At 38.8% G+C, this 144179-nt stretch overlaps 3 protein-coding genes across 5 annotated transcripts; 1 reads left to right on the top strand and 2 right to left on the bottom strand.

The window, feature by feature from the left end:
* Positions 1-30160: 30160 nt before the first annotated feature.
* On the bottom strand, positions 30161-76653 carry SKIC3 (SKI3 subunit of superkiller complex). 2 transcript variants are annotated; one of them, XM_079331349.1, is made up of 41 exons: positions 76601-76653; positions 75486-75583; positions 74851-74994; positions 73714-73805; positions 73011-73086; positions 71268-71408; positions 69171-69269; positions 68961-69069; positions 67082-67222; positions 65579-65680; positions 62704-62837; positions 61961-62047; positions 61769-61872; positions 61531-61657; positions 60211-60390; positions 59672-59796; positions 58946-59199; positions 55952-56054; positions 55072-55248; positions 54074-54218; positions 53832-53910; positions 53655-53716; positions 53477-53533; positions 52334-52402; positions 51363-51437; positions 50605-50746; positions 49297-49390; positions 48624-48701; positions 47133-47257; positions 45390-45513; positions 43754-43972; positions 42897-42969; positions 42119-42172; positions 41901-42012; positions 40478-40606; positions 39747-39868; positions 37841-37999; positions 35366-35518; positions 33531-33661; positions 32166-32289; positions 30161-30746 (listed from the first exon to the last, which is right to left on the bottom strand). In XM_079331349.1, exons 2-41 carry the CDS (start codon positions 75573-75575, stop codon positions 30669-30671), a joined length of 4689 nt encoding a protein of 1562 aa, XP_079187475.1. In that variant the 5' UTR covers positions 75576-75583; positions 76601-76653; the 3' UTR covers positions 30161-30668. The 2 variants fall into 2 exon arrangements, with proteins under 2 accessions (XP_079187475.1, XP_079187476.1); XM_079331350.1 differs by lacking the exon at positions 76601-76653 and adding an exon at positions 76395-76559.
* Positions 76654-76712: 59 nt separating this feature from the next.
* ARSK (arylsulfatase family member K) lies at positions 76713-96580 on the top strand. 2 transcript variants are annotated; one of them, XM_079331360.1, is made up of 8 exons: positions 76713-77040; positions 81178-81307; positions 83207-83366; positions 85948-86230; positions 90005-90176; positions 92086-92310; positions 93773-93997; positions 94080-96580. In XM_079331360.1, the coding sequence occupies exons 1-8, from the start codon at positions 76903-76905 to the stop codon at positions 94346-94348; spliced, it is 1602 nt and encodes a 533-aa protein (XP_079187486.1). In that variant the 5' UTR covers positions 76713-76902; the 3' UTR covers positions 94349-96580. The 2 variants fall into 2 exon arrangements, with proteins under 2 accessions (XP_079187486.1, XP_079187487.1); XM_079331361.1 differs by lacking the exon at positions 81178-81307 and having other exon boundaries at positions 76916-77040.
* Positions 96581-98022: 1442 nt separating this feature from the next.
* Positions 98023-141991, bottom strand: LOC306814874 (proprotein convertase subtilisin/kexin type 5-like; the record flags this gene model as incomplete). The annotated part of the gene is made up of 17 exons (XM_079331359.1): positions 98023-99038; positions 99594-99780; positions 101073-101188; positions 103018-103235; positions 104152-104329; positions 105860-106090; positions 106527-106763; positions 107804-108021; positions 110220-110415; positions 110891-110974; positions 121145-121345; positions 123330-123472; positions 124326-124368; positions 132429-132497; positions 132828-133025; positions 134798-134934; positions 141870-141991. Coding segments are annotated over 17 exons (2982 nt in total), but the record flags the coding sequence as incomplete, so codon positions are not given.
* Between the last annotated feature and the right edge of the window lie 2188 nt (positions 141992-144179).

The raw sequence follows: 144179 nt of genomic DNA, 5'->3' as shown, positions 1-144179 counted from the left end.
GGATGGGATTTGAAAAGTCTTTTTGCTTGCATATTCATCCAGCATGCGAGCAATGGACAAAAGCCCCTTTTCTTTGGCAACTTGCATTATTTTTACATAGGCAATGCCCCTATGAATATTTTTCTTTTTCCATCCTGGACTCTGTGCCTGTTTTTGTTTAATTTGTTTTATTCTATCAGCAATAAAATATTCTATATTTTTGATTGAAAAGTATTTGAACCAAATGTATTTCATTCTTATCAACAACTCCAAGCCAAATTGCTTCCTTCAATTACATCCCACAAAACATTTTTCTGAGCCAACTTTTTCTTCTTCCACTAGCAAAAATAAGTTTGCTCATGTTGACATTTCTTGTGTCTCAAGATATTTTAGAAGAGCATGACCATGTCTGCTGTCTCTGTGGAGATGACTACATGCATGTATTTCCAGCTTTAACCTACATTATTTGCTCCTCTGCATGACTACCAGGAGAGTAATTCTTCATGACTTAGAGAGACTGAGAGTGACTCACCAAGTCTCTCAGAGACAAAATACATCTATCTATTAAAGACATAGACATGTATCTATTAAAGACATAGACACCATGCAAAGATGTAATGTGAGTGAAGTGCTTACCAGCAGAGATCACCCCAAAACTGGCTCTGCCTCAACTGCTGCAAGTACTGCAATTTCTAAAACAGTTGTGATACCATTTTTGCAATAAATAGCAGGAATGTAAGCAGCAAGAAGCCTAACAGCTGAGCTGAACCATACAGACAGCAAATTAATGAAGAGTTGTCATCATGGAACACTAGGAATTCTTGAAGCCAAGCCATTCCTTCCCACTGGATGATTGCCAGTGATGATTTGTCTGATGCTGCTCATTCTCATAGCTGCCCACCATGAGGACTAGTGAGGGTTGGAAGGGTTAAATAAATTGGGTTTTTTAAAAGGACTTAAACTCATTGCACTGAACTTCATTACTTTGTTTCCCACTCTGACTGAAGCACCAAATTATTTTGAACATGTTCTGCTCATCACTGAAAAATATGATGGCAATGTGTACATCTATGATAACCAAGACAATATTTCCTGCTTATGTGGAGCTAGTACCCTCCAGATAGGAAGTTGTAAAGTCTAATTTGAATAACTGTCTAGTAATTTAGTAAATAAAAACCAGTACATCTCACTAGACCTAGAAGTCTGATGTGTAGGAATAGCCATATTATCTTGCTACTTTTGTCTTCTGTAGGTTTTATCAATAGATGCCTGAACTTGAAGTTCCAAAATGCTTTTACAGTGTTTCATGTGTATGCACATATATACAAACAACTGCAGCAGCATCACTGCTTCCCCTGACACCCACTTTGTCTTTTCTATTCTTGTAGCATGCACCTTTTTAGCTCAGTATATTCAATTATATCATGACTCTTGCTAACAGAAGAAAGAATTGCCAGATTTTGCACTGAAACATATACAGCAGTAATTTTAATTGCTGAATATGAAATAAAAATCCCAAACCCCAACCTAGTCAGAGTTCACAGGGCAGGATTGCTCCCAACAGAAGTGTAAAGTGTAATAATACACTGTCTTACTTTGCATTGGAGCAGATAGAAGTGTGGTGGTACCTATCTGATTAAAAAAAAAAACAAAAAAAACCCAAAAAAACCCCAAAAAACCCCCAAAAGAATGAAACCAAAAGAGTTGGGAAGAATAATGGGGGGGGAAAAAAAGCAAAAAGTAAATGTCCTGTGAAAAGGGGAGGCATCCTTGACCTAGTGCAGGAAGACTTACTGGACCCTTAGTGTTTGATTTGTCTGTCAGCATCCCAGGAGAGCCGAGGCCCTGGTGCCTGACTGTTCTGTCAGTGTCCTGTTGGGAGACCTCTGGAGGCCCTGGGCATGCCAGAGGAATCTGCCTGTCTGGAGGAAGAGATACTGAAACTACCAAAGATGCACTGAGGTCATGGTGACAAAGGGCTTCTCCCCACAGTCCTTTGCTCTTTGTCTTAATGTACCCCAGTTCTGTGTTCCTCATTGGCCCATTGACCCAGACTGTCTCTTCTACCCTTATGTGATCCTTACCTAGAATGTTCTCCCTTTCCCTGATCCCCATTGGTCCCAGTTTGGTGCCTTGTTCTACCCCTGCTGCCCTGTTGGGTTCCCCTGTCCCTTACCCCACCTGTGCACCACTTTCTGCAGTTCCCACTGGTCCCAGTTGTCCCTGCTTTGCCCCTCTTTCCCCATACTTAAATCTGAGCCCTTCCATGTCTTTTTGACCCTGGACCCCTTCAGTGCATGGCTGCAATAAACCCTGCCAGAACTCCACACAAAAGACCCTTCCTGCCTTTCATTTGCTGTCCTTGTGTGACCATCAGCAGTGGGTCTGTGCTTGTGTGTGTTTGTGTTCCCATCTGACACCACAGGGACCCTTCACTGCACATTCCTGCTGGATCAGAGGGTGATTGAGGGAAACCAGCAGTGTCAGGGAGACCCCTCAGCAGATCTTCCTCTTCACTGGAGTGTGTAACCCACTGCCAGTGGCTGCTAGTGCCCATGAAGGACTCACACTGACAGGTCATGGAGTAACACTCTCTATTAATGCCAAATCGTGACATCTTAAGGTCATGTCATGATAGCATCTGACTGAAAAATGCATTCAAAGCAATACACAGACAAGCTCTAACCCCCAGTAAAATGTTTGGCCTGCAGAGAACATGATTCTTACCCAACAGGCATCCCTGGGGGAGAAGACAGGTTCAGCCCATTGACTGATCCCTGCAGTTGTGATGGACTCTTCCCTGCCTTTTCCCCCATTGCAACTAACTTTTGTGCTATTTCTCTGTGTTTAGGTGCAGCTTGAGTGACTCAAGTCATGCATTCCTTTGTTACTTTGTTACTTGCAATTGGTGTAAAATTCACTTTGCTTTTAAAGATACAATCAGAATGAATATGGAATGTGTGCCCAGTGAGGAAGGGTGGCTGGAGGTGGGCGGCTTCAGGGTGGAAGTGTGCATTAAGATTTTTAGTCTTTAAAGAACCAAGTTCATCTGAGGAGAATGATTTTGCCATAGTTGTCTCAGCAGCAGGACATGTTCCCCTCTTTCCCCTGTATGACAGGCTATACAGTTTATCAGATGCAAAGTACCAGCCATCCAGTTCCCTTCCCTGCAAGGATCTCCACAGACCCTGGCCATGTAACTTCACACAGCTCCATCCTCCATTCCATTCCATTCCATTCCATTCCATTCCATTCCATTCCATTCCATTCCATTCCATTCCATTCCATTCCATCCCATCCCATTCCATTCCATCCTATTCCATTCCATTCCCCTTAGCAGATGTGTGAATGAGGAATCACTGTAAAATAGGTTTCAAGTCATGCCAGCTGCATTTCATCCAGGAAGCAGCAACTGTGATTTATCCTATAATTTGCACTGTTATAACCCTTGTTAAGATGCCAGTATGACTGCTCAGTTTCTTCTAATTTTATCCCCAGTTGCCTGTCCCCAGGGTCCCCAGACTTTTCCCACAGTAAGTGTGTGTAAATTTTTAGTCTATGTGACAGACTCTGTTTCCTGCTGAGGGTTTCTGCAGAATCTCCTGACCCCAATGGTGGACTTCTGCTGGCTTTGGGAGTCTCGGGGCTCAGGTAACCTATGGTCTGCCTTCTGCTTTTCAACAGCACCTTGTCTATCCCTGTGCTACTCCCTGTGACTACCTCCTCCCATGCCCAGCTGTATTAAAAACTCATGAGATGATTTCATTATGTTTCCTTGCCCAATGCTCTCTGGTTTATGTCCCAGCTTACAAAAATCTGGGGTCCACATCTGAGCAAGCCATACTGTATTTATGCTTATGCTTCTTTGAACTATGTATTTCTTTGCCACAAATGGGTGGATTGCTTATTTCCTTATTCAAGTCTTCTCACTTTATAAATATATAAATATATAAATATTAACAGTCCTGAAATAACATTGGAATAATTTAGTTGATGATTTATATGGGTCACTACTGAAAAGCATACTGAAATTATGTATTTTTATTTTTATTCTTACTGACTTGGTGCCCTGTGGAAATATATCCAATCTGCACAGCTGAGGAAGAACTTCTTTACTCTGGAATGGGGTGACAGTGCCCTGGAACAGATTGCCCAGCAAGGTAATGGAATCTTCCCCACTGGAGACCATCTGCAATTCCATGCAATGTGCTCTAGCATGACTCTGCTTAAACATGGAGGTTGGATGAGATGAGCCACTGTTGCCCCTTTCCCCATTCTGTGATTCTGTTACAAAATTACTGAAGAATAAAATACCAACGTTGAATCAAGAATTAAAGGGTTAAGAGCCTAGCCAGGGGATAGAAGCTATACATGCAATTATTAGAGTAGAAGTAATGTAGAAAAGTTGATTATTGAGACAATATATGATTTGCTTGGCTTTGTTGTGTCAGGATGGGAGGATGAGGTATTGTAAAAATGAAGAAACCACAACTGCACTTGGGCCCCAAAACCAGCCAAAATCAGGCTGGGGAGCTTGGACTGTGGCCAGGGGACCAGAGAGCCTGCCAACAAGGCAAAGGTAAGAAGTTTAAAGTGAGGAAGATGCCCTCAGACTTCATCTGAGAAGACAATTGGCATGTTTCAAACCCACCGACCCATTTGAAGCAAAGAACTGCATGAGCATAAAAGGACTTTGAGCTAATTTTAATATGTAGTGGGGTAGGCAGGTGTAGGTAAAGCATGTGCACAGGGATATTGGGTAATTATGTGAATATATAAGATTTTTGTGGATTAAAGAGGCCAAGAGACCCCTGGATTTCTGGATTTCACATTCCTATGGGAGATTTGTCCTGGGTGTGCCTGGTGTAACATATCACTTTCTAACTTTTAACTGGTTGGAGAGTCTTAGTTTGGTCTTATTTATCAATATAAGTCTGAATAGCAATTAATAATTGAAACAAAAGCACAAGTACAGGATGCCACATGCCAGAGTAGACAGAATTATCTATACAGAGCACAATGATACTGATGAGAAAAGTTTCAGCTAATGAAAAGCTTCCAAGAAACCTGATTTTGGAGCAGCCCACGTTCCTGTTAGAAGTGCACCATCATGAAAGCACAGCATGGGAAATTCAAGCATGTCTTCCCTAGGAGTTGTGTCTGTCTCCATTTAATCCCTGTCTAGACAAGATGTGCATTATTTTCACACATGCCATGTAAGCAGCCCATCTGTTCCTCCCCACACCAAACAATGTGCTGGATCCTGCCAGGCAGGGCCTGGCTTCAGAAACACGTGGTTATCCAACAGCTCTAACAACTCCCCAGATAATTTTCTAAGGTACAAGATGTGTGGGAGCCCATCTGTCTGAAAATACAGCTTTCCACAGACACCACGAGCAGAGCAGCACTCTTCATCTGACTCAGAGGGGAAATGGAGCAGAGGAGATGGAACCCAGGGCAGTGTTGGGTGCTCATCACTTGTGCTCTCATTGGGGCAAAGCAAACCCCAACCCATGCACACCCTTACCAGGCCTGGGACTTGCCCACCCAGACAGCAGCCTGATACCTAAACCCAAGGCATTTCAGTCACTAACTCAAGAAACCAGTTCCTCTACCCTACTGTCTTCTAAGTCTCTCTGCTTTAGGATAGACTGTTCTATTTTATTTATTCTAGTACCCAGATTGTGACAAATGACACTACAGCATTAAAATGTTTTCCCCTACAAATGAATTTAAACCAAGTCCATAACAATACTCATCAAGTATTCCTTCTCCTCTTAGGAGGGATTAATAAAAAATTTCCCTTAACCCCTGTTGTACAAGTCTGATTTCTACCTCGTATTTAAAAGATAGTGTATCAATAACAATGTGTTTTTAAAGGTAAGGAGAATGGCATCTTTAAATTCTTACTATAGATCCTTAGAAATAACTGAAAAGAGATACACTGCTGTACTAGAAAAATACAGAGTTTTCTAATACAACTGTTATAAATTACTCACCACAATCGGGTGGGCCAATCAATAAGGCAATTTATTAGTTCATTGATAAGGAACAGGCAAGTCAGTGCTGTGGATGCAGGCAGTCTGTGCTCCACCAACTCGTCTGTCTTACCCCAGTCACTGCCCCTTTTGTTTGCAGTTTTTTTGGTGGCTGTGATGTGCCCACTGTGCTGGGGGACAAGTCAGAGCAAGGCTGAGCACGTTGGCTCTCAGGCAGCAGTGGCCACCAGCCCCCAGCAGGTCTGGACAAGGCTCCAGCATGTAGTCAGGTTACACTCCTAGCAAGCAGGCAGCAGCAGGGACAAGCCTGCTCATGTCCAAACAAGCTCACATTTTCCTGATTCATAAAAGTGGATACAATTCATCATTATAGTCACAAAATAATAAAAACAAAACAAAACAAATTTACAACAAAGTGATTTAAACTATAATTAAACCATTAAGTATTCTTATGTCTCATGTCCATGCTTTATTTTGGATTCAATATTCTTGTTTATATTGATCCCATTGTATATTTTCATAATGACACAAATCATTATGTAACATCTCACACAGCATAAGACTTTTCAGTTTATTATCTAAGTATAAAGAATTATTCCTTAATTTTTGTGTTTGGGAAAAGAATTTCCCTCCCTTGAGCAATTTTTTGGCATGAAAGAGAAATCAGCTGTGTAGATGAGACAATTTATTATTATATTTACTTCAAGTTCTTCGTAGTTGTTGAGATTTCCTGATCATCTGTAAATTATATCTGAAGCCAGTGGGATCCATTAAGAGAGAAACAAGTTCAGGACATATTCCTGGAAAGTCAGATGTGTGTCATTCAACTTGTCATTCAAAAGTTAATTTCCTGATGCTCAGAGTGCAATATCGGCTGCATTTCGTACCAGTTTTCAGTTTCTCTGTTTTTTTTCTGAGGATTGCCCGACAAAGGGAAACACAGGCTTTTGGCTAGGTTTCATGTTCTTTGTTTCAGGTTTTTATTGATTTCTGTCTGATATCAAATACAGTTCTTTGGAGTTAGATTTACTCCAGAAACAACCAAGACCAAAACAAACCCCACAAACAATCACTTCCTCCTTTTCCAAGAGGCAAGGAAAGAAATGGCTTGTGATGGTCTGATTCCATGTGAAAACTCCTGCTCTTACTCTTTGCTTTTAAGCTTGATGCTCTGCCAGGAATGGGGTGGAAACAACTCAAGAGCAGTGCCCTCTTAACGAAGCCATCGGTGGTGAATGAAGAAATGAAGGGATGTGGTATATGGCTTTTGGTGCTGAAGAATGTGGGACCAAGCTGACTCATCAGCCCCAATGTGAGACATCCTGACAGGGAAATGAAGGTCTGGCAGACCCTATAAAGTACCTGACAAAAGAACAAACAAGTGACACTACTAACAACTTTTTTAGCTGGGTCAGCTGGGCCATGGATATCTGGCTCTGGAGCACTGGGAAAGCCCAGTGCCACCTTTTAACAGCAGGGCCTTCTGACATTCTCCTCTTGGAGTGTTTGGAGATTCCTCCCATGAGAAGGGATCTCAAGGTTGTCCTCAAGGTTCACTCCTCGTGGCTGAGTGTTGATCTGGGTGAGAAACAGCAATCTCAATATAATTGATTTCTTATAATGGCTTCAGTGTTGCTTCAAAAATGGCACACCATAGTATACTAGTAATTATAGCTATGTATAACATCTAGGAAATTATTTTGATTAAGATTTTTTTTTCTAATCATTATCGTAACAAATAATTTATTTCAATATAAATACATCTGACTTGCCATCCTTAATCCTGCTGGGCAAAGTTGCATGAAGATTCACTTCCATATACAATCCTTTAGATTATAAACTGTTGACAAAGCCTGGGGCTAAGATTGTGACATCCCAAGAGTCAGAAATAGTTACAAATAAGATAAAGATAAAGAGATAAGAGATAAGGAATAAGATAAGATTAAAAAAAATAAACAGGTAAGAAGCATAAAGGAATTTTTTTATGTGTAAGAGATGCTTCACCCACAGTTGCTCATGGTGTGTAACCTTGCACTCCCTTAAAAGGAATGAGGGAGTTGTCTTTACAAACAAACTGTGGGTCTGCTGGTAAATAGAGCTAGATACTGAGAGATAAAATAAACAATGGGGAGGATTCCACTGACTGATAAATGGAATGAGAGATTTGTGTTTACAAACAAAGTGTAGGTCTGATGATAAATAAAATTGGATGCTGAGAGATGAAAGAAACAACAAGAAGAACCATAAATTCCATAAGAAATTCCACTGAGTGACACAGGGAAAAGACACGTCTTAGAAGGGGATGTTAGGTATTTTGGAAAGTCTGTATCTTTCAAGAAGTTATCCCTGTCCTGAATTGAACCAGGACACTATAACTGGGCAAGGATTGGTTTCCCATGCTGTTCATATGGTCATACAAAGCTCCTGGCTTCCCATCATTCCACTGAACAATCTCTTACCACTAGACCAAACATGTTTCATAGGCAGTCAATGGATATTTAGAGTTTATGGAATGTTGAGGTCCCAGATAGGCTTGTATCTCTGCACAATTCAGCATCATCTTAGATGTAGATAATTTCTTTGAGTAGGTAAAAGCAGCTACAGGACCAGCTTTGGGTTTTATGGAGTTGTATTGTTTGGGCTTTTTTTTGTTGTTGTTGTTTGCTTGTTTTTTGTTTTTGTTTTGTTAGGGTTTTTTTCTTTTTGGGTTTTTTTGTACAGTCATTTTTTCCCCATACTGAAGTATTGTAAATATGTATAGTAACTGATCTAAGAGGTGAGGTTAGTATAGTTAGTCACTATACTGCAACTGCAGCTGCACATAATTTATGTCATTATGTAGTAAATTCCTGCAAGATTTGGAGGGCTCTTTCAGGATCAGAATGAAAATAGCACCAATGAAATCATATGTGGACCCAGATTTACTGTCTGTTTCAGACAGTTCCTAAAAACTAATCTTGGTGCCTTTTAATAGAGCTCTGCACAGCAGGTGTGGCCCCCAGTTCTGAAAGAAGACAGAAAAAAACTGCATCTGGGTTATGATGAGGAGGAAGGAGAGGCTGAGACTCTGCAGGAAGGTCACCATGACCTGTGTCAACAGTGCAAACTGTTCTGCTCCCAGCAGGCAGAAATTTCAGAATGTGAGTCACTGCAAAGTGTGCTTCACTGTTATAAAAATTCTTCCTTGGGTATGGATTTCCAAAAACTGGACAAAAAAAAAAAAAAAAAGAAATATATTAATCAGCTCAGTCAACAACTCAGCTACTCAGGTTGGGCAGGAGCCATTCTTCAGTTCTGAAGAGCATCCCTACTTGGCCAGGCCTGTCCTTGGATCAGTGAGCAGAACTCATTTTTGTACAGGACTCATTTTGTACCATGCAGGGGTGGTGGAGGTGGCTGGCCAGGAGAGCACATGCTGGTGAGAAAGTCTTTGTGTCAGGAGTGACAGCACTATCCTTGGAACAACATTGATGTCTTGGGTATATTTTCACCTATTCTTCTGTCAGCAGCTTGACCAGAAAAAAGTCCAGATGCTCTTTTAGTGATATCCCTGCCTGTCTCTGCTGAATCAGCAGAGAAGTGAGGACAGAACTGCCCAAGTTTCTTGTGAGTTGGGGGCACACGTTCATTTCTCACACCCTTTTGAAGTGTCACCACAGTAGGTTGCCTTTCCTATTGTAAAACTGAGGGAATGACTTTTAGTAAGTTCAAATTTATTAGCTCCACTTCATGTCACATTTTTAAATATTTCTCCTCTGAATTTCATATTGTCACTTTAATCCTGAGAGCCCCTGACCTACACATGCTTTCCCAAAGTTGAAAATGCAGCTGAGACATCAGAAAAGTCTGTTAGGAAATATTTCAAGCCTTTTTTTTTTTCCTAAAACACTCTTAGAAGTAACAATAATAAAAAGAGAAAATTTAGATACCCAGTTTGAATAGTTTTCTCCATGTGTGCTACAGCTCCTTGCATGTATCCCTACACTGCTGTGAGTGCTTGTCAAGGACAGTGAAGTCTAAACTACCATCAGATCTGTTTAACATGCTCAAGAAATCAGAAAATTGTTTAAAAACTGTGAACATCAGAGCAAGTTCAAAGTCTTGGATTTTCTGCAAGTTTAGAGAGTTTTATTAGTCATGAAGGGCTTCAGCATAAAGGTAATAAAGACCTTGAGCATAAAGGTAATTTATTTAATTTTATTTAATTTTGCTTAATTTTATTTGGTCTTCTGACCAGATAGAAGTGGAAACACAGATTGAAGCTCCCCCAGCTGTGCTGGTGGAGAAGATTTACAGGTTGTGTTACTGCAGGTGAAGGAGAGAAGGAGGAAAGAAGGAAGGGAAGGAGTGAGGGAAGGTCTCTGGGCCATCATGGGAAAATGAGGGCACCCCAGCTGGAGGGGTGGGAAGGGTCCTGGGAAGTGGGGAAAGGACAAAGAATTATTTTGGCAAGAGGCTGTAAAGCTGCAGGTTCTGGGAATAGTGTTCTGTTCAGCAGTCAGTGTTTTGAGTGGGGTTCTGCTTGGTGTGAGCACAGTGGGAACTCCAGCAGCTTATGGCAAGCCCTGGTGGTGAATGTCCTGGAGATTCTTCCAAAAGAGGGATGTGAATATGTCAGCCAGCTGCTCTGGGACCTGTAGGTGTCTCTGCAGGTGTCAAGGGTAGGAGAGATGCTGGAGCTGCCATAAAGAGGCACTTTCATGTTTGTCCTACTAGAGAGCAGTGTGCCCCATACTGACTTCACCTACCCCTTAGCCTCTTCCTCCTGCCTCCATCTCTGCTAGCCTCATTCTTCAGACCCAGACTGTAATCCTGCTGCTCCAGTTTCTCCTCTTTCAACTGCTCAACATGCAGAACACCTCATAGCACCTGGGCTCAGGGCTGGATACAGCAATTTGCTCCCAGCTTTCTAAACCTTGGTCTCATGGGTGCAGCTAGTGTGGCTCACCCAGGACCAGGGAGTTCTTACACAATTAGCTTCCTCCCATTTCTGGCAGTATCTTTGATGGGTGATACCTGGATACTCAGAGCTATGACTGCACACTTTAACCCCTCAGCTGTGGAACAGACCACCTCATCTGCCTTGGTTCTGGGCCCCAGGAAACACCTCTGCCTCCTGAAAGCATCCTAGCACAGGAAGAACAACAGGTAAAAAATACTTTTAAGTCATGAAGTCCGTGGAATCTGAAAGCATTTCCCACTCAGGACTTAATTATTATGGTTTCTGAAAAATGATGCATTTAAACTATTGGATTACAGGGCTGGCTTACTGCACAAGCTCATGGTCTTTGGAGAAGGTTATTAATAAAGTTGTTTGAACCTCCTAAACCTGTGAGTTCAAAGAAAGCCAAGCAAAATCAAACAAAAAGTTTTCATTACATTAGAAGACCTATGGGATTTGTAGCAGAAGTTACATTCTGTAAAGGATGGATCTAAATCTTTGGTGGGTGTCCTGGTTCTGACAGAGGAATTAGAGTGTTGTATCACCCTAATTATGCACACAAGTCCTCACATTGACACAAGGTGCCAGAGGCTAGAAGGTGCTCATAGTGCCAGCCTTCTTAATGAGGAAGATATTTATAAAAACTGGCTTGAGGTGGCCTTGTACTGTGGTGCCAGATGCTCACCTGTGGAGATGCTGTCCAAGCTGACAACAGCTTGCTGTGGATCTGGGCAGCTGGTGGGGCTTCCAGGACAGTGACATGGAGACTCAGATGTCCCCTAGGTTTGGGTGCTGCCTGTCACCTCCAGCCCTTCACAAAACAGTAATGGTGAATGCAAAACTTCTCGTTGATGAGTCACAGTTGGTTTCCATTTTTTGGTGTAATTTTTTTTTGCTTTGCTGCCTCTCCAGCTCTCCTCCCTGTGTAGATCAGAGGAAAGAGCAGGGAAGAGGGATGGGAGGGAACCCCATTCTCTTCTGGACTCATGAATGCCTGGGGCAGCTCAGCTACATGTTGAGGGTCTAAGGGGAATTACCTGTGGCTCCTCAGGAGGAAACTGTCTGCAAGACAGGTGAACAGGCAGAGATGCTAAGAGGAATAAAACTTGAGAGCCCATATGCTGAAGCCCTTTGTAGCTCCTTAGCAGAGCATAGGCTCAAGTTGCATTGCTGTACACCAGGAAAGCTGTAGTGCATGGGGTTGGTTGTGTGCACAAAGAAAAATGCAATTTGGTAGATAAAAGTTGTTTCTGACTCATCTAAGACTGTCTGAATTAAGGTGTCCTGTTCCACATGGCCTGCTGGGTCAAAGGGTGCTTCAAATGACATTGGCATCGTAAAATATACGTATTTTAGGTTAATCGAAGTCATATAGCAAAACTTATTTCCAGGATAACACACAAACCCAAAGTTCTGCAGTAATTAAATCTCTCTCTGGCTTTAATATAAAAAAAAATTAAAAAATAAAGAAGAAAGTAAATGGTGACTACAATTTCCCTCAAACTCTAGATTGTACTACTAATCTCAATGGAGCTTCAATCTGCAGCTGCCAGTTTCATCTTCTGCAACATCATTCCTCTCTTACATATTTATACTCTGTTTGATTGAGCATATTTGAGCCCCTGATTCAGCAGGGGTTTGAAGCAGCAGATTCAGAGGAGGCAGTAGTTGTAAGAAAACTTGTAGGATTTCAGATTTCTTTATGGTGGTAGCTGTATATAGTACAAAGGAAAGCCAAGCACTGGACTAGCTGGACTTGGCATGTGCTCCCCTTTTGCCCACTCTCAGTCAGGAACCTGGGGATGTTCTGTACAAGCATCACCATATTCCCTAGGGCATTTTTGACCATGGTCACTGATTGTGTTTATTTTTGCCATTATTTAAAGTGTCCCAGGAAGAGCTTAAAATAAGGATTGCAATAAGGGTGATTCAGAAGTCTCTCAAAATCTCTGCTTCTGAACACCAGCCTAGATCCTGCCACTACCTGGGTTTTGCTTAACTGGTACCAAAATATCATTTGCATCTCTAAGGCCATCAAGGATGCCAATGCCCAAATCAGCCCTCTATGCTGCTGTTTCTAGAGGCACTGCAGAGATAAGCAGAGTGAGGGGGTATCAAAGCCCCTGGTACAACAGCCAGCCTGGACAGCTGGAGTGAGAGTGGCCCCACTGTGGACAGGAGACCATGTTGACCATGTCTAACATGACACAGGGGTGTTTTGTCTTCCTAGGACAAACCCTTCTCCTTCTCCTTGCCTTGGAGACAGGGCTTGTCTGCTGGAAGAGCAATTATCCATCAGAAGGGAACCACAGCTCTCCATGTCTCCTGCCTCAGGGGGAAGCAAAGGTTGTCAGCACAAGGAGGCTGATGCCCAGCCACTGAAAATACACATCACAAGCACTGTTAGAAAGCTCAGCCAGGATATTGAAGTAATACCAAAGGGCATTTCCCTTGCTCTAGTGGTGCAGTTCTAGCCCAGGGTCCATCCAGAATGGAGCACAGAAAACAGTGAAATGAGAACATGAACTCATTTAGAGGTCAAATTAGTAGAAATTTGGCTAATTCCATTTGGCATGTACCAAATCAGAGTGGTTGATTTCTCAAACATTGACATAAAAGGAAAGGTTCCATGAAAAAATCTGATTCACTCATACTCTAAATCTTCCCCAAAGCAGGAAGAATATCCTTCAAAAAAGCCTGTGTTGGAGGAAATGCTGTCTTGCTCTTGCCACTAAGAATGTAACTGAGCCTGACTACAGACACTCCTTTGACAGAGACAGAGAAATGTCCCAGTTGTCACTGCATCAGGGACATCAAAGGAACTAGTGCCAAGTGCAAAATCATGGAATGGTTGTCGATGGAAAAGGTCTTAAAGATCAGACCTATGATGAGACATCCTTCATTATGCCAGGAGGGGATTGCAAACTGTGAGAGAAAAACATTTCTACTAAAAGTCTTGGGGTGGAGGAGAGACGTGCCTGTCATCAGTTCTGACAACAGCCATAGGAATGGTGTTTCAGCCAAGAATCTGCACACAGACTCAGGGTGCCCATCAGCCACGAGCAGGGTGGCTCCATTTCACCCAGGGGTGCTGAGCTCCAGGACAGGAGTGCTGCCAGGGGTCCAGGGAACAAGATGGAGAGGGAGACTTTTGATTCCCCTCAATAAACACAAGGGATCTGCTTTCTATCCTAATGAATGGCTGCATCTTGTCCCATTCTGTTCCTCTGTCTCCATGGGCTTGTGGCATCAGGCTCACACCACTGTTAAATGCACTGCCAAAACCACACTTGTGTTGTGCACTGCATTCCACCCTCTGAGAACGTTGTTTTCTGAGGCAGTACAAAAATGGGAATACCCAGAATGCTGGTTACTCAGTATTTTGGTTATCCATACTCTGTATGCAAGCGGGGGTGAGGAATAAGTGCATAAATGACAGATTTAAAATTACATTTTATTTCAGAGTTATTACACCTTTCTCCATCACCTGTGTCCCAATTTTAGTGGATGCTGAATTGCCTCCTTTGCTGGAAAAGTGGGGCTGTCACAACTATGACATCACCCAGCAGGACTGCCCCTGTGCTCTCCCACAGCTCCAGTACAAGCCTGTGGCAACAAACCTACCAGCAAAAATTCTTGCAAATTTTAGACATTTACAGTTGAAATTTTCCTTCATATTTGTCCTTTTCTATATTATTAAAAAATAAAATCTAGTCAGTAAGAAAGATTTCAACTAAAAAGCCAATTTTACACAATAAGATATTTATTTTTAATGGGGTTAGAGCTGTGCTTTGACCAGATGAGCATTGTGCAGTGCTAAATTGCACTGAAATATCAGCCCCAGGCCTCTCCTTTCAGCCTGACAAGTAAAATCAGATTATAAGAACCATTCCCTGGCTCCTCTCCGTGTCTATTAAAGGTCACAGAAACTGCACAAGGGTTTCCTTAAATTGATACTTGTGACCTATTCAGATCCCATCAGGATGAGTCACTTCAGAGGAGCCTACGCCTTCCATCTTTAGATCAGACTTTCAAAACTGCAGTGAATCACGTATCAGGACACATACTGGGTGATAGGGGTAGAATAAGATGTTAAAGAGCTGCTCCTGATGGCCTGCATCCTCGTTCAGGGCTGGCTGTGATTCTGTGATTCTGTGGTTCTGTGGTTCTGTGATTCTGTGGTTCTGTGATTCTGTGGTTCTGTGATTCTGTGTCAGCAGCCCTGTGTTTTTGCTTGAACCCAACCCCATCCTGCACAGAACTGTGTGTGTTAAGGGCATTCCTTCATGCAAATGCCTTCTCCACTCAGGAGAACACCAATGCTCCCTGCTAAAAGCCAAAGTCTCTTATTCTTTAAGGGCTGCACTGTGCTGCAGGTGTTTCATGGGGAGAATAAAATTAATTTCCCCATTTTTGCATTCCCTAGTTTCTTGTACACTGTTCAACCTTAAGAGTGTTTCTAAAGGGAAAATTGATGTATTATTTGTGCAGATTGAGATTTTTGAGGAAAAATGTACTTACATTCCCCAAGAAAATAATAATAAAAAAAAACAAACAACAAACCTGAGGCACTTAAACAGGTTGTCCAGGGAAGCTGTAGATGCCAAATCTGTTCAAAGCCAGACTGGATGGGCTTTGAGCAGCCTGGGCTAGTAGAATGTCTCCCAGGGAGGCTGGAATAAGACAACCTTTAAGGTCCTTTCCAGCCCCTTGTGAGATTCTATGATTCTATGACCTGCTCCCATAAACGGTGTTTTGAGTCCTATTTTGAAATTCTGCCTTTTAGATACAAACAAGAACAAGAACATGAGATTGTGCCACTCTAGAAACTAATTTGGCAGTTCAAAGTCTGACCACAAATATACCTAATATTTGAGATCCATGTGGAAGGATGACAGTGTGTCTTGTTTAAGACAGTTTAAAAGGTGAACACTGTAAAATGAGTGCCCCCCCCCCTCAGTTTCAACAAATCTCTTTCCACCAAAAAGGAGAAAATGAATGTGAGCAGAAATAAGGGGAATAAAACCAACAGTTTACTAACAAGCAAAGTAGTAACAAGGGAAAAAGTGAAAAGGGCAGAGCAAGGCAGGACAGAGCAGGGCACAAATGTATTTCACACTCATTTTATCTCCATTTTAGTACCGACTAGGAGATTTCACACTCTCCATAAATGAAAAAAATATTCAAGCCAGGAAAAATAACTGTATTTTCCTGTCTTATTCTTCATCACACACTTAAAATTTTGGTGAATTTTTTGTTTTGCAGCTTATCTATACTTCATCTGAAGTAGTTACTTCTCTCTACTTCTACCTCTCCACTTTTTTCAATAAAATCTGTACTCTTTCTTTTGGAAAGTTGGTCTTGTAGAGTAAACCTGAGTTATTCCTTTGGTGAGGTTATAAATTTTCATTGATGCAAGTAATTGCATATATTTAATGTGTGTGACTTTCATGGGGCACTTTGTAATACAAGTGCTGTGATGAGCACAGAGATGAATAATTGTCTGAATGGATATATCAGAAAAAGCAATCATTAAGGAAGAAATTTTCTTGAAGTAGCTTTTTTTTTTTTTTTTTTTTTTTTTTTAACTTCTGGAGGCCAGTTATACGCTTTTCATATAAAACTCTGCAGTTGACATTTATGGATAACACAAAAATAGATCAAGTAAGAACAAGACAATAATAAAGAATAACCAGAAATATTGTTAATATAGTCTGACTGAGAAAAAAAAATACTTTAGATTCTGAACAAGAAGTGTTCCATGACTGAGTGTCCCTTGAAGATTTTGGGGAATACAGCAGATAAATAACCAAATAAGTAAACTTGAGCTTTTGCAATGATGCAGCACCAGAAATGCCAGGAGTCTTTTGCCTTTTACAAGAGAAGCACAGAGAAATAAGGAGCTAAAAACACTCTTCATATGGCACAGAGGCTGATACCAGAACAGTGTACCAAGCCCAGCACCCCCTTTCTGAAATCAAGAACATTATATGGTGTAAAGAAGAACCAGGTTGTGATAAAATGCTGTGATGGGAGAGGGAGAAGTGCTAGCTGAATATGTGTGCCAAATTTATAGGAAAAAAAATGCATCCAAAGACGTTTTCCTTTCATGTGTAATTACCAGGAGAGCAAGGAAAAATCATGGGGTACCAAAGGATTCCAGACTACTGCAGAGAGAGAGAGGGAATCCAAGATGCCAAAGTGGTGCCAACACATCCAAAACTGGCAGAGAAAGATGTGGGGGCATTTTAACTCTGCAAGAGTGTCCTGATGTTTTCAAATTCAGGTTGACAGATTCCCTAGGCAATGCTTTTAGGAAAGCCATGACCTCATTCTCCAGTGTTTTCCTAGGTGTGATGCTTGCCTTCATCATCTGCACTGGAGCTTGGTCCCATCTTCTATGCTGGGGAATTTGCTTGTGCCAGAGGAAAGAAAAGCAACTTGGGAAAGCAGGAAAACAGGGTAATTGTGGGAAAAAATGACCAGTCCACTACTACTTGCATAAAGAAGGAAAATACCAACCCACATTCAGAAGAAACAAGAGGCTGAGCACTCACTAAGTGCCACAACAATGTTATGAAACCTCCCCTTCCTTTCTTGTCCGTATATTAGATGCACTGGTTAGTGTTTCCCACATCTGAGAAGGGGGATCTCAGAGCAATACTGAATATAGAAAATCTACAATGAAGGCAACAAAGTAATCATCTTATGATCCTGGAAACAAAGTCCTTAACCCTTTTTTTTTAAGGTGAGACGAAGGAAGAAAAGGAAAGCTTCATTAAAAGTCACTGGAATTGCCCTGCCATATCTGCCATTTCAACAGCAATATTATGATACAGTTTTACATGAATGCTTGCCACTAAGCTGAGGCACAGTGCAGTTTTATGTGATTCAGGATTCATCAGTGCTTTCTTGTTTTTCCTGCTGCTGAAGTTCCCCTTGGGAAATGCCAAGCTTTAGCTGCATACCTGCCCCCAGCATTGTGGCTGAGATGGAGCCAGAACCGACAGAGAACTGCCACTATGTCATTAATTTTTCATATTTTCCTGTTCTCGAGTTTCAGGATTTAAAATTGCTGTGTACATTCAGAACAGTACAGAGTGATCAGAGACAGGAGCTCATGTTTATGTAATTTATATGTATTGAGTTAGATGAAACCTCCCAAATGCAAACTTGTGATGACAGCTTTCCTCTTTATTTGTAGCCCAATCTTAATCCAATACCAACTGGGAATAAATAAACTTTAAAGGCAGTCACTGCTCTTTCTTACAGGAGATGATATATTCTCCTATATTCTGTCACATATAAAAGATTAATGTGGATTAGTTCTTAATTCAAATTGTGTCTATTCTTTTACTGTCTCTTTTGTTGAAAAATTGAGGGATACTTGCTGATGTGGTGTTTTTGTTAATGTTTGGACCTTCTGAGTACATTTCTACACCATGTAAATATGTATGTGTCAAGTGGCAGTGATGTTTTAAAAACAGCCTGCAGCATCTTAGCAATACTGGCATTCTCATTGAATTAAATATATATTTCATTTGCATTCTATCTCTTGGTAAGAATTCCTGTTGGGGTAAGAAACATTCCCATATTTTACATATGAGAATATGTATTACAGTAGCAAGAATTACATAATAAACTGTAAAAAAACCCACACTTCTGATAAATACAGATTCATTTTTTTTAAGCACACTGGGAAAAGAATAGGTGAATTAACAAATGAATAAGCAATCCATGGATGGTTACAACTGTATCACTTTATCTCATGGACATTTCTGTTGCTCAGGGAGAAGGTCCAACATAATACTATGCAATCAAAAGCCCTGGTGTGCACCTGTGAGGTTGTTCAACCCTTCATAAAATGCAATACTTTGGGAAGTACAGGAGCCAACACACACTGTTCCTACCATGACTTTGAATTCTAAAGATCCTTGAAACATATAGCAAATAGCTGTACTTCCATCTCTAATGAAATGCTTTGATATAATCATCAGAGGCTTTCATTTCTTTTTACTTTTTAATATATATTCAGAGCTCACATTTTCTGTACAATTCACAGTCCATCTGCACTGGTGCTGGCAGACTCCTCATACTCTCTTTTCTACAACTGGAAAATCATGATCACACTGCAAGCTGTGGAATGTGTCCTCTGGGAAACAACAAATTAGAGTAACATTCATGCAACTCCCAATTATCCCCAGTCACTTTCTTGTCCAATCTGTCAAAGAGCAATAATAAACCACTTTGCACAAAATAATGATGTTATGGGAAGGAAAAATGAGATGTGAGAAGGAATGAAATCTTGAGGTGCATCAAGTCTGGGCACTCCAAAGACATTTGAGGTCTTTGCCAAGCTTGCCCCATCTGTGGCTCCTCAGCCAGGCTCCCACCCCTCCAGCTGCACAGTCATGCAGATGTAGCTGCATCAGCCCCATGTTGAAAACCTTGTTCTCAGGCTCTTCATATCCCCTCTTCAAGCCCTCTGTTTTTAATATTCCCTGTACAGAATATTCAGGATCCTTTCCCTTGTAACTGAATGTCTGCTCCATCAATCCTCCTCTCTCTTACCTTGTGTGCTGCTTGTGAAGTCTTGCAGCCCTGGCCTTGGGTTTCCCAGCCCTGGTCCCCTTGTGCTTCAAATCAACAATCTCCTTTTGATTGAAGGTCTGGCCTTTGCCTCTCTTGCCTGCAGTTAACTTGTATTTGGCTGTTCTGTGCACTCCAGAGGTGCACTGCAGTGCCTGTGCATCATCAGGAGATGACAAAGGGCTGGTCTATTTAGGCTGTCAGGGAGGTGATGGAACGTTTTTCATTATGGCAATTCACTCTGAGCACTTTATTGTGATGAGCAGGTTGCCATGAAACAGCTGAAGCTTGTTGAGCAACATCCATTTGAAACCCTGAGAGAAACTTAATGAAGATCTATGCCATAAAATAATGAAAGCACAAAATGAAAGTGTGTTGTCCCACCAGCTAATTAAAGAAAGGCGTAAACCAATTAATTTTCTACACTTTAAAGAAAGGCACAAAAAGGCAAAGGTTCCGTTTATTATTGTAACTGTGGCTAATTTGAATAAAAGAAATAATTTAAATAAAAGAAAAAATCTTTATGCATTTGCAGATTTACCCTCTTCTGAGACAGCTGCCTGGGGCAGGGGTGCTGCTGGTGAAGAAAGGTGGGCACACCTTAGAGTGGCTGCAAAACCTCACCTGCCCAAAGGTTTGTGATTTATTTATTTAACATCTACCTAGTGTATTCTTGCTATTGTAGGTTAAGAAATGCTTTTGGGGTGAGACATTAATCTTAAGAATGTTTAGAGAGGAGGGAGCCCCAGGGAAGGATGCAATGAACAATATTTAGAACAATGAAAAACAGCTAAGCACTGAATAGCAGGCCTAGTGCAAAAATAAGTAAAATCCGATTAAAACATTTTTTCACTAACAATATTTCAAAGAAAATAGTTACACCCCTTAAAATTGTAAAGCAATTGAGTAGACTTGTTTTAAGTAAGACTTTATCTGAGTTCTATTCAGCAGTAAAAATAGACTAGGACTTTAACAGAGAAAAATTCTCATCAAGAGAAAGGGAAATGAACACAGGTGAGGAAATAACAGGCTAAAGTGGTCAATGAATAAAAGTTTGGAAAAGAGAAGGAGAGACAGAGAGCAGTAAATAACAGGGATCAAGATGATGTGAAAGAGACAAGAAATGTCACCAATATAAGAGGGAAGGAAAAACAGAACAATGTCAGAAGAGAAATTGGAAACTGAATAGAAGTAAAAGCTGAGCTTATCAAAAGCTAATGAGATCCTACTAAAATTGTGATCAGAAGTAGGAATCTTGAAGAGAGGAGGCTTTGTAGGCACCAAGATGTGTTGACATTGTACTTAAAATAAAAAGAAAGTAATACATAAAATTTTATTTATTTAGTAAATAAGAATTTATTTACTAAATATTGAGATATTTTTCCAGTTAATATGAAATCTAATTAAAAATCAATATCCTTTAGGAATATCTGTCTCCTTTTACCCTGCTGCTTCAGAAGTCCACCAGATTTATGTGCTCTTTTTATAGAACTGAAGCAAAATTTGATTTCTGGAACTGACTGGATATTATTCCATAAAACTTGATCAAAATCAGTTTTAAAGCCCACTTATCTGTTCAACTAATGTGCAGCTGTCTGGGACCCATCTTTGACTGTGGTCTGCAGTTGTGCTGTAAATGTACAATCTGATATTGTTTCTGAAATTCAGATTAACTTTAAACATACTGCAGGATTTCATGGCAATTGAGCCTTGCTGAGAAATTTGACCCTTCACAGAGGAGTGGATGCTGATCTCTTATTTCTTGGAGTGAGTTAAGTTAAAATAGCTGCATTCCACTGCCTAAAGTAATTTCACCTGCAAGTAGATCTATTTTCACATATGAAAATTAACTGATATGCTACTGGAGTGTGCTCTTATTAAATGTCTATGAGTATATCTTTATTAGTATTCCAGATCTTTGCTGGGCCAAAGGGTGTGGTAAACTATCTATATCTGTGTCCTGACCCCTGCTATATACATTTTTTTTGGTAAACTCCTTGGAAGAGGGATACTAATGGGAGAAAGTTCAAAAAATAGAGCAATTACAATATTAATAGTAATAATTTTGTCATTGTCAACTGTGTCCCTCAAGACTGACCCCAGCCACCTTCATCCTCCTCAGCACCTTGGCTGAGGCTGGCAGGACCTGCATCCCAAAAAGACCCTTGTGCTTATTTGATCTGAGGCACAGAGGCCATGCCACCTCCCAAGGTAACTGCTAGTGCCATTCATAACAGTAATTTTCAGTATTTGTTAAACAACTCCACAAAAAGTCAGTTTATTTCCACAGTTTCCCTTTCTCCTCAAGGCAGACTTTGCCAAATCTTTTCTAAGTCACCTAAACACAATCTCAAATGACTAATTTTTAGGTACAAGTATTTCCTTCTTTCTCCTTTTCCATCTGCAGAGACACTGGAGTAGAACCTGCCAGCTGCCAGGGTCTGGTTCTGAGCCTTTCAACAAAGAGCATTGATTCAAGTTTCTGCACAGTTTATTCACCTTACTCCAGCCAGAAAATTTCACCTTATTCTGGCCAGGACAGGGTTAATTTTGGCAGTATCCAGGGGGACTGGGCTGGAGCACAGAGGCTGCTTGATCCCACTGTGCAACAAGCAGTGCCTGCAGTCCTCTCCTCCCTCTGCATCACCAGCTCACTATCACAGCCCCCTTTCCTTCCTTTTGAACAAACTCCAGTGCTTCTGGAGGAAAACTTTCTGACCAGGTGCTTGGAATAGATTAAGAATAACAAACCCAACGCCACAACTTTTTTATTCTTGAAAAATTGAATCTTAGAACTACTTAAATGACTGATAGTGGTAAAATGCCTTAACAGATTGCTTCTGGAAGGGAAGAGTTTGGATGTAAAAGAGGAGAGGTTAAGATTAGGAGTTAGGAGTGAATTGTTTATTGTGAGGGTGGTGAAGCACTAGCAGAGGTGGCTCAGAGAAGCTGTGGATAACAATTCCCTGGAACTGGTGAAGCTGCTGGACAGGGCTTGGAGCAAGCTGGTCTGGTGGAGTCATCCCAGGACCCCGTGGGGATTTTGGAACAAGATGATCTCTGAGGCCCCTTCCAACCCAAACCATTCTATGAGCCCTTGATTTGGAAAAGATACTGCCTGTAGCAAACTGAAATAACACACAAATTGGATGGATTTTGCTGTCATTAGGGTTTTTTACCAGATTTGCAGTAATTATCACTTCATTAGACTGATGCAGAGCTGTTAACACTCTCTGTATATGAAATACTTCAGTTCAAACATCCTTTTGGAAAGTGGTATTAAATATTAGAAGGGCTAGAAGTAAGCATGCTTTTTATCCTGAGGCCCAAACAAATTGCAAGTGGTTGTGGCTTGCTAGCAAGCATATTTTAGAAACTAACACAATGACATTAAAATTTTTGTGACACTTGCCTGCCTTCAGTGCTGCCTGCTCTGATGCCTTTGTGTGGCTTTCACATGTCTGTACAACTGCTGCCTTAAAGGCAACTCCGTATTCTCTTTTTGCTTTACTTCCAGGTGTTTTTTATCTCTGCAAACTTAATTTTCAAGCTGCTAGTGATTTGCCCCCACTGGTGCCCAGCAATGCAATTCATGTTAAATGGGATGGTGTAGTGTCTTCAAACAGAGTTAATTGAAATGTGAAATGAGCACTTTTCACCCCTCAGATATTTTCCTAAAGTAGATGCACTGCAGAAATCACATTTTGGCATGTGGGTACAACCTTCAGTATAAAAAAATCAAATTTAAAAAATTCAATTTAGAAGTTGATAGGAAGCTATTGAGAACATTTGGGGTAATTTAAACAGTTTATTCAAGTGACTCAAGAGTACTCTATAGTCTGACAAAGCCATAGTCATAATTTTAGATTACAAGCATTCTAAATGACCTCAGGGAGCACCTACTTTTTCACCAGATGTGTACAGAAGCACTAGTGACATGGATTTTCTTAGGAAAACCAAGCCCAGCACAGGCATTGGCTGCTTAAGTTGGCAAAGGAGAGATTAGTGAGACTCTCCAGGATGACACCCCTGCCCTGGGGCAGCCTCCAGGGATGCCAGGAGCAGCAGCACTCCTGACCCTGGAGGTACCAAATGTGCAAATCCAGCACAAAGCCAGGTGCCTTAGGGCACTGCCAGCAAAAGGGTGAGTTACAGCCACAGTATAATCAGAGAGTAATTTTGGAAGAGAAATCTGCAAAAAGGTTTCAAGCCTTTGCTCAAGCAGGGCCAGCAGCAAAGTCATCTAAGCCTCATCTAACAGGTTTTTGTTTCCAGAGATCACACAGAGCTCTGGACACCCTGGGAAAGGAAGTTATCCTGGATTTTGGCATCACTTTATGTCTGTGTATCCCAGTGTACTCAGTCATGGTGTTTCCCTGTCCCAGGGTGGGCATTGGTGCCATCACAGGGCACCATCCAGCATCACTCATTGACAAGCTCAGAAAAGAAGAGATTGTCTGTTCTGTGTTTTAAACTTAAACGTGGCATGTTCACGTTCCACAGCAGCAGTTAGTGCTTGGCACAGGACCAAACCTTTCATTTGATTCCTTCACAGCTTTTAAAGGTTCTCTGCCTTTGCCACGTGCAGTTAATTCCACTTCAGAATTCAAAAGTGATTAAAACATGATCACCATGTCTTAGCATAGGATGAAAGCTGCAGATCAAAATCAGATTTAGAAATTACTTAGAACTATTATGCTTCTGGACTTCAATCTCCATTTGTTCTTCCTGGTGATAATCTTTTGTACTCAAGGCAATCAACACCTAGTGCAACCAGGAAGATATTAAAAATGTTTCTGACTTCTCAGTTGGTAGCTCAAAACTATCATTTGAATTTCCTTCCTCCACTTACAGATTCTGTGATTATTTTGTAGGAAACACACCAATAAATGTGGTTACTCTCCTCTAAAACAGACTGCTGTGCCAAAAAATTACAACATGAACAGGAGTTAAATATTGCAAAGCTCCTCTTGAATAAGAAATACATTTTTTATACCTGTACACAGAGGCATGTGTGGTGCTCCTTTCTGTGCATGTTGTTTCAGTGGAAGCAGAGCTCAAGCTCTGGGAGCTGAGGGAAACCTCAGCACAGGTACCAGAGAAATGCAGGAAATGTTCTCCAGCCTGCACCAGGAGGGCAGTTCTGCTCAGCAGGTTCTGCTTTGGCAGCTGCCTTCAGCAACGCTCCTGTGAGATGTCACACAGTGATTCGTGTCATTGTTATCAATATAAAGAATACTGAAGCCAAAGGGAAGCATAAACGTAAGACAAAAGAAAATCTAATTTCATTGTATTTTTTTAAATCACTTTGTTGTAAATTGTTGATTTTTCTTTGTTTTTTTGTATTTTTATTATTTTGTTACTATAATGATGAATTGTATCCACTTTTATGAATCAGGAAAATGTGAGCTTGTTTGGACATGAGCAGGCTTGTCCCTGCTGCTGCCTGCTTGCTAGGAGTGTAACCTGAGAACATGTTCCAGCCTTGTCCAGACCTGCTGGGGGCTGGTGGCCACTGCTGCCTGAGAGCCAACGTGCTCAGCCTTGCTCTGACTTGTCCCCCAGCACAGTGGGCACATCACAGCCACCAAAAAAACTGCAAACAAAAGGGGCAGTGACTGGGGTAAGACAGACGAGTTGGTGGAGCACAGACTGCCTGCATCCACAGCAATGCCTTGCCTGTTCCTTATCAATGAACTAATAAATTGCCTTATTGATTGGCCCACCCGATTGTGGTGAGTGATGTGTAACACTCCTTTCCCGTCAGTCCGAGCAGGAATGCCATCCCGGGGGCGGCGGGTCTGGCAGGCTGTCGGTGGGTGATGGAGCCATCCCGGGCTCAGCTATTCCCGGGAATGGCTCACCCCGCAGACACCTGCGCTTGCGAACCCGGAGCGTGTCCAGCTCCGCGGCGCTGCCAGGTTTGCAAACACCTCCCCCGGGAGGCAGAGCCACAGGACTCCTTTGTGCTGCAGGGGCTAAAGAAGGGCAGAGGGTTTTGACCACATTGAAAAGATTCGGAGCTGACGAGGGGACTCAGGACAATGTGAAGAGCAAGGGGTGGGTGACAGTGCAGCTTTCTGAGCACACCATGGAGGGGGAATGGCCTCCAGGAGCTGGCTCAGAAGTGCCAGGGGACAGCTTGCCATCCCTCACATAGGCACAGCTCTCACAGGGCTCAGCCTTATTAGTCCTGCCAGCAGCTGAGCTGGGCTTACACTCCTTTGCACTTCTTTTGCAACTTCGTGGTTGGAAAGCTTGGGCTTGAGATGGGCTCATGAAAGCACCCTGGAAAGAGTTGTTTATATTCAGTCTCACACTGCACAGTATGAGATCAAATAATTGGATTTAAATGAAAAATAAATAAATAAATAAATAAATAAATAAATAAATATTAAAAAGCACCTTGGTCCTGGCCCCGCCAGGAAAAGAAATTTCCTGGTTGACTTGGTTCATTGTGGAAGAGAAGACTGACATGTTCTCTGGGGTACCAAACCTCTCCTTACCAAACCTCTCCTTGTGTTTTATGGAATGCTGTCACACATGGGATTAGAAAGCAAAACCAACTCAACATATGGGTAGCATGAGGCAGGTTAATGTGCACACGAACCTGTATTATGCATTTAAAGGAAAGAGAAGAAAAAAGAGCAGATGGAAAGCTGGTAATTCCATCACTAAAAGTAGAAAGAACTGATAAACCACAGAAATATGAAAAGCAGTTGTATCAGATGAAAAGTGATCTTAAAAACTGCATGCAAGAGCTGCCAAATTTAAAAGACAGATCTGGAAAGAGCTTGAGGAAGTGCAAAATGAATAGAGACCATGTGAGAATGGGATTTCATTCAATTTATTTTAAAAAGATATTTCTACAGTAATATGCTGCTGCAGAAACCACTTTCCAACAAAGAAAAAATACTAAAATGACCCTGTCTTTCTTGAAATCCCCCCATGCAGAAGTCTCTAAGTTTAGCCCACCTGTTTTTGCAAGCCAGGATGACTCTTGCACAGGAGTTTCAAGGTAATAGTCCCATTTAAAGACGCCTTCACCATCTGTTTTCCAGCTGCTTTTAGAGTACCCATTTCTTTTTGGAAGACCTGGAACCTTCATATAGATGCAACAGTCATTCTCTCTTGTACAAATCCTGCTGCTGTGATCATATTTAATGCATTTGTACAATTTTAATGCTTTACTCCCCATTCTCCACCAACAGTAGCTGGAGGAAGAGGCAACTGGATGAGTTGCAGTTACCCAACATAGAGCATGCATTGAGTAAAGGCAGTGGGAAGCAGTGGGATGGTATTGCTGACACATGGCAGCTGCTTCATACGGGGACAGTCACAGGGATGTGTCTCACAAAGCATGAGCCTTTCCACCAAGTGATTCTGGCTGTTCACAGCAATTACAAAGAGTTTCTCCTGAGTCACTGAGCACAAGGTCTTCACAAGCAAGATTTCTCTCACATGTCTGGTTCTGTGGGGCTCAAACCTAATTCACCCCAATACCCTCCCTTTTGCAGCTGATGGTGGAAACACAGTGGATGGAGCAGGTTATTAAAAAAAATCACTCAGCCCTCTCCACAAAGAAACAGAAGCCTGAAAATCACTACACAAGTATTTCACATCTTAGATGTTCTCAACTGAAACCTGAGTGTCTGTTTCTCACCTTCCAGGTTGTCTGTGATCAAGTACATTCATCACCTGTAACCCAACCATAAGCCCTGCCCCAAGGCTGTAGTCAACTAAGCTTTCTGTGAATTAAGGTCTTGGTGCAACTTGACAGGACGAGGCTTAGCTGTCTATACAACCTGAGTGAGCACCAGATAGCTCTCATTTCTCATGGCTAAGAAATTTCAGAATAAAAGATCTTGATGCTGAGAGAGTTTTTACTTCAGAGAAGTTGAAAATAAGCCTGTGGAAAATAAGACAGAGGAGATCTGTTTATACCAAACTTTGCCATGCTTGTGTTCAAACTCAAGTCCAAGGACTGCTTTCCCTCGACAGTCCTCTGACATGGCAGAGGGGCAAGGGAGGCTGCTGAAGACATGCAGAACAGCTGGAAGGGAACTGAGGCTGCCTCTTGACTGTCTCAGCAGCTGTTGGTGGAAATCAGACGAGTCTGGGATTTGTAAAACACTAAAGCACTATGAAGTGATTCAGTTGAACACCAACTAGACTGCAGCAGTGACAAAAGGAATGCATATTAAAGAACTGCTCCAGAAAGAAAAGCATGTCATTGACAGCAATATTTGCACTTTAAGGACTTTAAGAAAACATAAAAGGCTGCTTGGTTATTAGTTCCTAATAAGTTAACACCTATGTGAGATGCTGAACAAACACAAAGAGCTTCTGCACTGTAATTTGAAAGTTATTACAATCAGCAAGGTAACAGCTGCTTACAATTCTACAATTCTTCAGTGTTTATTGACAATATTTGGCTGTACAATGGTGCAAAATGTGTATCAGGTGCTCTGTAGTCCTGTTTTTGAAAAAACTGTGTTGGCAAGCTTCTATCTCTCCCTTCTTATACACAGCACTACCACCTGGTGAAGCTGAGCTCCCCTTCTCCCAGTACTGCACCACAAAGCAGTGTCCATCTCAGATGAGGAGTAAGGGTATTTACAGCTCCTACAACTCGGGGAAATCCACAGTACCAACTCTGCTATCTGGCAGGCAAACTGCAGAGCAACAGGATCAGAATCTGATGCAAAACAGTTTTTGACTGTGGTCCTGAAAAAACCAAACCAACAAATAACTCCCAATGCTCAATGAAAAAAAATAGCCTTAAAAGCAAATAATGCCCCCTTTTTAAAAGACAGAGAGTGTCTTTCTACCACATCACATGCCTGAGGTCAATCAAGTTGTAATCATGCTTGGTACTGTCTAGTGCACTGGAAGACAGCTCCCAAAAACAAGGAGCTTGCAACCCAAGCTGCTATTGTGTTTTCATGCTATTCAATAAGACATTGGGATAGATTTGATTTAATGTGATTTGTATTAAAGATGGGTCAGAAACTTTTGCAGAGATGAAGAATCATCATCATTAAATAGTGTGTTGAAAGCAGCCACTATTTAACTAATTGTTCCCTTCTTTTACAGGATTTTAGTCTATTCATGAATCTCTAGAGCTGATCAAATAAAAATGAACACCAAGATGAAACTTGAAAAAAGAAAATTCGATAAGACATGAAAAAAAAAAAAATGCTATCCAAGTGACCTCCCAGAAGAGTGACCACCAAGAAAAAGCCTTGTTGAGTCTTGCAGGTGCTCTCCAGTGAGAACCAGCATAAGGTTAAAAAAAAAGTAAGCTCTAGTATGTGAAGCCATGAAAAGTTCAATTCATTAGCTCTGATTCCATTCTGCCTTCAGCATAAGCCAACCTAATAACTTAATAGTTGGACAATGTTTCTTTACAGCAAGAGCAGCCAAAGGTATGATGGTGAAATCCATAAACAATTCTGAATTCCCCAGCCAGTGACTCTTATGGGCTGCACTCTACATTACATAAAATACATAGTTGCCTCAACCTGCATCAATTTATCCATTCAGCCAGTGGTACAGCACACTTGCTACAAAATGCCAATTTTGTAGAGGTTATACATTGTTTAAAAGTTAGGATACCAAGACTTTTACCTCCTGTTGTTGAATTTTACAGAAGCTTAAATTTAAACTCGTCTTCCCTGAGCACTTTTCACAGAGCAGGTGCCAGAGATTTGTGGAGTTTTCTTCCTACAGTGTATGTAATACAACTTTGGGCTGTTACAATTATTCAAGGACGTCACCACTGCTCACATCAAAAGTAAGTTCATGGTCCTCCACAGAGAACAAACACCATACTAATACTTTTTTTTCTAATATGGAGGTTCACAGTTGGTTGCTCAGCTGGCATCTCTGGGCTGTTGTCACCTGTCAGTCCTCTTAGATGCTACAAGGTATTCAGGGCTCAGAACTAGCAAATTCTAGGCTGAGGCTCACACAGAAGGATTAACAGGGACAGGCAGTTGCTTACTGTGTTGCCAGAGGCTGGTGATGACAGCTTTTCCACCGCTGGAGTGGGTGGCACACATATCAAGACCATATGCCAAGGATACAAACCATAGGCTGCAAGAATTTCTCCAGGTTTTTAATAGCAGGAAGCTAAAAAAAGTTACAGCTACTCTTGAGAGTCACATGTCTGGCTTTTGCAGCATTTCCATTTAAGATTTGCAGTTACTGATAGTTCAAGGCTATTTCACAGCAGGCTGTGACGGGAAGTACAATCAATCTAAATTTAAAGAAAATCTTTTTAAGGAAAGTGAGAGAATGAAAACGTGAAAGATAAGGAGAGAATCTTGCTATTTAGAGATTTTGTCTAACCTCCACAGACAAGGAACCCCAGCCCACTGAGCTGAGTTTTCCTGTGGCACACTCTCAATGTGCATGACTTGCTCTCCAACTCAGCAGCCTGTTTTCTGTAAGCCTGGGGCAACTGGCTCCAAAAGCAAGCACGTGGTCAATGCTGGCCCACTGCACACCTGTGAAATGCCCATTCCTGCCTATAATGGGATCCCACAAGCCATGGGAAGAATTTGCTGGACAGAAATTTTAAGATGTAAACCAGAAAATGGACTGCTAACATGACTCAGGTGAACAGAGTGAAGAGTCTCATGGTAACTTTCATAGGTCAGAATCATTGCTTTATTCATTTTTTATTTTTATGTACATAAAAGCAAAATAACAACATGTCTTAAGAACCACTGTCATGATTCATCCAATTAAGCTATCAGTAGCTGAGTTACTGAGAGATGACAGAAATTGGCTGCTACTTGGCTGTCAAGATTCTGTGCCAAGAAAACCTGGCATTGCTGGCAGTGGAGATAATATTGTACTTTTTTATGCATCCTAGGGGGAAATACTCTATTGTGAATAGCGACAAAATTTAAGTGAGGGAGCAAACAAAAGTGAATTTCAGGGTTTTCTTTTCAAAATAAATGTGATTTTAAGTGCTTAACACGAAAATAACCTACTTTTGTTCAAGCAAAAGCAGAACTAAAGACAAGGCTGCAGTTGATGAAACAGAAAAAAGTAAGACATAACAAAACATTCCAAAACATATATGCTTTCGGAAGGTGAACTAATTCAACTGGATGGACAGAAAAGTATTTTGCTTGAGATAGTCCATTCTAGGCACTTGCTGACAATTTCTCATTTAGCTCCAGAGCTCTAACATCTCCATTAGCTTTGGCATTTTCTATAAGCACCTGTAGAGAAAAATAGAGAATGACCTGAGAATTTAAGATCATACAGTTTGTGTTTTAATGGCAATCTGAAATGTACTTTAATTCCTGCTAGACAGTTTTGCTAAAAAATCATCTAACTCATAATCCCCAGACAGGAAATAATCAACATTACACATCAACTTGCTTAAAAGATCCAAACTCTGCACTATAGTGACTGTAATCACTTCCAATGCTCTGTAAAAGCATCACTGGTCAGTGGTTACCTGCTGGCAATTACACAAGCAGACCTATTTTCCTGCTGACACATACTTATCTCTTGCTTTGTATAAATCTTACTTTTGTATAAATCTTTATTTGTCAAACTGAAGTGCTCTCTGCAGCTTCTTTAAATAAATTGGCACATCCTTTTTCCTCTCCCAGTTAAATTCACACTTGCCTGATTTATTTTCCATATATCATATTTGGGCTCTTCTATTAGGGACCTTACAAAAGGCACCAAAGCCACCTAATGCTCATAAGCTTCTGGCACATTTCTTGCAATCCAATGGCATTGTACATTCTGAAAATTAAAACCATTAAGCAGAACCAAGCAAATCCCCAGATATTATCACTATATCCATCAGCAGGAACTAGAGATGACTTTGCAGAAGCAAATGCAATGAGATCATACCAGGATCTTTTGAACTTATTAAATCTAGCTTTTTTTATCTTGCATGTCTATGTATGGATTTTTGTCCACATCTTTTTATATGTACCTCCAAAAGTACTTTATATTGGATTCAATATTTCACCAGGGAACTGATAATTTACCAGAGCTGATAATCAGGGCAAAAAAATAGCCAGAGGCAGTACTGAGGATAGGAGAGTGTATTCAGATTTTGAGGAGAAAAGCAGATCTCATTATAAGCCAAAATGTATTACACACCACTTGCACTGCATGGAAGAGCTGCACAAGTTTGTGAATTTGATCAAATACATTAGTGAAGTACTGTCAACAGAAAGTAATGTAGCATTTACTATGTACTGAAAATACTGTACTGTTACAGACACAAGTCTTTAATACAGAGCACACAGCACTCTACTGCTCAGATCGTTTGGGCCAGGGACACAACATGGTTCCAGCCAGGCTGGAGGGAATCAACACTTCCTAGTGTTAAAACTTTGATTAAATGGTCCTCATGTCCACTGAAGAGTCACCAGTAGAACTGGTCCAAGTTTGGACTGGAGAATTTACTGTTTGTTTTTCATTACTGCATGGAGGAATGGAAGGCATTCAAACAAACTAGTGTTGATTTCAAAAACTGGAAGTACACTTGCACCTCAAGAGCAGGTCTGCCAACCTCCTTCTACCCCACCTCCCACCTGCACCCCACCTCCCACCTGCAAGTATAACATCAAATGTAAATAGACAGAAGTTCTGTGTAAGGTGGACAGTCTTACATCTATTAATTCACAATCATCTTTGGCATACAGATGCTGCAGCAGGTACCAGCGTGCCACCGACACCACGGTTTGTGGATTCTCTGGTTGATAAACGATTCTCTCCAACATTCGCCGAGTCTCCCTGGTAATCAAAACATAACCCAAATCAAATTCAACTGAACAGGCCCCATGTAATATAACAAAGCAAGCAACAATGGTTAAAAGCAATATATGGGGAAGCTCTTAGTGCAGTTCCTGCAAACAGAGACAAGATGTGAAATTACAGATGAAAAGGTAATAGGAATAGAGCACACAAAGTCTAAAATTCTGTTTGGCTGTTACCTTCCAACACCAACCACATCCATCTATCTAACAAAGGGATTTTCAAATTCACAGTGTTGTGAGAAATGTGGTAACAACTCGTAACTACACGTAGGAATGTCATATTTATTCACTGGTGCTCCATCAGCTTTGGCTCTTGTTCTACACATCCTGTCCTTTATAGCCAATACATTTCCAGTACATTGTGATTTAACAGGCTGTTCAGAAATTACTTTTTTTTTTGCTATTTCCATTTAAGATTAATTTCTTGCTTCAGTATTTTGAAACACCTAGGCAGATGAATTAGATTTTGTGATACACTGTTCACCTAAGTTAGTATCTGGATTTGTAATAACATTGATTGTAATTAAGTTTTTATCTCCATTTTATTGTTAGCAATAACTATCACAATCACATTAGGCTGTCATCTGAAAAGCCAACAAAAGAAGCAAGTAATTTTGTTAGAATTATCTACAAAACAGGTGAATTATTGAATAAAGCCATACAAAACCCTCCAATTTTCCATACCTTAAGCAAAAATACTATACAAGACAAAATTGGCATAACCAAATACACAACATAGGAAGATTCCAAGAACTCCTTCTCTAAATGTTTCCCCTCTTCCTCAAAAAAGCCACAATGTCCATCTGGCTGTTCAGGAGTGGACATGAACTTTCACTGTAAACCCAAATTAGGACCAAAATTAATCCCAGCAGCAGTCAAGGCAGTGATACCTGTATTCACTGTGCTATTTTAGAAGATTTTTCAGAATGCGTAGCCTCCCTGATGAGTCAGCATTAAAAGTTGTCTTACAGCTGGTTTTTTTCTGGATTTTTTTGTTTTTGTTTTTTTGATTTTTTTGTTTTTAAGAAATTATGGAAGATTTGGCTGCTCCCCACATTACTAACCCCTTCTCCCCTCTCTCTTTTAATTGCCACACCATTTCAAGAATTATTTTCCGCTTTCAAGTTTCTTTAAATTCTTGAAGCTAGATCTGCAGATAATGACCACTTGTGTTTTTAGACACTGTATTCCACTGAAAATGTAACAGAGCATGCATACCTTGCTCCCATTTTGCGAATATACTGTAGCAGGGCTTGAAGCAGAGCTGCCAAGGGGCAAGGAGAAAGTTTCAAAGCTTCAGTTGTTGCCTCCTGAACCAAGGATGGCCAGTGTTCATTTGAGACATTAGCCTTATAAAAGTTGAAAATAAAAGGAAGAGAATAATAAAAAGGAAAAAAGAAAAAATATTTTGTTGTAGTATATCTGCACTTCTAGAAAGCAGGTTTAATTCAAGCTGTTTTGGGAAGTATTTGGCATGTTGCAAAAACACTTGTTTAAAAAACCCCCCAGACCAGCAGTGGTTAGAAGTTCTAGAAAAGTCGTGTTAACTTATTTAGGATCACCTTGCCAGCATTTCTCCTGCTAATTTATGCAAACAGTCTGATTTTCATACAAATTTTACAAGTATTGCTTCTGAAACTCTTGTAAATCTTCATACCACATATAGAACTATTCTAGAATGTAGAATTTATTCCCAGAAGCGACATATTTTTTTACCAGAAGTCAAAACCAACTCCTAGACTGCAATTACCTAACAGAGCAACTACTCAGCAGAGCCATATATCTTAAGAATACAAGCAAAGCAAAGAAATAAAAACTGGTTTTAGAAAAAGCTTATTATCCCCATTGTGTCTGGATAGCATCCAAATTACTGTACTTGAAATGGTGACCAAATATTCAATTGGAAGATAATTGGGAGACGAGCAAATACAGAGCATTCTTGGACCTGAGCAAGTTTTCCACCAGGCTTTTAGACTTTTAATTAAACCAGTGCAGAAATGCAAAAAAAAAATCCACTCATTAGCTTCTCTGCTCACTTAAAAAGTCAAGATGGGATAATCAAACTCATACTAATCACATTTTTAAACAATGTCTTGCCTACTCATAAGCAATTCAGGCCAGGCCTTGAAGAAATAGTATTAATCACGTTATACAGTATCTAGAGACCTCTGAAAGCATTTAAGAGCAATAAGAAACAAAACAGACCACTAAAAACTGACAGAATAACAGCAAGAAAAATACTGCTGCTGAACAAATTCTGTCTTTGGAAGCAATGGGCTTGTGAGAAAAACTGAGGACAACTCTCTTCTCCAAAAAGGAGAACAGTTTTGCAGCTTTGTCCTCAGTAAATCTGACTAGATCTCAGAGGATATATGGGGTTGCTTTGCCTGATTTTGATTACAGCAGGGTCATACATTAAATGTGAAAAAGTATTAGCCAAGATCACAGCAGTACCTACATTTCACAGCAGACTTCACATTCTGGTAGGTTACTATCAGAAACACTTCCAAGTTTTTGGAGTGACACTGCTTGAAGAGAATAAACACTTGCCAAGACCCAGAGGTATGTTCACCTTGCCCCCTCCAGGTTCTTTATTCCACAAAATACAATTCCTTTAGATTGTTCTTAGACTTCAATGCAAGGCATTATATTTGGAAATGTCCAAAGAGCATAAAAATACTTGAAATATGACTGACTGACATCTCCAGGCACCAGGGAAGAAAAAAACGTCTGTTGAGGTGGCTGTCTGAACAAGAGGACAGACATTTAAGGGTCTGTCAATTGGGATGATCAAACTAAAACTGTTACAGACAAGCCTTACTGGGCAAAAATACTATCTGAGCCCCTTAGGCACAAAGTGGTTCTATGTGGTTCTATTATTACACTGCAACCTCTCTTACAAAGACTAAGAATACTCCACTGCCTCTTGAAGTCTCATTTTATTCTCTAGCTGTCATTCACAGAATGCAAAGGCATTTCAACAGGGGCTTCATTTAACGACTACAGAACCCTTCTACCCCACCAATTTCTATTAAATCACGCAGTTATCCTACCATGCAGATCTCCAGTGCAAGCATAGCTAGCCTGAGCAGACTGGATAACTTCCCATTCCAGCTGCCCTGCTGTGATGCCAACTGCAGGCTCTTTCTGTAACACATCTCTGCTCCAGTCATCATTCTCTGAGACTGATATATTTTCGCCAGCCACTGAAAATAAACAACCAACAAAATCAGTTATGGAGCCACCAAAACATACATCCATTAGGTAATATCATTTAGTCCAATTTATGAGTGTACCATGGCACACTATTAGCTAAAACCATTCACCCAGTTCCCATTTCAACAACACACTGTGCATTGCCCTGTCAGTCTGCTGCAGAGCAGGCATTACACCTCACTACAGTAACTTATTTTAAGAGTTCCCTAGCCCACTCATGGATTTTTTTCATAGGTTCTCTCAGCTGCAGCCTGCTCTGCCAGCACAAGATGTCCTGGATTTCCTTATGAAGAGAAGGAAAAGGGTTCTAGCTTCTCTATCTTTAATTCTGTAGTCATCACACATTTTTTTGAAGCAGATGTAGCCATGACATGTACATGATATGCATGAAGATGTGCAAGTCATATTTAGAAATATTCTTTGCTGGATCACCAAGTAAACAAAGCAATTTCCTTGTTTTTGAGCAAAGGCTTCTAGACTTTTCCTAGCTAAAGACTGTGTGGTGTTAGAGGGGGCAAAAATTATTAACCCTTTCTGGTGCACATAAATTACTTCCAATTATAAAGGGAAACACACTGGAAAGTACTAATTAGCACTAGTAAGATTGTGCATTCTTGACATCAAGATGCAGGCCTGCTTTTTAGAGTAAAACATTCATTCACATGTAGGAAAAAAGCTTCCCTCAGTCTCAGTTCTTTGCAGCTGATGATGTCTAGCACTCAAGAAGCAAAGAAGAGAAGCCTCATGCAAAAGCAGCTTTGCTAGATCTGTTTTTCTCTATTTTCCTGACATCTCACAGCAGAAAAAGTAGAACAGCCATCAGAACAGCAGCTCAGCAGCACTCTTAAAGCCCATGTAACAATTTACACAAAAGCCAAAAACTTAACCAGAAAGAAAAGCTAATGACCCTTCTAATGTAGTAAAACTGCAAGATGTCACAATGGATAAATCAAACTCATAGGAAGTCTAGACAGAAAACAAAAAAGCATACATTTATCCACTAGGAGCATATGGAGCAGCCAAGGTTTTTGAACACTCTCTAAGCCCTGAGAAATACTTCTCTCATTGAAGGCTAAAAAGATCTTCCTCACAGGTATCTCATATGTGGCCTGGATTAAAAAGAGCAAAACAAATCATCCCCTCCCACTCTCCATATCACATACACTCACATCACTTATTATCCCTGCTTGTAAGCAAGATGACTTGGCTTCAAGCATGCAAGGGATGCTTAAAGAATGGTATACAAACCCTAATTTAGTTTTTAAAAAAATGTTGTTAAAATAGAGGATATAATAATTTCTTGTGTGCCCTCTATTTTGCAAGTTCAACTTGAATGAGTTCTATATTCAGAAATTTCAGAAATACAAGTTTTATATTCAGAAAATCACAAAAATGCATCAAAATACATCTTTCCCAGAAATAATACTCCTGGTGCTTCTGAAGAGAAGAGGACCTGCAGCCTTCTAAGAAGTGAGATCATGATCTATACACAAGCCTTGCACTGATCTACTAAGAGTGAAATCAACTTACTGAATCTTACCAGGGTTTTATTTTTATCAACAGGGAGAGGAGCATCATAAGTCTTTCAGTTACATAAAGGACTCTAAAAGTTCACATCTTTCTTTCTAATGTGCTACTTACATTGGTAAAACCATATAATAACTCTAAATTAAAAAGCAGCTGTTAGAAAATAAACATATTTGGTGCTGCATCACCAAAAGGATCTCTAGGCATGTGTGAGACTTCTCAGACTGACTCACAGAAGCAGCATATGAAGAGAGCTTTAGCACTTCCATCTCAACTAAAAATAATCACTCATCATGCTACAGAAGGGAATTAGTGAACAATGTTACCGGGAGTGATTCTCTGCAAAATCAACTTCCTAAAATAACAGTGACACCTGAAGTCAGGACATTATGGAGAAAGTTACTTAGGTTTTCAGACCCTAAATAAGAAATTGTGTTACTACACTAGGAAGCCCTTTACTTCCATTTATTCTTATGGGTTATGAAGTATTTAATTGGTTTCTGCCCACATGTCAAATTGCAGATCCCTAAAGGGATTCCAGGCATTTAACTCAAGCTTTTAATTCTCCTGCCTCCATGTCTGCTTGGTCTTACTAGCAGTCCTTGATATTTCAACTTTTATAAAAGCTAACATGATGTTTCAACTTTGGAACAAATATAATTTAAGCTGTTTTTTCTGTCACTGACTGTCAGCAGATAAATAAAATCAAGCAATGAAACAAATGGTCACCCTCTTACAGCAGGTGTGAGAGTGGCACACCAGTCAGGGAAAAGATTCACACTTACCTGCCAGGCTGCAGCTGAGGATGAACTGGACATGACTGTCTTGTGAAGCTCCTCCAGGATGTTGTCTGGAAGTTCTTTGTGAGATTGCAACAGCTGTTTACACTGAACTTGTCTCAAAAGCAAAAACAGATCTGGGTTCTCAGGGCAGCTTTTTAAACCCTAAAACCAAAACAGCAGAATTATCACTCCCCAATATCAAGGATACTTAGATTTTCCATTCTGTTCTTTATAGAAAACAATATTGAAAGCATTCTCAGGATGCTTGAAACAACGTTTTTCTCCTCTGCACAAAGAATTCCAGGGACAGACCCATAAAACCAGGTAACACTTTTTCTGTCCTCAAAATACATTTGAAGCCAAGCTCAGTTTTGTGCATTTCCTACTCTTATAGGTTTCTGAAAGACAGCTCTCACTTGGTTTGACAATTATTGCAAGTTTTGGGCCTATTAACAGAGGCAAAAATGTCTCTTGGGGCTAAAAGGGACCTTGATTATGCTTCAGGCAAGTTCAATTCTCTTAGATAAGGCACTTTATTTTCACTGGAACAGAAATGAAACATTCCCTATTCAGTCACAGCAGGTATCCAAAGAGTATTTCTTGGAACAAACACAAAAAAGCAAAGACAGAAAACTAGCTATCTATTGCTTTACTCTGCTCAGGTGAACCTTGTGAAGCTTCTGCAAATCTAACTGCAGGTTATTTTCTGTGCTGAAATCACAATATTTCCAAGAATTATAACTCAAAACAGATTTGTTTTAACAAACAACACTTGCACTTTTCACACATTTTTTAACAACGTACATTGCCTGTGAATCCTTCACAACTGAATGACAGCAGTGTCTGACTCACTACTCCCAGTTATATTACTTCCTGAGAATTCTGGGGTCCAAAACCAGCACTGAGAGTCTGTGGTACTAGGGAATGCTACCTCTTTTCCTTACACTAATTGCAGACACTGACTGTCCTCTCTCCAGGCTATTTAATCAAACAAAAATCAGTAAAATACAAGCAAAATTCACAACTTCCCTCATACCCAAACTGGGGGAAGTACAGATCTGGTATATCTCAAAATCTCTGATCATTGTTAATATGAGGCAAGTCAGCAGACATGTTGGCCAGAAAAGGAAAACACCTCACCAAGCAAACAAAGAGGCAAGAAACCTGGAAACCAGCATGTTCAATCAATCTGCTTGTCTGGTTTGGGTTTTTTGTTGGTTGGTTGTTTAACTCCCATCCCCTTTAATGATATATACCAGAAACAAGGATCACATTTGCATGTGATTAATAATATTCCTTAATGAAAATCAGGAATGTGTGCTTCTTTGCATATCTTTTGTTGTCTTCTGCTCATGAACACTCCCCTGAATCTTGTCAACAGCCCAGCTCCTTTCCTCAGCTGGGTGCATGACCTTTATTTTTAATAATTAAACTTGTTGCATCCACTTGGAGCTCTGAAACAAAGTACCAACACAACCCAGAGGAAATAGTCGTTCCATGTACGTCTCTGACCTTGACTTCTTGCCCTGAATTTTGGCAATGTTTTGCTTAATTCTAGGCAGGAAGAACAGACTTAAGGTTTATCGTGACATGTACTACTTGTGTCAACCATTTACACAGTTCTGGTGTTGCAAACAGCATATTTGGGATGGGAGAATATGTCAACAATCAGTTCAGTTGGTCAGAGCATGGTGCTAACAATGCAAAAGTTGAAGGTTTGATTCCCATACAGGCCCATCCACTTAAGAGCTCAACTTGATGATCTCAGAATATTCTGTGAACTACTGTATTTTGTAGCTCTGATGGAACTGACAGCTGCTAATTCAAACATCACCTTTCTGCATAATGCACAAAAATAATGGCTTCCATATAATTCTACCACAATCTGCCCATGGTGACACCATCATACCTTTTTACAAAGAGCTTCAGCTTCTGACAGTTTCCCAGCCTCCTCTAGACTGGTAATAGCTTGACACAGACACCAGTCTTCAAGTGTACGGACATAACTACGTGGAAGGTTACTTTCTCCAGCTGTAAAGACAGACAACACACTTAAACAGATCAGTGTTTATGCTGTAGCGCCATACCATAGCCACAGGCTGTAGATCTGGAAAGGAAGAACATTTAGGAGTTTTAATGTGACATGGCTCCCATCACTAGTAGGAACATTGAAAGATGGCAAAATTAAAAGCATGAGGGGATTTAAGTGCACACTGTTTGAGCTAATGGTTTGAGATTTATCAAACATGGAAGTTTAATTCCAGTTTCCAAAACACTATGAACATTGAGCAAGACTGAGAATCTATTGGAAGAGTTACAGAACTCAAAATTACTTCAGCCTTTTCAGTAAGTACAGCTGCAGCAATGTAATATACCCACAAACTTCATGTTAGTGCATCAGAGTTCAGAAATATTATTTTAGAAAACCATTTGAAACCTTGGAGGGGAAAGCAAGCTGCCATTAAGTATCTAAACCTAGATGTATATTAGAATTAAATGCTTTTTCATGTAGAATACAGTTACAGCTTAAACCACTACTGAGTAATCCTCAGCCTATTTGCAACTTCAAGAGAGTACTGCAAGCTTAGATAATTTCAATTTTATTTTGCTTTTTTAAAATAGCAAACTTGTATAGCTTACTTTTGGCTGAAACTGTAGACACAAGTGTCATCTCTAGACCTGTTCGTTTCGGTTCAGTGTTGTTTAGACACACAACAGTGTTCTCAGCATGACAGGCTGCCATTAGCACTGCCCAAGCAGCAGGATTATCTACAAGAGAATGGTCAAAGGAAACTCATGCCCATTCTAAATATGCTGGTAGCTCACTTAGAATGCTCTTTACCAGATAAAGCATAACAGCATACCTATTAATGGAACCATACACTTTAAATAAGATAGCAACAATAAGAGAAGTAAATGAGCTCAAACCAAGGAAGCTGACAACTACTTGCTTCAAACTAATATGATTAATCAAATAATAAAAGGAAGATGCTGTTCCTAAAGTCAGCTAATGTCTTTTTCACAGATTGCTTCAGTGTGCTAACCTGAAGCTGCCAGTTTATTTTTGACTACACAGATTAATCTTGGCTATCGCTGAAGAGTTGTAACAAAACATGAAGCAGCAGCAAAAATCCCAAGATGCCATCCAGAGCTTTCAGTCATACAGACTCAGTCTGTATGCCCACCAGCAGGAAAGTTACAGCAATAGGTGCCTACTCCCACTGCCAGCTAACTCCTGTGTCAACTTCACCTTTAAACAGCCCTGTGAAGAACACCTACTACTGTAAGAGCAATCTCTGTCCTGAACTAGGACAGAACTCAGCTAAAGATTTTCTTTATTTAAATTTTCATCCCTGAGATAATTAACTTTGCTGGCAAAATGAAACAAAGCTTGAAGATCTAACAAAGTAAAATGTAAAGTATACTGCTTCTAAATAGGACTCATACACTCGTATTTCCTGTAGGAAAGTAATTTAAATTTTTAACTTGCAAGCCAGCGTTATGCATCAGAGCAAAATCACTCTGGAAGAAGCAATGTTTTAGTATTTCACTGTCAACTACATATTAGCAATTGAAAACCCCACCAAACTTCCACTTCATATGCTAAAGGAAGAAGACTATGTAATATAGTAAGACAACCATGCAATTCGCTACAGTTCATAATCCACACATTTTAACAGAACCTTTCTAATCCAAAATCTGACAGCAGATGAAAAATTCTCTTCTGTCTGGTGTTGCACAGTGAGGGAACATATGTTTTTCAATTTTGTCTAGTATACTAAATAATAGTTAAGTCTTTGCATATTGAGAGATTAAGAAATTGCTCATAGTTTAGAACAAGTCTTAAAACCCAGCAATATTTTACTTATTGCCTGGCTTAATTTCTATTCCACTACATTTGGAACAACAGTGACCATTTCCACTCTAAGAATTTTCCCTAAAAGATACATGGATAACCCTAAACAACCCAACAAAAGCAGATCTTATTTTAATCCAATAATTTTCACTTCTGATAGATAAGAAGACAAAAACAATCACTAATGTGTTTGAGAACAAGAGTAACCTGGACAGACATGGATGGCCTTCTGAATATTTTTCAGAGGATTGTTTTTCTTATCTTCTAACATGTGACATCCTGCTACCAACTGATTAACTGCAATATTCAGCAGGACTTCCTATAAAACAGAACATAAGAGTTACTTAACACTGTAAGTGATCAGACATAATTCATTTTAGGAGTATTTATGGAATTACAAAATCTGAATTTTAAGAAAGGCAAACCTTTCCACAGTTTACATCAAGTGCATGTGCAACACTTCCTGCCACAGCTCCTCCCTGCAAGATTAAAAGAAAACAATTGATTTAATTACATGGCTAATTAATTTTATGCAAAATATAATGCCAAAATCTTTTTATCTTTGTTATTCACAAGCACTAAATTTGCACAACATGGCAATGTCCTTGCTTACACCATGATCTTTTTACAAAAAATTAGCAAGACATTTCAGTCTAGAGTTTATCCATAATGACTGGTTTCCAGTTTTAGCCCCATTTTGAAAAGGGCTTGTTTTCAGAGGCTATTTCTGTTCATATAATTAGCATAAATTAAGAAAAGGAGCATTTAATTGGAGGAAACCTAATAAAAAGGAAAGTGGGAAGGAAACACTGACTACTGTGAAAAGTGAAGGTGACTACATTAATCAAATTAAACACAGGAAAATCAAAATAAATATTTATTTACATAAACACATCTCTAGAAAACGTAACAAAAGAAATTATACATAGTACTGCCTTTTATTGTTAAGATAATTCTGTTGGCAAGATTCTAGCAGATCTTTCCTCTAAGTTCAAGGACCGTTACCTCATGGAAGATGCAAATAATGGTATATTAATTCAGTATGTGGCTCTGCACTGCTTTGTATGTAAGCCTTGAGTTTTCATACTAACTGGGGAATGTCCACACGCTGAAAGGTGGGGTTTCTTTCAGTTAAGAAATAACAGACTACTTGAAATGTAAACAGCACACATGTATTACACTTACCTTTGGCAATACACTTACTTTTGGCTTTTGTGATGCATAAAGTGGAACTAGTCGAGACATAAGAGACCAAAGGGCAGGATTACCAGGATAACTAGGGAAATAAAAGGGTATTAGACTGTCTGGTTTAGATATGCACCTGGTCTTCCAGGACTCAGTAAGCACTTGCTATAAATATCAAATAGATTTTTTTCTAATAAGAAAACAAAGCAATGTCTTAAAGGATAGACATGGGTAAAAACAAACAACAAAATTTTGAAATTGCTGCTAAAGATAAGTAACTGCTAGCTAAAGAAATAAAAGCTTGCATATCAATATTCATGAGCAGAAAAACTTCAGGGCTAAGGTCTTGTCTTCATAGTATGAAGAACAAGGAAATTCAGTTGTAGTTGGAAAAGAACAATTGCATGAAAACAGTTTCGAAAAACACTTGGAGAGACTATGATGTGTGCCTTCCTGAAAGGCTCAGAATGCTAAGGCTAATCAAATCAAATTAAAACACAGGCACTTAGCTAATGGAATGAACAGCTTTAAAGGCTGTTAAATATTAAATAAAAACCCAGAGTACTTTTCCAGGCTAAAAGGTTATGCTATACAGGATGAAAAATGCTTTCAAATAAGAGTAAACTGACCAACCTATCAAAAAAGCCACCCAACCAAAATCAGAAAACACTGAACAAGCTATGAAACTTCTGCTATTTGATTCCATAAATATGAAAGCAAACTTGCTAGCTAAAGGTGAAGACTTCACCTTTAAAAATTAATTTTTTAAAAAAATTTTTTAGAATAATCATTCAAATAAGCAGGTTTGCTTACTCTTCAATGCAATCAAAACAATACATTTACAAGGAAATTTAAAGCAAAGACAAACTATATACCTGTGTATTGCTTTGGAAACTTCCCTCTGGATTGCCATATTTCTACCTTGTAATGCATAAACAGCAGATGCAAGAAGACACCTCTCATCAATCCCATCATCCCCTTTTTCATGCTTCAGTAATTCTTTTAGGGCTGCTGTTGCAAGTGTTGCATCCTGCTGTACCAATCCCAGTGTGCACAAAGCCTTCAGACTTTCTGGACTAGGTTCCTTTAGGGAGCTGTTGAATTGGAGAGAAGGAAAGAGACAAGTGTTTTAGAAACTAAACTTACTGTTAACATGAGAGCTCTTGTTACTTCTGAGTCCTCTTGCTCTTATGTATATAAAATTAACACTCTCTGTGGGATCAGGCTAGATCTATATCCTTGAAAACCAGGTGACTGCAAGCACCTAATCAAGCTCTTAATGATTACTTTCAAAAAAAGACAAGAATGTAAGGCTCTGAATCAGTTTTGTTTTCAGTCCCTAGCAAGAAACAATAAAAGCTGCTAACCAAACTTGAACAGCCAGCAGAACCAGTAGGAAAAGATGCTCTATCATACAAGTTATCCAGACATACTCACTGTTAAAAATCTCTGTGCTAAGCTGGTTATGAGAAATGAAAAAGGTGGCTTCATATTCAAGGTCCTACTCAAGTACTTAAGTCATCTAGCACAAATTCCAGTCAAGAGAGACATCTGTCTATTGGATCAGAATGCATGATGTTTGTTCCTATTAGTAAAATCCTTCATGTACGTTTGCAGCACTATGTTTCAAATTCAGATCTAGACATATTCACAGTGATGTTTCTTTCCTAAGCCATTCACTAACTTTTTTTTTTTTAAATACAAACAAATAACATCATTAGAAACTCTCATTGTTCCTGTTTATGACAAAAATAGAAGTCTGAAGTGATTTGTAAGATGTAGGAAATATCAGTTTCCTAGCCAATTAATCATCAACTACTTGGGATTCAGAGTGCATTAGGTAGTGAACCTTCACTATTTGAGCCTGCTGGTAAAATGGGTCCTGTACTGCCACTACTAGAGTTCTCTACTGACAGAGGGTTGCCCCTGAAAGGTGAGATGGTAACTCTTAATCTGTAGCTACTAGGAGGCAAACAATGATGCCTCCACAGATCTGAAAAATAACAGCCATTCAGCACTTCATTGCACACACAACTAATAGAGATCAGTTTCTTTTCATGGGAAAGCTTCAGGATTGTCCTGGTTTACATTGCTGGAAGCACAATTATTTCAGAGATGTCTATTTAAACTATTTAAACTGAAATTAAACTATTTAGGCTCTTTAAACTGAAATGATTTTCATTAGTCATTCAGCGTACTTACAGTTGAAGAGCAAAAACATTGCTGAGGCTTAAGACAACTACAAAGTAATATTATTTTAAAATATAGTTTTTAAAATTTCAATGATGTTGGACACTCACATTGTTCAATCTTTCCACTCAATAGTGCTTCAAGAATGTGAAAGATCATAAAACAAAACCAGACTTATCACATGAATAAGTACACTGCCTCTATTTCCACTCTTATGTTGCAACACACAAAGAGAATACTCACCTGAATTCCCACAAAATGGAAATTTGAGAATTCAACAGTACAATAAAATATCACAATCTGATTATTGCCTCCACTCACCATTTAAACAGCAGTGTCTTTGCAGCATCCACTTTGTTCAGTTTATATTCTATTATTGCCAAGGCAGTCAGGACATGTGCTTTATCTTTTTCAGACTCAGCAACAGTCAAGGCTTTTTCATAGGCTGGTAAAAATTCAAAAGTCAGAATTGAGGTAGAAGAAAAAACACAACCTTGGTAAAGCCTTTAGGATAGCAAGATATTAGAGCAGAGAGGCACTTTAGGTTCAGGTTCACTGTATTTTCCCACCTCAAATCATAAGCAGAGCACCAAAAAAAACCCTGATTAAGATTTTGTAAGAAACTATGTTTAGAAACACCAGGTTGACTGTTTAGGGCCTGCAGCAAGTAGAAACAAAAATGAAAAACAGCACTGGGATGTTCAGAAAAAGCCTGCAAGAACATGATATAAATACTTCCCTGTGATAGTTAATTTATGAAACAGTAGCTCTGATGGGTACACTCATTCCAAATGAAATATAAATGATTTGAAACACTGAGCAGACTGTTACTTTGTGATCACTTACACTTCTACACTGATCATTGCATATACCTATTTATGAAGTTGCACATCTCAGAAGTGCAGAACATGACAGTACAACTATATTTACCACTAAAGCTAAAGTGCTTTGAAAAACACATTAATTTCCTATGATAGAATGACAGAATAATTAGGGTTGGAAGGGACCTCTGGAGATCAAGCCCTCTGCCACTGCAAGGCCACTTACAGGTGACACAGGACCTTGGCAGGTGGGTTTTGAATATCATTAAAGGGGAGAAACTCCACAACCTCACTGTATAGCCTGCTCCAGAGCCATCCTCAATGCGAAAAAGTTCTTCCTTGTGTGAAACTTTTCTGTTTTAGAAGATATCTATTATGCCTTGCCCTGTTGATGGGCACCACTGCAAAGGGGCTAGCCTCATCCACTCGAACATCTGCCTTTGAGACATTCATACTGATGACATCACCTCTCAGTCCTCTCTAGACTGCAACTCATTGTTCCAGGAAAATAATTTCATTTGAGAACAAGGGAGGCTCAGAGAAAAACAGCTTAATGGGCAAGAATGAAACATTTGATACTTGCATACTACTAGTAGCCTAACAATTTTCACAGAATTATAGAATAGACTGAGTTGGAAAGGACCCACCAACATTATGAAGAACAACTGTGCAGGACACTTGAAGAACCACATCATGTGCCTGAGACCATTGCCCAAAAGCTTCTTGAACATCACATTGCTGTGATGACTTCTCTGGGGAGCCAGTTCCAGTACTCAACCACCCTCTGGGAGAAAAATCATTTCCTGATAGTCAACCTAAACCTCCCCTGACTCAAGTTCAGGCCATTTCCTGGAGTCCTGTCAGTCATCATGAGAGTGAAGAGACCAGTACTTGTGCCTTCAGTTCTCCCTGAGGATGAACACCATAATGAGCTCTCCTCTTACCCTCCTCTTCTCCAGGCCAAACAAATCAAGTGACCTCAGCTGCTCCTCATAAGGCTTCCCCTCCAGACCCTTCACCATCTTCATGGCCCTCTTCTGGATGCTCTCTAACAGCTCAATGTCTTTTTTATTGTGGTGCCCAAAACTGCACATGGTACTCAAAGTATTAAAACAGTTGTGTTCATACTTATGCATTTAGGAGTGAAAGAGCAGAATACTGAATGTCAGCTAGGTTGGTTAGACAAACAAATTTTATTAAGATTAAACGCAAGAGAAGTGTCCCATAAAGCTCTGAATTTTACCTTTGATACTTTCTTCTAAGAGTCCTTTCTTGAAGTAAGCTAATGCTAGACCCACAATGCCATCAAACTCAGTTAGGGGTATTGATGTGTAAACTTCAATGGCCTTATCACACAGTCCAAGAGCACTGTGAAAAAAAACTCAGTCATTGCTATGAAGGATGCAGCAGCATCTGCTATGATGTCCTCTATTCCACAATAGTTTTAAGCAGACACCTAGAAAAGAGCAATATTAGGACAAGAATGTGCAATATTCCCCACTCTTTCCCTGTCACAGCAGTTACTCTCTCCAACTATCTGTTGCATGAAGAACAATTGATAGGAAAAAGTCCTCCACATCTGCATGACAGCTGTATATAGGGCAAATGACTTAATGGTCATCAAAGTGCAGGGGGAGACAACAGAAAAGGAGAAACATGAAAAAAGCAAATCAAATTTTTGCAAAAAAGTAAATCACGCACACAGACAGGAAAATGCACACACAGAGAGATTACAGCTCTCTTGTTCTCAGACCACTATGGAAAGAATAATACAGAATTGTGTTTATTAGAACTATATAAATTACTAGAGATTTAATCTTGTGTAAGTTGCACACATGAAGTAACACACATACAGCTTGGATGTGAGACTTAAGGAGTCTAAAGAACTGCTTCCAAAATCTTCCTTGAAGTTAATGAATTAACACTTTGTCACAGGTTAGAAGTTTCAGTGTCATGTACAGAAATTTAAGAATATATGAGATTTACCCTAGAGAGCTAACAAATATTTAATTAGTTGACCTTGAGCTATCTCACATCAAAGAGAAATCTGAAAGTCTACATTCTTGTGTCCTGCATTCCCTCAGAATCAGAAGGGCATCATGAAGGGAACTTGGATTTGTGAGTAGGACTACAGCAGAGGGGTTCATCAACAGAAAGACCACACATATGTACACATTGTCCCAACCTCACATGCTTCAGGTTGTGAAGTCAATACAAATTCAAAAGGTAGGTAGAAGGCATTTTGAACAAACCCTGAAGCAGCAGTTTTATTCAGACTAAGCTCAAGGGTCAAGATTGTAAAAAACAAAACAAAACAAAAAAAACAAAAACCAAAAGAAACCCCCACAATTTATTGTGGTGACAGTATAACAGCTACATTATGTAGACTACATTAGTACCAAGCAAAGGATAAGGGAATTGCTGATATGTTACAGTCTGTGAAGACATACAGCAATTCCTTGCAATATCTTTTCTTCTTACTACATGATCCATTTCTGAAGCAAATAAGTTCACTCAAGCCTGTCTACAGTTAGGAATAACATTTAATTAATTATGCTTATTAATGCTTAATGTTTAAATTAATTTGTAAATTAATGTTTAATGTTTAATTTAATGTTTAAAAAAGGAGATTATTTTCAGCAACCATCTTTCACCTTAAGCATCACTGTATTTTGTTCCACTGCATTCACTACCTTCAAAGCTGAAGTTAAGGGCTCAGAAAGTCAACACTTACCACAGTGATCTGCCATAGTTTTGCATTGCTGTATTGTATTGCTCAGTATCCTCTGAGTTTTTCAGCAGTGAAGCTGCCCTAAAAGTAACCATGATGAATATTACTTATCATCTGACTACAAAATGTATATTTTGAGAAAAGTTCTCAGAGCAAAATGGACAACTGTTTTATACAAAATTTTTTCTATTCTAATTAAACACAAACAAAGCCTATTTTATTGTTTTAATGCATCATCAAACATGCTCACTAAATACTGTTTCATTTGCCATCTTCCCCTTTTTGAAAAGAAGAGAGAAGAAAAAAAAAAAAACCCAAAACAAACCCAAAGGCCAACCACCTCCATTAATTAGAATGTGATAGAGAATAAAGCTAAAATCAAGCTTGCCTTCTCCTTCAATTTCATTTAAATCCCACATAAGGAATTAGTTCATGTCCTGGTAAGACATACAAGTCTTAGGACATTTTTACTTTCCCAGTTCTGTGTTCTGCCTGTCCAAATTTGGTATAGGGTCATCCGCACACCCACACCTACAATACACTTAGTTTAAATGTACTGTTGAACTGAAGAAAGTAAAGTTTATCTAAGGAAAAGAAAAACTCTTAAGTTTTTCAGCTGAGGCATGGAAAAGAGGTCAAACGGCTTCTCTAAGCTTTCCAAGGGTGTGCAGTTTACCTCTCATAGGCATAGGCTGCCTGCTGTTTTAGATGCAGATATTCATTCAAAAACCCAAACATTGTGAAAGCAGAAGCATCATCTGGATTTCTTTCTAGAAAATCAGAATTGACAATGTAGGAAAACAAGATCAGTAAGCTGTGAAAAAGCACTACAAAAACATTGCTACATTGAAGCTACAGTACATGCACTGAGCACTTTGCCAAATGCTTCTGTCAGTTGCTCACTAGAATAATTTTGACAAGCATGCAGGCAAATACAGAAGAGCTAGATGACCCAAAACATGACATCAGGTTGGCTCAAAATAGTTTAAAATATTATATTGTGACATTAATCACAGTGCATTCAATATATTTTAAGTTTTTCAGCAGGCAGATTTTTTTTTTGTAATAAAATGGGAGAGTATTCACCTTGCATTGACTGTAGCAAAATACTAGTAGAATCTTACATTTTATTTTTACACTCTAAAACAATTTTGCACAATGTGCTGTAGCATAGCTCTGCTTGAGGAGGGAGGTAAAACCATATTACCCATTATGGTCCCTTCCAAGATTAGCCATTTTGCCATTTTTAATTAAATGCTAAAGCACAGATTTGTCAGCTGTCAACTCATCTCAGACTAGTAACCTTTTTTCAGACTCAGAAGGAAGGCTCTCCAAAGTCCCCTTAAGAACAAAGCACAAAGAAACACTATCTCACATTCGTCTCATTTATAGTGAGATGTATTTTCTAGCTCTTAAAAGTCAACAACAGATTACTCAAATTACTTATTTACAGGAATACTTGCAGACTAATTAAAATCTGCATTTGCTCTGTCTAGGCTAGACTTATCAAGTGGAGAAGCTGGCTTGGAACTGTGCACAAAACCAGAGTCCATCATCTGCTGAAGGTTAACAAAAATCATATGCTGGAGAATATAGAGTTACATAGCACACAGGAACAATCTTCTGCCAAGCATCACACCACAGAGGCAGAGGATCTGGCATTTATCTTCACTTGTGCATACCAACACATGCAAAGGGAGTCTGAGAGCAAACACCCTGTGAGAAGCATGACAAGACTCTGGTCCTTATTTTTGGTGGTCTTTGAAACAGCTGGAAGGAGCAGGCAGACAGAACCCATATCCATTTCATCACGTGATCATAAAAATTAGTCATTGGTCTGCTTACCCTGTTCAGTTACTTTACAGCTAAAAAGCCTCTCTTCACCTTAGCCAGACCTCTTTTGTCCAGAACCAGTACAGGTGTATCTGTTAGCTCTGAATGCATGTTAGGCATGACAGGTTAGAGAGGTATTTAAATTACCTACCTATATATTTGCTCAAGACCACTTGGGCTGCTGGTATAGCATTCATTTGAACAATGTTGTACAGATACAGTTCAGTGTTTCTGTTGGTTTTATCCTGGAGTGTTGAACATACCCAGTGGGCGTAGCCTTTTGCTCCCTCAGTCTCAAGAAACAAACAGACAACCCCAAAATAGAAATCATTAAACCTGCTCAAAATACAGCAAAATAATTACATATCATAGCAATAACTCTATGTTTTAGGACAGAGTTTTGGCTAAAAATCTGCATCAATGTTAAGCAGAAGAATGTAACTCCACACACACTTTTAACTCGCTGTCTGAGCAAAGCAAATTCTTACATTTTCATATAATGTGCTGCATCACTGTAGCCCAAAAAAAAAAAAAAAAAAAAAGCTATGAAAGAATAAGTCCCCCACTCTTACAGAATTCAGGGTCCTGGCAATATCCTTGCTCTCTCCAGAAATATTTTATGCTTTTGATCTGTGTACAGTTCTGTGGAACATGGAGAATGTTTCTTCATGACTTACAGAGCTGATTTCTTGAATGCTTGGGACTAAAGAATTTGGTAAAGCAACTGCCTGCTATACAATGCCCAGAGTTAAGTAATCAACAACAACATGGAAGCCATACAATCTCATCTGAAACATGACTGTAGCAGTTTCACTATTCAAGACACACGTATTTAAAAATAAAAAAAATCTCCTAAGTAGAGACGCTGGATATACAAAAACTTTAGAACAATACAACTGTTACACTTACATGCATACTGAGTTCAGTCGTGTGCCTGAAGAGATCCATGGTATCATAGCTGCCCACGGTCTCTGCAATAAGAGCCTAGAGAAAAGCATGAGTTGCTGTAGTTGTGTACTGTGAAAATTATCACATTGACAAAAATCTTAGCACATATCATGCCAGACATATCTTAAACGTTCAACACGAAGACACTTTCTTCTCATAGTCTCCAAGCAAGATTGGTTTTAAAACCAAAATCTACACAAGCAGTCTCCACTTTATCAGTAATTTAAACTTGTTGGCTTCTACTCTACATTCTTCAGGACAAAGACTTGTGTGTGTTAGAACAATTTATAACAATGTCTGACAGGAGCTGAATTTCAATGTGATGGTGCTAGTTCTTTCGGAGAATCCAGTTTTCAATTCGGTATCGGTAGCAGGTGAGCAGCATAGGATTACCAAATTTACCTATAATGATTGTAAAAGTCACAAGTATCTCAATTATTCACAGATGGCCTATATATCAGAAGGAACACATCAGCTCTCAGAGGCTGGGGAGGAAGGGACTTCCAAGAAAATGAGAAGTGTCCCAGGTACATTAGGAGCTTACTTATTCTAACAGTGGCATCAGAAAGGGGGACTGAGATGAGAGTTGGGTGGTGCAACATAATGAAGTAGAGGTGTAGCTAAAACTGAAATAACTATCACCTTATAAAGACTTTGCTTTGTTGACAGTTGTCTATAAAAAGCCTCAGAGCACAGTAATTGTTTGGTTAATAGTTTGTTAGAGAACACACAATATCAGCCAGAAAAACAGGAGTGTATCTGATGAACACAGTAGCTTTCACTGTATTACCACTATAGAAACAAAGAAAGTAGAAGCTCCCTTTACTTTAAACACAACTTTTAGGAGCATGAATAAGTGTCACCTAATACACTGAAGTTCAAGTTCTTCAACAACTGGTTTTTGTACGCAGTTTTATGATTTTTCCTCATACCTGTCCAATCCAACACAACAGGTAAGAAGGGTCCACAGACTGGGCTATCTTGAAGGCTTCATGAGCTTGCTGTAGAACCAAAGATAACACTGTTGTTGAACTACCTGGCATGGTAACAGAGCACTTTTAAGTACACACAGGTATTAGCATGAAGTAGTATTTGTAGAGATTTAATGGACCAAATTAGGTCACTACTTCTGTACCACACAGACAATGCATTTCCCAGAGAGAGAAACCAGTTTTCTTAAAGAAAAAGAAAAAACAAAAAAAAATCAGAATACTTCACAATATTGAAGTTTCCCTATCCTCTAAATGTACTTCCTTCCCAGCTTGAGAATTCAGAAGCTAAACCAACCCTTGAAACCCTTGAAAAAATTCTCGGACAAGACTCTTGGAGTACCCAAACAATTGACTCTTGGAGTACCCAGTTTTGAAAATCCACTTTTTTTATAATATAAATATATTTTCAAAAGGATAAAACTGATTATCACCCACAAGTCATCTCCCTATGGACTACACATGCTTTAGAGTATCTCCCTCAATGTGGCACAAGATAAACCAAGTCTTAGTATTAGCAGTAAGCAGTCTGTACCATCAAATTATTTTTCTTAAAAATAATTCTGACCATCACATTTCCAATCAAACAAAATTTCTGTAATCCCAACCAGCAACTAGAATGGGATGTACTTCAATTGCATGAAAGCTCCAGGCTTCACTTAATAAGTATTCTAATTTTTCTCCAGAGAATCTGAAGATTAGAGTAAATCATACATCTGCTGATGAGCAGAAAGTAGGTATCTATGGGAACTCAAACACTGAGAGTTCAGACCATGACCTACAAGTAAGTTTTTGGCCAAACCTGGCATACCCTAGCTTGACTAACCACTTCTATGTCCTTCCAGTAAGTTCTCATTCCAGCTGCTGGAAAGTAACTTTGCCAATTCAGCAGTTCACAATTCACTTAACCTTAGCCCCGCCAGAACAAATTTTTAATTTATCTGCATTCAAGTGCCAATATAATTTCTTTTGAAGAATGTATCTTTTTTGAATTTGAAAGATCATTTGAAAGGGACATTCCCATCCCCATATACACCCTAAAAAAACAGAAAGGAAAATTTTACTTGAGGATGGGAAATAGATTACCTCAATGTTTCCAGTTGTCAGATACAAAACTCCCAAGTTGGTCCAGGCAACAACATTCTAAACAGAATGAATAAAGTTAAAACAAATATATTATTACACTCCTCAGAAATAGCAGTGCATCAGGGGAAATGTCTTAAATGCCCACTTGAAACAGATGGCAGCTGCCTACAGCACTTACAATTCGCTCAGCTTGAACAGACTTGATGAAAGAATGTTGAGCAAGAGCATAATTCCCAATAGCTGGGGAGAGAAAGGAAAAATGAGACCTAGATATAACTGAATTTCAAAACACCATTAGTCAAGCTGCCCTCTAATTTAGGATGTTGGAGATATAGGGCTATTACTGAAGACTTACCACTACAACAAGCAACTACACCAAGGGCATTCCAAAACAGATGATTCTTGCTGTCAAGTCTCACAGCTTTTTTGAGACACTGGAAGAAAATGAAATATGGGTTATAATGATTAGGAGAGCCAAAATTAAGACTTTATGCACTTATTTATTCAGAGATGTAGGTTTTATTGTGGGCAGAGAGAGTATGCAGAGAGAAGCATGGACATAAATTTAAAGAATGTACCAAGAAGTACAGGCAATACCTGTAAAGACTTCTCCAGCAGTTCACTGATCTCATTCATGCTGGCACCCACTGCTGTGAGGTGCTCCGCTTGCCGATAATAATTTATTCCAAGATCACACCATATGCTAGGCAAAGGCATCAGCTTTAAAGCTCTGCCATAACACCTACAGAAAGATGAATCATAGAGTTGTTATTCCAAGCCTCGACACGAAGAGCAGAAAACTGAAAAAGCATTCAAAAGAGTGCTTAAAAACCTAAACCAATTAACATGCATAAATACAAACAAAATCAGACAAGAACTGAAAGCAAAAAAACAACTACTGCTAATACATTTTCATTCAAATGCTTATTGTGTCTGAATCAGAATCATCCTGGTCTAAAGGCAATCTGTAGTGTTCACCACTTATGAAATCACAGGTGTGGTTATGTAGGTGTGCATTAAATCAAAGCTGTCAGTTCATTATGCATGCTTTTACTTAAAACAAACATCAGTCATTTTTACAGTTCATCAGGCTTCCCCTATGAAGTATTTAACTTTACAGGTCATGGTAGAGATTCACCAAGCAGCTACATTTCTTGGCTTACAGATCCAGCTAAGAAAAGCTCAGAATCACAGAACAATGAATTTATGACATTTTTTACAAGAAAGAGGCACAGACAGAAAACAAAGTATTATCGTGGACTTCAGCTGCCCTCAGAGAATTAGGAATTAGTTAGCAAATACTGCAACCACTGCATTTAAACAGGTGTGATTTATGGAATAACAGGGAGAGTGTAGTCATGCACCTGGAGACAGAAAGGAGAAGAATCAGTGCTGATGGCACTGTGGCAATACAGAAAACATACCCTGAAATGAGCAGAGTAACCTGGAAGAAGCATGAGAACCTATTTACCCAATATGCAGGTATCAACAGATCAGCATGTCTTCAATTTTCTACAAATGAAGAAGTCTAGAATCCTCGAGACTCTATGGAGTTTTAAACAGCAGAAAAGCTCTTGACAATAAAAGAATATTACCTTCCTCCCAGTATGAGAAGCTCATTTTTCTTCAGTATTTGTTTGGTTGCACTTTTACTCAGAAGGGATCCTGGTACTTGAACATTTACTTTGGTTGGTGAAATAACATGCACACTAGTACAGGTATCTCCTAAGAGTTTCCAAAGGCAAGATACATCAGGACGGTGCTTTACTGCCCTACAGTTATAAAGAAAACACACACAACACCCACTCAGACACTTCAACATCATTTTCCAAAAAAGAAGTGCCACTTTGAAGAGTGGCACAACCTCAAATGCAATTTATCAATAAGCTGTTTGATTTAATCCAGTTTGTTCCTATTCAAGCTCTGGAGCTAAAAAGACCCAAATTTTTAAAAAATGAACAATAAAAACCAACAAAACAAAGACACCCCAACATGTCAGCTGACTACATGCACTCTTGCATTACAATGTCTTGGATTACAAGACACTACTCATCTGCAGAAACTTGATGGACTCTCTCCTCTAACAGGTTTGATTTAGGACATCTTGCATGAAATGCAAAACAAAAAGACTGAGCAAAGGAAGGAATTCCTTTCCTCTTATCCATTATTTTTGGTAGGAATACACTCCTCCCAGATCCATCTATCAGGAGGACTACACAAGAGAACTTTTGTGTCATTTCACACTATTTTAGAATCAAATGACTCTATATTTGAAAAGAAAAAAACCAAAACTCTGTAATTGCCATTAATTTAAGTAGCCTATATTTAGAATCTGTTATTCAAACCACTTTTAATAAACACATTCTGATTTCTAGATTAGAGCCTTAGTCCTATTGATTCAGTTTAACTCTTCTTTTTCTGCCTGTTAACCCACAATCCCAACAGAAATTAAGTAAGTGAATATTTAGTACCAACCTTGTAAAATATGCAAGGGCCTGCTCTATGTAATCCAGAGCCTTCCTATCCAAATAGTTATCAAGGGCTGATCTAGTCAGCATGAGATAACACTCACCAAGTCCTGAAAGTAAGAGAAAATATCCTCTGTGAAAAGAAATACTTTTATGATATGCTGAAAAGAATAGAGGGAAAGCAGCCTGGAAGCCTGGTCACCATTCTGCCTTATGCAAAATTTTATGCCCTGTATATGTAGTAACAAAGACCCACAATGCTCACAATAGAGATTTCGCTTTTAATCTATCTTGTGAAGTGGAACTGTGGAATAATCTGGCTATTAAAATAAACCTAATTAATTATTAAAAGAATAGCATTTAAGTTTTGGGTTTGTCTTCAAATGGTAAGTAAACCCCTCCTGAGAAATCTGCATTATTACATCTTCAACAAATACACCAACTTTCAGTTGCATATGTCAAAAATCAATCCTGAGAAACAAAAAGAATAAAAGATTTCAGGGCAGGCAAAAGGGAATGTCTTCAATGAAGAATACCTAAAGACAACGTTATTTAATCTTATACAAATAAGAATTTACTTCATATGGTGTATTGGGTCTGGCTGAGATGGAGTTAACTTGCCCTACAGCAACCCTCATAGTGCTGTGCTATGTACTGGTAGCTGGAAAGCTGCTGATAAGACACCAGTGTTTTGGCTGCTGATGAACAGTGCTTGGAACACCATCAAGTCAGTCTTTCCAAAATTCACAGCAGTAGGCTGGGGGTAGTCAAAATCCTGAAAGGACACACAGCTGACCTTAACTGACAAGAGGGATATTCCATACCAGATCATATCTGTTGAGCCAAAAAAGCTGAGAGAAATGTGGAAGAGGTGGGGGAGGCATTTGTTATCACATTTGTTTTCTGGAGCAATGACTAGGCAGACTGAAGTCCTACTTCATGAGAAGTGGCTGGATGTCGCCTGCTGATAGGGAGTAGAGAATAAGTTTTGTTTTCCTTGGCTTCTGCATGGGGCCTTTGCATTTGCTTTATTAAACTGCATTTATCTTGGCCTATGAGTTCCTTCAATCTCATTTTGGCTTCTATTCACATCTTGCAGACAAGGGGAATGACAGAGCAGCTTGGTGGGCAGCTGATGCCCAGACAAGGTCAACCCACCAAAACTGGAAATAACTCCCACTATTAAAAAGGAACTGCATCATATGTCACAATTTCTAACATTTTGGAAATAGTAACTGCTTGGTTTATACATTTGCTGGCACCAGCAGTGATTCTGTTTGGCAGGAAGTCACTGGATATGAGTACCACTCATTCTCAGCATTATTTTGACAGTTCTGAAGCTACCCTCCTCATGCTATTGTAATCCTTCACCTATCCCAAAACAGTGTTTTGCAACAGTCTCTATCTGGGGTCTCCCAGGACTCCAAGATCATGAGCTTATCAGATGTCAAGATGCTCCATAATCAAAAAACAAAATTGATTTTTTCCCCCAAAATTACACATAAGATATGCTAGAACAGAAGCAGGATAAATACTCTGTAGCACAAAATCAAAACACATTGAAAAGGCACAGTGAAGTAACACCAGTAGCTCTTCTCTCAGTTACTAGAGATCACGCTTCCAGTAACTCAACTCAGAAACTGTTTAAATCGATCACAACAGTACAACATGAACATTGATGGAGAGTCAAAGAACTTCAGAGAGTTTCAAGGTCCACAAAAATTAGAATATTAGACCATACATCATAATATGTCTCTAAGAAAGTGAAGGCTGTTTGGAGACTTAAAAGGATTTAGAGCTAACAAATCAGAGATTACAATGTGAGCAATTATGAAAGAAGACTGGAGAGATACAAGAAAACAGTAAATATAAAGAAAATATGGGGAAGAATCTTGATACTGTGTACTTAAGTACTTTTAAAGTGTTTTAATGCTAGTAACACTGCCAACTGTTACCTACAGACACTGAAAAAGGCATAAGCATGTGCACAGCTCTATACAGCACCTTTGCAAACTGCTGCTGCAGTCAGCCCTTGCCTTCTTGCCCAACAACTAGTAAAACTGCCTAAATACAACACTCTCCAACTCCATTATGGAGCTTTTGCCATGTCACTTTAGCCTGGAAAATAATCAATTGAGTTACACAGGAGGAGGCAGAGGTGTCAACCACACTGTAACTTTTGCAGATGAAAAACCTACTGTTGCAACAATTACCCAACAATTCTGAATTAAGTCTCACAAGAATCAGTTTAGATTAATCTAAAAACCAAAAGGTCTTAAATACAATGAAAAAAAATTTAAAAATTAAAACCAGCAGCAAACAGCACCTCCTTAAAATAGGCAATTATTAATCTTTTTACCAGAATTTTATATACTCCCTGCATTATATAACTTTAGAATCACAGTTCCATCACGATGAGGAAGTTCCAATTACCCCACTTCTCTCTACTCCTACCTACATCCTGAGGATCTCTACTCCTGCCACCTGTAACACTTGTGAGACCTCTTGGGATTTAGTGCTATTTTTGCACTAATTGAAGAAGCTCAGACAGGTCTGAATAACTAGACTAACAGAAGAATTGAGGAATGCATTGTCAGGACCAGAAGAAAATCAGTATAAGTCCACCTCTTTGAAATGGCAGTCTGATTTCATTGCTGAGGAAGTGTTTTACTGCTTAGTTAAAACTGCAGCACTGTCAGTTGGCTTCCACTATGCATCATCAATTTTCCTACTCACTTGACCTGGTAGCCACACAAGATTAATTATCTTTCATACTTACTTGAAAGAGAAATAATCATTCACATTCTTCATGATTTTAGAGTTTTTCAGGTATTTATGCTACTACAAACTGTTTCATGTGGGGACCTCATGGCTCGATCTAAAATACAGCTCTATCCCTTCACACAAGAAAAGCTCAATACACCAAAAAACCCTCCAAGAGACTGAAACATTAGAGTGTAAAGGGAGGAAAAGCAAACATTTTCAAATTCAGACATACTACCTTTTAGTGCAGGCACATAGTTTTCTGTCTTCTTTAAAATTTGTTGATAGGTAGCTATAGCATTTTCATATTTGCCTAGAATCTGCTCAAGTGCTGCAGCTCTGTAAATGCTGTACACGAGCCCTGGGTTCAGCTCACTTGCTTTCCTGAAGGATTTCAGAGCTGTTGAGTAGCTACCTCTGTTCAAGTAAGCCTCTCCTAGAGACTCCCAGCAGTTGGAATCTTTTGGATCAGCCCTGAGAGCTGCCTGCAAACTGAACATATCAAGACATACATGTATTTAAATTAAATATGGTACAATTTAAAATAAATTCTTTTCTTTCATTGTATATGCTCAGGACACTAATTTTGCATTATATACTCTTCAGGACACAAATGCACAATTACACATAACTTTCAAACAAAGCACAGTAGCTTCTTCATCTTCAGAGGGCATTACACAATTTTAGGAATTTTATCTTACCCTGGTTATTGAGTACTGTAGCAGCTTGTCTGTGCCTGCCACCAGGCTTGTCAGTACAAAACACTGCTATGTTAACAGGACTACATTCTGTCACTTTTAGAACTGAAGAGAATTGAAGAGAGACACAGCTCACTCAGACGCACTTCTCATTTTTAAGTACAAGCTATATAATCATCTCATTTATTTTGAAAACTTGCTATGAGCAAAGATCTCTTCAGTGGGATTTGTAGAAAAGGATTTAAACCAACCACCAGTTGTCTTACTCAGACACTGCTTGTGACGGCTGACCAGTTCTCAAGTAGTAAAGTCCACGATGAAGCCAGGCCCATTTGGCTGTACCAGGTCTTGCTTTTTCAGTTACTTCATTCAGGATTGACAGAGCAGTGTCCTAGCAAAGCACCAAATGTTAAGTTAGCAAACAAAAAACATTAAAAAAAATATTCTTATGACTTTTTATGCTTTCCTAAAAGCAGCAAGGTGGAGGATGGAAAAAAGTTATGCAAGCTAAATAAAGAAAACTTCCAACATTCTCTTTATGCTCCCTACTGAGAAAAATCTTTCATTTGTATCACACGTGATGACTCTAATGTCAAGCTTGGTTCTCTCAGCCTCCTCCCCAGATAAATTTAACTTGGAATTGGAACACAAAATTGAAGCAAGTCCAACTACAAAAGCTGCTAGGCAATGACAGAACATTTGTTTTCTGACCTTAAATACAGAGGAACTTGAAGTTTCCTGAAAGAGAAGGATTAATAGAAGAACAACAAAACAGCAGTAATCTGACATTCTGAATGTACAATACCATGTCTCCAAGTTCCACACTTAAGTTGACAGCTGCTGTTCCAGATTCTTCATCCATCTCATCCAGTTCAAAAGCCTTTTTATAGCAACCACGAGCTCTACTTTTGTCTCCAGCAATGTCTCTGTAGTAGTTACCTAGATAACAAAAGGCACTTCCCAAGTAGCTGTCCAATTTTGCAGCCTATAAGGAAATATGAATACAACATCAGATGGCATTCTGAAGGATTATACTTCTAGACAGGTTCAGTGATAGCTACTTGTTCAGCCTCTGCTTATCATTTATTTTAAGCCCCTTCTGTGATATATCTCAGCTGTCAAATTTTATTTTAAAATTGCACAGATTACCTGAGCTTTAAATATCTGGAAAATCTGCTACAAATCTCATGACACAGGGCATTTTGTACACAAAGTACTAGAACAGCTATGCTAGGAGAAAGTAAATATTTACAACATCTCATAATTTTCATGTTCTACTCTGTTTCAGTCATTATGTTCATACTCTTACCGTATTACACTACAATTAACTCCAGTAACTTCAAAAGTTTTAGTTCCTTCTTAGATGCACTTGGCAGCTTTGCTTATAGTTAAGAAATTCACAGACTGCAAGGAGCAGGAAACAGCTTTGTCAATAGTAAGAAAGATTGCATAAAATGCAAGAACAGTTCAACTACATCTGTCACTATAGTCTGCTGTTATCAAAGTGCAAACATTAGGCAGTGATTTGAGTTCCTGATACATATAATCAAGTTACATGGTGAGTTTATAGTGCCTAGAGCTTTGTTTTGTATACTTCCAAGTTACTAATACAGATGTTAAACTAAATATTTTGAATTCATGTTATGATCTATGTTCAGAGAAAAATGAAAAGCATATCAATTATGGGGCTTTACCAACTCACATCCTTGGACAGACAGTGAAACCCTAACACCATTCTCAACCTTTTTTCCTTGGTGTTTTTTCAATTTTAATTCTGCCCTCCCTATTTCAAAAGGTCCTCAAAGATATATGCTGCATATCTAGAGGCTTCCACTTCCCAAACCCCAAGGAGAGAATATTGAGGGAATCACCACTAAATTTTGCCAATTCAAAGGCCTAAAGAACTCGTTGGAAAGAGGAAGAAAAAGCAGGGAGATCCAAGGTAACTGCACTGCTCCCTGCAATGCCTTTTTGCACAGCAGAACCTAGTTTGCAGGCTCTGAAGGCTCACACATTGTAACAAGGAGTATATTCAAGTCTCTCATTCCACTCAGTGTATTTTCCGTATTTGGCTTCTGATGTAGGAAAACACTAATTCTACATCAACAGTTAAAGCAGTCTTTACCTTCAAGAACTGAGAGAGTGCTTTTCCTTTGTCTTTTTTTGTCTCATCACTCATGAACCAGTATGTGAGCCCCAGGTACTGATGATACTCTGCAGTTCCAGCTTTCCTTTCAATAGCATTTAGAAAACTAAATAAAATGAACACAGATCAGGTCAGACAATTCTCAAAAGCTGCAAAACAGTGTATTCTACTCTCTCATAAACACCTCCCTGTTAGAGGAAAGAAAACAAAAGTGTACCTTTTCTCTGCCAGCTCATAGTTCTTTTGGGAATAATGGATGAAACCCTCTAGAGCATGGGCCTCAGCCAGATCAGGGTGGGACAACAGAAGCTCCTGTGAAATCTGCAAAAGAATGCCATTTTTCCCTAGTTACTTCACCTATGAAACCAAGAATTGCACTTAGGTCACAGAAATGACAAAAAGCACTAACCTTTGAAGCTTGGTCCACTAAACCTTTGTTTAGATAAGCCTGACCCCTGAGAGCTGAAACCACTGGATCATTGCTTCCATCTACAATCTAGAAAACCAAGAAATAAACACAATTAAATTAATCTCTCCCCACATTAAGAAGTCCAAGTTGACAAAAGCAGGTAGACTGCATGAAGATAAATACAAGAAAGCATTTAGTGGTTTTCTCTATTACCCCAAGAAGATTTAGAATAATTCTGATGAAGATCAAACATAAGATTGTAGAGAGTAAAGACAAAGGTATAGAAATATGAAGAACAACAACAAAGAATGAAACTGTATGACAAAAACAAGGTGAAGCAACTTCTGCTAAAATTTAACCATTCAATCTTAAAATAATATGTTCCTCTTCATGACTAATGACAAGTGAGTGACAGATACAGGAGGCAGGACTATAACATGAATTCAAATTAAGATGAATAACAGCATAGAACTAGCAAGAACCCAGCAACAGTGAGCAAGACCAGACAAAGTCAAAAGTGACAGCTTCTAAAATTGGAATTGCAAATGAAAAAGAGCTGCAGCAAAGCCTGAAAATGCAGGGATGGAAGAAATGTTTGAATTACACAACAGTTGGTAGGAACAGTCTAAACCACAAAGCTGCAAGGAGGCCAGAAATACTCAACTTAAGCACAGAAAGATACTTAAATATTTAAATACTTAATATTTAAAAAAACCCCAACACATTTTAGTCAATAAAAGTACCAGCTCAAGTGCTTTAATGGCTTCTTCTGCAGCATCAGCATCAGCTATTTTAATCAAAGTCTCTGCTTTCAACTGAAGGGCAAGGTTCTTCCACCGAAGATTAGGACCCTCAGGAGTTCCAAGAACCTCAAGAGCTGTTGACAGGAAGAAGCTTTCATCAAGTTGTACAAGAAAATAAAAAGTACAGAGAGCAGCACTCTTCAAATATTTTTAAAATCTTATTAATTACAATTTTTCTGTTCAATAGAGCACCATTCAGACTGCTCTACCCCATATATAAGAAATTGCCCTGTAAAATTTCTATTCATTCAAGTTTAAAAATTAAGTCACTTCTAGGAGGTCAGCTCAGATGCATGTACATTGACTGCTTACTAGCTGCAGGCCTTATAAATGAAGTGCTACCATTTTTATCACTGGTTCTAAAGAAACAATGACCTTTCAACAGATAAGTAGTTTTGCAATTCATTGTTCAAACAAAAGAATACTACCTAAACCTGTGATTTACCTTGGTGCTGTACAAAAGTTACTTTGTACCCTTTAACACAATTCTGATTACTTTTTGAATATAGAGTATCATCTCGCCTCCAAGACTGAAGGCATCTCTGTTGAGCATCACCTTCTCCAAAGGCAAGAACTTCCTGTGTAACTCAATTAATTTGTATTTATTTATTCTCATGCATGATGAGCTTCTGTCTCATTAGATACAGCCAGTAAGACAAGACAAATAAAAAGCAACGTTTCCCCAAAATTGTCTCCAACTCTCCACAGATGTTTCGGACTCAAAAACTCCTGCATCAACACCATCTTTTAGCAAGGAGCTTAACTTCTTACACTGGAAAACAAAAACTTGTTTTGTTTGCTCTGAGCTTGACATTTTAGTTGCATTTGGCACGAGCCAGACCTCACACTGGAAAACAATACACTCAATCTTCAATTATATTGAACATCATTTGCATTGTCACAGAGCCCAGAATTATCTCTTCTCCAGCCTGGAAAAGGACTTGACAGGCTACTTACTTGTTCTCATATGCTGCATGTTTTAATTAATTTGATCAACCTATCTCTAGACAATTAACTTCTACTCTTATTTTCTTTTTGAGATGGGGTGGATAGTTACCAAAACTACACATAGATTTTATTATGCTGCTGAAGTTCTTAAAGCCACTGTGTGTTGATGGTATGTTTCACAACCATTCCCTTCTCTGAAACTGCTAATATGTGACTTGCCTGTAAAGCATAGCAGAGGAAAGAAACAGTCATATTCTTTCATACTAATGAGAACCTTCTGCACTCTTCTTCAATGAGAGCATAGGGTAGCTTTGTGAGAAGACTTCTTCCCACAACTCTATCATTCCACACTTAAAATAATAAATAAAATTCTGTAATCTTAACACACAGTCATGCACCCTGGTAATCCCCTCAAAGTTTTGCAGTCTGCTTTGCATAGCAACAAATTAAAGCATTACTACTCAGCATTCATAAACAGCATAGGTATCAGGAAGTGTCAGGGTTACCTCCTTCCACCTGAAAACAGATGTAATTACTATACTGTACTCTACTTTTTAACTTAAAAAACCCAACACTCAACTTCTTAACCCAAGGCTACTAATTTTCCTTAACAGTCTTAACAGATTTAAGGGATCTTACCACTTACCACATGGAAATCTTCTTTATGAGCTCCTAAGTTCCTTGAAGGAGTTCTAAATAAGCAACTTTAAAAAGGCCAGGCTGTCTACCCCAAGGTATTTTCCTACATCAATTTTTTAACGTTATTGTTTCATTTTTAACTACTTCAACCTCTAAATATACCAAACCCGTCAGTGTTTTCCCTGAACTTTCCTGGAGCCTTTTTTAAAATTTAGGGACATGCTACCTAATTCCAAGAATTTGGGTGCCAAGTCAGTTTCAGCAAGCAATTATGGAAACTCCTTAAAACTCCAGCATTTTCATCTTTATCTTCCTCAGTCAATTTGTAATTTGGTATTTCATAGTTCCTTAATGCTATGTTTCCTTGTCCTGTTTTACACACACTGCTATTAACACTGTAATCACAGATGAGTTTTAGATCAATCTGCTGAAAAGAAGGGTCATGGTATAAAGTTATCCTGAGCTCTTCCACACTGAAAACAGATGGGAAAAGAATTACCTGATTTTCAGCCTTTCTCCAATAAGTATCTTTTTTACCTATTTTGTTCAATTTTTCCTCCACCCAAGTAATTTGAATTTTGCTCTCCAGCAAGTACTTTCCCTTGATTTCCCATGATTGTTTGGCCAAGTCTGTATACTTTTACTTCAAGTCTTGAGAAATTTTTCACTGCATTTCACCCCTGCTACACAAGAGGTCCACTTTATTGCCTCCACATTTATAACCACAAAAGAGTGGCTCTGTTCAGCTGCAATATGCATCACTAGATCACAATAATTGCCCTCATTGCCAGATAGCACAGATGAAGTTTTACATTCAGTGAGTCTTCAGATGCAGCTGTACTATTCATAATTTCTGCATTTTACATTAAATGATTGATTAAAAATTTGTTTTTCAGGTCTAAATATGAAATCTACCAGGCTAAATAATTGTAACACCTACCTTGTGGTTTCAGGCAATTTGTCACTTGCCAGCATTTGTCAACCACTGGCAGCAGCAGCACACCAGAAACTGTAAACCTTCTAAATATTAACCGTCATTAACCATTTCTGGATCCACTTAGCCAAGTATTTTCTCTGTTCCTGAAACTAATCAGCATAACCTTGAGACTTCAAAAAGCAATGGACTGTGACTACTGCTAACTCAGACCTACCACACAAAGGCTACATTGGCTGGGCTACATAAAGCAGCGTAGCTCTGCAGCTGCTCTTTCAGTTAGCAGGCAGTTACCTTTATTACAGGACAGGACAGCATTCCTGTGATCATGGATTTTCATCTGTGCCTCTGCTAGATAATGCCATGCTGCTGGACACTGGTTAGTCTTCTGCAAACCTAGTAAGAGTTTAAAAAAGACACTTCAAAAAGTTGCTTAGAGCTGCAAAGACACTATAGCTAGTAGATACTTTATTTACACATAATGTTATCAAAAACTATCAATCAGATAGCAAGACTTGCAGTAATTTTTTCTGAGTCTTATTTTAGACTGCTATGGACATAGAGGCTTCCATGCAACAAGGCAAAAACTAGAAAGTATATAAGTTAGGCTTAATTTTGCATATAACATTACATATACTGAAACTTTCTGATGAAACTGCCACAATTAACGATTCACTAATAATACTGAATTATACAATGGAAATTAAAGATTCACTAATGTCTTCTGATATAACTGCTAAGTAATGCCTGGAAGCCTCAATGCCTAAGATGCAAACATGTGACTGGTCAGAACAGACATTATTTCCAAAGTGTCCATATTTAGACATTATACCAAAAGCCTTGTCTTTGCCTTCTCTCCACTATAAGCAAAGTCTATGAGTAAAAGTAAAAATAGAAAAACAACCTAATAATTAATTATTTTTAATCAAAACATACAATGGATATTTAAGTCAGAAGAATTTGTTTTCCAAGGTTCTTTTTCCTCTTCATGAACTCTTAGGCACACGAAACTTTTATTTCATGTTTTAGGCATGATACTGTTTCACTGCAGAATATTCCAAAATTTCATTGCAGAAACAAATCTTATTCTAAACCCAGAGCATAGTCTGATTCATGAATGCTTACATTCCAATGATTTACCTAGCTTTCACTATAAGCTACCACAGTAGCACAGTCAGAGTGGGCAGTCTCATTTTCCCACTAGTATACTTATACTTAAGAAAGAGCTTTGCCATTTCAATATAAGCAATTTAATTTACAGATGAGTAAGCCAAGTCTTCAGCAAATATGGTCACTGTAAAGCAACAACAAAAAAGAAAGTAACTTAAAATATTTCTCTCTAGATACTCAATGTAAGCCTTTATCCAATGCAAGTGTTAAAGAGGTTTTAAAATTAAGTAGCTTCAGAAAAAAGTCATCTTTGTACAGGTAGAGAAATGCAGTGACTCTACTAGAGAAGTTGCATTACATTTTACTTCATAAATTCCACATTCCTTCATTTACTGCTATTGCTCCATTAAGTGTTTCATACAGTTATTTCCCCAGTAACAGTAGGATTAAAAATAGTTTACCATAAAACATACAGAGCTGACTACAATACAAATGAAGGGCTTCAGAGATGTTGCACTTAAAGCTATATTAAAAAAATCTCAACACAAGCAGCCAAAGTGTTCAACATTCTTTTAAAATCTAATCTCGTCCTAAAATTCACAACCCACTACACAAGTATAAGATTTCCTAACTTTTCAACACAAATTAAAGCTAATGTTCAAGTTACATCTTGTACTACACACTTACCTTCAGTCAGATTCTTAACTGCCTCCTTGTATTTATTTTCTTTGAGGCATTTTATACCAAAACAAATGATGCCTGTACCACTGTCTGCATCCATCTCCAAAAGCCTAGAGAAACAATCCAGAGCCTCTTCTGACAAAGTACCTGGTTTCAGAAAAAGTCACATTTTGCAGAGTTTTAGATTACAAAAACATAACTGCAACAGTTTATCTTACCTATGTAAATGATCCTTATCCTGAGAGCTCAAAGTCATTTTCCAACTACATCACTATATCACCCTCTCTCCCATTTAAAAAACCAAAACCCAAGAAGTAATCTAAATACTCAGTACTGTGAAATAAAATAAAATGACAGTCTGAAACCTGAATAACTACTTTTGCTAAATTACTCCAGGCATACTTCCTTTATTAATAAGTATTAATCCCTTCATATGCTTTTCGCGTTAATGCAGCTGAATGCCCCCATGTCTAAATCTGCCACAAATAAATCAAAATAACTTCCTTTCAGAAGACACATTTTGTACCTACAAATTTGCTGTGCTAAGCTTGCTGAAACTACCCTGCTGTGAAACCATAAAATTTCATGTTTTATCTTAATTTTAACTGATGCCACTAACTTCTGATGTTCGTTTTTAGCAGTGATTGTAGACTTGGCAATGTTTACAGGAACTTTGTGACTTGTTGGAACAACCTTCCAACTATTATATTCTTTAAAAAATTATTGATTCATGTGGGATAACAGTTGCTTTCATCTGCATTTGCTAGAGGTGACTTTACAATGTGTCTGAATCAACAAGCCTACGAGCAGTGCAGGGCATGAAGGATTAAAACATGTAACTCAGGTCAAAACAAACAGCCTTACTAAATGCTTACTAAGCCGTATCCTTTCCCCTTCAAGAAGCTTGTAGGACAGTGAGATGTTGCCAGTGTTAGTATACAAGAATCATGCTAACCTTTTCCTTTGAAAATTAGTTTCTGCCCGTTTCTCCAAAATATAATGCATTTTCAAACATTTTACAAATTGAGAATCTGGGCTTCAATCGTCCTCATACTTTCAAAACAAACTTGCTTTATTTTGCTACCATATTCCATTTCTTCAAAACAGAAAAAAGTCTTTTTCTACCTAAGCCGAAAGTTGTTTCTAGAGGGGCTTTTTCGGATTTGGTTTCCTTGGTTTAAAAATAAATAAAATCAACTTCTGATGTCTTAAACAATAAAATGAAAAGCTAAAATCTAGTAATTAGCTTTGAAAAAGATGAAAAAGTGTCCAACACTATTGCAATGCTGTTTAGTAAATGATTCAAAATAATAATGCACAGTTTCAGATCCCTGCACTTGTGAACACACATTTTCTTTCTTTCCCCTCAAAGATTCTCTTTTTTTACTCAGAATACATATCTACATAGATCTATTTATTCCCTATTCACAAGGCACATGTCCTACCAGAGTTTCACAAATGTTTATCTGTTTTGGGATTTTTTTTTTGGATGATAAAAGAGAATCTGTGTCAGAAGTAACCTAAGTGTAGTCAACTGTGAAATTCAGAACACAGGCTAACACCTTTTCTTTTTTTCTTAAAAGATCAAGAAGTTAATCCTCATTTATCTGGAAAGAGTGCTTTTCAAGTAAGGCATTTTTTCTTTGAGACTTCAAAGAGCTGGACTTAAGTCACAGGAGGTTTTTGTCACCTAGAGTTACTCAGTTACAGGGATAGGAAATGACAAGTCACAGGACCAAACACTTTACTTCCAGAAACAAAACACAGAAGTAAAGAGCGTACTTGTACACTCTTTGTGAAAGGTAAAGACGTGTTAATAGATTGTCACAAAAACAACTATTTAAAAAATTTAAGGCCCAGAAATGCCTAAATCCATCCTACTCACCTGACTGAACAAAGTGCAAGCAAAGTACTTCCAAAGGGTAACTCACAGTAGGGTATAAAGCTACCATATCATGACAGGCTTTTTCCAACCTAGCTGCTTCATGTGGAAACTTCAAAGGAAAAAAAAGTAAACAGTTATTTGTGTGAGCTCTCAGATGTGAAACAATACATCTAATTTTCCTACTATAAACACACTTTAACATAATCTTACCTTTGACAAGCACTGTATGAAGTCTTTGTAAAGATTTTGGTGGTCATCACCAGGAACAGTGTCAGCAGAGAGCAGTGCATGTTCAAATGCGGCCAAAAGCTGAAATAACAAAAAGTGTTTTTGTTATTAGTGCAAAAAAAATTAATCTAGGGAGATGTTATCTTTGTAGAACAGAGTATTTCAGTTGGAAGGAACATACAACAATCATCTAGTCCACATGCCTCAGCACTTCAGATCTGGCCAAAAGCTACAGTATGTTATTAAGGGCATTGACCAGATGGCTCTTGAACAATGACAGATTTGGGGCATCAACTGACTTTCTAGGAAGGCTTCAATGTTTGACCACCCTTTTGATAAGGAAATGCTGCCATGTGTAATGTCCTGTGAACCAGTCCCACGCATTCTATCACTAGACTAGAACAGCTCAGCACATCCCTCTCAACTTCCCCAGCTCAGGAAGCTGCAGACAGTGCCCTGTACTGTCTCTTCCAAACTAGGAAAACCCAAAGTTATCATCTGCTCCTTAGAGGACGTGCTTTCCACCCCTTCCATATTAAAGTGGATAGTTAAATGTTATTGTCTAGATCCTATTCATTAAGTTTACACTACTGCTAGGTAGTCAGGTAAAGTCATGAAGCAAGCTCCTTATCATGAAGCAGCACCCAGCATCTAAAGTATCTAAATTGTCTAGTACAAGATGAAGCAATAAAATGCTGCCACCCATAAGATGGTACAAGGAAGGTAACATTTTTAAGAACATACATTCTTCTTCAAACCTAATCCAATTTCAAAGAAGGAAATTAGGTTACTATCTTGTAAGGTTACCTGTCAGCCCTTCTCTCCACTCTGGTCTAGAAGTCCAGTCTTTTTTTTCTTGGCTCTTTATATATTAGGGAACACAGGCACCAAAGTACAGGCTTACAAACAAGCATGCTAAACAAAAAGTTGTACACAGCTTGTCATAGAGCAGTACTGAAGTGTGCTGTCTTCAGGTCCACATCCTTCCAGGTTCAAGTGCTTTACTCAGAACTGAACTAAACTGTAGATTTGCATGTGAAACCTATTCCTGATGTTTATGCTACTTTAAAAATATTTTCAAGTTATTTTTTCTTTCTGAAAAGGAAAGCAGTACTACCTGTAGCACCTATTTTTCTACACTAGCTCATAAGTCAAAGCTTTTGCCTTCTCAAAAGTAGATTCAGATTTAATTTTCTGCCATCTGAAATTACTTGTTTGTATTTTCTCCTTTTTGAAGCACTGCTATCAAGCAGACAGGAGATGAGAAATTTGTACCTTTCATGTTGAAGGTGGTTCATCTTCCAAGAATGGATAAATCAGTTAAAATAAAATTAACCTTGTCCACAGAAACACAGGATGAGTAAACTCATGATCATTCTGTTTGGTTTCAATCAGGTTTGACACTTCTCTAAGAATTAAAAGCTTAACATCTGAACCAAAACATTGCTATATAGGTTAAAGAATAGGTACAAGAAAATGGGAAAACTTCACAAAGCCATCTCTTCCAACCTGGATGAAAGCAGGGGGAAGCCTGTTGTTATGAAGAACATCTGTATTGGTTTTAGGTGGCAAAGCTTTTCTAGTGGGAGGCTAAGTGGGGTGGGCTCTATGAGAGGCTGCTAGAAACTTTTCCCATGTCCAACAGAGTCAGCTGGCTTCAAGACAGACATGCTGCTGGCTGAGGTTGGAAGCATCAGCAATGTTGGTAGTGTCCCTGGGGTAACAGATTCAAAAAGGGGAAGAAACCAGTGTAAGAGCAATTACAGGCAGAGAGAGGTGTGAGAATATGTGACAGCAAGAAAAGGACCCATGCTGGAGCAGTCTGTTACTGAAGGACTACATGCTGTGGAAAGAACCATGCTAAAACAATTTGTGAAGAATTTAGGTGACTCATTACACCTAAGGTTCATCTCAGGCTGCTGCACAGTTGCTGTTTTTGTCAGAAGATAAAACTGCCCAGCTTTTCCTCAGAAGCTTAGTATCTCTGAACATTGAGACAATCAACTCAAACAGGCTTCGATTACTAGTTGCACTGTACATATATATGTACCTAGCTGAATAAGGAGTGAGAAACATTACCAACTGCCCAGTCTTATTATCCTGGTTCCTTGTACTGTCTTTCAGTAAATGGATCATCTTCTTCCAAAGTTGATGAAGCTCTGCCTTTTCTGCACCTTCCTCCTGTTTCATCTTTATTAGCTTCTGCCAAGTTTCAGCCACCTGTAACAGGAACAAATGATCCATGCTGTTACTCTTTAAAGAGCTGGAAGTCAGATATAAATAGTCAACTTGTCACCAAAATTCACTGGAAACTAGGTACATAAACTCCTTAACACCAATGCAGCTTTGAGGAGTCAGCATTATTTCCTGGGTAAAGGCTGCACAGGGCACTGCCCCACCTAGTGTACATTCAGACCTTCTGCAAGTGCATTGCTTATACACAGACACCACATACATATTATAATTGCTTATTACCCTAAAACGCTCCCCTGGTTCAGTCTTTTAATACTCTTGCTTAGGCTGTGTTTAGGCTTGGCATTCCCAAGTCAGATGTCCTCCTGTTTTCTTTTTTCTGTCCTTGCTCAGAAAGCAGATCCTGCACACCCTGTTTCTTTGCCAAAAGTGCACAGACTTGGATTATCCCTCTGGTATCAAACTCTTATCACTCTAGGGTAGACAACACAGTCACATTTAAAGTAACCCAGATTTACCTGCTTTCTGATTAAATTAATAGCAAGTTGCAAAGTAAATAAAAAAAGTACAAAGTACAGTAAATAAGGTAGAGAACATCAAGAGAATATGAATTCTGACTCTGGCTCCTGGAGGAAATCAGCAATAAAAGTAGACCTAAAGATCTAGAGCACCATGAATGGAAAGATAACAAGCAGTAGTCAACACTGAAATTCCAGTGTGGAAAAGTCAACAGAACTGAAAAGAAAAAATTGGACCCTTAAGGCTAGCTTGAGTTTCTTGAGCCATATAGAGTAAGTATGCCTTCATATGCTAAACTATTACAATAAATTTAGTTTAAGAAGTTGTATACAGTGAGGCTTTGGAGCTAATTAATAGTCTTCAGCCCATGCTCTGTGCTGGGCTGCAAAACTTCTCATGTTCCAATGCTGAAGGAAAAGTGGGAAGGCGACATGGAGTATGATCATGCACCACCATGTAAGAAAACCGCCTTTTCAAAGAGCAAAGAAAAATATACATTCTGTAACAATAACATAGAGAGTGCAGAAAACATTACTATTGAACCACACAGGCATTTAACTCCACTTCATGGCGCTGACCAGTGTCACGATGATTTCTGCAAAACTAGTGTTGCTCTGCAGAGGTTTTTCATGTCCTTATCATTGTGCTGGGAATGCAGTACCATAAGAACATGCAATTGAGTTCAGGCTATGCACATATCCCACCTTACCCCTAGAAGGAAGCTTCAGTAACAGCCTAGGAAGGGATAACCCCACCAGTGGAAGGCTCAGACACCCAGCACTGGCCAAGCCAGGCAAGGGACACCTGACTCACACATACTGTGTGTAAATGTGCAGTTGATATCATTTTTGACTTCTGGAAACACAAGAGAAGAACAATATTCTGCCTTTTAGTCTCAACATTAATAGTCTTTCCCAGTTCTGTCAGCTTAATGGATTGCATCCAAGTCTCATCCAGTGGAAATGACAAAACAGTTAAAATCAGCTCTTTCTGGTTGTGGTCCACAAGGAAATCTTAAGTGATCTACAAGAGTGGGGATTCCTTGATGAAAAGCATTTAGATCAAATGGAAAATTATTGTTAGAAGAAAGAAAGAAAGCACTTGACCTACCTCTAAATATTTCTTTTCTTGATGGTACAGTTCCACAAGCTTGTTACATACATCACACCATTTCTGCTTGTCACCACTAGAAAGAAGAAAAAAAATCCCCCCCAAAAGCTAAGTTTTTAATTTGTTAGTGTAATTTTTTCAAATTCTGACAAATAATTTTCAGTAAGCTCACTTGTCAAACTTAAACTGAGAATAAATACTACAAATCAGCCTAGAAGTTTCACTCATTGATGTTCTGAATTAAAAAAAAAATTACTTTTAGGGACTTTTTGATCAGTTTTCAAAATAAGAGAATAACCAAACACTTCAGTGACAGCTGATTTAGATTTGTTTAGAACTGTGCCTCTATGAATTGCATGACACATATTCTGTGATCTTAAAGCAGTGAAAAATAGGCCTTCTTATTAATGCAGGCAATGAACTATCAGAGATAAATGCTTCAAGGCAGTGAGTTTAGACAGGAATAGGGTAACATGGAATTCCTGAACTACTAGCCTCAAGTACAAGTAAACCAGGAGCTTTTGGTCTACCAAAAGGGATAGAAAAACAAAACCTTTACCTAAGAAGAGAAAACATTAGCAAAAGGTCCGAACCACTGATGTGAGAAGGCTTCAAAAACCCCAAGTCTGTACTGTATATCAGCAATGGCATTCACTGAACCACAAATCTCAAGCCTGAATTTATGGCATTCAATATTCTTTACCTTTCATAGAGTTCCAAGAGTTTTTGGTAAACATCTGCTAAGTCTCCTTTGACATCTATTTGGTTGGGTTTCTCATACAAATTTGCCAATCCCTTAAGAACAAAAAAAAACAAAACAAGACAAGTAATGAAAGTAAGATTTGATGACAGTGCTTATGTTTTATGAGAATGCTACCTGTTCTGCATACAAGAAACATTCCATTGCCTTCAATGGGGTCAAGTGTTAAGGCAGTAATCACTGTGCAGAATTCTGCACAGCCCACTCAATCTACTTACATTAAGTGAAAAGCTTTCTTCACTTTTTTAACTAAAGAATTTTTAACAATTCTTTGAAATTTGTATATATTATGTGATTTTGTCTGCACAAAAAACAATATAAAAGTTCACTATGCCATATGATTATATATCTATGTGTGTATATGAAAAATGTATATGTATATATAATATATACACCTAAGTATTGTATCAAGAAAGCCAGAATCTAATTGTCAAAGTGAGGAAATTTCAACATACACTGAATTTGGGTCCCAACAGTTATACTTTAAAATAGCATTTATAACGAAAATACTAAGAACCTTATTATCTTAGACAAACATTGATTGTTGATATCAGCAACAGACTTAATACAAAACCTTATGTTTCATGAATCATTAAATAACAAAATTGTAGATAGTAAATCTACATTACAATAGGCTGTAATGCACACACCACACATCTACTTTAAATGTACACTTTTGCTTTCAAGTATCAACACCACTCATTAACAATCCACTCGATGCTGAAACCTGGAATAAAATACATTACTAGATAAAACACTTTCTCTCTGCAACAGAACTGTCAAGTGTTTCTTGAGTTACAAGCACAGAAAAATTTACATGGACAAATTTTACTTCATTTGTTTCAATTCATGTTCTCCCTTGAATGTCACACAAGAAATACAAACTCAACTATACTGAAAATAAAATTCACCATGGTTGTACATTGGACACAAAACTAGTAGGAACCTGATCAACTCCAAAGCTTCTGTGGAACTTAAGGGCCTCAAGAAAACAAGAGACAAGTATTAACTCTGCTTTATTCCAGTATTCAACTGCACAGTGATACTTCTGAGGGAAACAAACACTGGACATTCACATACCTGCCATGCCAGCAACTGGTTTGGTTCAAGTTCAATAGCCTTCTTGTATGCTCCTTTGGCCTGATCAGGCTGCTCTAACTCAGCGGCTGCCAGGCCAATGAACACCCAAGCATTGTAGTTATTTTTTTCTTGCTTCAAGACTGCCTAAAAAGACACAATTTTAAGTAAAACTGATAAAAGAAATGTAACTTACAGATCCATGTACTGAGCTTTATCACTACTGTTTGGTGGATTATTTAATATGGCAATATTAGAAGTTAAGTAATTTTAAGGAAGATGCTGAGATTAGTAACTTCAGTTTCTTATGCCAGAGGATGATGCTTCATACCTGAAGTGCTGAGCTAATAGTCTGTATCTGCAGCTCGGCAAATAATGCACTATCAGGTCTGCATTAGAAATGGATTTTTATCTCTATCATTCTAGATTTAACACTCTTTTTGCCACATGTAAGCAAATTCAAAAGGAAGAGGAATGAAAGTTTACTAACACAAATAATAAGTTAAATCTGAAAATCCATCTCAACCATCAATAAGGTACTCTACACTCTGCACTATAACACAGCTGTAGAGGTATAAGAAAAAGAACAAAATCTGCAAAAAGACCCAAACTTACCTTCCAAGAATAAAATTAATTACCTTGCAATGTTTTAAGGCCTCCTTATACTCTTTATTTCTTATTGCATCTCTAGCACTCTTTAATGCTGCCTTCACCTCCTTATTTGACATTGTGGCTGCTAAATACAAAGAACATACCATAAGTTCTCGTAAAAAAAGATATTCTGACACACAAAAATGTCTATTGCTTTAAACAGAGAAATACAATCTGCCAAAACACAAACAGCATTAGAAACTGATGAAAAAAATGACATGGCTAAAACTACTCGCATGTAGCGCCAATGCTGGAGTCATTATTACAAACAATTAAATGATACAGAGTAGCTACCCGAGAATTAAACATTTGTTACAGGTTAAGGTACATTGAAGGAGAGGAGAGGTGTTTTAAGAGCCTGTAGTGTGGCCCACCCTGCTCCTCTCCCTTCACGCACACTTCAGGCAGGCTCTGCTTCTGACTACAGCCATGAACCAAATAAGAAAAAGCATTGAAGGACACAGCAAAGAAACATCCACGCTTTTGAACACAATCATGCACTGTTTCGGTGTATGTTGTACACCAAAATGAACTTTAGGAACACCTCAGTCGAAGCTGTGAAACAGCATGAGACTGAGAAACAACAGTGCTGGTGCCAGCACCCAAAAAGATGAAAAAAGCAACCAGCTGAAGAACAGAAAAACTTTTTAGGAGCTGCAAAGCAAAAATAAAGCAATGGTTGAATTAGCCCCATTTTTATCGCTAATTTAGCAATGAAAAGACATAGGATGACAACGAATTTCACAGCTTTCTCTAAGAATCTCTAAGGAATGTGTAGGACTTGCATTCCGCAGCAGCTTCTGGAGATAATTTGTTTCCCAGGAGGGAAGAGATGCATCGGCCACAAACGCACCCCACCGCGGGCACTGTCCAGCATAAGCTGAACAGACACCTACAAACAAAATAACTCTTCGGAGCAAACCCGGGGAGAGGGCCGGCTCCCAGAGCGAGGCCACCCAGCCCGGCCTGCGGGTGGGGTCTGGGGCCGCGGACCCCCTGGGGAGGCAATCCGGGGCCGCAGCCCCCCAGGGTCCCCAGGTCCCTCTGGCGGACCCAGCCAGGCCACCACGGCGCCTCCCGCCCGACCCCCGCCCCGCCGCACCTTCAGCCGCCGCCGCCGCCACCTCAGCCGCCGCCCGGCCGCATGCGCGCTCCGACCGCGGGGCAGTGACGCAGCAAGGCAGCCGCCATGTTCTCTTGGGGCACTGCGGGGATGTAGTTCCCGTCTCCCGAGGCACGCTGGGAACTGCAGGCCGCCGCCCGGGGCACTGTGGGAGTTGTAGGCCGCATGAGCGGATAGAGAGCTGTGGCGGTCAAATCTTACGCTGTGGCCAGGGCCCCGGAATCCGCTTTCGGAGCTGTTGCTCCTTTTGGTTCGGAGCTGAGGGCCACGGCGGGCGGGCGATGCGAGACGGCTGGCCGCTGGGGCGAGCCGGGCTGGCGCTGCTCCTCATGGCCGCTGGGGCTGGAGCGAGGCCGCGGCCCGCCGCTCACGGGGAGCAGTCCCGATCTAACGTGGTGCTGGTGGCCTGCGACTCCTTGGTGAGTGACGGGAGCGTGGAAGGGGCACCCTGACAGGTGAGGGAGGGCAGGGAAATCCTGGGCGGAACTGCCGAGGATACGGCACCGCGGCCGTGTGGGCGCCTCGCCGCGGCCTGCGGCGCGGGCATGCGCAGACGGGAGCGGCGGGGCTTGGCGGGGCCGCCGCGTGCGGGGCGCTCGCGGCCCAGCGCCCTCACCCGCGCCCCGAACCAAAGGCGAGCAGGAGGGCGCGCCGTGCTCGCCTTACAGCAGCGGAAAACTCCGCGCAGGTGGCACCCGCGGGGCCGTGCTCGTCATCCCGGAGGTTTATGTCCAAAAAGGAGACAGAGGAGTCCTTTTGCTTTATTGGAATAAAGGGAGATGCATTCCCCTGGGATCTCTCAGATTTTTGGAGGACGCAGCCTCCTGTTATCCCGATTTCCTGGCTGCATTTCCCTCTCTCTTTCCCCATGGACTGAGGTACTTGAGAGGCACAGACTTCCCAGAAAGCCTGATTCCTGAGATTCCCTCTAATGTAGAACCCTCCTTTTTAATTTTTAATTCTTATACAATTCACAGTTTTTCTCCATTACTTCTTTGATCTTCCAATATCCAATTTCCTTTATCAGCAAATCCACAGGTTGTTTGTAAAGGCAAATCTCTTTTCCCATTCATCAATCAGTGGAATCCATCCCATTGTTTCTTTTATCTCTCAGTGCTAAGCTTATCTCCCAGCATATCTACAGCTTGTTTGTAAAGACAAATGCGACATTCATCTCAGCTTGAAAAACTTAATGGCAAGAAAGGTCGCTAAACCGTGTGGTCCTGCACATTGTAAATCCTAAGAATGTCGAGTCTCCACAATAAATGGGATAGAGAATTCCTTTAATCGCAGTTGAAATTACTGACTGACCGGGCATCAAATACTGGTTTACTGCGGCTCTTAAAAGGTTCAACAACACAATAAACCTGTCAGATGTGTGTCTACAGCAGTTGGCATCTATCGGCTTCATTGCAGTGATTTATTAATACATTTGGTTTAACCCTCAGACAAATAGAAATTTTGCCACTTGAGTAGTAATCCGTGCATGTATCTTCACAGTTTTCTCACTGTGCCCACCCAGCACATTGGAAACGCTTTGATACATGTTTGACTCTGAGGAGTCTTTGTTTCTTTTAACTTATCATGTATCTGAACACTCCTTGTTGTGGAATCAAACATAAGCTCTGTGGTGTTAAGTTCCAGGTGTTTTCACATTCACTTTCACTATTGAGGAAGTTTGGTTCCTATTCTTCTTGGGCTTCCATCCTTGACTGCACAGATAGAAGCAGTTGTCTTCTTTCCTGCTGCCTGTTTTTCTTGGGATGAATTTTTTCTAATATTTGGTATACATGTATCATCTTTTTTCAAACCCTATCTTTAAACACATTTGTTGTGATTTCAAAGATAAAGAAGTGGCTCTTTCTTTATTAATGTATTAGCTCCTTATTGACTTTCATTCATTTGAATCTATTCTCTATTAATTTTATTTTCAGTAAATAATCTCTCTTAATATTCCAAAATAATGCATGCCTTTTTCTCCAAATTTTTAGCTTTTACTAAAAGTTTATTTACCAATAGTTGGAATAACAGTATTTATGGTCCTGAGGGTTAGTAAATGTCCATTTTATATCCAGATGCTAGCAGAAGCTGCAGACAAACCTTAGGTGAATTTTTCTGTCCCCTTCAAGCAGAAAGATTCTTGTAAACTTTATTACAGGGATTAATGAGGTAACCCTTACAAAAAATAAGGGTAAAACTGACAATGTTTGTGGAATTCTAATGTAAACAATTAAGAACAAGGTTTTGAAAAGTGTTGTATTTGCATAGTGCATACAAAGAAGAAGATAGTAAAAGATATATGTTGTGTAAGCTATTTTTCTGAGATTAATTTGAAGGTAGAAATAGATGAACCATTTTGATTATATTCACCAGCAGAGAATAAGAAGGATTGGGTGCTGTTGAAACTAACAGTTTTTTCTAGAGAAAAAGGCTGAAGTCCTGCAGGCTGTTAAAAGGTCGAGTTTTTTATTGCCTGCCTTTGTTGTGGGTCACATTGCCTATGAAGGAATCACACCTATTTTGCCAACTAGGACAGAAGTTTCCTTTTCAGTGATGTTGGATTATCTTTGGCCTGCAGAACAGTGACCTCTTGCTTGAATGAGCTTTGTGCTAGCTAGCTTTGTGCTGCTGTGTCACATCAGGCATTGTGCTATTCCTAGAGTTTCCTGGTGAAATGTGCTAGTAGGCAATTCAGCTCCTAAATTGCTACTTGAAATTAACTGTGTGATGGATGACAGGCTTTGCTTGCAATGCAGCTCAACGAAAGGTGCTTGTTTGTGTTAAAATAATTTTATTTCCTTAGATATTTCAAAACACAGAAATCTTACACACTTATTAGAGGATGGACTTTCAGAAACAGCTGTTAAAACTTCCAGCTTCTCAGCCAATTCAAGATACTTACTACTTTCACTGAATACCCTGTCATCCTTAGAAACAATAAGCATGTTACAGGACACCAAGCATACTGTGGCACAAAGTACATGGAGTTCTTTTGCTGCTGTGTCATTGAATATGATATCACAGTATCTATATGAGGAACTATTGTCTTCCCCTGTTCAAACAAGACTTTGTTGGAGAAACTTAAGAATATGTTGTTGATAAGGCTGCAGAGCGGTTGTGTGCTTTTGTCATGGTTTAGGAATGGTATTCTCCAATTTAGTGTTCCCACTGAAATCACTCCAAACCATGTGCCACTTGCTCACTCCTCTGTCCACTGCTGTTCCTCTGTGGCAGGCTGGAGCAGAGAATTGGAGGCAGAAAGATAAAGGTCGTGGATTGGGGTTAGAGCAATTGACTAAAATCAGCAGAGCTAGACCAGTAACAGCAACAACATTAATTACAAAAGTGTACAAGGGAGGTGAGCAATTCACATTTGAATGGTCACTGCTCCTATGCAGAGCCTTACAGTACCTGACTGCTACCACACTACCCTGGAAGGGAGCTTTTCCCTGTTCATAGAAAATTACATAAGGTGGTACACAATCATCTTAGCCTTGTCCCCTCCTGGCTACCCCAAAAATGAACCCTCTCCTGGGCTGGAACCAGGACAACTGTCTACAGAGCACTTTCAGCCCAAACATTTGTTCAAGTTCCCATTGCATATTACAGCCTTATTTCCAGTTTGTCCTACTGAGTGCTTGTTCAAGATGCCATTTGTAGTAATATACAAAATTAAATGATTGCTCATTTAGCATGTTCTCATCATATGAGCTGGTTTCAGAGGCTGGGATGCTGCAGTTAGCTCTACTGGTGCCAGGTAAAGTGACTCTTTACAGTGATGGGTTATCCAATAGTATTTCTGCCAGAAACCAAATGTCAGGAATTAATTTTTTCTGCAGTTAAAACTGTAGATGCACTGTTGCCTCTCTGTTCACTAAATCGCCAGTCAGACTGGGGCTGTGTTGGGACATCTTATTCAAGCAAGGAAAGGAATAGAAATGACAGATAAAATGCAATGACATGAAATATGGCACTCTGCATGAAACCTGTTTTGATGTGATGGTAATCTTTCACTGTTAAATTACCTATTCAAAATGTTTAATATTTTTAAAGTTACTGATTAAAAACACTGTCTAAACAAATACGGGGAAAATGAAATTAACATTATGAAAGTATCAAAAGGGGTATCCCGTTTTGGGTGGGGTTTCTGTGGGAGAGTAGCCTTCCTTTAGCTTTCTGATCCCTTTTCCAGTCCATAGCTTCAAAGAATTTCACAGAGAAGTTGTATGGATAAACCTTTAAAAAAGATGAAGGATCAATGTTGGTTTCACAGAAATATGTGCTAGCGCACACATCTACATTGGGATTCAGCCTTACTCCATGTTACCCTTCACCATACCTATTTCCATGGAATGTGTCATAGTAGGACCCCACTCCTGAAGAACTGGAGCTTGGTGTATGTGTAGTGATACAGTGGAATTAATTTTACTGTAAAGGAGCCCAGTTATCTTTCCCATTGCGCTTTTTCGAAAGTAATCCATTTTATACTGATCTGAATTAATGCAGCCAATAGTTTGCATTAATGCTGTTTATGTGTTGCTTTTGTTTGATTGCAGGATGGACGCTTGACATTTTTTCCAGGAAATCAGACTGTGAATTTACCTTCCATAAATTTTATGAAAAGACATGGCACTGTCTTTCTCAATGCCTACACCAATTCGCCAATTTGTTGTCCTTCCCGCGCAGGTAGAACCAAGCAAAACATCAGATAAATGCTTGCACATGTCAACTTAAATATGTGATAATGGTGGGAAATTTGAAATTACTTTATGAGATTTATCTTATTTTTCAATAACACCTTTTTTTTCTTTAGTGTGTGTTAGAATTCTTACGGTGTTCTTCCCTTTCATCTATTTCTCTCTTCTCTTTCATATGTTTCCCCTTTTATTTTTTTTTTTTTGTTCTCCTTTTTTCAGTCAAGTGTAAGTTCCCAAATCTTTTTACAAACTCCACTGAAGCTTCAGATTTTTTTTTAAATCTTCAGGATTTATAGAGAAATCATCCATTTGTTCTGCTGCAATGCAGAAACTACAGCACTGAAGCTGTTCTGAGCTACTCTCTCTTCACAGTACAAAGTTAATAAATATCTTTCCTGTATTCAGCAAAAAAATAATAAATAACAACATCTGAATAAAATGGTAGCTGTTGCCACTGTCTTCTAGATACATGATGCATATTCCAGTAGCTTTAATTGAATACTTTGATGTTTTTCTTTACTTGATGTGATTGTTGTTCTGAGTTCAATTTCACAATTGCAGAATTTGCTGGGAGGATAAAAGGAAGTTATATTCCTCAATCAAAGGTTGTATCTTAGAACATTTCTACCTTTTTCAGTTGTTGCAAAGACCCTCTTTAATCTGTAGCTGTGAAAGAGATTCCCCCTTCCTCTCAAAGCGGGCACTGAAAGAAGCAGCAGGCAAAGGCAGCCAAATATACTGTTATATTTTTAATATTCCCTTATTGAATATCAAGTCCCCATTTATTTTTCTCATGGTCACATTTTAAGTGGGTGATGTTACATGAGTAAACAGCCAGCCTTTTTTTCCTTTCCTTGATGCTTGAGTCTTTTGGCCAATTTTTATTGCTAAGAACAATTACTTTATTTTAAATTATTTAATTTTAAGAAATTTGTGAAAATGGCAGGTTAGTACTCCTCTGGGAAAGAAACTGCATAATGAATTAAACAGTTCATGATTTATGAGTAGTCTTATAGGTAGCCATGACCACGGAGCTCATATGTGAGGCTCTGAGCCAGCAGGACACGTTTGGCTTAGCCAGGAGCTTGATACCTGCAAGGAACTGAGGGTGCATCTACTGTGGAGGTGTTGGGGATGATCCCAAAAGAGATGGTGGAAAGAGGGCTTTGGGGTGGGGAAAGGATGAGTACTGCCATGAGGGCTGATGCACTTTGCTTACAGATATTTCTGTTGTGGGAATTACTTAGTTTTGTTTTGGAACTACCTTTAGATTAGCATTGGAAAGAGTGAGTGATTCTTGATAAGCTGCAAAAAAAATAGGAATTCACTAACAAAATCTTCCCTTATAGATCCTTTGCAACTCTTGCCTTGGTTTTCTTTCTTCTTGATATCTTATTTAATATTCTCACTTTGTTTCTGCAACTGGTAGTGAAGTAGATTACCTAAAAAGAATAAAATTAAGGGCATATTGTATTTGTGAAAATACTATATTGTAATTCTGTCCACAGATATACTTAACTTTAAACTCACATTAAATCTAACTGTAGTGAGGGGAACTAGTACTCTGAAACACATGTAAATACAAGATTGTTTCATCAGGATCTGTACTACCATGCCATTTTCTTTCAAAAATCAAGAAGAATATTTTCTGATATAATGAAAACTTGATTTAGTGATTGCATAGCAACTGGAAAGATAGGACCTTCTTCTGCAATTCTGGGGATTATTTGAATTGATTATGAAATGAGATTTGGAAAAGTAATACTTTGTATAACTTGCTCCATTGTATCACAGTTTGGACTTTTGATCTCTGTAATAGTGTGAAGATTAATCCCTTCTCAACAATATAGATGGGGGGTACTAATCACTCATAATTTCTTTTTCCTAGCTATGTGGAGTGGTCTTTTCACTCATTTAACAGAATCTTGGAATAACTTCAAAGGTCTAGATCCAGATTATGTAACATGGATGGATCTCATGGAGAAGCATGGCTACCGTGCACAGAAGTTTGGGAAATTGGACTTTACCTCTGGACATCATTCAGTAAGGTAATCAGGTAGATTTCCTGCTATGAAATGGGCATGCAGTGATCATGCAAGGATCATGTAGTGGTCTGTCAGGTGCTTTCAGTCTCCAGTTGAAATGATAGCAGCTTTAATTTAAACTAAATTGTGTTAGGTACCTAGCAAAGATCTCTCCTACAACTTTATGGAGAAGCAAGCACATCCCTTGCAGCTGTACTTTGGCTTTTACCTGTAGTTGAAAGGTAATAGAGAAAGGTTGGGTTTGCTCAACATATATGGCTATTTTCTACCACTGGTATTGCTCCCTAAGTGAAATTCATAAAATGTTTTTGCCTTGCCTTAAGACTTGCTGACTTTCTGGTTATACTAACAGTGTAGGAAAAGCAGAACAAAACTCCAGACTTGTAATTTTTAATTATTAAGACTACTGTCACAAAACATAAGAGGTTTTGGAGGGGTTTCTTGAAGGCCATAAGTGTTCACAGACTTGTGCTGTTGTGGTAAATTGACCCTGGATATACACCAGAGGCACCATGTCAGAACAAACTGTTCTATGTCTCACCTCCTCCAGTGAGCAGGAAAGAGAATAAAACAATTGCTCCATTGTGAAGATAAAGATTGAGAGAGATCACTCAGGTGTACAGGCAAAATAGACTTAACTTAGGAAAATTAATTTACTTTATTACCAATTAGAAGCCAGAGTAAAGTAATGAGAAGTAAACCCAAATCTTAAAACATTTTCCCCCCATCCTTTCCTTCTACCCAGGCTCAACTTCCAGGTTCTCTACCATGTCTGTCAGCAGCACAGGGGTTTGGGAATGGGGACTGCAGTCAGTTCATCACACATTATCTCTGCCACTCATTCCTCATCAGGGGGAGAAGTCCTTGTCTTCTTCTGCTTCAGTGTGGGGTCCCTCCCCCACTGAAAGGACAGTCCCCCACTAATTTCTCTACATTGAGTCCTTCCCATGGATTGATATTCTTCACAAAGTGCTTCAGCATGGGCTCCTTCTATGAGATGCACTCCTACAGGAGCAGGCTGCTCCAGTGTGGTCACAAGTCCTGCCAGTAAACCTACTCCAGTATAGATTCCTTTCTCTACAGGTCCTGCTGGAAGTCTGCTCCATTGCAGGCTTTCCACAGGATCACAGCCTTCTCTGGCTCTCTGTTTGCTTTGTGTGGGGTACTCCACAGGCTGTAGGTGGATATCTGTTCCATGGACTTCAGGGGGACAGACTTCCTCACCATCTTCTCCATGGGCTGCAGGGGAATCTTCATTCTCTGTTGTTTTTATGAACACACTCTATCTCACTGATTAATAATGATGTCTGTTGTTGAAATAATAATAAAGAGTAGTTTTTCTTTAATATTAAATAGGTTAGAGTTACTTAATGTTTCTTTTTTTGGTTTTGAGGGGATTTTGTTCTTTAAACTTGATCCTAATCTCAGTCTGACTGGATAATCAGACTGGCCTATGGCTGACAGTATTTTTTTTTTCTGTATAAATCAGTATTATGACATTAGGTACAGTTAGACACACACATACACACACACTATCATAATTTCATTTTTATGTTTATGAAATATGCTTTCTCTGTAAACCAGATACCTCTATCTGTTCTAAGTAAATTTTTAAGCCTGTTTACATTGAAAGTGTAAGCCTAAAGAAGAGGTCAAAACAATAAAAAGAATTGTTACAAGTAATTCTGAATAACTTTTCTGGAAATTAAAGTGCACTGGTAAAATTCCATTTGGGCTAAAACTGGTTAGATGCTCTTTAAACAGTAATAATGCTGTGTTTTGATAAAAGCATGGGATCAAACTGAACAATTTTATACTTTCCTTTGGAATTTTGTTGGTTATATTAAAATTGCCATGAACAAGATGAAGATTAGTCAAGGTCTTCAATAGTCTGCCTCTTACCAATGCCAACCGTCATTCACTCTAGCAAAGAAACCAAGACATTTGCAGATCAGATTTTCTAGTGTATTAGAGAGATAATATTAGAAAATCTGTTCCAAAGTATTTTATCATTAAAATGTTGCCATTTTTCCCTCCTTCCTTTCTTTACACCCTTTTCTGTTATTAGTTTGGTAGCATTTGTACACAAGAGAACCAATTCTTACAGATTTTTGTCTAAGGTGTGTTTAATTAATAGGAGGTAATCATATTAATTATTAATCCTAACAATCCACACTCAGAATGTGGTTTCTCAAGGCAGCTTCACCAAGCAAGGCACTAGATTCTTTCAAATAAAAATCTCAGGCCCAGTTTACAAATAAATAGTGTGTGAATCTGTGCCAAAATGTGGAGAAGGGTCCTCAAGATGGAGTGCTATTATTTTGTAGATGTAAGAAGAGCCATTCTGATGTAAATGGATAATAAATAAGAAAGATTCAAAGGCAGAGACAGAAAGACTGAAGATCTGAGATGCACAATTGTTATTGTTCAATTGAATAACAATTCTCCTTTATGCAGGAATTGGAAATAGATTGCAGCTGAAACTATAGGGGAAGTTCTTCAGGAATTCATGATGCTTTTTGCTTGGAGAAAAAGTGAAGAGAACATTCTCTCCTGTGCATGTGACTTGTGTATGTATTTTCAGTAACCGTGTGGAAGCTTGGACTAGGGATGTTAACTTCCTGCTCCGACAAGAAGGAAGACCCATGGTGAAACTTACAGGTCATAGGAAGCAGCGTAGAGTGATGGAAACAGATTGGAGGAATACTGATAAAGCAGTAAATTGGATAAAGGAAGAAGCAGTTAACTTTACTCAACCATTTATTCTATACTTGGGACTAAATTTACCACATCCATATCCATCACCCTATGCGGGAGAAAATTTTGGATCCTCTACATTTTTAACATCTCCCTATTGGCTTGAAAAGGTATGTGAATATAAAATTTAAATATAAATTTATTAAGAACTGCTATTACAAACAGTATTTTATTCCTGATTTTTTTAAGATAGACCCCATTCTGATATTTCATTACACAGTAGTGTAGTGAAGGTAGTGTAGAGAACTTGAATGAGATGTTTGATTTCTGATGAAAGGCTAAGCCAATAGAAGCAACAAATTTGTCTCTCTTGTAGGAAAATGTTTGTTAGCAGTAGCAATTGAATCAGTAAGGAAGTATGGAGTTCAGTGGCTAGAAACACATTAAGAAAAATTATAGCTGTAAATTAGTTTAGGTAATGATCTGAAGTTGATTGTTATGAATATTCTGTGTTTTACTTGTTAGAAATTATGTTACATGTAATGATTTTGCTTGAGTTTTACAGTGAAAGATTGACTTTTTCTGCAGTATGGACCTAGAACATAAAGAAACATAAGACACTGTAGCTTTTTAGAGTTGGTTGTTTCCCAACTCCGGGGCCTGCAGCCCTGAGTCCAGGTACTTCTGAACCCTGGGTGCAGAGCCCTCAGCTACTCACCAGCGAAGAACAAAGGCTTGAGATCGTGCTGCAAAGTTCCAAGGATAACTTTATTGTCCTCGAAGGGAGATGCTGGCAATGGTCTAATTATATCAGATAACATAACACTTTATATAGGTTTCCAGAGGATTGAGTTTCTAAAACTTTCAGTTTCAGTAAAAACTACAACTTACAAACTAACCAATTATCTTAAAACTCTAAGTGAGAAAAGAACCAATTAACTTGTAACTTTAAGAGCCAATAGAAATCCTAAGAGATTACGTGGTTTTCAGTAGGGGAGGGGTGGCTACGTTTGAAGGAGTTTCTTTGTTTAATGGGATGGCATCCCAGGGGTATGCTTTAGGGAGTGTAACATCTTCTACAAGACACAACAGAAGTTTTCCTTTCTGTTAACTTATTTTGTGTTACAGTAGATTTTCAAGTGCAAGAAAGTGTCCTTATGTCTGTATGTGTAAAGCTAAGGAATAGCACTCCGATCCAAAGAAGAAATATTTTTTCTCTGTCTTGTATAGTTCCCAGTTGCCATTATCTACCATAAAATATAAATATGTTACAATAGATTTAATAACAGAAAGTCATTAATATTTTCTGCAGCTGCAGGACTAGAATTAGGCTGATAAGACATTATGCTTCAAAAAACTCCTGTATATGCAGTTGATATAAATTGTGGCCTTTTCCATGAGAAAACTGCTATAACACTTTACCTAGGTATACCATACCAAAATTACAAACACTTAAAAAAGTGAGTTTACAAATGAAGGTTGAGAGATGTGAATGTTTTCCTGTTAGTGAGGGTTATGGGTTCTTGTGGAAATGGTGAGAAGTTTGTGGGGAGAGGAAGAGCTTGGGGAAAAAAACTTTCTTTTACAAAAAGCAGGATCTAGCTTATTAAGGAAAAGTTGCTGGGTGCTAATTGCTAGGTTAGCTGTGTCTTGGGAGGCATAGCTACTTTTTTTTGAGTCAGTTATAACATCTTTGATGAATTTTATCCAGTCAGAGTACCTTAACTGCAGAGTTTGCTGGGGCCCTTCCCATCACTATGTGTACATCATTGTGTGGGCCACGTGCTACAATTTATTGAGCATTGGCTGGTTCTTCTGCAATGTAGTTCTTTTTTGGTCATGGAAGAAGCTGTCTTTTAAATCACAGCGGTAATCTTATGAGGAAGTTTGATCACATAGATGAGGAACTGAATTAAATGTCCTGTTTATTTGGGCTGTAATACAGAACAGAGGATCAACGTGGTATGTTTGTGAAACCCTGTGTTGTTAAGCTCTGTATTTTGTACAAGCTGTCATTTCTTCAGGGTATGTGGTGTCTTTCCTAGTTATGGGTTACGTGTCTTGGTTTAAGATGATTCACAGAGGTAGACACTCTAAAAGTGAGTTCTTCCCCTTAGTTTCAAACAATCCCTTTCCACCAATAAGGAACCAATACTAAGAGATGTAAGTGAAACACTAACAGTTTACTAACAAGTGAAACAACAACATGCAAAAAAATAGCAGTGACTAATCATTGGACACAAACTTGCTGAATCTCAGGAGCTCCACGGGAGCAAAGAGACCCCAAACTGGTGTCAGACTCTTTCCAAGCTGGCACCTGCAGGTGACCATGCACTCCAGGAAACAAAGGGAACGGGTGACAGCAAACTGCTAGGAAGGCTGGAGTTACCAGGGTCTAGTGGCAGATGGCAATGCCGCACACGTGGGGTCAGAACCGCTGCTCGCTGCTTCACCCACCGGACTCTGCCTTCTGATCTGCTGGAGAAGGGAGCAGGGGAAACTGCGGGGATACAAGGTGTCCCGGCCCACGGGGGCCTGATCAGGCTTCACTGCCTGTAGAGTTTGCAGAGATCGCTGCAAATACGGTTTCTGTTTGCTAAATGCAGTTTTCCCGAGTTGCTGCAGGTGCAGGTCTAGAAACCAGCCCTTGTCAACTCTGTGGAGTGGAGTCTCCTCCTTCTGCAGAAGAGGAAATCAGCTTGGGTTTCTTGACTTTTTAAAGGAACTGGCACCTCCTGACTGCCCTGCAGTTCTGGTTCCAGCCATACTTTGGGTCGTAAAGACACAATAACAATCATAATGCACAGGCAGATATGGAATACAGTAACATTTTGGGTTACCCGGGACATTATGATGGACAGAAAAAGGGATTGTGGCTTTGTGAATACTTAAAACTGGGCTGAAGTCCTGTAGAAAAGAATAATAGATGGAGAGGGACACTTCTTTGCTCTGTTATCTTAAGCAGCTAATAAATGTGATTTTCAAAGTCCAAAATGTAAGTTTATGTAGTCAAGGACCTTGAGCAATAAGAAAATGACTGCAAACAGCATTATTTTATCTTCATTATTTTTTCTAGTAGTGTGTTTTCTATAGGTCCTAAGGAAACTTTCATTTTGGTGTGTCTGTTTAACTGTTACAAAGGTTTTACTTCTGTGGGCACTTGAACTCCTGCAGATTTATCAACTTGTTTAGCTGTTGGGCTTTTCCTCCAAGTGATAAGTGAAAGTATATGAGGAAATTGCCTCAAGTTCCCTTTTATTTAAGGGAATATTTACAAGTTTGACAGCCAAGCCTAAATGTGTATGTCAAATTTCAAGACTCTGAAGCTAGTACTGAAGCAGACAATATATGTGACTATGCCTAGTTTGAATATACAAATAGACTGTCTTTTTAGTTTCATACTGATTTTACAGTTCTTTATAATGAATTGACATATGTAGAAACATGTAGAAAATATTAGAAAATTGGATTAATGTATTCAGTTCTTTTTATCAAGGTGCCAACACTTGTCATCACTGTCCTGAAGGCTTTCCCACACTACATGATTTTCTATGTTGTTCTCTAGTCCCACATAACACCCAGTCTTTTACATCCCTAGGTTTATATTTACTCTACAGTTATGAAGACTCCATGTCTTCTGTATCTACTCTAGAAGATGTTCTGTGATATCTCTCTTAAAAATATACAGCAGTTGGTAAAGCACGTATTTGTGGCCCTATTTTCTATTTGATTTTCATAGGTTTTTGAAAAGCAATTAACCTGTGGAAGCTGTGGGGAAATATGGAGAAGGTAGCTGCATAGCATAACAAATAAGCAGCTAGTGTTTCCTGGGTCACAAATTGAAAACTGTGAATTTATGCTGTAATTTTTAATATTAAATCTGTGTTTAAAAAACTTTTTTTATTCAGTTGCTAAAGTAATGTTAATTTCCTCTTATTTTTTAGGTAAATTATGAAGCTATTAAAATACCCAAGTGGTCTTCTCTTTCAGAGATGCATCCAGTAGACTATTACTCATCATACACCAAGAATTGCACAGGACAGTTTTCAAAAGAAGAAGTGAGAAATATTAGAGCATTTTATTATGCTATGTGTGCAGAGACAGATGCCATGCTGGGTAGGTAATGTCTTATTACACATGGGTTTTTTTTTTAAAGAAGATGCAGATAGGGCTGATGTTTGGGGGGAAAAGATAGAAAACAAAACACCAAAGTTCACATCTGGGAATAAACTGTGGAAGTTACTTATTCAGTCTGTATGATAAATGACAGGATAGCCCTTTAGGTGAATTGAGAGCACTCTAAAAAGTAATCACAGCCAGCAGTCAGAAGCTCTGTAGAAAAACAGTGACTGCAGCAAAATATTGCATGACCCATTGCACCAGTTTAAAACCCAATGGGAAAATTACCCCACACAAGCTGCCCATCTTCCCCCATCCTCTTTTGACAACACAGGAAATACTAGGAGAGACCACAAGTGGGAACAACAATTTTACTGAAAAACTTGCAAAAAAGCAACAATATCCATAAAAGAGGACACAGAGGGAGAGTGCTCTACCCCAAGAAGGGTCTTAACAACAACAACAAAAAAAAAAAGGCAAAAACACTCCCCAAAGAGAGTACCCAGTGTGTTTTTCCCAGACAAAGGCAAGATGTCACCTGTCATCCCCATTCCCTCCATACTGGACCATGCAGCTCAGGAAAACAAAAGCAGTGAGGCAAAAAAGTTTCTGCAGTTTATTGTCCTTCCCCCAGCCTAGAACAAATGGAAAACAGAGACAAAACAAAGCCTGGAAGCTAACTAATCCAAAGAAAGGGTCCTGCTGCTGAAAGTGCTGGCCCTGTCAGTATCAAGGGTGGCAGAAGCAGCAGGAGCACTGATGATGGCAGTAGCTTGTGGAATCTTCCCGCTGCTCCAGCAATAGTTACAGCTGGTCAGGGTTTCAGAAACAGTTATGGCCTCCTGTGACTTCAGCAACAGCTAAGGGAACAGTTCACACCTTTCCACCACCAAGGCAAGACTGAATCAGCTTCAATATACCTTGGTGTTTCCTGCTGAACATTGTGCCCTCTCCATGACATAGGCAGTATGTCATTAAATAGTGCTGGAAACTCCACTCCTCTTTTCCTCTTTATCCAGGACACCTATGTACAAGAGGAACTAAATATCTTTGATTAAATGCTAACTGAAGTAATGGAAATGTTATTGTGAAGGGAATAGACTGTAAAAGCTGAGCTGGAAGAACAGATACATTTTAGGGTGTAAGTATTTTTCCTTAGAGACTGATTTCCAGTGTGTAGAATGGATAACAGCTTTTACTCATCAGCTGAACAATAAGGTTACATTTGGAATGTCCCATAGAAGCATATTATTGAAAGTTTTGAAGAAGTAATTAGTTGTACATTTAGAATTCTTTAGAGTTTGCAGTAACATCTACAGATATAAAATTTGCTATGCAAGTTGGTTATAATTTACAGCATTTAATTTTTTGATTTGAAAAGTGACCATGAATAAGTGAGATTTTTTTTGCATGCTGATGTGAAATTAATGATTAAATAAGCTTATCTTTTAGGCATATGTCCTAAACCAATAAAGCATATTAGATTGGTAAAGTGAATTAAAAGACACAGGACTGCTCTTCCTCATTTTATGAATGAAAAGAGTTCAGAAGGAGCCTTACAGCTTTAGGAAATGAAGGGATTGCAAATTAACTCCACTGCACATAATTTTATAACATCTTTTAACGAGTATGTTTAGGCATAAATCATCCTAAAGTTTTAATATTTAAGATGCCTAAGTGCTTTGCTTAAATACCAGCTTCACTGATCTTGGTCCTGTCTTTGTTGCACAGCAATACATAAAAAGGAGGAGTATGTGTTGTGTATTCATTGCACAAATGTATGTGCAACAGGAGAAGAGTTTTCTCCACTGTCTTGGAAGGTTTTTTGAAATTTGCATGCTGCTTTGGAAATACTTGGAAGAAGTATTCTGAATGTATCCTTTTTAGTATCTTTTTGTTGTTGCAGGTGAGATTATTTCAGCTCTGCGAGATACTGGACTTCTTGGAAAAACAATCATTATATTCACTGCAGACCATGGAGAACTTGCTATGGAGCACCGTCAGTTCTATAAAATGAGCATGTATGAGGGAAGTTCCCATGTTCCTCTTTTAGTCATGGGGCCAGGTGTAAGACAACAGCAGCAAATACCAAATGTAGTATCTCTTGTGGATATCTATCCTACTATGCTTGGTGAGTTAAGTAATTTTCAGGTAACAATTTTTTTCTCTGTAACCATTACTGTTCTGCATTTGTATCGTGGGCAGAATGATGTCTCCACTTTCAGGCAATATAGTAACACAGCAGGAGATAATCTATTTGTTGGTCATATACATGGACTTAATAGAAAAAGTAAAAAATTGAGGAAAAAATAAAATAAAGAAATTTATGATCTTCCTTGTTAGTATTACTGTTATCCACTTAATTGCAGTGACTGATTATATATAGGATTATTTGTTACTAAAAAAAGGGAATAAAACCCATTTTAGATATGAAAAATCCTTGCTAGTCTTCAAACCCAGCAGTTTACTATAGAAATTACAGTGTAAGTGCAACTGGAGAGGAGATTAAACCTGAAAGGAGGACAGGTTTATTAACTTAGCAAAGAAATGTCTTTTATGAAGGGTCATGTGGAAGGGGTGTGATGAAAGCTTTGTATATACAAATATATACAATAGGAAATATACAAATGATCTGGGCAAGTATATAAACATATGATAATGGATATCTATTCTTACCTTGAGATATGACAATACTCAATATTGGACAGAGAAATAAAAAGAACTAAACTTAAATTACTTAGATGTAATTCATTTTTAAGAGGGAATTTTTGAACAGTTATCTGTTATGAATCATGCAAGAGACAATTCTGATTGGAATTAAATATCAGCTAAAGTTATCATTTGAGGCTTTATCTGTCATCTTTTAGGCTTCCAATCAGAAAAAAAGTGTTCTTTTCAACCCAGTCTGGAAAGCTTGCTGTCTAGGAGGTGTCAGATGTACACTGCAGTTGCCTGGAGAGCATGAGTGAATGAAACTGTACTTTTAGCCATTTATAGGCTACAGAGTGATCTAGTATTTTCTGTACATGCACTATGTTGATAGCACCTCAAATATCATCTTTATCTCCATCCTGCCAGAGAAGCAAGTGGCCCTGTTCCTCAAGTCCCTACCAGATATGGGTGATAATAAAGGTCACCTTTTATAAAACATTTCTTTATTCACTAATGAAGAATTCTATAGATAAGCTTAGCACCATGGTCATTCAAGAAATAAATGGTTACAACATGTTGGATTATGAAGCTTTTAGGGTCCTTTTGTGCTGTGTTATTCTTTTTCTCCTGCCTGAGGCAGTCAGAGCAGAAGAGAAATGTTTGCAACCATGATTAAGGAATAAATCAGCACCATCCATCAAAGGAGATTATTGTGATCTCTTTTCACAAACTTCTGTGAGAGGTTGAGTCATACATAGGTGATGCATTTGATCAAGCTGGTGGGCAGCTTGCCTTGGGAAATTCCTTAAGGAATTTTTTACTGTGTATTTTGGGATAATAATTAGGAGAGCACATTTTATTATCAACATTCAGACACACTGTTAGGCTTTTTAAATTATGACAACTGCAGGAACATTTTGATTTTATCTCTCTTTTCTTAGATATAGCAAGAATTCCTGTCCCACAGAACCTCAGTGGACATTCTCTTGTACCACTGCTATGTGAAAAAGCTGAGAGTGAAGCATCACCCAGAGGACCTCGGCCCCCGTGGGTGCTGAGCGAGTTCCACGGGTGCAATGTGAATTCCTCTGTGTATATGCTGAGAACTGGCAGGTGGAAATACATCACATACTCAGATGGCTCTTCCGTACAACCCCAACTCTTTGGTATGCTACTTTCATGTTTTGACTGACTCAATTATTTACTTTTTTGCAAATTGAATCCTAACTGACTTTTTGTTTGTTGCAGACCTTACTGCTGATCCAGATGAGCTTACAAATGTTGCCATAAAATTCCCAGTAACTGTACATTCTTTGGACAAAGTACTTCGCTCCATAGTTAACTATCCAAAGGTTTCTTCTTCTGTTCAGGAGTATAACAAACAACAGTTTATCAGTTGGAAAGAAAGTTTGGGTCGCAATTACTCAAGTGTTATTGCAAACCTTAGGTGGCATCAAGACTGGTTAAAGGACCAAAAAAAGTATGAGAATGCAATTGACGAGTGGCTTGGTAAGTAGATACAGACAAGTGGGATTTCATACCAATGAGGATATAAAAACATAATTCATTTGTAATACTATGCTGTATTTCAAGTGTTAGAATTATTTTCTTATATAACCTATTCAAACTGTAACTTCTTTGTATCAGTAAGCCAAGAGCATTTTATATAACTAATCAGCACAACAAAACTGGATTTTTAGATATTACTGTTCTGTAAGTGTATATAGAAAGGGTAATATGCAAATGCTAATTGTGCGTATGAAGTATTTAGCTGATTGCAAAAATGCAGAATATTTTAAGCCTTCAAACTCAATAGAAACTTCCATTTGTAAGGAAAAGCAAAGATTATAACATTTAGTGAAGTACCAGTTACAGTGAAATTTGTTATGTGTATTATAAGTCTAGATTGAAGTCAAATTCTTCCACTTTAGGGAATCTATAGGAGTTAAAATATAATCAAAAAGTTGGTAACCAGTACAGTTCTGAACATAGATGTGGTTTATGCAAGTACTTAACTATGTCAGCATACCTGTGTTACATGTGACTGATTCCACATGTATACAAGGTCAGGCTTGAAAGGTCTTGCTTCTGGATCTGGTACTTTCCACTCCCTGGTGTTTAAAATTCCATAATATGCATAGGCTCCTAATTGAACATATGTGCAAGTGAAGAGGAAACTGATCTGTGGTGGTCATCATAATTTAAAAAAATTACAACCAAAAAACCCCCTCTTGCCAAACCTAGAGTAGAGCAGTTCTCTGAAAAATGATAGTGTGATATGCAGAACACAAAATAAAAACTGCTTGAATGCAGTTAGATTCTGCAAGTAAATGCTTTAATGTCCATCAGTGAGTGGAGAACTGAAACCTAAAATGTACACAGAGGAGACACAATAGAAGCTTGCAGGAAGAATTAACAGAAAAACACTATTTCCCATTTTAACAGTGACCTGAAAAAAGAGTAGTTTTGGAAGAAGGTAAGATTTAGGTAACAACTATTTCACTTAAGGTTAACAGTGCTTAGGTTTGCTAATTCTTGGTCACCATCATTGCTGCTATATTGCAAGTTCAGAATGACATTACACTTCATACATAAATTGTTTTCTGGAAACTGTTCTTAAGTGATCAGTAGTAGCAGTAAGCCAGTAAAAAATAACCATTAAAATGAGACATACTTTCTGATCACTACACACTCATTTCATGAGCAATTTACCATGGAAACTTAAAAATTCTTGAAACCCTGTAGCCATTATAATTCTTATTAAAATGAGTTCAGGTACTATTGAAATTACTTAAAATATATGGGCTGCATAATTAGAGGAAGTATTTATACCCATAATAAAGTTTGTTCAAGAGAAAAAAAAATAAAGAAACACCGTCACTTTCCAGAGGTCTGAACAGAATGTAGTATATTGTCCAAAATGAAGTAAAATAAAATTATGGTGAACTGAATATATTTTTTGTGTGTGCTTTTTAATGACTGAAAGTTTGAAATGTAGGAAAAATTGTATTTTGTCAGTTCTGTGTATAGTGCTTTCTTTGAAGAGATAAGCTTTTAACACTCTTATCTAATGTTAGGTTCACAAAAGTGCCATTTGTGGTACTTTCTGGAATGAAAGAACAAAGAGGGAAAAGCCTTGCAACCATGTCTTGTGTCACAGACTGTCCAGAGAAGCCCAGTGCATAAGGACAGGCTTCTTGAAAATTCAGGAAACCCCAGGAATGTGACAACTCACAGAGGAGAGAGCTTGTTGTTGTTCAGGAGACCATGTAAAATCATTCTTCTGCTGGGCCATGGCTTGTAGTCTGATTGTAATATGGAATATGTATCCTCCAAAAACACAAAGTAGAAAGATGAAAGAAATTTTTAAAACAGAAAGATGCACTTGCTAGTGTGGTATTTAGAAAAGTTTTAGTATCTGTTACTCTTGAGGAATAATTTGAAAGATTTGTGTTTTCCAGGGGATTAGAACTTTATAAATGTTTGTGACAATGGCAGTCAGAGCTAAGAATTGGTTATGATAGGTTAAAAGGATTAGAAAATATTAAAAAAATAATTTGATGCCTTGATTTCAGGAAAAAGTGTAAAGAATGTAGATTAATAGAAGGCATAAAATAATTCAGAAAAGCAGAATGTCCTTTGTGTGCTGTTGTGTTCTCTGTAATTTTTTTTTTTACTGCCTTCATTGGTTTTACCAGTTTTCCATTAGGTCTATTTAGAAATATGACTAGAATTGTTTTCTTGTGCTTTTATTTTCTTAGTCTCCTTGTAGACTCTGAGCAGGGATTTCTAGTTGTAAATGCTGTAAAGGGATACAGGCTCCTAAATTTGTGTCTCCTTGAGTGCTATTTTCAAACTTAACACTTTTGAAAATATTGAATGTGATTTTCTTTTACAGGGGATGTTGATGCTGTTCAGGGCATTCCTTATAGGTGTTGATTTTTGACTGGATGGATTGGGATGGATAGGCACCCTTCCCCAACAAATCTAATTTAAAGCCCTCTTCAGGAGTCTGGCAAGTCACTAAACAAAGATGCTTTTACCCTGCTTTGTCAGATGGGCCCCATTGCTGCCAGGAAACCAGAGCAGGAAACCAGAAAACTCAGCAAAAGGGCTGAGTAACCAAAGTCCTGGCTATGGCACCATGGTCCAAATCATTTGTTGCTCCTGCCAGGTTCATCTGGCCATTTCATAATACTATAATTTCATAACCTGTGAGCCCATAAAGAAAATGCACATTATTACATCTATCATTCTGGTTTCAGATTGTTCAGGTATAGATAAAAATAAGCCTTTGAAATGTGAGGAAATTTGTCAAAGCACATTCTCACAGTTGTGTTATGAGCCGTTAGCAACAAGAATAAATGGTTAATTATTAATTTAAACAAGTTTAGAAAACCAGGATAGCAGTAGCATCTTTCAAATGGATTTTTCACTCTTCTTTTCCTCTTCTCTTTTTTTACATTTTAAAGAGAAAGATGACATTTATTTTTCTGAAGTACCTTGCTGTCAAATGTTGCTTTGCAGATTTTGATGAACAAATGTACTTGTTTCAGATTTTGTGAGTTAATTAATTCCTTTCTCTTACTGAAGGTGCAATGACTAGAAGGTTAAAATTAAAATTGGAAGCAAAAAGCCACTCCATAAAGCATCTTTAACCTTTCAGAGGGAACTATCCTGAGATCCTTAGGCATATGTAACACTGAAAATTCCACTGAGGCATTGAGCTATGAAAATCTGGTATTTTTACACGATTTCATGTAAACATTAAGTCTATATATATAACCTTAGTGTTTTTAGAGCATATCCTTACTGGAAACCTAGAGAAACTCTGAGATTTAATGAAATGTGGTGAATAACATCATCTACAAGATGGTTAAAGGAATTTATTCTTCACAAAAAACAGCCATACTTTTCTTTAGAATTATAAAGTTTTATTTCTGTAATAGTATTAAAAATTACCAGAAAAGTGCAAATATCCCCTTTACTATTGTCTGAGCATCCTGAGCCATTTACAATATAAACACCACCTGCTCATGGTGCAGGATGGGTGTCTGTGTGCCATGCCTGTAGACAATATTGCGCTTCGTTGTAAACCAAGAAATTAATCTGTAAAATGCAAGATTGTTTGACAAACATTGCAGTAAGGATTAATCAGAAGCTTTTTTTTTTTTGTTCTATTTAATATGAACTGTGAATAAAATATAGTTATGAGAAGTAGTCACAATCCTAAGTCTTAGAACGTCATGTCATAGATACACAAATTCACAGGAAAGTACGCTGTAAAGATATGAAGTGGAACATGTTTGCTTCAGGGAATACCAGGTGATTATGAGGAAAATCTTAAGTAAATTCCTCCAAGTTGTCTATTCTGTTATGAGTTGCTGAGTAACTCTACAAATTAGTGAACTGCTGGCACCCTCTCCCAGTGGCATTTATCAAGTAGACACACCTGTCTTACTTATCACATTTCTAGTAGTGATTGGCAGGGTTCTCCAAAAAGATCTGAAAAAGTTTGTGTTAGTTACACAAATACATATTGGGAAAGGATTATTCTCCACACAAATGCATAGAAACTTTGTCTCTTAACCAGATTATATCTGGAGTGCTACTTAAAAGCCTAGAAAAAAATTATTTAGAAAAAAATGTTTCTAGAAATTATCCTTCTTTCGCAATAACTAACGGCAAAAAATTTGGAGGTCAGAATGCTATCAAGTAACTGAACATATTAACTAAACAGCTATAATTTCATAGGAAAAACAGAGTAGGACTAATTTAGTTAGATAAGTTAATTAGTAAAAAGTTATCTAAATGAGTAACTTTCATCGTCATATTCTAGCTCATCTTCCTCATCATCATCCAAAAGTCCATATTTAAATTTGTGGTAAATTGTGCCATCCTTTCCCATGTATACAATGTCATCTTCATCATCATCTTCTTCATAATCTCTATCTCTGTATTCAATCACTTGATCCTCATGGTAACTGGGATTCTTGTGGTAGTTGCTCACAGAGGAAGGAAAGGCTTTGGAGTGATTTGTCAACTTTTCATACCGTCCTTTATTGGCAGGCTGGGTTTTGGTTTGTGCCTTTCTCCAGATGAATACAATGGCTCCAATGACAAGCAGAAGTAAAATGCAAGTGATAACAAACAAAGTAGTTTTGCTTTTTTGCCCAGGGGGTAGAGTTGTCTGTAATACACAGTCATCTACAAAAGCAATTAAAAGAAACAGAACAACAGAAAAAAAAAGGATGAAATGAGCTTGCATTTTTGTGTTTGCATGTGTCTTAAAAATCTGGTGCAGTGTGTCCAGAGCAGTAATAGTAGTCAACAAAATACCCAGCTTTTCTGGCACCACAATGGTATTTTTGCTGTTCTTAGCAGTAAGGATGTCAGTAAGGTTATTGTGATATCTATTCTTCATTATTAGATTCGAAATAATGAGAAGGAAGCAGAAAAGCTAGCAGAGGCATGGATACAATGATTCAGATGTCTGTTCATTGAAGTAAGCTAATTTATAAACCAGTCAGTTTATGAAATGCTAGACCATTTAACATAGTAGCTGTAAGTGCTAGAAGTTGCCATCTCCAGACATAATGGTTGTTATTTGAGTAAAACCTTCCCTATTTTTGATGAAGCAGTAGAAACTCACTGTTCACCAATAGCACATTTTCACTCCAGTCCAGTTTTCAGCCAGCATAATATCAGCATAATCAACCATAAAACACTTATCACTATTCCTGCTCTTCAGCATGGTCCTACCTTGTGTTTCACTGCAGTCACAGCACTCTGGGGTTTCTGCTGGGTCAGTGTTGCTGCAGCAGGGCAGGCAGCGGCTTTCCTGCAGGAAGAGCTGCATGCTGGCTGGACAGACTGTGCAGTTGAGAGGACCAGGTCCCTTGCACTCAGTGCATGAGCTGTCACATCTCTCACACTTGAGTTGGTTCTCCTTCAAACACAGAACACACAGCATACTTCTAATTTTAACATGGTTTGGACCTGATCTGGCAGTTCTGTCCTGTCATTCATCATTGTGGTTGTAACCTCTGGGCATCAGGAGTGTCAATGTGAAAATACAATAGCAAATTCAAAATTTCCTATTTTCTGATTTTTCAGTGGTCTGCTGTTGCAACAGCTTAGAGATCTTGCCTTGCTAGGCAGTATGTTAAAATGTACTCATACTTTTAAGCTTTTTGGGCCAGAAAGGTAACTGACATGGAAGAAGCTATATGAAATATTCTGGGGAAAATCTGATAGTATGAAATTTCTCTCTACCCAGGGAAGAAGCAGAAGTAAGGAATCAAGGTGGTTGGAAATTTTTTTGCAAAACAGATTTCTCTTAGATTGTGTCTTTTTTTTTTTTTTTTTTTTTTTTTTTTTTTTTTTTTTTTTTTTTTCCCTTCAGAAATAGCTTACATTCTAATACTCTTCCTAAAGTCCAGGCTTCTGGGAACCTCTGAATAGACTAGCAGAGGGCACTGTGGTCACACCTGCCTTGCAGAATGCTCTGAAATCAGTTGTTTCAGTGTTTCCAATGTTCGCAGTACCTGTCCATGGGATATGTTCACTGTGAAGATCTGGAAACTCCAATAAACTTTCACCAAACTTGCAGATGGAAGGATCCTGTGCAAGACTGCTGGATCATTGCTGTTCATAATTTGAGTCAAAGCTTTTGCAAAGACCTGCAGACCTGCATGGTCCCCAGCCTCAAATAAGGCTATGATTCAATGCTATGAAGTAGGACTGTCAGAGACTCCAGGGTTTTTAGCATCCCAGGCATGCTTTGCTACTATTTTCTCAAATAAACATCTTTAGGAGGCAATTGGTGTGGAAATCTGGAAGGTGGAGTGCCCAGACTTACAGCACAGACCCAACCTAATTGTGGTCCTGCTCAACTAAATATACAGCTCTGTTAACTTCAACCTGTCCTTATATTAGAGTTTTCTGCCAGCAATGCTGTCCATCAAAAATGCAGAAGGATTTATTAAAGAAAAGGCACCAGAAATCCAAGAGGAAATCTCAGTTATACTGGAAGAAAAAACACTGTATCATTAATATAACTGATTTGTTCATGTAGTTTTGATATCTTTGCTGACTGTAAGGGAACCCCAGAAAGAGAGACAAGGCTTCCCCTGCCAAAAGAGGAAAAAAGTAAGCATATTTAAAGATAGGTGCCATTAAAAGCTCAGAGAAGTGCAATGTGTTGTTTGTATTGTATAAAAAAAGCCTTCAAATAGGTACCTTTTGTCCTGGTGTCTCCTGGACTTTGTATTCACCTACAAAACAGTCTGAGTTGCACATTCCATTTAATAATTTGTAGCTCCATACACAAGATGTACAGCTGAATGCCTCCTTCCCTAGACAGGCAAAGAAAACGACAATATTACAAAAGGAAATGTCAGCTAACTTCCTTTAAAAATTATATTGTCCACTGCTATGAAGAAAAGGATGTTTGTCAGTGGCAACAATCATTACTGAGGAGTTTCACATTAAGAGGTTGGTATTAGAAAAAGCTTGTGCCTAGTCCTGGGGTTTTCTGTGCAAACAAAATTTATTTCTTATGTGTTTTGATATTCATGAAAAGATAATTTCAGAATCAGTTGTACAGGGAACCTCTGACATATTCAGGAAATGTCAGGAAGATCAGATCATTGAAGTAAAATTGTAGAGAACCAATGCTGTCCTTCACAAAATCCATACTTATTTGTCCTGTTAACTAGCAGTTTTCAAACAATGCTGCATTAAGAGATGTCTATGTTTGCATGGAAAAATAAATTATTTAGTTGCATAAGAAAAAAATTTATTCACTAAGTACCACCAGAGCATCATATGCACCTTGTGTGTCAGATTCTGCATGCAGTATTTCTGTGAAACACTGAGGTGATGGGTTTGTCTTAAGTGTCAAGATGCACCCATCCATTTCCCTGAACCTAGACATTTTCTGCCATTGTCTGAAAGGAAGAAAATGAAAATGCAAGGAACTGGCATTAGCAGAAGCCTGGTGAAGTAAGTAACCTTCTATAATACAGAGAACTTCTATATTAGTATGCAATGCATGGTTTTCCTTACTACTCTTGACAAGGAGACACCATAGTCTTTGCTGATATATCTGTAATGCAGATGCATTTCAGACTGCCTTATGTTTCATAATTCTGTCTTTGTAATGATGACAAAAATTATGTCCCGTAGTATTTATGCCAAGTAAGATGAAAAACAGAGGAAGTGGCCTATACATTAAAATGCATATAATTTTTATCGCAAATCCAAACAAAAATATTTCTGCTTCTTTTTGTAATGCTGTTATAAAAATACATTGTGAAAATACATTGTAAAAAAGTGTTGTTCAAATAAAAAAAGGACACCAAATAGGTCCAAGAGGATTAATGCTTTTTGATTCAGAAGTGGTTTAATTAGGAGAATTGAGAAACCAAAAACAGTCCCTCACAGAGCAAAATAGACAGTCTCTGAAAGTTAACGTTGAGAAATAACTATATTAAAAAATAACTATATTAAAAGCAACAAATATCACTGTGCTTTTGATTTCTATTCACCTTTCAACCTAAAGATATGCTTTATGGGTCTTTCCTCTTCCCATTGTAGGCTGTAAAGATGTGTAGTTGGAATTAAGTTCCTTGGTTTTCATGGAGCAGCAGACAGTGGGACAGCTCAAAGAGCGAGGTATTTTTCAGTCATTCTTAATATTCATGTGAAAAATGGGGTCCTTCTATGTAAGCAAGTGAGCTCAATTTTTTATGATGAGCATTTTTGTGAGGCCTGGCTGATGGAAAATTCCTTACTGTTGTCCATTTTTTTCCATTCACTGACATGGCAATGTGTGACTCAGTCCTAGCCCTCCCTATTAAGTTGCTGTCTTTTTCTTTGTGCTCTGTGCTGGAAGCAGTTCTGGAGAAAGCTTGACAGGAATTCATACACTTGCTTTCACCTCAATTATCAGTGCATAGAAATGAATCAATGGAGCAGTGAGTGGGACAAGTCACCAAGAGCCAGGAAAAGCTCAGCAGCCCCTGGGAGATGTCTGCATCACCCACTGTGGCTAAAATCACAGACAGATTGGTAGCACTGTATGTGGTTAATATCTTCATGAAGTGTTCCCAGATCTTGGAGCCAAGATTCCATGTGTTTTGATGACTTCTTTTTTTGCTCAAAGCAGAACATACACTTTTACCTTCACAAGTTAAACAGGAAGAGTGGCATCTCTCACAGATGTTGTAGTCCTTGTTTTCATAGTAGTAGTGAGGACAGGAGCTGACACATTCGCTCGTGGAGTGCAACAGATAGAAATGTGTATTACAGGAAAGACAGTCTGTGGGTTGAGGCCCCTTACACTCCTTACAATTCTTGTGGCATCTCTCACATGATCCAGTGGAATTTTGTGCAAAATAACTGAAATAGATCAGATAGGCATAGCTTTTGCATAAAGGCCAGCAGTGAGAGGAAAACCAATTTGTTTAATCCTTAGCTTTTTATAAATGTATTAAAATTATACTAAAATGAACACAGGCATTTGTAATCTCAATTAAAATAAAATTAATTTAATTCTTTTGGCCATTGGAATTCATCAACAAAGCACAATTCTGTATAGTGTTTACAGCAAAAATTTCTAAAAACTGAGTTAAATTGCAATATAATTGTGAAGTAGGGAGGGTTTGGTGATTTTGCTGAGATACAGTCATTAGAGTTTTCCAGTTTAATGGGATGGACAGCCAGTGTGATCCATTGAACTCCATTTTAAATTAAATGGACTTGAAGTCATAGATTCACTTTCTCAATTTGTATTTCCCAAAAAAACACTGAATTCACATATGGAACTTAAATTGATTAATTATAAAGTTTCTCTCTAGAATTATGAGTGCTCAGTTCAATGTTGTTTTAATGGTTGTTTTTGTTATCACCAACTATAAGCATTAACTCAAAGCAAAAAAAACCTTATCCAGACTTCACGTTAAGTGGAGGGCACAGTGGTGGCTGGAAGCTCTTCTGCCTGTGCTCAGGCTGACTGACATATAACTTAGTATTGCTTGTTTGGGTTCACACTATTCTGTATGGAGATAGCCAAGAGCATCCTCTGAGTGTAAACATGTCCACACCACTTCTAAGCAGCTCCCATCTGGGCATAAATTTTGGAATTTTCTACTGTGAAGGGAGGTTTTCCACCACTAGTGTACTGTGAAAATAAGGGAAATTTTCTGCTGGAAACAGAGCTCAGTTCTGTTTCACACTGATGTGGAATGCTGCAGTGATCTAATTTCTCAAAGCTTTCCTTGTGATACAGCTCTTAGCAGAAGGTCATGGGCCTTACCCTGCTGGACATTGGGTTACACATCCTTTTCCTTGTCTGTACCAACCCAGTTTGCAGGAAAGGCACTGTGAGCTGTGTTTTCCAGTGCAAGTGTCACAGGTGCTGTGGCATGCAGAACATTGCCTCTCCCTGCTGTCAGCATAATATCCATCTGGGCAGGTTTCAACACAGGTTCTGTCTGCAGAGACAACAATGCAAAATAACACCATACTCAGGATTCACTACTATAAAACCTCAGGCAGCTCTACTGGAGCAAACTGTATCAGCAGGAGGTGCTGATAGATGGTGTGTCAGAACAAGAGAACCCAGTGTTGGGGTACAGTAATTATTTTTTAATACTTATCAATTCATTAGTCCTCATTTCTTTGTTTTATTTATATTAGCAAGCTCTTTAGGACAGGCACATTTTTATCTTTGTAAAAAGTAAAGTAGTATAATAAGGAACAGCAGATGTGATTTTTCTTAGAATAATCAAGAAGTAGTAAGGCAAGTTTTTATATGCATAGCTGTTTTGCCTCATTTTCACTCTAAGCATCAAATCTGGTTTTATTCTGTGTAGATGATGAATCTGATGGTAAATTTTACATTTAATAACATTCATTTACTGGTCTTTAGCCTTGTTTGTGCTTCTACTTTATGTTATGGAATTAAAGCCAGGTAAGTCCCACTTTTTTCATTCAAATTTCAGTCGTTGTAGTAGGAATCCTGAATGAGAAGTTAGTAGCATTGTAATTAGCTGCAAGTGTGTAAAGCAAATAGAGTAGTAAATTACAAGTTGCTTGTGCTTATTACATATTTGTCTTGATATTTTGCTGCTTGGGTTGCAATTGGGCAAGAAAGATACTTTCAGGTTCAGGGTTTTTGCATTTTTATCTCAGTTCCAGTATGTTTATCTGCATTTGTTCATCAACTTTACCAGTTATTATGGTGAAAAACAGCTGAGTGTGTTGATAAAAAGATACATTTGATGCAAGGCACCTCAGAAATAGAGGAATGTAAAATCTGCATTAGAATTAGACTCAAAAAGCTTAGATTCACTTTTCATTTACACTGTTTCCTAGATCTTCCCTGCATGAAGGATTATTTAATGTTTTTTCCCCTCCAATGATTTTTTAAAACTTTTGTTTTATTTTAGAAGAATATGCAGAGAAAAAAATGTTCTGGTGTGGGGATTTTTAAATTTTTTCCTAGTTGTTTTTGATACTGTACAGTCTCAAATCAACTCTTTACCTCCAAAGTCAGGAAAGTAATTTTGCACCTTAGCCACCCAGTAGATGCTGACTTAGTGATCCCTTTGAACAGATGCTTAAGTGTTTCTTGCTGCAGGGATTAAACAAGCCAGCATGAAAATGTGTGCTTTTACGGGTACATTAATAGCAGCAACAACAACAACAACAAACCCAATGATAGCTCTCTTTTAAAGTCCTTGTAGGAAACAATAGGAAGAGTACATACCAAGCAAATGAAACAGAGTTCGTTGCTGTTTAGAAATCCTGCATTAGGCCCCGTGAGTGGCAAGCCCTGCCTCTCAGAGTTCCCACATAGCCCTGCTGAAGAAACTACCCCTGCTCAATTTAACTCCTTGTCATGCCCTCATATTATTTAGATTAGTTGATGCAGCCAAAATGCTTTGCAAATGAGACAAAAACTTGTCTTTTCCATGCTTTCAGAGTAGAATGAAATCTAGAGGCAGGAGAGAGACACTTACTGAGAAGATATCGGTTGTTTGCGCAGCTCAGACACTGGTGCTCAGTGGGTCCCGAGCACTGGAAGCATTTCCTGTGGCAAGATTTGCAGCTCTGAATTTCCTCAATGTAGTACTCAGTGGGAGGGCAGTATCCAGGTAATGTACAGTGCCCATCATGGTTCAATATCCATCCATTTCTGCAAGTTTGGCAGGCAATGGAAGAAGAACAAGTCTGGCATGTCCTGTTGCATGCTGAAAAGGACAAACAGTAGGATTTTCACCATTTCTGGATTTGTCTGTGTGTTATTACAGCTCTAATTTTTGAAGGAGCAGCTGTAATCTCAGGGAGAAAGCCTGAGAAAAGTAATTTTCAATCTTATGCAAGTAGTTCCTTAGGTTTTCTTATGCATTAACACTGCTTTTGCAACAGTGTATAGTCTCCAGCAATTCTCAGCAATTCTGCAGGCATCCTAAGCATTTCACCACAGTGGATGCCTGTAATAATAAACATACTTATCCCAGCTACCTCTCTCTCTGCTTTCTTCAATTTCTGCAATAAACCTGATTTTTTTTTTTTTTTTTTTACATTAGCTATCCTCTTCAGCTCCAAGACACTGGTTAAGGACGTTAGGGGGTGAACTTTAAACTTGTGTCTCAACACTCTTCTGGGGAAACAACAGCTGCCAACCTTGGCAGTCTTTGGTGGCTGCCTCATAGTAACTCCCCTCAGGGCACTCTTCAAAGCACATGCCGTTGTGGAGGACAAGCAAGCTGAAAGTGCATGCTGTGCAGTCATCAGGATGTGGCCCATTGCAGTCCTTGCAGTCAGCATGGCAGGGAAAGCAGTGCTTGTCTTCAGGGTAGAAGTGTGGAGGGCATTCCTGCACACACTCCCCCTCATGCAGGAAAAACTCGTCCATGCACTCTACAGGGGACAGGAGAACAAAGGTGAGCAAAGCAGCAGCAAATTCTGACCTAAGTGTGAGAGAAGGTAACTCCTAGGAAACATTAAATGCTGGATTGTCTGTCATTTACAGAAGTCGTCAGGACACCTTGAGAAGGGAGGACTTCCTTGTTCAAATCTTTCCCCTCCAGAAGACCTACATTGGCCCATCCCTCAGATGGTATCTTCTGTGTTACAGCAAGAAACTGTGAAAAAGTCACTTGCTGAGCTTTGTTGATATTAATGGAGCCATTTGACATGAATTTATAGATGCCATTTTTTCTGATATTTTTCTGCATTATGGACTTCCTGCAAAATCAGGAATGAATGTATCTGAAGTTTGGTTAAAGTTTATTATTGAAATATGAGTTTAGCTAGAATATATTGACCTAGATGTTTGTCTTTGCCTAAAGCTGTGAATAAGTTGCTATTTAATTATGAGTATTAGGTGTAATATGTTTGTTTATGGTTTGGTTGGTTGATTGTTGTTTTTTTATTTAATCCATATTTATGTTTCCAGTATGTCTCACTCAATATTAACTATCCTTAATATTGTGTGGCAGGGGGGGGGGGGGAATTTGGGCAGGGGAGAGGGAGGAGGGGGGCATTTGACTTCATCTGAGTACTGAAGGCTTTCCTAATATCTTTTTCTACAGGGATTTCTTTCTCTAACAGGAGTGATATTTGCAAAAATGGTAAAGAGGTGTTAAGTTCAACTAAGCAAGAAAGAAACATTCTGTATTTCACATTAGTGCATGTATCTCAGATTTTAAGGTAGGATGCACTAGATCAAAAAAAAATCAAACCAGTATGAATCTCTGAATAACCACAGGACTAGGCTAATAATGTGAAATTTTTATAGATTAATCATTTAGTCTCACATAATCTATTTTAGTGATTAACAATGATATGCATATCACTTTTCTTGCACATTACTGAATTTGGATTTGGTTTTCTGTCAATCTCTCTCCAGCCAGATCCAGGTGGATTTTATTCTATACAACAGCAGTTCTTTGTAATACCTGTGCATATTTCATCGTGAATACATTCCTGACACATTTCAGGGCAATGTTTGCAGATTCCTTCAAAGGCAAAATGCTTCTCTGAACAAGTAGATTTACATTTCCCGTGCTCCAGAAGCAAAGGACTTTTACAAGACAGGCATTGGGTTGCATTTCCCATGCATGTCTTACAGGATCCACTGCATTCCTTGCAAGTCTCAGAAACATTAAAATATCCCCTATGGAATGAAAAAAACACAACAAGCTGCTGGTCACTCTAGGCTATGAGAATTACAACTATGAAAGAGACTGTCCCAGCACACACACTTCACTAAATCAAACATGTTTCTCACACAATTTTTTGCCCATCTTCCACTTAACATCCCTGTGTCCGAAAGCAGAAAATGTATGTGGTTAGTGCTATGTGAAGAGCTTTCCTTTCTTCTTGTACCTGCTGTCTAAGTTATGCTGAACTTTTATGTGTTTATTTCCCTCTTACATAAAATAGAAAGATATATGACATTTGGGAAAACATGCAATCTCTAGTTTTGTGGAGCTGACCTGTAATACTGGTATCAAGGAAAGAAAGATGAGGGTAACCTCAGTGGCTCTATAGAGGAGAAAGAGAAGAGATGACTGTGAAAATGTGAAGCTCTAGGAAGAATGAGGACAGGGATTGAAAAAAAAACCCCAAAAAGTCAGATATTTACATTATGCATTGCATTAGTGAGAGCAGGCTAGAGATGGCAAAGAGGGAGTACATTTTACTGGTATCTGTGGTGTGAGAGCAAGTGTGGACAGCCACATGTAGGAGTACTACACATAAATACAGAAAAAATCTGCTTCAAGTGAAGATACATAGAAGAGATGCTGAATTCAATCTGTCTACACTCTCAAATCCAAAATGTTACAAGGTTAAAGGATGGGTAAGTCAGCATTTTGAGATAATCCACAGAGCATTTGAAGAAAACTAAAGAAGAAGTTGAGACAGAAAGCACTCCCAGTATATGTACTTTACATTAACAAATTTGTTACTTCTTATAGAGGGGTGCTTCTCCTTCCCTTCTTGGACATGATCTTTCCAAAGAAAGTCTGGGGAGATGCATTAGGAGCAAGGTTAGAGAAAAGGTAGGAAGTGCTATGCCTGCCACTTATTCTCATCTTTTTTTATCCTCCCACTTTTGTCAAGGTCCTGCAACTACTTCTCACCATTCTGTCATCTTTTCTAGTGTCAATGTTGAAACTAGTCTGTTAGCCCAGTCTTTCAAAATTCCTCTGTCAAAAATTAATTGTGCAGTAAGTCAAACTTGTTATTTCTTTTTACCACCTAAAAATATGTACCAAAACCCAAGTTAACACCCTTAATAAGGAGTCTCACTTTTTCTTCCAGTGAAGACTAATTGTGTCTCAACAACTTTGCCTCGGAGTCTGAAAATGGAATTTAAACCCTGTGGATTTTGCTCAATGATGGGAAGCCATTATTTACAGTCTGGGATTTGGGAAAAATGGGGGATAATAACATCAGAAATGACCAGTGCTACATTAAATTTTTAATTTTGTTATACTGACTCTGAGCAGGATAACAGAGAAATTAGCAGTGACAAGAGACGTATTAATGCCAAAACACAATTAATGGTTTTATGCCTCAGTTTCTAATATTAGAAGTTGTTTCTGGACTAGAGTAGGCTTTATTGCAACTACCTTGGATGTGACATTTCATGAGGAAAACCTCTTCCACTGTCCCTCACTGACTTATTCAACAAGTTACCAGGAAGGCAGTGGCAGAGAGATTGCAAGAAAAGCAGGAGCTTCACATTTTTCTGAAGAAAAAATGTTAACCAAGCAAGGCTTTTTTCCTACAGAGCACTGGTTTTATGTACATAGACATAAGATGAATGTTGATGAAAAAAACAGAAAAGAGGGAACCCGACCCACTCGTGTCTGATCTAATATCCATTGCAGTCAAATCTTTTAAAATTCCACATATAAAAATACATAAAAATAAACATAAGCCAAAGAGAGACACACATCATTAAGTGCTGTAGTTACATATCAGGACTCTAATATACTCGCTGTCTGAGTTTATATCTCTGCTCTGTACTGCTTGGAGGAAGGAACAAACTGGAGACTGTCTAGAACCTTTATATAAATTGCCATGAAGTACCATGTTCCTATTAAAGTCATTGAGAGCTGTTCCATCTTTCACAGGATTTAATGCCTTACCTTCACTTTTGTTTGTTTTTTTTTTTTTTTTGCTTTCTCTTTAACCAAAAGAAAATACTGCTTATTCAGGCAGTCTGAAAACCACATTTAACTTAGTTTCTGGTAGCTTGTGTAACATTAAGATCTTCCTTAAAAGTATCATGGTTCTGAACTTTAAAAAAGAAAGAGTACAAAGAAAAAATCAGTGATGATATAAGAGAGGTGGGTTACTTACTCAGGGCACTCCTGTAAACATCTGCCTTTGTGGAGGAAGAGCAGCTGCTTCTGCTCAGCCTGGCACTTCTGACAGTGCCACTGGTCAGAGCACAACTCACAGCCATCCCCACACATCTCGCACTTCCCACTTGCAACGTTGCCAAAATATTTTGGAGGGCATGGAGAAACACAGTTATCATGGATAAGAAATTTTCCTGTCAGAAAAGCAACCCAGGGGGGTAAAGGCATCAATTAGACATACATTTACAAGACTCCTGCCTTTGATGTCTACAGAAAAACTTTCAGCTTCTCAAAATTTAACTTTGGTTCTTTAAAGCATGAATAGAGAAGCTTCCTTTAAGACATTTCCCAAAATATTTTGGTCAGACACTGACAGTTTGAAGGAATCATCAGGTTATCTAAACACTGAAGAAATTCAGTAATTCCTGTATCATATCTACAAATTCTAATTGAAGGGAAAGAAAAGGAACACCATCAACCTGACAAAATTTTGACTCATATTGTCAAGGGCACACCCTGTTGCTTGAATTCAGATGTTGATTATCTGATTGCCCTTTAGGCTGTTAAGGGACTTTATAGTGACTACTGACAAAAATATTCTCTGGAAACATGTAGGATACAAAATATAACAGCTGCTTGCAAACTTATCCAAGGAAGCTGAAATGTTACCTTCTGGACATGAAGTACACACATCAGCAGATTTGTCACAGGTCATACATGAAGAGTCACAGGACAGCAATTTTCTATTTCCATCTGAGATGAAAGGGAAAAAAGTTCATTTTTTACCATCTGGTTTTCTTAATTTCTTCTCCCTTTAGAAGGGACACTTTGTATGGCTTTTCCTAAGGTGTTTTGAAAATTCATCTCTGTGAATTTTTGGATTTCATAAAGTTGAAGAACTTAATGATTGTTCTTGACTCCTCTCTCCTAAATGGTGTGCTGGTTTTGCATTAATTGGCATTTAGAAAAAAGAGCAGCCATGGAAATTTTCTCCTTAAAAACTGTCTCTGAGTTGATGGGAGCAATTTAAGGCTAAGTTGGTTGTTGACAGCATGGGAAACCAACTGGAGGATTTGGGCTGCCTCAGTGAATTCACATTTTGAAGCAAGAAATCCCTGGGAATGGCCCTTTTCTCTTCCAGCAGGAGTGCAGGTAATGGGGCCTGGCTCCACTGCAGGGCCTGTGTGGCCCAGTCTTTGCATCTTCCATAGGAGATTTTACCCTTCCAGTGCTCAGGTGAGACTTGAAGACCTTCAATCCCTTCCATCTCCCACGAGAGCGAAAAGAACAGGGAGGATACACCAAAGTCAGTGAAGCAGGAGTCACTGTCCAGATGGAAGGAGAATGAGGAGATGCCATGGATTTAGGCTGAAAATCCTTTTGAAAGCTATAGGGATGGACTGCACTACACTAAAAATTCCTATAAACTGTGAAGAAAGACATGAGGGGTTGGTGTGTTCAATTTGATAGATCATTCAGAAAAGCACCTGTGTTGGGAATCCTTTGCCTTGAGGGAAAAAGGGGATCTCTGTTCCTGGGGGTGAAGTATGAACAAAGAGGAAGAGAGATGAAGAGAACTTCTACTTTTTGAATAGTTTGATCTTAAAAGTAAATACCTTATGAGTTTAACATGCCCATAAACCACAGCCTTGGGAAAGCTGTGAAGATCAGAAGTGAAGACATGAAAGAACTGTTTTTTCTTCTTGTGAAAAAAAATCCCTGTGGCTGAACAAGGGGAGAGTCCTCTCCCTAGAGTGAACTGGGAAATATTTTTTAAGTTGATAAATGACTGAAGTTACTATGTTGTTATTAAGAAGGAGAAGAAAGTGTGGGAGAGGGGTGGAGGGTGGTCTGGGGGTTTTATTCTGAATTTATTATTTATTTATGTTGTTAATAAAGTTTTTCTTTACACTCTTAAGTTTTAGGCCTGCCTTGCTTTTGCTCCTAATCCTATCTCACAGCAGAAATTAGTATACTGAAATTGGCAAATCTAAACTTTTGGAAATGGTAAGTTACAAGTTGTATTAAAGGAAAATATTAATGCTTTCCTCACATTCACTAAGGCTTTGCTCTGGACTACTCATCACAAATGCAAACATTAATAATGTTATTGATTTTATAATTTTCCCAACAATTTTAATTTCGGTGTAGTTCTCCAAACCCAAATACAGGTATGTTATACTACTAGATTGCAAACAGAGAAATCTAGAAAGTATGTACATTTGGGGACTTGGTTTAATGAGGTATTTCATGGACAATTTTAAACAAAATTGTTGTAGAATACCATTACCCTGTAACCTAAAGATTCTGAGTCAGAAGGAGACAGAAGTCATATAATTATAGAATATGTTGCCTTGGAGGGGACCATCATTACCATCAAAGTCCAACACCTGTCCCTATGCAGAACACCCCATAAGCTGAGAGTGTTGTCCAAATGTTTATTGGATTTCATCAGGTTTGGTGCTGTGTCTGTTTTCCTGCAGAGCACCTTCCAGTACTCAATCACCCTCTAGGTGAAGAATCTTTCCTGGTGTCCAGTGTAAACCTCCTGATTAAGGTTCATGCCTTTTTCTTGAGTCTTGTCACTGATCACAAGAGTGAAGTGATCCATACTTGCTGCTCCACTTCTCCTTGTGAGAATGTTGAAAACCACAATGAAGACTCCTCTACTATAAGCTGAGCAAACCTAGATGACCTCAGTCTCTTCCTGCAAAGGAAGCCAAGTTTCCCTTCCTGACACTTCACCATCTTCATGGCCCACCTTTGGATGTTCTCTAATAGCTTAATGTATTCTGCATATTGTGGTGCCCAAATCTGCACAGAGTTCTCAAACTCAGGCTGCCTCAGTGTGGAGAAGAGCAGGTCAATCCCCTCTCTGACCAGTTTTCTGTGCTGTGCCTAAAGCATCCCAGCACACCCTTTTGGACCTCCTGGCTGCCAGGGCACACTGTTCACTCACATTCAGCTTGCCATTGATCAGAGCACCCAGGTCTCTTTCCCCAGCACTTCCCTTCAGCCTCTTGTTCCTTAATCTGTACAAGAATCTAATCCAACACTTGCCTAAATTAAAATTCATACAGTTGCTGGTTGCTCATGTCCCTAATTTATCAGGGTTTGAAAATAAAACCTATTTCTCCCCAAAGTTACTACTGCCTGCTGCTTCCCTCCAAAAGGGAGCCTAGTGAGTGTCAAAGGGAGTACTTAGGGCTGTGGAAAAGCAAATTTTGATTACTCATTGCAGAGCCATCAGGTATAAAGGACATTGGAGCATCATACCTAACAGAAAAAACTCTGCTATGCAATATGACCACATACCCAGCATGCAGCTCTGTGTTTTGATACCAGCAAATTACAACAATGTCTCAATGTATGTCTAATGAAAAAGTAATTATGGATCAATGGACAACACACAGAAGCCTTGTGATTTTGCTGAAAATAGAAAATAAAGACAGAACCAAAAGTTACTTGCAGGTTGAGCTATGCACCTCATTTAGCACACCCAGCTCATCCTGCCAGTTAAATATGTATGATTTCTGTAGGTTGATTGATGACAGTAATGATGAGCAAAATGTAACATATCACTAAAATCTTTGGTTCTGACTGTTATGGCAAAATAGCTTAGAATACAGAAATTTTGAATGAAAACCATGGAAGTAAGGAAAAGAGTAGGAGACTTAAATGAAACCTTTCCCATAAAGAGAAATGATGGCCATTATACTAAGCAGATGAAAAGTGTGCTGTATGCATACCATACCACAGGGGAAGAAATGAGGATAATAATAAAGGTATGAATAAGAGAATATGAATGAGAGAAGTTAGGTCCACATTTAATGTGACTGGGGACGGTCCATAATAACATGTAATAACCACATCTGACACTACCATTAGCTAAGAAGCCTCAAAAACTCCCTGAAGTAAAAAAGTCTCAATGTAAGGATCCATGGAGAGCACAGCAAACCACAGCCTGGGTGTTTAACAGCAGGTGGCTCAGCAAGGACATGGTTAGTCACTCTTTACTGGGATTACTTGTGAATGCTACTTGTACAGAATAATGAAAGCCTGTGCTTTCTGTTCCTTTTCTTGGCAGCTGGCACAACATAAAATTTCTCCAGATACAGCTGTATCTTTAAAAGCAAAGTGAATTTTACACCAATCAGTAACAAAGGAATGCATGACTAGAGTCCCTCAAGCTGCACCTAAACACAGAGAAATAGCACAAAATTTAGTTACAATGGGGGAAAAGGCAGGGAAGAGTCCATCACAACTGCAGGGATCAGTCAATGGGCTGAACCTGTCTTCTCCCCCAGGGATGCCTGTTGGGTAAGAATCATGTTCTCTGCAGGCCAAACATTTTACTGGGGGTTAGAGCTTGTCTGTGTATTGCTTTGAATTATCACTGACATGACCTTAAGATGTCACGATTTGGCATTAATAGAGAGTGTTATTCCATGACCTGTCAGTGTGAATCCTCTTTTTTTTAGAGACACTGCTTCTTAGCTTTATGTTTTTCATTACTCTTCAATATTTAACAAAACAGTAAGAAGTGTCCTTAAAGTTGACTGTAAGAATATAAGAAACATTCCAGAAAAAGTGGCTGTTAAAAGTTTTCTATTATCATAGCTTTGTTTTTGCAGATCTCTTTTGCTGTTTTTGATTGAAGATCAGGTGAATTTAAGCAAAGAAGTTGCTAACTATTGCTGAAGAATATTTAAAGGATCTCATTCTTTCTACATGTTTGATGCCTTACAATGTAAAATAAAGATTTTTTTTTTGTGAGCTAGTTTTTATTTCTGTTTCCCTTTTGCAGTATGTCCTGGTTTTGCTAATAGTCACTAATTGCCACCAGAGAGAAATGCACAAAAGTGGTTAGGATTCTGCTGACAACAGAAACAATAGTCAAATAAAATAAAAGTATTGGAATTTCTCCATTAAAGTATTGACAGAAGAAATTTATAATTTTTTTTTAATAAATCTGGACAGGTAAAATGAGTCTTGCTTGTGACTGTGGCTTTCATTTACTAAAAATCTGAAATACCTCGAACATTTAGAAAAATATGAACTTCTTAAATGTAAGTTTCCTTCACTTTAAATGTAAGATACTTCCAACGAATAACCTTAAAAATCTGAAGAAATGGTCATGCAACAGGTACTTCTTTGGTCTTTGGACTGATTGCAAATGCAAAGCTTGAAAATTACAGGATTTAAGCTGTTGGATTTCCCTTCAAGGGCTTGAGTGTGTATCAAAGTGAATGATCTTTGGAGACCTACTGAGTTGTTTTTATCCTTAAACCTATATTCTTTAAAGAAAAAAATTCAACATATATTTTTTATTTTCAAAAGTCCTCTCTTTAAACTTGGCTCAGAATCTGTCAAGACCATCTTTATTCTTGTGTCCTTATCAGAATGAATAACATCTTTGACCCAGCTAAGTCTCTTTTATTCTTTTATAGAATCTGAAAAACTGAATTTCATTATTTCTTGAGCTAAATTTTACTGCAACTTTGAAGATGCCACAGTGCTTTTGTCCATTCAGTCTATTCAAGGTATTATAAAACTGGAAGGGTGCAGAAAGACTGGGAAATATTTTTTTTCCCTATTCTCTTTTCCCAGAAAAGAGGAAAAGGTTGTGCATCATGAGTGTGACAATGGCAGATTTTCTTGAAACATATCACTGTAAGGTGCTAATTGTGACCCCAAAATTAATTAAGGAAAAAATGAGTGGAATTTTATTTCCAATTAACACATCCTTATATTTTCTTTATTTTTGCTTCATGCATCTTATTTTGAACTCTGAACATTTTTCAATCTGCTTTTAGAGAAAAATTAAATGAGTCCTCAAAAATAAGCAGGGTGAAAGTCATGGGTTCACACAGAAACAACTATGGTCTTCTTCACATGCTCACCACTTGTTCTGGCAAATATGAAGTTTATTTAAAAAATAAAAAGCTGAAACCCTCTACAAACCCCAAGGACATGTGAGCTGAGATATGACCATTATAAAGAAGCATGCCTTGAAGTATAAAAGCATTTGAATTACCTAACAGTCCCTCCTTAATTTCATTCAGAACCACAACGGTGTTATAAGGGCTCTTCCTAGTTTCTCATCTCCTTTTGGCAGTCTACCTTATTCTCTCCACCTGTTCCTTTTGGAGAATGGATCTTTGGGCCAGGTAGTGCAATCAGAGCTGTTCAAACCAGTAAAAGATGGTTTATTTCCTTCAGTTTAAATCTCATATATTCCTGCTTTTCTATGAGTAAAGAGGGATTTAAAACTCTGTAGGTTTAGTTGCTCTCCAAGTAGGTCTCTGTGTACATTTGTAATATTCTTAGCTCCTAGATGTTAATTTCTGAAAGGATTTTATATTTACTGTATATTTTGTTATTGGAATAATGGTGGTACAATTTCTACAGTGAGGGATGCAGAAGGGAATGAAGTGCTGTTTCTTCCTGGGATGGTATTCCTGTCAGAAGGTGACCTATCTGGCTTTTACCCTGTGTAGTAACATGTGATTTGTATGTGATTCTTTTGAAGTGTGGCTTAGTTTGTTACCTTTGATTCTGTTCTTTCAAAACTAATACAATCATGAATAAAAAATCCAAAACAGATTACATGTCTCCATGAAGAAATAGCATTATATAAATATAGCAAAATGTATTGAAAATTATAAACATATGTAATAAATATGTAATAAAATTCTAGACCTCTCCCATCATGAAGGGTTACATGAACTGTAAATTTAAAGAATCTATAGGAGTGCTGGGAAGTAAATGACACTCCCCAGTTTAGCTATCTTGTAACAACTATATTATTTTACATGCAAATAGCCAGAATATGAAATTATCATGCATAAGATCATATTTGATAATGGATCATTTATGCTTGCTTCTAGAAATCTGAAATTTTCTCATATGGATGGTAATTAAAATGGTCTTCTGCCTCTTCCCATGGCACTGTAATTCTGCCCTATAAGTGCCATAACATATTTATGTTTAAAAGAGTGTGACCCCTTCCCCCCAGTTCTGATTTTTCTCCTGTCTTCTGCACAGCCCATTCCTTTTTTTTTCTATCCTATAATCTGTAACCTTTATATGTATATATGCAGAGCTGCATTAAGGTCCTTTTAAAGCCTGAATTATTGTTTTCTCACAACCAGTACATTTTTTTCCTGATTTTATTTTGCTCTGTATTTAGGAAAAGGAAGATGCATTTGGTTAGTGCTGCCTGTTGAAGGTTGCTCTTGTTATTGGGGATGGCAGTAACAGTAAACAATGAACTGCTATTTATCTGTGTGTAAAGAAAACACATATTCCATCATTATATATTATATATAATATTATTATATTATATATTATTATATATATATATATGATTATATATATAGATATCATTCCATACCTATTTTTTCCCATTTTAAATTTTCATTATAGTGTGGCATATTAAACCAAGGAATGACTATTTTTCAGGGTGCAGCGTCTTAGTGGTATGGCAAAAAAAGACTTCATAGTAATTTGCAAAATATCTGATCCAGTTAAAAGGGGCCATGCACTCACTTCTTAAATTAAACTTATACTAGTGTGTTTCCTGGCTTCCAAATTTGTCATCTGGTACATGAGATAAAATACAGATATTTCATGCTAGAATCCTAGAGTCCAGTTCTTGGGGTTTTTTTTCCTTTCTCCCTTTTTTGGCTTGTCCTGTCTTTTTAAAAGCCTGAAAAACAGACACAGTTATGTTGCATTATTTCAGACCTGAATATGACCTTTTAGGGATTTTTAATATCAATTGAGCAGTTTGCTTAACAGAATATACCAGCAAAGTAAATAAAATTTTAAATAGGTTTTTTTAATAGAAGGTTTTGTATGCAGGAGTGTTTACTCCTAAAATACTGTGGGACAGGTCTACAACTTATCATCACATAGAAAAAGGAAGTGAAACCTTGAACATGATAGAAAATTAAAGTGTATTCCACATTCACAATGGTTTTAATTCTAACCTGAATGGACTAGTCTTTCAACTTGCAAAGGAAGTAAGACCCTGAGTTTTCTCCATGGAAGGTTTGGATGTGCTGCCCTTTAAGTTATGTTGGTCTTGGAACCAGCAAAACAAGAATATTCCCCAAAAGTCACATTGTTCACATGGTATGTCAACATACTCACTAATCCTCTGAATTCCTGTAGCTAGAAGAGCCAAAGAGAAATGGTTCTATTGTTTCTAATAAACCTCAAAGTCTAATACCTCAACTCTTAATTAGTACATTTCTAAGAAAAATGAGGAAATGGAAGAGTACCAGAGTAAAAATTGATGTAAACTATTAGATGCAGAGATTTTGGCTTTCTTCCTAGTTGTCTTGTCCTGCCTTCACTCCCTTGGCAAGGTCATTTATTTAATACCCACCTCCCCAGACCCAGCTCAGTGCCCCAAAGTGGTAGGACTAATCATCATCTGTATTTTCAAACCAGGTCCTTTAATTCAGGCTGCTGGAGATCAGAAGCAGCTCTACCATGGTGCTGCACTAAGGTCAATGTGTTGAGGATGCTGAGGATGCATAAGAAGCTTATCTTGATAAACAGCCAGAGATGATGTGACAGCCACATGTAGGCCTGATGAAAAATAATGAAACTGTTATAATATCCCTTATAGCCTGTACAAGCTGCTTTGACCATGCCTGTCATGCTTGTGACAGGCTGCCCCTAGAAAATGAGTTTGGAAACAGGGGAGGTGGAAGGTCCTTGTCCTTACATATTTTGGTAAGAAAAAATAACTCTAGATAGAATCAAAGAGTACATAAAAAATTTAAAAAAAACCAATAACCAAAAAATAGATGAAGTGGGATAAAAGATTGCCAGATACATTTTTCCAGAGTAGCTGGTCAAAGACTTGGAAAGATGCTACGATTTTTCCCCTAAGTAGGAAGAAAAAATTATTTTCTCTGTATATCTGTATATATTTTGGATATCTTTGGATATATGGAAGAGAAGGAGGACCTACAGATAGGCTTAAATTAAGTAAGTTGGAGAGGGATGATTTGTTCTTAACCCTGGGACATTTTCTATACAGGTATGAGAGCCAGAATACTCACTGATAGTAAATTTCAAGGAGCAGAGATAGGTTTCTATTTTATCCATTCTTGTACTAATCCTACAGAATTATATAGATAATGATAGTGACTGCATCCCCTACATTTTATTGGTTTTCAGAAAGCTCTAGATAATGAAGAAAATAATTGTGACAGTCCAAGAGGAGCTGTGCAGCCACCAGCTGTGTTCCCTGCTGCTCCCTGGGTGGCACCACCAGGGACAGCAGGAATCCTCTGCCTCTGGAGCTGTCACTGATGGCCAAGCCAGCACAGCTCTGAGTGAGACACATCTCTCAGTTTGAAATGTCCCTAAGACAGATGTACTCTTACTACTGGAAGGAAAGAAAAATGTTATGAAAGATGGGGAGAAAGAAGTTTCACAGGACAGGAATGTTCATTTATGCAGAACTGCGTCAGTTGTCTGCTCAAAAGAAAGAAGTTCACAAGAAGTCACTGTGTTTAACCATGTGAGAAAGAGATAGTCAATAGATAGAACAGTCTACAGATGTGATCTTTCCATCACATTTTTCTTGGCACTGATTGAAAAAAACCCAAACTTGCTTCTACGGATTAAACGCGAGGAAATGCATGAAGGAGTTAAACTTCCTATTAATATTCTTATTTTTTTTGTCTCCCTGATATTTTTTTGAAGTGACAAAAGATTATTCCTTTTGATCTATCATTTCTCATTTCCCCAACAGACAGGTAATTAATTGAAATATTTTTTCAAAAAGTGTTAATTACTGCATTTTAGTTTCTAATACAAGATCATTTGATCTAAAGACTGTCGTTCTTGGATGTGTTTGATTCAAGAGAAGATACAAGAACAAGAAGAATTTGTTTACTTGATTCAAAAATACAGCTGGTAATCTTTTGCTCCATTCAGCAAACATCCCTGTGAGATTCTTTTCATGTCTTCTTAAAGACTCCTAGTGATCCTAAACTTTATAATGGATTCTGCTACACTTCCATTATAAAGTTTAAAAGTCCCCTTTTTTTTCCCAATGGCACAGTTTCATTTTGTATCATAAACATTCAATTATTCCTTATATATTGATGTAATGGGAATGACAAATAATCCATATATGCCCTCTTTATTTAAAAAATTTAATAGGAAGGTTGTGACAGTACTAAGTCGCATTTGAAGATGGATAGGAAGGAAAATGATATTTTAAATTATTACAGTGTCCCTCTGAACATCTATAAATAAAGGCATTTTCATTTCAAATAGCTTTAGGATTTTTGGGAGCTTTCTTGGAATAGAGATGTTTCCCTCATGCTATGGATGAGACCACCAAGAAAAAGGCGATTATTTTGTGAAGATTGTAGGAATGGCCAGCATGCCAGAATGTCAGAATGTAGCCCTACAGCCCATATTTGGTCTCTCAAAAAGCAGTTAATATCTATACAGAGGAAGGAAATCACACACAGGTGTAGTTGCACATCTCATTTTCTATTTCCTCCAGCTTAGAGTGACTTCCCTTATGGGGAGTAAATACTCACAAAGCTGGTCTAAAACCTTATCTACAAGGCACCCATGTTTAGTTTAGATAAGGAACTTAATAGATTACTTAGATTACATCTTTTATCTTTTTTCCAATTTTATCTTTTTTGTCAATTATATTTTTAATCTTTATTCAGATGAAATAGGTAAGAAACACCTACATTGAAACAAGATGTTATACTATTTGCAGGAAAATGAACTTCAGTTTGTGGAACCAATGGGTTTGCTCAATATATTTTCAAAATTACAAAAGTGCATTTTCAAGCAATCTGCAAGATCTTTCTAAACTTTGTAGTAGTCTTCAGAGGAACAGAAAAGATTGCAAGATCTGTTTCAACTTACGACTCCAGAACTTCCCAGATGGCAGAGAATTTCCTGGTTTGAGGCACTGCCCATGGGAGAGCTGGAAGCCTTTTCTGCAGGCAGTGCAGCTCCTGTAGCTGTGCCCAGCACAGGCTGCACAGCTCCTGTGGCAGGGCTCACATTCTCTGGAGGTGCCATCAGGGAAGAAGCCATCTCCACACTCGTGCACACAGGTGCCACCTGCAACAGAAACAGCCTGGAAGAGCCCTGGCCCCTGTGCATCCCTCTGCCTCCTGCAGAAATTGCTTAAGAAAAGAACCCAGTATCACATTAAATGTTTTCCAGCCATAAAAACTGTGTTGGGTTGCAATACAGGATGTGGCCAGAAATGAATATTCTATCTGTTGACTCATAGAATGTTGATTCATGTCTCTTCTATGGGTACCCATCTGTTGGAGCTGGGTGGGGCAGTGACCCTGATCTCCTGGCACATATCCTCTGCTAATGGGCCATCTTTAAACCAGCTGGGGCAATCATCTTTATCTTTCCCACAGCCCATCCTCCCTCCAGGAAGATATCATCTGCTGCTGGCCCATTCAGTCCCACTGTGTGACTGGTAAAATTACATCATCCCACTGGGAGATGCTCCAGCCAGGGCAGGAGCCAAGCCTTTCCTACCCAGATAAAAACTGAGATTTTGGACAGCAAGTTACCTGCTTTCCACTGAATTCCTGAGGAAAGCTGGACCTTTCCACATCATCCCTGCACCTTCAGAGGAAAACTGCACCTTCCACAGGAGCACTGCTCCAGCTGAACCACATCTGCCACTGCAGGAGGACTGTAGCCACCGTTGAATGGGACTGTGCCACCACCCTGACTGACTGATGGGCTGTCAGGTTGTATTCTGACTCTGTCAGTGTTTTTGGGATTGTTCTGTGTAATACTGATTTCTATTTTAATTTTCCTAGTAAAGAACTGTTATTCCTAATTCCCATATCTTTGCCTGAGACCCCCTTACTTTCAAAATTATAATAATTTGGAGGGAGGGGGTTTATATTCTCCATTTCAAAGAGAAGCTTTTGCCTTTATTGGCAAACACCTGTCCTTCAAACCAGGACAAAACCCATAAATTTAGCATCAAATCTAAATTCAGTTCAGTATTGCATATGAGAAACTTCACAAACTTTAAACCAATCTGCATTTAAATTTGCCTTGAACATCACTTTAATCAATACATTAAACATTAGTACATACAAATCCAATGGGAATCCATGCATGAATAAAAGTTTTGTGGTTGAGTCCTAACAATTATACTGTCTCAATAAATAATTATAGACTAGAAGCCTCTAAGATTTTTAGATTTATGCAAATTTTAGGTGTATGCAAATTTATAGGATCTCCAGTTTCTGCTGAATATAAAGTTAAACTCAGGTTTAAATCTGGTTCAGATTTAGGTTTTGCATACCTCATCAAAACCTCTGGAAGTTGCAGCACTTATGGCTTTTTGTTTATTGTTTAATTTCAATTTAAAAACTCATAGTCCCACAGCTCACCCTGGTTGTGACCACAGAGTTTCCATGAGTGTGATGCCACAACAGGACACTTCCAACAGCCAGGGCAAGAGGATACTATAATCTCAGGAACTGCTGTGATTCATTTTTGGACTGTGTCTGGACCAGACATGCCTGGTTTATGGCTCCTTTAAAAAGCCAGGGGATTCCTAGGGTTGGGTGACTCTGGTAAGGAATTTAGTGGTTTAAACTGAGCTTTTTTCAGTGTGTTAAAAGTCAAAGTAAAACTGGACTTGCAAATAGTAAGGAAATATTTAAATGTCTTTCTATAATTAAAAATCCTTTCTTTCACGAAGTCTGAATCATAATTTTTTTTTTTTATGTGCCTGAAAGAGCTGAAATTTAAGTATTTACACACTTTGAACCAAATTACACTGCCAGGTAACATAATCACCTATATTGATGCAAATTCCTGATTGTGCTAAAAAAAAACTCAGCTAAATCCCTTCAGCCTCCACTGCCTGCCATAGAACACATTTATGGATTTTATTTTGATCTTATCTTATCTTATCTTATCTTATCTTATCTTATCTTATCTTATCTTATCTTATCTTATCTTATCTTATTTATTTTATTTTGGATCCAGAGTACTTTTCTGACGAAAAAGTCCAAAATTGTTTTGTGTATTTTGCTACTCTTTGTACTTAGTTTACCTGAGAGGTAAAATCCTTCCTGACATGAGTCACACCCATCCTTGCCACAGCTGTCACAGCTGCTGGGACAGTCTCTGCACTGCCAAGAGCTTTCATCTCTGTAGGTGTTTTCTGGACACTGTTTGTAGCAATGCTGCTTGTACCTGTCAGATAAAGCAGAGATCATTAGTAAGTTTCTTTTGAAGGTCATTGAGTTTGTTTTCTTTGTATTTCTAGGAATGTAATGATTAAGAATGATTAATATAATGAACAGAAATTATTCCTGTAATGAGGATTCAAAGTGTGTTTGGGGTTATGCTGTTTATTCAACTAGCAAAGTCATGTTTTCTAATCTCAGGATTCCTAAGTATGATTAATTTATTTTTAGTTTTTTTAAAGGTAGGAAGAAACCTGAATATATACTTCATTAAAAATTATTGTATCATGGTAGTAAAGAGCTGATTGCTTGTAAAAACATATAATCCAGTGCCTTTGTTTATAGAGTCAACATAATCAATATTTTCTTTTTAAAATTTTACAGAGATTTGTAATTGCTCTATTTGAAAAGTAGTAATGTTCTTTTTTCTCAATTTAATTTTAGCTTTTAATTAATTGTTTATTCCTTTGCCCAAACTCCATACATTTATAAGTCTTAGGAGCTTCACATACCAGAGCTAGACACAGCATACTAAAACAAAATTTGTTCCAAATCCACATGCACTGTTTAACTTTTTGACACTTTTTATTCCATATTCCTCTCTTCGGATATGCAAAGGTCCCACCAGTCCATAAGTTTTAACAGGTCTCAATACTGAATAATTGTCTATATTTTCCAACATAATGCTGGAACAGAATGGAAATATAATGTTTTCCAACATTTCCCAAATCTTTTTTCCATTTGATGTTTTACAGACAAGCAATTTAAAGGATGACACAACATGCACAGCACAGATCAATGTAGTAAAGTGCATATTTTTGTGTAGTCATGAAGAGTTATATATATACAACTATACTTACATATAATAGTTTTGAATGCATGTTATGCAGATTCTTGGATCATCTGAAATAAAGATATAAACTTATGTAAATTATTTTCAGAGTAAAAACCAGAATGCCAACAATTTTATGTTAATATTTCTTACACTAAAGCAATTACAGCCATAAAAAGAACATCACTGTCCCTGAATCTCTGTTCACATTTATTTGGAGATTTAATCTTCCACAATCAGATCCTGGACTGTACTTTTCATAGTCACCTGTGTCTTTTTTGTCCTCAGCATAAACCACATACCTGGAAGGAGCTAAGTCCTTAGGAAGTGATGATCTGAAAAGCAGGAACTTTACAGGGGCTCAGGTTGGCACAAATGAACTTTTAAAAGGAGACTGCAGCTAAACTGAAACAGTAATTTCATCCTATTTCTTTATTTGTTGCAAAGATAAGTTAAAAGCTTTTGACATCTCTAAAAGCACACTTTTCATATCTAAGAAATCAGTTTAAATTTCAAAATCCTGGGATAGACAATACAGTTTCTATATTTGAAGAAGGGGTAATGGTGGAAGAAGTGGTGGTGCAAGTCTTTTGGGTAAACTTTCCCACCAGAAAACTAAGTTTTGTATTAAAAATATTTGTTGAATTAACAGGGTAAGTATGCAACTTTTAAAACTCTTAAAATTATGTATTTGACTTCAAAGATGAAGAATATTTTTTTAGAATCTTTCCTCTATTATCTTCTAGCTGCTATTTCTTTCACCTTAAACAAATACCCTAGAAGCAGTGGAATGAAAGGAAACAGAACAACCTGAGTGAATGTATTTTTAAAGAGAACATTCTGAGTTGGAAGGGACCCACGAGGATCATTGTGTCCAGCTCCTGGCCCTCCCAGCACCACCCCTGGGGTCACTCCATGTGCCCAGCAGAGCTGTGCAAGCACCTGCTGAGCTCTGCAGGCTGTGATCACTGCCCTGGGAGCCTGTTCCAGTGCCCCACACCCTCTGGGTGGAGAACCTTCTGATAATATACAACCTAAACCTTCCCTGGCAAAACTTCAGGCCATTCCCTTGCACTGTCACTGGCTGCTGGTCACCACAGAGAGGAGGAGGTTGATGTCTGACCCTGCTCTCCTCTCTCATGAAGAACCTGTGGACTGCAGCCAGGTCTGCCCTCAGTCACCTCTTTTTCAGCCTGAGTAAAACAAGTGACTTGAGTTGCTCCTCATAAAGCCTCCCCTCCAGATCCTTCACCTGCCTTGTGACCCTGCTTTGGATGCTCTTTAACAGCCTAATGCCTTTTTATATTGTGGTTCCCAAACTGCACACAGTCCTCAAGGGGGGACTGCACCAGTGGAGAACTTTCCCTTGTTGAGCTTTATGTGGCTGGGGATTGCCCAATTTGCTGAGGTGTCTCTGAGGAACCTCCCCTCGACCCATTCAACATCTCCTCCCCATTTTGTATCATCTACAAACTTGCTCAGTATCCTTTCCAGCCCTGCATCCAGGCTGTTGATGAAGATGCTGAAGAGCACAGGGCCAAGAATGAGCCCTGTGGAGCCCCACTGGTGGCAGGTCACAGTCTGATGTCACCCCATCACTGTCACCCCTTGTGCCTGACCCTGAGCCAGCTGCTCACCCATCCCATGATGTGTTTACCCAGCTGTGTGCTGGAAGTTTTGTCCGGAAAAATACTGTGAGACTGTGCTTTTCATTACAGGGAGAGCTGCAGAGAACACTACCTTCTCTCTGGAATCAAGGAATCCTGGAATCAATTAGTTTGGACAAGACCCCTGAGATCAGAGAGTTCAAATTTGACCAAACACCCTGTCAATTTGTCCATGGCACATATCCAGTCTTTCCACAAACAATTCCAGGGACAGTGACTCTACCACCTCCCTGGGAGCTCCATTAGGTCTAACCATGTTTCTGTGAAGAAATTCCTCCAAATATCCAATCTAAACCTTCCCATGTGCAGACAAAAAACTCATCTTCTCGTTGCTTGTTGGCTGAGAGAAGGTCAGCCTCTTCTGGCTACAACCCCTTTCCCTTCATGCAGCTGCAGAGAGTTCAGAAGCTCCCCCTGAGCATCCTTTTCTCCAGGCTAAAGAATTCCAGCTCTCTCAGCTCCATGGGGTAATTGTAAGCAAAACATAGGATCTGTTGCTCAGTCCCTCCAGTGTCCTGAAATCTCTTCCTTAATCTTGAGCTTCTTCTTGAAATATCACTGCAATCCCTGTGAAAGCAATTGTAGGCAGTATTTTGAAGGCTCTATTAACCTCTCCTTTTTTTTTGTGACATCCTTAATTTGGGCCCCAAGGAGGCAGAAAACTTCCCAGAAAAGAAGGGGTGGTCTGCTGGTGGTTTAGATTATATTTGTTTTAATAATCATTTTCTTCAGTAATTCCACCAGTAAGATTCAGCAGTTAGCATTTCTTGACTGTTTTGATTAATGAAGCTCCTGAACTGCAAATTGTTGAAAGAGTAGAAATACATGCTCTGTGTGTATGTGTAATTTTAGAAGTATGTTTGGTTGGTGGCTTCTGAGACAGGTAAATTTCTGGACTGATCCATTAGTTTTCTTCCATGCTCCTGTTTCTCTGGAGAACTTTAAACTAAAATCTGGAATATTCTGTGCTTGCAGAACTCAAGGTTTGGTCCCATATCTTAAGCTTTTCCAGTGATCTTTTCCAAGCCTGGATTTTACACAGGAAGTAGTTTTTTCTTTCTCAGAAAAAGAAAAAAATTGAAAGAAAGAAAGATTTTCAATACCTGCCTTGTATCTTCAATGTGCAAGGAAATTCTCTTTTACCTACACTCAAAGGAAGACAACATGCTCTAATGTATTGTTCTGCCTATGCTGAAACATCAGGACTGAAAATCAGAGAACAGTTCCAAAACTTCTGGCTATTATTTTTCTGCACAGATTGCATGTTATCACCACAGAAGCTTGTAGAAAATCTTATTATCTGCAAATCTAAAACTCCTCCTGCAAGACTAACCTCTTGCGGAAGATTTACTCTGAGATAAAAAAGCTGTGTTTATCACAATTTTGTCTTAAAAGCCAAGAGCTATTAATCCTCACAGATGGTTTGAAGAAATGAAGTTTTCCTTTCTCTTTCTTAGGTTGCTGTGAGAACCAGAACAGTTTTCACTCATTTATCATGTAATGATAAATCTTCATCTGTAAGCCTGGGTCTGTTCACAGTGCTGCTCTTTCAGCTGCCTCACACTTCCTTAAATCTTCTCTAAATACTTTTCTTCTCACTCCCACTGCCCTGTAAACTCTATGTTCCTCCATTCCACTTTGTATAATCTTGTTGATTATTTGTGTATGATTTATCCTCACTTTCAGCTTTACAGCTTTATGTTTTTCACTTAGACCTTGTAACCCCAACCAAATTAAATAGTTGGGTTCTGGATGACCTTTGAGAGTGGCTCAAGCTTGCCAAATCAAAGAGGCTAAATCCACATTTGGGCCTAAATGCCTCTTTGGCAGGACTTTATTCCCAGGGAATGGCTCCTTGGGTTTTCTCAGTATTAATTTCTTTTGTAAGGCATCTTTGAAAGAGAAAATCTATATATATTTTAAAAATCTATAAATATGTATAACTATATGTATATATATAAATAGTTATATATATAGTTATATATATATATATATAGTTATATATATAGTTATATATATATAAAGCTATAACTTTGCTGAACATTTTTTCACTCTGCACCCTACTGAGGAGTACTTTACTCTCAGTGTAAGCCTTTGTAAAAAAACCTAGTGCAAAGGTTGAAAAGTCATGTTATGGTGCTCACTGTAGAAATTTGGATGGATCAAAAGTTGGTATATATTGTATTTTGCTGCATGGAGATGAGGTATTCTGTAGGGGCCCATAAGAACTATTCATAAAATAAGATTTTTACTTTCATGAGTTGGGTGAGGTGAGTGGAAGAGAACCCACAAGTTGTATTTTAAACATAAGAAATAGGAGCAAAGAATTTTATGTTCTTGCATTTTATTGACTCTGAAATTCTCTTCGAATAATTACTTTAAGTGGTTCAGAATCTACAGTTTTACCTTATTTTTTCCCCTCTTGTTTGGAGTGTTGGCTTATAGCCACAAGCTCTCTAAAAAGGTAAATTTGACTTTGAAGAAGGTGTCTGAAATTCATTATGGTTTCAAAATCTGGAGAAAATATGAAAGCTATCCTGCAGATATCTAAATATGTGAGTAAATAAACTTACATTGGGAGCTGAAAATTAAATGCTGCAATCATATAAAGAAAATCCTCTTCCTAATATTTTTTGCAGCAGGACTTTGTCTTTCAAAAACTTGCTTTTGTTGAGGAAACTGGATTTAATTTTGTAGACTTCACGATGTTTACTGGCACCCACCAGACAAAAAAGACATTAAAATTTAATCAAAACCTGATGGTCAAAGGTAACACAGACCTGCAGTTCCCAACTTTCTGCATCAGAGGGAGCAACATTCATTGCTGCTCTGAAAAGCAGACTCAGGTCTGAGATACCAAAGGTATGAGATATCATAAAGATAATCTTGGCTGTGTGGACTCAAGATGCATCCAGCACACTTTATTAGACATTTTCTGCCCAGTATTGTGTTTGTGTTTGCTAGCACAGAAATGGGCATGCATTCAAGTTTTTAAGAATTTAGAGTTTTACATCAGTGCTGAGGTCACCCTCCAGCCTTGGCTTGTGCCAGAGTCTGCCTTCCAGGGCTCATGGAAGTGTGCATAAGGATGCCAATTCTGCTCCTGTGGCTTCCAGCAGAGCCAAATGCACCCAGAGCAGGGCAGGACAAAGAGAACACCAATGTGCACAGCCATTGCTTGGGAACTGTGTACACAGAGCTGCAGGTTTGCTGGGGATTTGCACTTTCTAAGGCAATGTTCCCATCAGCTTATTCCAGGACTTGCCAGTGTCTGCAGGCAGAATGGCACCTATGACCATTAAAGATTCTTTACATCCTTAAAATATGAGTGGCCTCTGAATTAATGAAGGGAACAGAAAGAAATAATTACCTGAATTTAAAAGAAAGCATAATTTGTAGTTTTACTATATAGATTTACCTGTCATTGATTAAGTCTCTCTCTCATTTCCTGTCTTTGCTCTTAGACTTTCAGTGTATTGCCACACTGGTGCCTTAAAACAAAATCCATTCCAAACTTGGAGGGAACCAAACAGATTTAACCACATTCCCTGAGGATTCCAGAAGGCCTTACAAACACTATCTACTTCAGTATCCTCACAACCTGCAGGGTTACTTACTGTGTGGGTTTTACTTTTTTTCTCTGAAATGCCTGATACGGGATGCAAAGCATTATAAATTATGATGCCTCTGTCTTAATCTGGATGTAGATCAAAAAGAGAGACTGCCCATGCAGGCTTGCTCTATTCTGCTGGCACATGGCATCATGCTAGAAGGAAGCAAATCTTATTAATTTTCCTGTCTCTGCAAAGCAGGACAACATTTCCCAAGACTGCAGGTGGTGGTTTAATCTGTCATTTGGTGTCTTGTGAAAAAGATTTTTTGAGCAAAACTCTTTCAGGCTAGTAGAAAAACAGGCAATTCAATTATCTTAGCATCATTATGTATCCCTCCTAAAAACAAGAGTTCTTTACTGTTCTTAGAATAAATTATTCAATTATGTTAAAGGGAAGATAGGACAAAGAGACTGGAAGACCCTCCAGTATCCACTTAATTTTAAAAGGCAGTCTGTAGAAAGACTGTGTATATGGGGTGTTCCACTCTGTGTGAAGATGTGTAGCATATTCCTTATTTTCTCACCTTGAAATTTTAGTATTTTAAGTTAGTTACTTTTTTGGCAGTGTAATTTCTCTAGAGCCTGCAAAAGAATGAACTTCTTGTAGGAGATGGGCATAAAGTTTTTGTTTTTAGGGGTTTTTTTTGCGGAAGTTTCTAAATACATCAGCATTCTGATTTGATATGAGAAAGTTGTTATTGTACTTATCTATGAATGAAGTTGTTGATATACCTGAAAACTCACTGAATGTTAAGAGTAAAATATCTACTATATAGTATAGATAGATAGAGGCATCTACCATAACTACCCAACTTATTTTAAGTTGAAGCCTGCAGTTGAAGCCTTCAAGAACATATTATAGTTTGAAAAATCTGCTTGGGACTGTGCTTTGAGGCCACCACTGTTCTTCTTTTCCAAGTAGAACTACCAGTAAACCCATATCTGCCTCTCAGTAATATATGCATCCTGAGCACCAATGGGTTTCCTTAATATAATGCCTGTAAATAAACTCTGGCATCTTAATACTTCTGACTTTACACAGCAGTGAAAACTAATTCAGTCTCTGTTTTACCTGCATCCATTCTGTTGATCCTTGAAGCCCATAAAAAGCCCTCTTTTAAATCAGAACTTTGAGTTCAAGAGTTGAAAGTGTGCAGTGAATGTTATGGATGATTCATATTTAGGAGACAGTGATCCTCCCAGGAAAAAGGCAAATTAATGCAGCCCCTTTTTCTGTATGCCAGCTGACCATCAACAACCTTCCAGTCTCCTTATTCACACTTGCTAAGTTCATAACAAAGAAAATCTTCTGAGTCACTAGAAATTACTGTTTTTAAAAAAATGTTGCTGTTCATACATACTACATTTCTCCCTAATTCAAAACACCAATTGCCACTACAGAGTTTCAGAAGAAAAATCAGTAATTTGAACTCACAGTCATTGTAAAAAACATAGAAAATATTAGCACGGGGAAGTAACATCTGTAGCACCAATAAAGATAGATATTGAAACATACACTTTCCCTTAATTTATCATCCCCTCAACCAAGCAGGCAGCTGCCATAAATTTGGATATCACACCATACAAAAGGAGGCCACGGTGCAGTTGCATTCATGTTAAAACCATCTCCTCATGCCACAGTATTGACAGGGATGCTGCAGCCAGAGAGGAAAGCCTCAGGCCTGACTGAATTCACACAGAATGGCTGGTCACCAGCATCACAGGATGTTTTTTATGGTATCACACATTGGGTTGGAACACTGGCAGAAAGAAGGAATGAAAAATGTGATAAAAATCCTCGCTGTGATTTAGCCACTGCAAGAGCTGGACAGAGAGTTGTGGTTCAGAGTTTGGAGTTTGTAGCAGACAATGGCATGCCAAGACTGTGCAGTCCTAAATTTTGCAGAGCTGGTAACTCAAATCCAGAAAGTGTCCCAGCCATGGATGGCAGCCCTGAATGTGAAAGGTGCATTTTTTTAATGCAGAGAGCGTATTTTCACATCCAGGGTTTTCACCTCTGGAACACAACAAAGCAGAATCCCTGCTTGCCTGGAGGCAAGTGCCACAGCCCACCTTTCAGACTCCTGTGGGGCTGTAATACTTCAGCCATGGCTGCACACACCTTGCTTGCTGGGTTCCTGTGGGCAGTCTCACTTTCCCTGGATATTTTGGCAGGAGGACAACCCCTGAAGCTGCAGGGAGGCTGCAGCAGCCACATGGCAAGAGCTTTGTGGTGTGGAAGCTGAGATTCCACCTGAATCTCAAACCCCTCTTTTTGTTTAACACTGCTGGTTGCATTTTCAGCTCAGGGTATTTCCTTTCTTGTGTTTTTCACAAGGAACTGTGCACAGATGAGTGGGTTAGCCTGCACCAACCATGAAATGCATTACTGGGATTTTTCAGGGCAGTAGCATTGATGTTAGCAGTAACTTGCCCTTAAATGAAATTTTAAGATTCTTCTTACACCTATATCTTTGAAGGGGAAGCACATGGTGGTGATCTGTTTTGAGGCATAGAAAATTTGGACATTACTGTAAAATTCTGTGTCTGATAATGGCTTAATAGCTTCAGAAAGTCACTAAAACTTTCAGCCTGAGTGTGGCATTCAAGCTGCTGTAAATTTTAATAGCTAAATTAATATCTAAGTTATTCTTATATATGGGGAATATAAATTCTAGAAAATTATTTCAAAAATAAATATAGTATGGAATATAATCTACTTGGTGAAGAAGCCACCTGCACCAATGACTAATTGCTCAGCAGCATGCACTTAAGCTAATGACAAGAGTGAAGGGAACTAAATTTTCCCTACCTCAAGAATAACAATAAGGTTGATTAAGGGAATATTTACCCTGTTTGCAGTTCTGGCATCCCTCTGAACATGGTACACAGTCTTCAGAGTCAGGATATTCCACTCCACCTGTGTTTTTCAAATCATCAGTTTTGGGTTAATTCTATACAATGCAACATTTGGAAGGACTCAGAAAAAGTTCCTATAAATAAACTTGATTCAAAGCAATAAAGGAGAAAAACTCATGGAAAGTTGTTTTCTCATTTGTTTCTGCATAACCCACTCAATTTGAGGAAAATTCTCTTTACAATAACATGATGCTAGGAGAGGATCAGAGCTGGAAATCAAGCACCTCAGGGTCAGGTGTGACTGTGTATTTCAAAACATTTTTTAATACTCTTAAACAGATTTCTGTAACAAATTGAATAGAATATTTGTTATCCCCTACTGAAGGCTTACCTTCTCCACAGCTATGCTTCTGACAGACATTTTCAGTGAGGTAGTAGCCTCTGAAGCACCTTTTGCAGTGGCTGGAGTTGAGGCACACCTCACAGTGGCCAGGGCAGGGCACACAGGTGTGCTCCAGGTGGTGGTGGCCTGGAGGACAGTGGTCTCTGCACTCCCCATGGTACAGGAAACGTTCCACCCCTCTGCTGTCTGTGTGGCAAACAAATGGGAAAAAGTTGTCAGCCATAAAGGGCATTTGGGGTGCAAGGAGGAGCTTTATGAAGTTCCAGTGGAGATTTAGGGCATATAAAATGTCATGCTAGTGAACAATTGCTCTTTAAATCCATCAGTCTAATAAAAAACAAAAATATCAAGATTTTTCCATGACTGAGTCCTCTTGCAAGTGTTTGTAATGCGTTGTACATGCAAATGTAAATTATTAGGAAAGCAGTGGCCCCCTTCACCTTTGGAAAGACTCAACCTGTGTCCCTAGAAGATTAAACTGTGATCCTCATCTTAGTGGGCTCATCTAGATTTTAATTTAAATAGCAGATGTGCAGCTATTAGCTATTAAAACACATTCTCTAATGAACTGAGAGGTCCCCTGCTCCAAATCCTCCTGAGCCAAGCCTGTGAAAACACAAGTAACTTAATGTGCCATGTGCAACATGGGGAGTTTTCTAATCAGTCACCCTACAGTATAAATTACACATATAACTGTGCTAAATGCATATCATTGCCTTAACTTAAGAATTTGCTTACCAGAATTTAGTTTTGAAAATGCAGAGAAAGCAGCTATAGTAGGCAATTATACTGCACCACAGCAGAAGTTAAATTTTATTTATTTTGCTTTTCATGCACAAATCTTTAATTTTCCTGAGAAAATTAAATGTGAGTCTCAGAAGTGTCTTAATGTCTCAATTCACAGAAATCCAGAAATATATCTTGCTGTCCTCCATATGGGAGAGACTTTGGGGAGCAATTATGCAAACTTGCTCTCATTACACCTGAAGTATCATTTGAAAACTTCATCTACTGAGTCACATTTCCTAAAATGAGAAAGTCAATCTCATCATCAGTATGACTAATTAATGCAGCCATGCTAGTGCTTGCTTGTAGTCCAGACACTTACTAATAAATAAAATCTGTGCCATTGTTGATTAGAACTGAAATGGAGGCAGCTGCTAAAATGAAAAGGTTGCAAATACCACTGTGAGCCATCAGAAGACAGCTCATAAAAATTGCTCTTTATTACAAATTACATCTTAAATACTCATTTTCAAGGACAATTCAGACTAGTTGCACATACTTGCAGGTAATGGCCTCATGTTTTTGCTCATCAAATGTTAAAGAGACAATTGGAGTTAACTTTTAAAGCAGAATTTCAAAAGGAGAATAGTGGCTTTTTGGAATTTCCACCTAATTGTCTGCTTTAGCCTTCCTCTCAGCCTAAGATCTACAAAAATGTGTGTTGGTGATAAGCTTCTCCTTGCAAATCCTGTCTGCTCAGCTGCAGGGTCACAGCAATCTCCAGTGGAACCCACCACACTTCTTTTCCAGAAGCAGGCTATGCAGGTTTTCTGTCCTTTTTTTTTTTTTTTTTTTTTTTTTTTTTTTTTTTTTTTTTGGTGTGTGCTTTTTGTTTGTTTGTTTGTTTTGTTTTGGTTTGGTTTGGTTTGGTTTGGTTTGTTTGTTTGTTGTTTGTTTGGGTTTTCCCCCCTTGTTTCTGTTTCTGTTAACATAGCTCCTATTGAAAAAACACCAAGGGAAATGCAGTAAGTTGACAGTTGTTTTCTTGTACTTTAAAAATAAAAAAATTGAGTTCTAATTCCCTTCAGAGTCACAAGAAGATTGTGATGCATGTTGGTGGTAAAAGCACTACTCATTTTATTGAATCTAACAACTGGCCCTGAGAGCTGAGGGAAAAGGGGATTTGGAGGCCAAGGGAAGGGAAAAACCTGGCAAAAGGAAATGTGACTTACCTGTTCCACAAGAGGTGCATTTGTTAGGCTCACTTCCACTGCAGTCCAGGCAGGTGTGATGGCACAAGTGACACTGCTGTGCAAATTCAAACTTTCCTCTGGGGCATTGCTCAACACAGCAGCCATCATCAAAGAATCTTTAAAAGAAGACAGAGGCATAATTACAAATTTAGGTCTACATGTTCTTTAAATCTAAAGAAAACTCAAACAATTGTTCTCTCATTCTATTTGCAAGCCTTTGAACTTCAAGAGTTGGTTTTCCTGATGTTATTTATAGTATTTACTGTATGAAAAGTGTTTTGAACATGATTCTTAGAGTTCAAAGACGGTTTTTCGCTTAAACAGTTTTGTGAGAAAAATCACCTTTTGATCCCTTGCCTAGATTCCTTGTATCACAATCTCTGACCATGGTCCCATGTGTCTGCTAAAGGGAAAGCAAAATTTGGTCTTTATGAAGGAATTTGTTTTACTTTAAAGACTGTCTTTAAAAAGTACTGTGGCTTCAGTAATATGACCTTGTACATGAAGTCAAATATCTATCTGAATTTTGGCCTTTTGGAGCTCTGTTTTTAGACCTACATGTTGCCATGACTTAGGAATGGTATTTACCATTTAGTTTTCCCACTGAAACACTCCAAACCATGCTCAATTGCCTGTCCTCCCTCCCTCTCCTCTGCTGGGGACGGAGAGGAGAATTGGATGTACAAAAGAGAAAGATCACAGGCTGAGACAAGAACAACTTACTGGAAACTGCAAAGAAATAAGAATATGATCAGTAGCAGCAACAAGATCAATTACAAAGTGCACAACAGCTGAACAGTGCTCATGCCAGTGCTCACAGCTGTGTTGCAGGGAGCTCCTGACAACCCCTGACTGCACCAAACCATGAACATGGAAAGGCTCCCACAGCCCTGGAACTAACTGTGCAGAGGGACAGAATAACTCCCAACAGCCCTGCCTGCCCTGACCACTGCAGAAACTGACCCTGTGCTGGCTGGAAACAGGACCTGGCTCATCTCTGTGCCAGCTGTGTCCTGCCCAGATCCTACAGGTGCAGGATCCAGTTGTGGACCACGCCTGTGCTGTGCACACACACGAGCACAGGTGCAATTTCCACAGTCAATGGCTGTCCCTCCAAGGTGCCTGTTAAATTCATTTAGTCCAAAACAATGGGTTCTACCCAGCCAAGGCATCTTCCAGGGCAGGAGGGCTGGTGTGCTGTCAGCTGGTGTACCTGGAACTGACTGTACTCACTGTCTGTGCTAGTTATGGAATACTCTGTGTGTATGTAGTGTCATTCAGCAACAAATATTAAACAATTCAGCACTGCAGGCTGTTCTTACACACAAAAAAAATCAAATATTCTTGAGTAATGCATCATGTTTCTCTGGCTCTCTGCTTTACCCACCAGGTCCCATGGATGGGGTTACCTTTGCTTGAGGCAGGACTAATTCAACCTGACTTCCATAACATTCCTCATGTGTACCACAGAGACTTTATCCCCTTCTACAGTGCATGGGGTTTTCTTTGGGCAGGATGACCTCCACTGTCAGAGCCTTGGGTATTAATTAACCACATGGCCTTTACTTTTTGGCTGTGCTGCCAACCAGTCTTTTTCCATTGTTTCAGCCACCTCCATGGGCAGTTTGCTGAAGTTCACTGAGCCAGTGTAAAGGTAGGGAGAGAGCTGGCCATTTCTCTCATTCAATGATATCTAAAGCTGGATGGCTTCCAGCTCTGCAATTCAACAGGGTCCACCTCAATATCTTCTGTGACTTGCTGTGTAGAACTCCCTAGAGTAGCTTTCCATTTTCACTATCTGACCTGTCCAGCCCATTTATTCCAAGCAGCATCATGGATGATGTGTGGAAGGGATTTTCTCCCTGAATATCCAGCCCTCTGCTGACAGTGCTGAGAGGAGCTGTGCTTCAGCACCAGCCCCTTCTGAAACAGCCAAACCCTTAAGAGAAGCACTCAGCATGCCCTTTCCACCTGGGCAGGCTTCAGGTCCCTTGTGTTCCAGAACCCCAGTGGTTCTCCTCCACTCTCCCCTGAAGCTGTTTGCCAGACACTCAAATCTCCCTGGCTGAGTATGCAGCACATTTTTTTCAACCTCTCCTGTCCTGACTGGCTCAGGGGCTACTGCATAAACAATCTCCTGTTTAGTTTGCTCAAAAACTGTTCAAGACCCCTCTAAAAGTCATTCTTCTTTCCTGTTGCATGATAGAGAGGATTTACAATCTGACTAATCTGGAATGTGAATACTCCAAAAGCCCACAGCACTTAGGGAAAGCTCATTTTCTTGCTGTTTGGTGTGGATATAGCTGCTTTTTTGTTGGCCACATCAATTCGAACCTGACAATGACTTCTTGCCATTTTTCTTCCAAAAACTGAATTTCTTGGGACTTCCCTTCACCTTAGTTTGTTTTATGGAAAAACCTTTGGGAAGATCTGAAGTATCTTCTCTCAGTTTTCTAAGTTTTCTGCTGTGTTTCCCCACACAATCATGCTATCAACGTGTTGCAAGTGTTGTGGAGTCTCTGCCTTTTGCACTGCAGTTTGGGTCAGTCCATGGCAGAGTGGGGCTGTGTTTCCACCCTTGGGGCAGGCAGCTCCAGCTGTGCTGCACATCCCTCCAGCCAAGAGTGGCCTGCACTCTGCTGCTGAAGGAAAGGAGAAAAACACATTTTCAGTATTGATCCTTGGACTCCAGTTCACACTGAAGCTCCACCATGTCTGGCACAGCATTCAGTGGTGCTGTGACTCCCTTCAGGCCACCATGGTCCACAGTCAGTCTCCATTGGATTTACACACTGGCCATGTGCACAACTAAACAGTGAGAGAGTCTTGCTGGCCACTCACGGGGTCTCTCAGTTCAGGACTCATCTCACTGATGGGGGTCACAGAGTCTTGCCATGGTGTTATCCATGCACTGCTGTGCTAGTGATGTTTTTATTCTACCCTCAGCAGCCCCACAGCAGAAGGGTCCTCTGAGAGACCAGGCAAGGTGTTCAGCTGTCCAGCTCCCTCTGTCTCCACAGCAGCTCTCCCAAAAGCCCAACAATGCCCTTCTGGATCCTTGAAATACCCTCTCCTGAGGCAGTCTCTGCCAAGGAAGCACAGGGCTCTGGGACAATGGGGTGTTTTTGCCATTCTTTCCCAGTCAGGGTCACTTCAGCTTCCAGTACAGTCAGTGTCCAGTTCCCCCTGTCACCTCAGAAACAGAGATGGATTCTGCCCCCAAATATCTTGACAGCATCAGGGAACATTGTGCACTTGTGTCAACTAAAAACTGAGGTTCTTGTGTGTCTGATGTGCCAAGCCATTGGATCCACACAGTCCAATAGATCTGATTGTGCCTTTCCTCCACCTGGCTGGAGGCAGGGCCTCTCCAGCTCTGCTCGTGGTACTTGTTGCAGTCTTGTAAATATGAACTGGAAAACTTCAAGAGGATTTGAAATAACATCAGTTCTCCTGTTCTGCCTGAGTACTTGTCCAGTGGAAACTGGAGCTGCATTTATCCTCGAAGAATCTCCTGTGATGGCTGCTTGTCCTCTCAGCTCAGGTACCCATGCTGCCAGGGCAGAGGTGGGTTTTCCATCCCATTTCCTCATGTCTTCTCTGCAGTCAAAGGCAAAAACACAGGTTGCCTTCTTTGTGTGCTGTCTCTTCCATGCAGTGGGGCACTTGCTCCCAGTAGCAGAGACTCTGGTCTGTATTGGTGGAACATGGGACTCTCTAACTTTCTTGATACTTTCAAATCTGCCCAAAGTCTTAGATAATCTTTCCACAAGGTCCTGCTTCCTCTTCATTCCTTGTGAAGCAAACTGAATTGGTCTTGGATTTCTACTTCTATATAGTATAGGGGCAGCTGCTACCTGCATGCACTGCTCCTCTGCTTCACATATTTCTGATATGTTGTGATTTCCTCCTCCTTTCCCTGGGAGCACTGTCCAGTGTTCATCTGTGTCCAGTAAGACTAGCCAGGGCACACTGCAGTAAGCTGTTGTTCTCTGGAGTTGCCACAGCATTTTCCTTGCAAATATTCTGTCACTGTCTTACTGTCCTGTAGTCGTTCAGGGGAGAACTTCCAAACCATTGGAACAGAGAACTTCCCCCCAAACAGTGCCATATTCTCCCATATTCTATGCCACTCAAATCTTCCCACACTCAGAGCAGACCCTTGAATGATCTTCCTGGAAATCTCTTTCTTGACCCCAAGGGTGGTGTAGACCATACCAAGGAGACATACCAGACACAGCAATAAGAACATGCACTCAACATCCAAAGTGAATTTCTCACAAGCTGTCAGAAGGAGAAAAGGGGGGTGAAAAGATGGGGAAAATCATCCACTCCACTCTGTCACAGAGCAGGTGTGATGGGTACGATTATCAGTGGATTCCCAAAAGTAGTGCCTGAGATGAAGAGCAACATTAGATGCACATCCCAGAAAACCTCACTTCCTTTGATCTTACTACAGCAAGAGAGCAATCCTGATCCTCCTCCCTGCTCTGAAGCAACACATTGTGAGGAGCATATAGAGCATTTATGGAGGCACACACAGGGACAGGTACCACACCCACAAATTACAGGAATCCTCAGGTCTGTGTTACCCCAACCCTGGGTGCCAAACAAGGGTTTAGCAATGGAATTAGTCAATTTAGTGCTCCCACCAAAACTCCAAACCACATGCTTCTTACTCAGTCTCCCATCCCTGTCCCGGAGGTGGGATGGGGAGGAGAATTGGAGGCACAAAAGGTAAAAAAGGAAATGAAGAGCAACAGCAAGAATATCAATAGCAAAGTGTACAGAAGTAGAATGGTTCTCATGGCAGCACTTGACCATTTCCATGACTGTGAAGAGACCCCTTCCCCCACTCCTGGAAATAAGATCAGGTGGCACAGAATACCTTCCCAGCCCCAGCCATGCCCCTCCTGTCTACTGCAAAAATTAACTCCATCCTGGCTGGAATCAGGGCATACATCTATCTACAAGTACATAGGAGCCTGGCTGCTAAATTATCTCCTTTTGCTGGGTAATTAAACATTTGCTGAAGAATCCTTTTATGTGATGAAAATCTATGGTCCATTTTTCAGTGTTGCTTAATGTTTTAATCTGCTTGGGAGAAAAATAGAAATGCATCAATTCATGCATTGTTCACAGACTACTAAAAGAAAATAAAACCAGTTAGCTAGATTTTGATAGTGTTTTCCCTCCTAAGAAAATAGGAAAAGAAAGGCTGTAATCCTCAATACTTATCTACTTTGACCACTTTGCTAACTGAGGACTTGGGATTCAGTTTTAGAGAAGCTGAATGCAATTTTGGCACTTAGTACAGACTTTGAATACACCTAGACAACAAAAGCCTTTCCATTATATTAAGACAGTGCATGTTTTAGAACCAGCCAATGGCATTAGAGAATATCTGCAATACTCCCCAACAAATTTCACTTGCTATGACCATTTTCAGATGTGTTCTGAAAGAAAAGGAGAAATATGACAGGGGTACTGGAGGTAGCTGCATTATGTTTATATGGCATGCAAATATTACTGAGTGTGCTAAGTCTAATGATATCCATCCTTACAAGCAGCTCTCACAGTGCTAAAGCGTGTTTTTCTTGCTCTTTGTTATGTTGCCCTAATGGGAAACACCTGGTCAGATGTTGTCACTAACTTTGGCTCGAACTGTAAACAGATGGACAAGGAATTTGGTGATAATCTGTTAGTCTGGATAAAAAAAATATGCGATATAATTTTTTTCTTTACAAAAACCCAAAAACAACAGCAAAAAAAACCCCCTCAGGTAGCATAATTTTCATTTATCAAATGATATTAGAGTGATTCTATTATTAAAATAAATTAACCCTGGATTTTCATAAGAAACTCTTGCCTCTGGGCAAGGTTCCTCTGTATTATCATTTCTTTTACTATAGACTGCTCTGCTTAATATGACTTTTTCTACCAGTTTTCATAATGCAAAGAAGGGTCTCAGAAAGATTTTTGAAACCTTAGATACCAAAATTCAGAATTTTTAAAGAATTAATCATGGTGGTTAGAGTAGCATCCTCCCAAAAGCTTCCTGAGACCTCATTACTGGAACACCTTGGTGGTCCAGCACAATAACTTGGTTCCTCTGTTTGTTAATATCTGCATGTAAAGCTCACAATGTAAATTGCAAGGGAGGAACTGACAATCTAACTAAAATGCCATTGTGAATGGGAAAAATCCACTCCACAATCCAAAATTCTTCCCAGGTTTCCTCTGCTCTCATTTCTGATGTAGCAGAATTTAATAATGCTTCCTCACTCATGGATTTGTTAGGACTCCAGAGTCCTGGGATGTCTTTCATTGGCATAGTCTTGTAATAGATATTTTCAGGGCAAACTGCAAAGTTGCTGAGGGATTTTCTTTCCTTGCTGTAGAGGATCTGATCCTGTTTTCATGCCAGTGGAAATCAGCTGGCTACAACACAATCCTGTGCAGATTATTGTCAACCAGAGTTATTTGTGAGAGAATACAGCTGTGAGTAGGAGGTGTAAAAAACCAGTTGTCTTCTGGAGCAGGGGTGACATGACAAACAAAAACCTCTGATTTGCAAACTCCTGTGGAAAAGTGTCTTTCTAGTCCTGTTCAATCCTCATGGCAGGTTATAAATATTGAACCAACCCATGACACCTCAGTGAGGTGCTATGAATATCTCCCAAAATTAGCCAGCATCCATGCTCATTCTTGAGCCAATCCTCATAGCTGGGTAGAGCTGCAGATGCCCCAGATTCTTGCTGTGGAATTGTCAGCTGTGATTCCAGCAGTCATGATTTAGAAAGGATGACAATGAAAGAAAGTCTATTTTACACATAAGAATGAATTTTTCTTTATCTGTGGGAATTATGCTGCTAAACATGAGCTGCTGGTAGCCAGCCATTTTGTTTCTTTACATAAAATTTTTTTTCTCATGTCCCCTGGATTTTTTTGCCCTAGACACTTCTTCCATAGTCTCTGCTAAACACAATACAGCCTCTTCTCAGATGATGATGTGAGATCTTTGCACTGCACTGTGCTAGGAGACAATTACCTTGTGGGTGGGCAGCTGATGCAATTGTCTGACTCAGGTCCAATGCATTTCTGACAGGATATATCACACAACTGGCATTCTTGGGAATCATCAAGATATTCTCCTGGTAGAAAAAAAATGGTTTATTTCAGATCAATCTTCTCACAATTAAAAAAAAAAAAAAACAAAAAAAAAAAAAAAGGAAGAAAAAAAAATACCAAACTTCTCAGGTTGAAAAACATAATGATGAAGAGGAATTTGATCTATTTTTAATTACTGAAATGAGCAGATTTCCCTGTGGCATCCACTGACTCTCTTGGAGAACCAGGATAACCAGAGCTGTTTGTTTGTTTTCTTGCTTATTAATGTTTCTTTTCTTTTTAGTGCTACTGAGGAGTATTGATGATGTAATATCTTTTGAACTCGACTGCAAGCTGCAGCATAGAGGGTTTGCTGTCATGGGTGTGGATATGTCACATGAGGAGATGGACTTGAGCAAGTTTCCATCAGACAGAGACCTGGTGGTGCTTCCCAAACCTCCAGCTTGAGAATATTTTGTCCCCCTCCTGGGCTGCTGATGAAAGACTCCCTACCTAAAAGACCCAGGCTTTCATTTTGGCTGAATTGAAACTTGGTGCAAAAGTGCACATTTGGACTTGAAAAAAAAATATATTATATGGATTTCTACCTTGAAACTGATTAATTATATTAATAATTAAAGCACTGGTCCAAACTGGTGAGCTGCATGGTTAATTGCTCTCAGGGCAGAGATTTGGTAAGTAGTATGAATACTTTATTTGTGTGCAGTATCATGTGGAGACAGTAAATTGATTTATTGCACAGTTTTATAAAGCTCAAGATTGGGTCTTTTATGTCAGCTTGTTCTGGGAAAATTTATTATAACTGAGTCTATATATTTAAGGAATTGGCTGTTCCTTCATTCTTGAATAATGGAAGAGGTTGGGCAAAAAAGTCCTATATAATACATAAAAACTGCAGTTTCTATAGATACTCCAATATCAAGCAACTCTTTCCATTTGCACCGTGGCTGGAAAATCCAGATCTGGCAAATATAGTGAACTTTAGGAATCAAAACACAAATATGGAATGACTTGGGTTTGGCTTTCACTTGCAATAAGTTCCTTACATTTGAAGAGCAAAGTAACCACTTATATCCATTTAAAACAATGTAGGGAGGAAAAAATTTCTAAAATACTGCAAATTATGTTCTCTGTTGTGTTTTTAACAGTTGTGTTTTTACATATTAATTTTTTTTTTTGTAATAGCTGAAAACTCTGATATGACATATGAGCTAGGACAGGACTTACACATCTAAGGGGATGTGAACAGGAATAAAGGCAAACTGGCTGGAACTTCTAGCCAGCTCTGGGTGAATCCTGGGGTACCCAAAATGCAGGCAGAGATGTAATGTGTGCTTTGTAATGATTTGCATGTCTTCTAAAGAGAGGGAAAAAGTAAAAGATGGGCCAAAAGCCAATGATGGAACCACATAAACCATGAAGACAATGCTCCTCAGAGACTCAGGGCTAGCTGGGAAGAAGTTCAGACTAGGAAAAAATGAAAAGTCTTCTGATGGGATCAGGGAAACAAAAGTCTTTGAGTGTGTACAAGTTCATACATTTTTATAGTTCTCCTTGTCCAAAGAGCAATTTGTATACATCTGTATCTGCATCTCTATATATCTATGTGTCTATTTCCAGACATTTATATAACCCCTTGCATGCCCCAAAAGGCCAAACCTTAAACTGTGTAAACTGGCTAATTCTGTGGAACTGGTGCAGCATTTCTGACCTGTAACACTGCATCTTTTATGAGTAATTGCTTTATAGGACTACAGCTAAAAACACTAGAAAAGCTGTTACACATATTATCCAGTGGGATCCTAAATTTTTCTAGATATTACTCAGATAACATTGTTGTATTGGTGCATACCTATTGTAATACCAAATATTTATAATTTTCACCTTCTAGAAAAAAATAATGTGGCCTTCAGGCAATTGACAGATTTGGTTAATATAAGCCTCTTGAGCCTTTTGGATATGCATCCAGAGGATGTAACATGGAATCCCACATTCTCAAATGATGAGATTTGAATGTATAATTTTGTCATGGTTTGGGAATGGCAGTCCCTCACTGAGACTCACCTAAACCAGATGCCAGTCCTTTTATTCCCTTCCCTCACTCTTTACCCCTCCCCCTTTCCTCTCTGTGGATGGAGCTGAAAATAAGAGTCACAAAAATGTGAAAATCACATATGAACAATTTACTGGAAACAGCAACGAGATAATGAAATAGGAACAGCTACAGTAT

The sequence above is a fragment of the Erithacus rubecula genome, assembly GCF_903797595.1.
Source record: "Erithacus rubecula genome assembly, contig: SUPER_Z_unloc_3, whole genome shotgun sequence".
In the NCBI taxonomy this organism is placed as follows: Eukaryota; Metazoa; Chordata; class Aves; order Passeriformes; family Muscicapidae; genus Erithacus; species Erithacus rubecula.
This window is presented reverse-complemented; position numbering and strand designations above follow the sequence as displayed.

What these genes read in the sequence shown, in the direction of transcription:
- SKIC3 (XM_079331349.1), bottom strand. Translation starts at nt 75,575, where the DNA reads ATGTCAAATAAGGAGGTGAAGGCAGCATTAAAGAGTGCTAGAGATGCA. An exon ending in CTTAGAAGAAAGTATCAAAG is followed by an intron (nt 45,514 to 47,132) that starts GTAAAATTCAGA and finishes AATTTTTACCAG; the next exon opens with CCTATGAAAAAGCCTTGACT. An exon ending in GGCCATCCATGTCTGTCCAG is followed by an intron (nt 40,607 to 41,900) that starts GTTACTCTTGTT and finishes ATTCTCTTGTAG; the next exon opens with ATAATCCTGCTGCTTGGGCA.
- ARSK (XM_079331360.1), top strand. Translation starts at nt 76,903, where the DNA reads ATGCGAGACGGCTGGCCGCTGGGGCGAGCCGGGCTGGCGCTGCTCCTC. An exon ending in TGGTGGCCTGCGACTCCTTG is followed by an intron (nt 77,041 to 81,177) that starts GTGAGTGACGGG and finishes GTTTGATTGCAG; the next exon opens with GATGGACGCTTGACATTTTT. An exon ending in TCTGGACATCATTCAGTAAG is followed by an intron (nt 83,367 to 85,947) that starts GTAATCAGGTAG and finishes ATGTATTTTCAG; the next exon opens with TAACCGTGTGGAAGCTTGGA.